General features: G+C 33.1%; 1 protein-coding gene and 1 long non-coding RNA gene across 2 annotated transcripts; one reads left to right on the top strand and one right to left on the bottom strand.

Annotated features, from left to right (window-relative positions):
- Positions 1 to 24,539: 24,539 nt before the first annotated feature.
- LOC143058859 (uncharacterized) lies at positions 24,540 to 54,103 on the bottom strand. The gene is made up of 8 exons (XR_012973257.1): positions 53,978 to 54,103; positions 48,664 to 48,864; positions 46,164 to 46,591; positions 39,800 to 39,968; positions 35,445 to 35,671; positions 33,607 to 33,643; positions 29,734 to 29,877; positions 24,540 to 27,955 (listed from the first exon to the last, which is right to left on the bottom strand). It is a non-coding gene; the product is annotated as an uncharacterized LOC143058859 (long non-coding RNA).
- A 20,994-nt stretch (positions 54,104 to 75,097) lies between these two features.
- LOC143058156 (collagen alpha-3(VI) chain-like) lies at positions 75,098 to 143,708 on the top strand. Its single transcript, XM_076231619.1, has 25 exons — positions 75,098 to 75,184; positions 82,509 to 82,585; positions 88,794 to 88,989; positions 92,470 to 92,840; positions 111,864 to 112,439; positions 112,875 to 112,910; positions 113,786 to 114,082; positions 115,045 to 115,620; positions 116,051 to 116,086; positions 116,962 to 117,258; positions 123,806 to 124,372; positions 125,805 to 126,104; positions 126,854 to 127,150; positions 127,750 to 128,046; positions 128,773 to 128,802; positions 129,031 to 129,156; positions 132,325 to 132,909; positions 133,538 to 133,573; positions 135,493 to 135,792; positions 136,058 to 136,354; positions 137,990 to 138,022; positions 138,535 to 139,110; positions 140,146 to 140,181; positions 141,988 to 142,022; positions 143,295 to 143,708. The coding sequence occupies exons 2-24, from the start codon at positions 82,513 to 82,515 to the stop codon at positions 141,990 to 141,992; spliced, it is 5,943 nt and encodes a 1,980-aa protein (XP_076087734.1). The 5' UTR covers positions 75,098 to 75,184; positions 82,509 to 82,512; the 3' UTR covers positions 141,993 to 142,022; positions 143,295 to 143,708.
- Positions 143,709 to 144,179: the final 471 nt, after the last annotated feature.

Genomic DNA, 144,179 nt, shown 5'->3' with positions numbered 1-144,179 from the left:
TTGCTACTGCACGTGACGAAAAGAATCAAAAAGCAAAAGCTCAAACACATCAAACAAATGGATAACAACTGTTATATTCCAGACTTGGTACAGGCATTTTCTTGTGTAGAAAATGGTGGATTGGTGTATCAAGACATATCAACAGAATCGACACGGTTCAACGCCTCTCCTAGAAACACATACAAACAGGTACTCCAGGGATTTTTAATAAATCTTAAGTCGAAGAATACAAGACTCTGTCAACAACCCGATATTGTGTAAAAACCAAAAACGATAAAAAGACATTTCAATGAAAACCTAGTAAAGTTGACTAGTCGCCGCTCGGTCAAATACATCTTTATTTTTAATGAAGTATTACAAAAGTAGTGGCTATTAGGGGCAGTCAAAATGACCATGCAAATAATTTTTTTTTATCTTAATTATCATGATAATATGTTTGACCACAATTTGTCCAGTTGTTCGGTCAATTGCATTTTTGTACTTGTATATTTTAATTATTTTTTTTTTATTTTTTTTGGGGGAAAAGGGGGGGGGTGGTTGAAAGGCTGCGGGGCCTAGTAATACATAAAAAGTGTAGTGGAAATGATAATGTTGATTAACTCCTTGACCACTGTTTCGTCCAAGATAAAGATCGCGCACTTTTGAAGACAAAAAACAAGTATGACATGTTAAGTTAATCCCTTCTATAAAGTGTGCATCGAGTATTTACACTGTGTTTAACTATGCATATTTTAACACAAAACGTCACTTGGGCATATCAAAGTATAAAAATCCTTTGGTCTTCAACATGTACGCACTAGAGAGCCTCAGTTGTGCATCTTTCTCAGAGTATATTACAGTACAGATCTCAGTACTTTGTACTATCATAAACTTAGTAAGTACATAAGTACTTATGTGTAATAAATAAATGTATGAAAATCAAAGACACTTGTCCAAAATGGAGTAGTCGCAGACAGAATATTTCAATTTGATAATATAGTGAAACCTGACTAAACAGAATCCTGTATAAACCGAAAGCCTGTCTAAACTAAATGTGTTCATAAGCACCGTCATATCAAACTATGTGCTTTATGAACCTGATAAAACCAAAAATCGGCCAAAACCGAACAAAATCTTAAGCCCTGTAGATGTTCGGTTTAAACAGGTTTCACTGTATCTGAAATCAGAAATGGAGTCAACTGTTGTCGACTTTCTGGACGTTTTTCTTATTCCCTTTCACTCTGTAAGGGGGAATAGAGGTTAACACCAAATTTCAGGAATAACATTACTCTGTTTGAACAGTTGTAAACTCCCATCCTGGGAGATTCCGGGGTTAGAACTCCCTTTTTTGTTTGACACCTAATACTTTTGTATATGGACATAATTATGATTGGAAACTCCCCTTTTTATATGGACATATGATTGGAACCTCCCCTTTTTATATGGACATATGATTGGAACCTCCCCTTTTTATATAGACATATGATTGGAACCTCCCCTTTTTATATGGACATATGATTGGAACCTCCCCTTTGTATATAGACATATGATTGGAACCTCCCCTTTTTATATGACTTGCATGTGTTGGAATCTAAGTGTTTACTGTCAAGTAAACTATTTAGTAAGAGTTACGTGCCTTGATATTATGACAAAAATATGGTATCTTAAACTTGGATAAAGTTTTCATACCGCTTTTGGAATAAACTAACATGAGTTTAGATCGCTTATAACGTGAAGTAAAAGTATTAACTAGAACATCTTCGTCATAATATCTTGATGTTAGATTTTGTAAAATCAATAATTGTAATAGCCTTCACTGTATTACAAAATTCTGCAAAAGAGATAAAGTTTCAAAATTAAATGTTTCTATTCTCTATTCTATTTATGGATTTGTTAACGTTGAGCCCACAAGAAGGTGGGAACCTAAATGTAGTGTTAATAGTAAAGTGATATATGCCAAAGAAATCAACATAGTCAAAAACAACTTATTATGAAAAGATAAGTGTCAATAACTTTTTACATGTAACAGTTTCTTTGGAAATCATACAATATCTCTTTATTTTGTAATGAGAAAGGATTTAATTATATACATCAAATTCAACAGTTTAAAAGAAGATAACAATTTTCTTCTCTATAGACATTGTAAGCATTAAAGTCAAACAAAGACGTAGAATTGAAATATTTGCTACTGGACGAAGACAATAATTAATCAAGGCATTTCCATATTACATTTGTATTTCCACTAAACCAAAGGGATAATTTATAAATCATAAGTTGAAGAAAACAGGACAATATCATTAAAAAACAATTTACTAAAAATCCAAATTGATTATTTTATACTTAAATATGAAACTGAATACAAACATGAAACTTTGATTTTGATTTTTGATTTGGCTCTTGAGAGCGTTTTACTGAATATAGAAAAAAATATATATATAACATCAAAATATAGAAAATGCAGATAATATATATTAGCAAATTTGTCAGTTTCGCCTGCATTTTATTAATTACATTTTTGTAATGGAGTAGTCAAAATAAGGGATGGCTAACCATTAAAAAAAAGGGGGAGTCCCAACCAAGGAGAAAGGAGGATTCCAATCATATAACAGGGTAAGTCCGAACCCAGGAGGAAGGAGGATTCCAATTATATAACAGGGGGAGTCCCAACCCAGGAGAAAGGAGGATTCCAATCATATAACAGGGGGAGTCCCAACCCAGGAGAAAGGAGGATTCTAATCATATAACAGGGGAAGTCCCAACCAAGGAGAAAAGAGGATTCCAATCATATAACAGGGGAAGTCCCAACCCAGGAGAAAGGAGGATTCTAACCATATAACAGGGAAAGTCCCAACCCAGGAGAAAGGAGGATTCCAATCATATAACAGGGAAAGTCCCAACCCAGGAGAAAGGAGGATTCTAATCATATAACAGGGAAAGTCCCAACCCAGGAGAAAGGAGGATTCTAATCATATACAGGGGAAGTCCCAACCCAGGAGAAAGGAGGATTCTAATCATATAACAGGGGAAGTCCCAACCCAGGAGAAAGGAGAATTCTAATCATATACAGGGGACGTCCCAACCCAGGAGAAAGGAGGATGGATTCTAATCATATAACAGGGGAAGTCCCAACCCAGAAGAAAGGAGGATTCTAATCATATAACAGAGAAAGTCCCAACCCAGGAGAAAGGAGGATTCTAATCATATACAGGGGAAGTCCCACCCCAGAAGAAAGGAGGATTCTAATCATATAACAGGGGAAGTCCCAACCCAGGAGAAAGGAGGATTCTAATCATATAACAGGGGAAGTCCCAACCCAGGAGAAAGGAGAATTCTAATCATATACAGGGGACGTCCCAACCCAGGAGAAAGGAGGATGGATTCTAATCATATAACAGGGGAAGTCCCAACCCAGAAGAAAGGAGGATTCTAATCATATAACAGGGGAAGTCCCAACCCAGGAGAAAGGAGGATTCTGATCATCATATATTCCAATTCAAATGCATCGATCGTCCAAAAAAATATTCCATCCAATGGAAACCTCTCTCCCTAGATCTGCAACTGATGACATATTGACCACTGTTTATTCGAAACAAAGAGCATAGATATAGGAAGATGTGGTATGAGTGCCAATGAGACAACTCTCCATCCAAATAACAATTTATAAAAGTTAACCATTATAGGTCAAGGTACGGCCTTCAACACGGAGCATTGGCTCACACCAAACAGCATGCTATAAAGGGCCCCAAACATTACTATAGTGTAAAACCATTCAAACGGGAAAACCAACGGTCTAATCTATATAAAAAACATGCACTTTTGAAGTGCATAAAACAAATATGACACAAGTTAACTCCTTCAATAAATTTCGCATCGGATACACAAACCATCACATGGGCATATCAAAGCATGACAACTCTTTGGTCTTCCACATGAAAGCATTAGAAAGTCATAGATTGGCTTTTCTCTCACAGAGAGTGAAAATACTACAGTACAGATCTTTGTACCTTGTACTTATATATATAATGTGTGCACTTGATAAGTACATAAGTACTTATATGTTATCAATAAATGTCTGAGCATCAAAGACACTTGTCCTAAATGGAGTAATCGAAGGCAGGATATTTAATTTGATCAATATTTGAAATCAGACATTGATTCAACTGTTGTCAACTTTTCTGACCTTTTCCTCATTTTTTTTAGAGGGAGGAGTTACAGGAATTTGAGTACTGCGTATGTATATTTTCGACCGTCTAATCCCCGATTGAGACCGTCTAATCCCCGATTGAGACCGTCTAATCCCCGATTGAAACCGTCTCATCCCCGATTGAAACTGTCTAATCCCCGATTGAGTCCGTCTTATCCCCGATTGATACCGTCTAATCCCCAATTGAGACCGTCTAATCCCAGATTGAGACCGTGTAATCCCCGATTGAGACCGTCTAATCCCCGATTCAAACACTGATTTATCAAATACAAGTCAAATCTTCAAAATAAAATGTTCAGTCTAATTACATTGAAAACGTCGACTCCGTTCGCGCAAAGAAATAAACATACATAAAAATGAGGGAAAGGCAATCTCTCAGCCGGTCACAATGTAGATTATCGCTATAGAATTAGAATATTCCTTATCAGACACACCTTCGTATAAGGAAAATAAAATTTGATAATTCTGAATATGTAACTTTACTGCTTAAATTTACTGTATTTTAAAACTCTTAAGTTTGAGAACGGAAGAGCATAATTGATAAAACGGAAGAAAATTTTACACTTTGATTCTTTTCTATTCGCGTCTACGAATTCACAGCTATATAATACACAAGTTGAAGGACACATATTACGTAGCATATATGCAAAACACAAAGACCATTGATGTGTTTCATAGAAGGTGTCAAAAGACAAAATCAAAGCAAACTTGCTTGTGGGAAAATTATCTAACACAAGTGTGACGCTGATTCATAACGTAAAAAATCCTTCCCATGCACTTTTGAAGAAGTACGTAAGCAATAATAAGGGTCTTGATTGTGATCCTTTGTTTCAGTCTTTTTTCATTTTCCCGCAATTTTTTTCTATATTTCTTTTATTTTAATTTACATGCACTAGTATTCTGGTTTTTCATATTTTTAGCATCCTATTATTCCCTTATTTATTTTTCGCTATTTTCGTTTTCGCCTTTTCTCTATTTTAACATTTGAGAACCCTGTTATTCCTTTTAATTTATTTTTTTGCCTTTTTCTCTATTTTATTAAATCCCTTCTAAAGCCTTAAGCTAGTTAGATCCTTCATTGAAGTGTGCATCGAAGTTAAATCAAAGCTATAATAATACAGCTGCTATTGAAAGAAAACTGAAGATTACACACACAAATAGATATTAAACAAATTAAAAGAATATAAAAAAATAGATTTGAAGAAAAAATTATATGAAACGAATCTAAAGCGAAGAAAAAAATATTTTAACACGTTTGAAAGACCATGAAAGTTCAATTATTTATTGACACTCATTATCAGCATGAAAAGATTGCACTTCATTTTTCCGTTCTCTGCGTGTGACTAAAACTTGTTTGAAAGATTTTCTTTTAAGTAGCAAATACATGTAGATTAATAGAATCATATTCAAAACAGTGTAGCTGTGGCCATTGATTGACAACCTTAAATTATCCCATTGACTAGGGCAGATTATGTGAACGTTTGCCTGTAACAACCGCTGCTCACTATGCACTTGTTAAAGGCACTTAAACTGTGGGGTCACAAAAGGTTCTCAACACCTAAATAAAGAAATTAGAAAAACTAATCAGGAATAACACGATGTTTTGATTTATATCAATAATATAAATCAAAACATAAAGTTATTCCTGATTAATTTTTCGAACTATTTTAATATTAAAGGCGTTAAGAACCTTTGGTGACCCCACAGTTTAAATTCTATAATAAGTAAGTAGTGAGCAGTTGTCATTACAAACACACGTTCACCTAATCTGCCCCAGTCAATGGGATAATTTAAGGTTGTCAATCAATGGCCACAGCTACACTGTTTTGAATATGATTCTATATAGATGACTATTCGGTATGGGCTTTACTCATTGTTGAAGGCCGTACGATGACCTATTATAGTTGTTTTTTTAATGTCATTTGTTCTATTTTTGAGAGTTGTGCCATTGGCAATCATCACATTTATATGAGGAAAAGTATAACAAACGTGTAGAGATGTGATCAGAAGATGAATAAATTTCGACGGTATTTTTTACCGCGGTGTTATATAAAAAAATGACCCTGTTACTTTTTTCTTACAAGAACTATATTCAGAATAAGAATTTGGTTGAAAAAAAGAGGATTAGGATTGCTTGATTGATTGTTGTTGTTTTTTACGTCCACTGACAAATATTTCATGCATATTAAGACCTAGACCATGTTGACAATGATAACAGAAGATACAAATAGTTGTGTCTAATAAGTTGATGAGCAAAAATTTGGGCAATTTCGGAACATTGGAACATTTAATATATCGTTTCACTTCGCAAGACATCGAATTTAACATACACAATTTCCGAAAGGATGTGTTTGCGTAATTTTAAATTCTGCAGTCAGACGGACGGCTCTCTTAGAAATTGTTTTACTGTCTGAAGGGGAAAGCCTAATATTTATGACATTTCTGTATCTACATGTATATCAACTGTATGGTAGAAATGTAGATATTAAAGTATATCAGATAATACAACTGAATTAAATTAGAATTTTTTTTTTTTATTATTCTTTCTTTTTATTAATCAATAAATCTGTAGAACGCATGCAGACCCTTACACTAGAGGTCCCTTGAAGATCAGTGCTTGTTCATATTAGATTCCATTATCTTGTTATATTGTGTGAAACTTATAATACAAACTTGAGAGAAGTTTTACTCGTGAAATTTATCCATTAGTTGTGGCCATTCTTTGTCAATATAACGTCTACTTTTTCTTCAGTTTCTGACTTTGTTTGGCTCTTTAAACTATTTGATTCGAGAGTCACCGATTAGTCTTTTTGGGGCACCTGAGATCACCTCTAGTATTTAGTTGAATTCGTGTTGCTCAGTATTTAGTTTTCTACGTTGTGTTTTGTGCTTTATTTATTTTTTTATTTTTTTTGTCTGTTGGCCTTTTTCTTTGCCATGGTTAATCAGTTTATTTTCGACTTATGAGTTTAATTTTCCCTTTGGTATCTTTCGCCCGACTTTTTCAGACGAGACGCGCAAATGGCATACACAACGTGAATCCTGGTATCTATGATAAGTCTTTTCTTATTGTTAGATTTATTTGAATAAAAAAATTAACTTGTAAAAGTACTATACGCTATCATATTCAAGCATCGCTATAAATAATATTTAACATTCATTTTTGTAGTATTGATTCACTTTGTTGCACTACTTTCAAAGAACATGTCATGTGGGCATATCACGTGTGCACATCAAAGCATGAACATCCTTTGGTCTGTCACATGCCATGATCAAAGTACTTGAAAGCTTCCTTTGGGATTATTTTAACTTCAGCAGAATGAATGACTGTATAGTGAATGTACTAAGTACATTGTACTATTATATTTTATATAACTTGCAGTTGTTCAGTACATGAGTACTAAGTTAATAAATAAAACAAACATCAAAAAAAAATTTTCTGTTATATGTAGTGATGTAAACGAGACATAAAGTGCATAATTGATTGATAATATTTATGTTTTTACAACAATGTAGCAATTATACATTATTCAAACATGCTATGATTTTAATTTAAGACAACAAGTGCAGTAACTTTACAGCTGCCATTGACTGTAATTGATGACTATTTATCAAGGTACATACAAAATAAGATAGGTACAGACAATTTTAAGATAGTTCAATACATACACAATCAATCTTAAGGGCGGATCTAGTAATTTTGATTAGGGAGGAGGGCGATAATTGCACAAATTGAATAGTTATTGCATAGAGAAAAAAACGGCGATCAAATGGTTACTGCCTTTACACCCCCTTAATTCGCCCCTGAATTTGGAACACATTGGGAGATATTCATTCAAGACGATTTAAAGTGATCTTAACCAGGACCATGAATAAATGAACGCCATCTCCAATAATAGTTTACTTCAACGTAATTGAAAATTTAAGAAAGCTTTTTCATTGCTTTTTTGTGTGTGCTTAGGGGAAAAGAAGCGTTACCTGTAGTTAAGTGTGTCTAGAAGATGTGGTACAAGTGCCAAAGAGGCAACTCTCCATCCATTTCTAAGTTATGAATCTGACGTTCAGTAGTTGTCGTTTTTTGGTGTATTTCATAAGTTTTTCTCGTTTCTCCTTTTTTATATATACTAGACCGTTGGTTTTTCCGTATGAAAGGTTTTACACTAGTCATTTTTTGAGCTCTTTATAGCTTGCTGTTAGGTGTGAGCCACGGCTCCGGTCGGAAGACCGTACTCTAACTTACAATGATTTACTTTTACAAATTGTGACTTGCATGGATAGTGAGTTACATCTTTTGCATTCCTACATGTACCACATCTTTTAACATCTATATAATAAAGTGCGTTTAAAAGTCATGCGAATAATCCATAGTGTTAATTAAATTTTAAACTGCATTTAAATTTAATTTTATAACATAAACTTTTGCAGTGGGATATACCCCTTTGCTTCATGTGTTTACTCCAGTATTTTTCTCTCTCCCTTTTACATCATGTTGAAGGCCGTACCTTGATTTATAATGGTTTATTTTTATGAATTGTTACTAGGATGGAGAGTTGTCTCATTGGCACTCATACCACATCTTCCTATAACTATGTTAGTGTTTGTTGTCGATTTGACACATTTTGAATCTCTTTTGAATGTTTTCCATGGAGGAGTTTTGCTTTGCTGCTAAATACTTTACAGTAAAATAACTATCATGTCATGGAATCATAATTAAGACACACTTAACTACGGATAACGCTTCTTTCCCTTAAGCACACATAAAAGAGGAACGAAAAATCTTTCTTATACATTGTATTTTCACGTACGTTGAAGTAAGCTATTGGAGATACAAGAAGCGGTTATCTTTCTTTAAGCAGTTGTCGACGAATTGTATTTATTTATGTCCAATGAATGAACATAAACATAATTAAAAACCAGTTGTTCACAGAACAATTGAAGGTCTTTCCACATATTTTTTTCTAAGTTTTTGAAAAGAAGCAACTTTGTGTTAACTTTGTGTTTTGTCCTGTTGATTTAATAACTATATGGTTTATATATGCCTTGCCTGAAATAAGAGAGATAATTGCCAACTTCCGATTAAGAAGAGGTCCCGAATGTATGTGAAGTTAGCAGCCGGTTCGTTATTCGTTATTCGATATTCAATATCCAACCGGCTGCTAGCAGTCGGTTGGATATTCCAAATTTTGTTGAAAATCATAAAAAAAAATACTTGATAACATTAAAAACATGATTTTCATAGTTAAGATGACTGATAAGATACGTAGGAACTTATCAAAATGACCTCTTCAAGCTGTTGTAAGTTCTCGAATATAAACCCTTTTCTAAGTTGCAAATTTGTCTTTTAATTATATAATATAAATTGGTGTCAATAAAAAAACTGCAAAGATTTATTTCCTACATGATAATTCTTAAAACAATAAGAAAACCCGCTTACTCTAGAAAACATTAAGAAATATGAATAGAAATATTTATGGAACGCCCAAAAAAGAAATATATAGTGAAAACCGACCCGAGACCGCTTAAATGAGGTTGAGACCCCCCTGGTCTTTCAATGACTATAAAAGTCAACCAAATCATTGACTCTGTATATATGAAGGTTGTATTAGATGGATTTTTGAGAATAACGTCATCTTCAATATCTACGGAGGGCTAAGATTGTCACTTTTTAGTAAAAAAATGTCAAATTTTTAGGACAAAGGGCACAATGTAATGGTGAGAGCCCCCTGATCTCTCAATCTTTCTAATATTTTACAGACATTTAGTCAATAGGTAGATACAAACGTGGCTAAAAGGAATTTGGGTACACTTCCTGTCTTCTATGTTTACGGTACGCCCAAAGTGCCAGTTGGATATTCAAAATATACAGTGAAAACGTACCTGAGACCGCTCAAATGAGTGTGAGACCCCCTGGTCGTTCAATGTCCATAAAATTTAATTAAATTATAGACGCTGTGTATATAAAGGTTGTACTAGAAAGAATTCATATTCGATATTCATGGAGGCCTTTTATTGTCACTTTTCAGCTACATATTGTCAAACTTTTACATGTAGGACAAAGGACACTTTGCAATGGTAAGAATCCCCCAAGCTCTCAATCTTTCTTTTATTATGCAGACATTTAGTTAATAGGAAGACAAAAAATAAAACCTTATTCTGGAAGGGGGCAACTATCACCTCTTGGGGTTTTGAGAGATTAAACAAGCCGCTGACCACCAATTAGGAAAAGAGAGGGAACGATTGAGATCTTCAAATTATGAGCTATTGAATGAAAAAAAAAAAAAACAGGCGTACCGGGTATGATTACCATGAATTGTATATTTTTTGACGATAGGACCGTAAGATCAAAAACAGGGTCTAAAAACATTGAATTGGGGATAGTGGTTTTGGGTGACCTAAATTGATTTTATCTTGGATTGTTAAAAAAAGATGATCTTTTCAATTCAATTTTATTAAAAAACAAGCAGAAATGCATGTGATTTTTTTTTACCTTTTGATAGATGTATGCCTATGGTTTCAGAAAACCAACGCTTAGGAGCGTTCAAACAAACGCTTAGATGTGTTCGAACCATCGCTCAGGGGGGTCATGACAACGCTATAAATAAATGACGTTATAAAAATTGCAGACACTAAACAGTGTGAGGCGCTCGCCAGGGAGTTGCAAGAGATCAAGCGGAAGATTCAAGCCAGTAACATGCAGCATCCGCTCGAGAAGATTGTACTCAACCGGGCCCTTTCAAAGGTGTTAAGCCTGTGGTTGAGGCTCAGCGAGAGGCAGCTTCAGCAATACCAAAACGATTGTATACCTTCCTGCAGCAGTGACGGTCCTCCCTCCTCCACCACCAAAGTTTGCCTACCCACTACCCATTGCACCACCTTCAGACACCGTCCTCGGACCTCGAGCACAGCAGTATTTGCAGCTCAGTAACAATCCTTCCGCCGACCACACCTTTAGATCGCGATCTGAAAACGATGGTATCTTCATCGGAAGCTAACCAGTTACTTCTGACAGTGATGATATTTCGGGAATGCTCTGAGGTACAAAGGAACCATTGACCTCTTGGAACTCATGGTGAAAAAGAAACCAGAATCGTTTGAGCCCGAAGCTTTAAAACCTTGTCGACTATGCAGAGATCCTGAACAGTTTCGGTGCCATAAATCGACAAGGCAATTGACCCTCTCTAGAACTCGAAGGCGATGAAAAAGTTACAAGTGGACGAATATTGTGTCGCACATCTAAAGCAAGATAAGCATTGTAGCGGACTGCAAACCGTATTTCGACACTCTGACTTTAACTAGCTCCTCCATATATCGCCTGGATCTGTGTAACGCTGCCGACCGTGCTTGAAATAATGGTGTGCGCAACGAGCTTGTGGCGATCTTCGATGCCATGAAGAAAGGTGAACACATCAGCACCAAGGAAAATAAGCAATTCCATCGTAGTATCCTCTAACTAAATGTTTAAGGTTTTGTTCGAAAGTATGCATACGGCGGTAGTTTGTTTGACACTATCGCCGGTATCGCTGGTCGCATGTTCACCTCCTCTGCTGCCAAGGCCTTGGAAAGTAAGACTATGAGCGCTTACACCAATGCAACCATGATAGGAGTTGAAAGGGGGTAGCCAAAGTCGTCGACCATGTCGTTGAAAAAGTGACCCGCCTTCGAAAACCCAGTGTCCAGCGCAGCAAGCCCAATTAACAGCTCAGTATTAAACGCAGTAAGCCCCAAAACCAAACACAGTTAAACAATCCCATCTCCCGTGGCATCGCTACCGTCCATGATTTTGTCCAAAGCTTTCACTAAATCCATAATGCCGACATCCTTACAATCATAGTAGGATTAACCTACGATGGAAATCTTAAAAAATATTAATACCAGGTTCACGAATTCGTACCTTAAGCCGGCGCCCTACTTACCAACTCTGAAGCGGAGATCCAAATCAACATCGAAACACAAGACCTGTTCCTTCAACAATCGAGAGTTATTTCTTAGTAGAAGGAAGACTTCAAAATTACGACGGCACTGCATATGCAGACGTTGATCTCATTCACAATGGTATCATGTATCTCTTCAAAACTATATGATATCGACTCTCCGGTCAGCAGATTGAACACATTAACGACCCCGGCATCGCCACCACTATGCTTGGAATGTAAACCTTCCTCGGCGACTTCTTCAAAACGTAGGGTTTCAACCGACTGTGGTATAAGGATTCTTCTACCAATGCCGAGACTGAGAATACTGGCTTTACAGCGTGGCATGAATACATTATCACTAAGCCCACCAACAAAGGATCGTACTCGTTTGTCATTCCCCTGAAACATATTATGGGATTATTACTATAAAATAGTGTACGGGTTCAGGCACGAACTTCCACTCGTTCGCTATTCAGATGCCAATGCCATTACGAGGGCTGCCGCCGTCAATAACGTGGCAAACATAATCCTGTATAAGATCTCTTGGATCCTCTTTCGCAAAGTGTCTATGTCACCCTCAAAGCTGAACGCGACTCAGCCGTCGAATTTAATGCCTGGTTTTTACAAAACAAGGTTGTTAGAGTGTTCAAGGAGGCTGTAGACTTCAGAAAGAAATTCTACGACATTGAAAACCTTCTCAGTAACGGTGGTGTCAACCCCTCTGATTTTATTTACCTATAGCCGCTGTTTGTGATCGAAGTAAGTCATTCGCCCGAGTGGACTTCCAGATTCGAGCGGAATTCGAGCGTAATGTTCCCGCCAACACCGAAGCATTTGTACTTGCAATCTCCGAAGGAGTCCTCCAGTTCGAATCGGATGGTCAGAAGATGAACGTCGTTATTTAATGAATACATGTACTAGTAAATGGACACCACACTGTTGCAGAAAATCGTCGACCACACAGACTAAAAGCAAGGGTTTTCCATCCTTGTCCCTGGAAACGATAGCCGCATTTTACCCGGTTCACCCCTACAATTAAAGGAATCGAACACCGTATTGGGATTTTAGCGACAGCTCTACACATTTGATCAGGCAACAAACGGTTACGAAGAGATTGATTACATTGTTAGCATCAGCAGTATCAACAACATCTTGGTGAACAGTGGCATCATCAATGTAAGCTACGTAAACTCCACCCAACAGTCCAATATCTACAGCTTTTCAATCGCATGCAGACATACTTAACCGACCAAGACAGTGATCCTATCAATCTCCGCAGTAAATATATCACCATCCGTTTTCATCTTCGAGAGGTATGAGAAAATAGTCTATCAAAATACGGGTTGAATTTGATAAAAGGTCAAGCTAATAAATTACACGGAGCAGCAAAAAAAGGTTGCCTGTTCACCATTCGTTTATCCCACACAAACCTGCAAGGTAAATACAAGATGTACTTACCTAGCAACAGATTAAAAAAATATCACCAAGCTCCTAAGAAACGTTTCTAGTGGTACGACTATGGAAATAAGCACTACACAATTGAAGAAAAACATTCAAAAAGAAAGTGGATTCCTACCCATTTAAGCGGGAAGGGCAATGCAAGTCTATGTTGGCGAACACAATTCTGCCAGCATGAGGTGTTGGAGCCCTAAGTTGCCTGGTTGAAATAGCCGTCAGCAATGCATTTGGACCTGGAATTTACATCAAAAGGGGTGCTTGTGTGAGCTGTGCGAAGGTGCGTTGTAAAGGTCTGTAAATCATCCCCGTTTGTACTTGAAACAAGGTCCTCGGTTCTACTAGGGTTCTGGTTTGGTCCTAGAAGCGAACAGTCCGTTCATCAGCATTCCCCTATTCATACAATATTTATATATATAGAATCTATGATTTGGTTGAATTTAATGGACATTGAAAAACTAGGTGGGTCTCAACCTGATTTAAGCGGATTCGGGTAGGCTTTCGCTAAATAATTTGAATTTCCAACAGGCACTTTGGGCGCACCGTAAACATAAAAGAAAGAAAGTGTACCAAAATTGCTTTAAGTAACATTTGTATCTACCTATTGACTAAATGTCTGTAAAATATTAGAAAGATTAAGAGATCAGGGGGCTCTCGTCATTACCTTGTGCCCTTTGTCCTAAAGTTTTGACATTTTTTGACTGAAAAGTGACAATCTATGCACTCCGTAGATATTGAAGATGACGTTATTCTCAAAAATGCATCTAATACAATCTTTATATATACAGAGTCAATAATTTGGTTGAATGTTATGGACATTGTAAGACCAGGGGGGTCTCAACCTCATTTAAGTGGTCTCGGGTCGATTTTTGATATAAAATTTCAATATCCAACTGGCACTTTGGGCGTACCGTAAACATAGAAGACATAAAGTTTATCCCAATTCCTTTTAGTCACGTTCGTATCTACCTATTGACTAAATGTCTGTAAAATATTAGAAAGATTGAGAGATAAGGGGGCTCTCACCATTACCTTGTGTCCTTTGTCCTAAAGTTCTAGCATTTTTTGACTGAAAAGTGACAATCTAAGCACTCCGTAGATATTGAAGATGACGTTACTCTCAAAAATCCATCTAATACAACCTTTATATATACAGAGTCAATGATTTCGTTGAATTTTATGGACATTGAAAGACCAGGGGGGTCTCAACCTCATTTAAGCGGTCTCGGCTCGATTTTTGATATAAAATTTGAATATCCAACTGGCACTTTGGGCGTACCGTAAACATAGAAGACATAAAGTTTACCCAAATTCCTTTTAGTCACGTTTGTATCTACCTATTGACTAAATGTCTGTAAAATATTAGAAAGATTGAGAGATCAGGGGGCTCTCACCATTACCTTGTGCCCTTTGTCCTAAAGTTTTGACATTTTTTGACTGAAAAGTGACAATCTAAGCACTCCGTAGATACTTAAGATGACGTTATTCTCAAAAATTCATCTAATACAACCTTTATATATACAGAGTCAATGATTTGGTTGAATTTTATGGACATTGACAGACCAGGGGGGTCTCAACCTCATTTAAGCGGTCTCGGGTCGATTTTTGATATAAAATTTGAATATCCAACTGGCACTTTGGGCGTACCGTAAACATAGAAGACATAAAGTTTACCCAAATTCCCTTAGTCACGTTTGTATCTACCTATTGACTAAATGTCTGTAAAATATTAGAAAGATTGAGAGATCAGGGGGCTCTCACCATTACCTTGTGCCCTTTGTCCTAAAGTTTTGACATTTTTTGACTGAAAAATGACAATCTAAGCACTCCGTAGATACTTAAGATGACGTTATTCTCAAAAATCCATCTAATACAACCTTTATATATACAGAGTCAATGATTGGTTGAATTTTATGGACATTGAAAGACCAGGGGGTCTCAATCTCATTTAAGCGGTCTCGGGTCGATTTTTTGTAAAAAAATTTGAATATCCAACTGACACTTTGGGCGTACCGTAAACATAGAAGACATGAAGTATACCCAAATTCATTTTAGTCACGTTTGTATCTACCTATTGGCTAAATGTCTGTAAAATATTAGAAAGATTGAGAGATCAGGGGGCTCTCACCATTACCTTGTGCCCTTTGTCCTAAAGTTTTAGCATTTTTTGACTGAAAAGTGACAATCTAAGCACTCCGTAGATATTGAAGATGACGTTATTCTCAAAAATCCATCTAATACAACCTTTATATATACAGAGTCAATGATTTGGTTGAATATTATGGACATTGAAAGACCATGGGGGTCTCAACCTCATTTAAACGGTCTCGGCTCGATTTTTGGTATAAAATTTGAATATCCAACTGGCACTTTGGGCGTACCGTAAACATAGAAGACATGAAGTGTACCCAAATTCCTTTTAGTCACGTTTGTATCTACCTATTGACTAAATGTCTGTAAAATATTAGAAAGATTGAGAGATCAGGGGGCTCTCACCATTACCTTGTGCCCTTTGTCCTAAAGTTTTGACATTTTTTTACTGAAAAGTGACAATCTAAGCACTCCGTAGATACTTAAGATGACGTTATTCTCAAAAATCCATCTAATACAACCTTTATATATACCGAGTCAATGATTTGGTTGAATTTTATGGATATTGAATGACCAGGGGGGTCTCAACCTCATTTAAACGGTCTCGGCTCGATTTTTGGTATAAAATTTGAATATCCAACATGCACTTTGGGCGTACCGTAAACATAGAAGACATAAAGTGTACCCAAATTCCTTTTAGTCACGTTTGTATCTACCTATTGACTAAATGTCTGTAAAATATTAGAAAGATTGAGAGATCAGGGGGCTCTCGCCATTACCTTGTGCCCTTTGGCCTAAAGTTTTGACATTTTTTGACTGAAAAGTGACAATCTAAGCACTCCGTATATATTGAAGATGACGTTATTCTCAAAAATCCATCTAATACAACCTATCTATATACATATTTAATGATTTGGTTGAATTTTATGGACATTGAAAGACCAGGGGGGTCTCAACCTCATTTAAGCGGTCTCGGGTGGATTTTTGATATAAAATTTGAATATCCAACTGGCACTTTGGGCGTACCGTAAACATAGAAGACATAAAGTGTACCCAAATTCCTTTTAGTCACGTTTGTATCTACCTATTGACTAAATGTCTGTAAAATATTAGAAAGATTGAGAGATCAGGGGGCTCTCACCATTACCTTGTACCCTTTGTCCTAAAGTTTTGAGATTTTTTGACTGAAAAGTGACTATCTAAGCACTCCGTAGATATTGAAGATAACGTTATTCTCAAAAATTCATCTAATACAACCTTTATATATACAGAGTCAATGATTTGGTTGAATTTTAGGGATATTGAATGACCAGGGGGGTCTCAATCTCATTTAAACGGTCTCGGCTCGATTTTTGGTATAAAATTTGAATATCCAACTGGCACTTTGGGCGTACCGTAAACATAGAAGACATAAAGTGTACCCAAATTCCTTTTAGTCACGTTTGTATCTACCTATTGACTAAATGTCTGTAAAATATTAGACAGATTGAGAGATCAGGGGGCTCTCGCCATTACCTTGTGCCCTTTGGCCTAAAGTTTTGACATTTTTTGACTGAAAAGTGACAATCTAAGCACTCCGTATATATTGAAGATGACGTTATTCTCAAAAATCCATCTAATACAACCTATCTATATACATATTTAATGATTTGGTTGAATTTTATGGACATTGAAAGACCAGGGGGGTCTCAACCTCATTTAAGCGGTCTCGGCTCGATTTTTGGTATAAAATTTGAATATCCAACTGTCACTTTGGGCGTACCGTAAACATAGAAGACATAAAGTGTACCCAAATTCCTTTTAGTCACGTTTGTATCTACCTATTGACTAAATGTCTGTAAAATATTAGAAAGATTGAGAGATCAGGGGGCTCTCGCCATTACCTTGTGCCCTTTGGCCTAAAGTTTTGACATTTTTTGACTGAAAAGTGACAATCTAAGCACTCCGTATATATTGAAGATGACGTTATTCTCAAAAATCCATCTAATACAACCTATCTATATACATATTTAATGATTTGGTTGAATTTTATGGACATTGAAAGACCAGGGGGGTCTCAACCTCATTTAAGCGGTCTCGGGTGGATTTTTGATATAAAATTTGAATATCCAACTGGCACTTTGGGCGTACCGTAAACATAGAAGACATAAAGTGTACCCAAATTCCTTTTAGTCACGTTTGTATCTACCTATTGACTAAATGTCTGTAAAATATTAGAAAGATTGAGAGATCAGGGGGCTCTCACCATTACCTTGTACCCTTTGTCCTAAAGTTTTGAGATTTTTTGACTGAAAAGTGACTATCTAAGCACTCCGTAGATATTGAAGATGAAGTTATTCTCAAAAATTCATCTAATACAACCTTTATATATACAGAGTCAATGATTTGGTTGAATTTTATGGACATTGAAAGACCAGGAGGGTCTCAACCTTATTTAAGCGGTCTCGGGTCGATTTTTGATATAAAATTTGAATATCCAACTGGCACTGTGGGCGTACCGTAAACATAGAAGACATAAAGTTTACCCAAATTCCTTTTAGTCACGTTTGTATCTACCTATTGACTAAATGTCTGTAAAATATTAGAAAGATTAAGAGATCAGGGGCTCTCACCATTACCTTGTGCCCTTTGTCCTAAAGTTTTGACATTTTTTGACTGAAAAGTGACAATCTAAGCACTCCGTATATATTGAAGATGACGCTATTCTCAAAAATCCATCTAATACAACCTATTTATATACATATTTAATGATTTAGTTGAATTTTATGAACATTGAAAGACCAGGGGGGTCTCAACCTCATTTAAGCGGTCTCGGGTCGATTTTTGATATAAAATTTGAATATCCAACTGGCACTTTTGGCGTACCGTAAACATAGAAGACATGAAGTGTACACAAATTCCTTTTAGTCACGTTTGTATCTACCTATTGACTAAATGTCTGTAAATTGAGAGATCAGGGAGGCTCTCACCATTACCTTGTGCCCTTTGTCCTAAAGTTTTGACATTTTTTGACTGAAAAGTGACAATCTAAGCACTCCGTAGATATTGAAGATGACGTTATTCGCAAAAATCCATCTAATACAACCTTTATATATACAGAGTCAATGATTTGGTTGAATTTTATGAACATTGAAAGACCAGGGGGGTCTCAACCTCATTTAAGCGGTCTCGGGTCGATTTTTGATATAAAATTTGAATATCCAACTGGCACTTTTGGCGTACCGTAAACATAGAAGACATGAAGTGTACACAAATTCCTTTTAGTCACGTTTGTATCTACCTATTGACTAAATGTCTGTAAAATATTAGAAAAATTGAGAGATCAGGGGGCTCTCACCATAACCCTGTGCCCTTTGTCCTAAAATTTTGACAGCTTTTGACTGAATTTTTTTTTTTTTTGGCTTTCCATATATATTTCTATTTATAGTTATCAATATTTCTAGAGTTATGGGTAGTTCTTTTTGTCTTTAGAGACATTATACACAAAAGTACATCTTTGAAGTCGTTTTATTGACAAAACTCTATATCACATAAAGTCAAAATATTTAACATGGAAAAGGGTTTACAAGCGAGGACAACGAGAAATTACGACAGCTCAAATAAGTCATTTAACGATTTTTCTACATATCTTATCAGTCCTTTTAACTATGAAAATCATGCTTTATATGTCATCAAGTATTTAATTTTCGTATAATTTTTCACCAGATTTTGAATATCAAACCGGCTGCTAGCAGCTGGTTGGATATTAAATATCGAATAACGAATAACGAACCGGCTGCTAACTTCACATACATAGGTCCCGACTGGTCTCAAATAATAGCTGTACACTTATTCTATGAATGTATGTTTTTCATATACATTTGCCTGTAAAACAAAGGAGATTATTGGTGAGTTCTGGTTAAGAAAATGTAAAAAGTCAAATTTGGTAGGCCACATTCGTGAAATGGGAACTGGATTTTAGTTACGGCATAAGGATACCCAACATCACCAGTGAAACTCCGTATGTAGGCACTGCTGGAATGTTGCTACAGTGTACAAAGAAATGGAAAGTTGACAATTGGACAGCTGACATCTTTTGTTTTTGGTCGTAAAGTTTTGTTTTCAACCGACCCTTATCTATGGCAAGCCGTTCTCGTCAAAACTATGTTTAAACCATTTTTCGAAAACTTTACACACTGAGAATTACAACAAAGCACACTGAGATTTAAAAACTTCAAAACACACATTGAGAATTAAAAATTACACACTGAGAATTGAAAATTACACACTGAGAATTAAAATTTACACACTGAGATTTCATAAAGACGCACTGAGATTACAAAAATGAAAAAAAACACACTGAGAATTGAAAATTACACACTGAGATTTCAAAAAGACACACTTAGAATAAAAAAACTGAAAACACACACTGAGAATTTGAAATTACACACTGAGAATTCAAAATTACGCACTGAGATTTGTGCGCACTTTTTATGCGCACATATCTAATTAGCATACTTAATCTGAATCTATTACAAGCTTAAAACAACTAGGGGACAGACCTCGTTAGTCCTTGGATTTGGTTCCAAATTATTTATAAAAAACTTTAGAAATACAAGAACAAAAAAAATACCCACTTACTCTTATTACAAAATATAACCAAATGGTGAAAAACTTTATTAAAATTATAAGAAAACATTGGAACAATCTGCAAAAAAACAAAGAATGCAGTGAAATTTTTGCTCAAGTGTCTATTATAGCATAAAAACGTAACAAAAATATAAAAGATTACCTTGCGAAATCAGGGTAACAGTTGGAAGACTTCTGAAAAGGGACCCATGCTTAAGGGGGTAGAGCTTGGTTCAGGGAGATAACTCTTTAAATCATCAGTACGTTTGTAAAAGTCAAGTTCATCAATGTATTGTAAGCATTTACCCGAAACAGATTGAAAATAATCTATGTAACCTAGGTGCTTAGAATATATTTTTAAAAATGGTTGACACAAACGTACTGATGATTTAAAGAGTTATTTCCCTTAACCTAGGTCTACCTCCTTAAACGGTTTTAAGTTAAAAAAAAAATCCCGATACACTGGGAGTATTGATCTGAATTATAGGCAACAAACTTATGAATATGAGCGATGTTAAGTCTTCAAATTTATTACGAATGTTGGTTGAAGGAATCGCATTTTATTATAATGACAAGAGTTCTTGAGATCAAGATATTAACCTGTTGAATTATTCATCTCATGAATATTCATTAGTAATTTGCATATTAATCTCACGGTGTGTATTTTTGAAATCTCAGCGTGTAGTTAACAATTCTCAGTGTGTGTTTTTCAATTTATTTCATCTCAGTGTGTCTTTTTAAAATCTCAGTGCGTAATTTTGAATTCTCAGTGTGTGTTTTTTATTTTTGTAAATCTCAATGTGTAATTTAGATTTCTCAGTGTGTTGTTTTAGGTTTTTAAATCTCAGTGTGTAAAAAAAAAAAGGGTTTAAATATAGTTTTGACGAGAACGGCTTGCCATACGAGAACGGCTTGCCATACTTATCGTCAATTTCTAGATGTAAGTCAAGTAATGTGGCAGACTTAACTGTATCTGTTGAATCCAGGAATTTGTCAAGGGGTGGTCACCTTTTGAAATCTTAATTTTTTTTATTGATATCATGAAACTGGTTACATCTTTAGAATACACAAGGTACACATGATTTATAAAACTGATTCCAATTTCATTTTTCTTGGATGCCTGCGTGCAAACATGTGATACATCTAAATTGTGATGCACGTGCATCAGTGCAAGTCTATTTAGTCGATCCTAGCCCAATGCATTGTTACACGTAAAAATGTTTTTAGTGACCCGAGCTTAATATTCGATGCTCACATTCACAACTTGTTACGCTCATTGTACAAACAGTTTTGAGAATAGCATATATGTTCGGATAATCAAGTTTGTTGCATTTCATAGTGATTTTAGCAGCTGACGTTGGCAATGAAGATTGCCGGAATTGACATTTCTGTCCGAAATATATTTTGCATCATCCCAATGGCTCCTTAACGGAAGATTCTGCTTGCCACAAAGCAAAACACACTAACATATAGATTGCAAAACAGTTCTGTTTGCTTTTATATGTTCATTCATTGCTTTATCGATAAATGTTTGAATATCAGTAGTCGTTTGCTCAATGTTGTCAAGAAAAAGTTGAGCTTTTGCTCTAGCTTCAGTATGACTTTTTTACATGATTTTTCATCACGGCCGCAATGGTCGTTAAGTCTTGTATTTGCATGTGCCATATCTGTAAGTGGCTTGCATGATAATGTTCCCAAATTTTCAACCCCAAACAGAGCACAGTATATGCAGTAAGCTCCGTAAGAACACTAGCTCGATCATCATTGTGATTTAACCATTTCAGCTGAAACAGTCTGTTCTTTCATGTATATTTTTTATGGGAAAGTTATAGTTTATTCCAGGTTGGAAATGCTTTCTTATCAAATTAGATTTCTCTTCGTATGTTAATATAATTTACGCGTTGATTGTTTTACAAAAAAAGTAAAATCACAAAAATACTGAACTCCAAAGAAAATAAAATCGGAAAATCCCTAATCACATGGCAAAATCAAATAACAAAACACATAAAAAACGAATGGACAAAAAACAATGTCGTTTGTACTAATATGTAAGTCGGGAGTTGTTTCTTTAAAAACGAATGGACAAAAAACAATGTCGTTTGTACTTATATGTAAGTCGGGAGTTGTTTCTTTAATCTGATCTCTTTTATTCGCATCAATGTCCATTAAAAGTCGTTGGTACTTCTAGGAGGTTGATTTGTGGCGTTTCCTGAAGGAAAGAAGGTATAAGTTACTAAAAAATTGGAATGAACGGAACTTTTAGACAGACAGATGATAGAACGGGGGAATTCAATATAGAATATTTATGTGACTTAAAAACTTTTAAATTATATTTTTACTCACAGTAAAAAACATTGTTGGTCAAGAAAAGCTATTTATACAAACATCTTAAATTGAGGACTGTCTCTTCAGTTTTACACATTAACATCAAAGAAATCGACCAATTAATTAGCGGTTGTTGATTTCATGTTCATTGTGTAAACATACATGTCAAGGTAAGTTTTATTTTCAAAATGTATCAATTGCGCCAATATTCGGAACTCATTTGCGCCAATTTACCTGTACATATATCTATCATAAATATTAATGATTACTATATATGTATTCTTATTTTTGCCCCAAAAGGTATCACATGTTACGAGATATTTCACCATAAAGACGAGTTTCTGAAGAGAATGACTTAAGCAGCATTAGACAGTCAATGTACAGAGAGAGAATAAAACTTATTGCATTGCTTAACAAAGATATGCCAATATAGAAAATAGAAGTTTTTGCTCTTTATGTTTTATGGGCTTTATTATTAATATGAACTATTATTAACTATTTTATGGATTTCATCCTTCAATGTTTGTGTTTTTTTACAATAAAAAGAAGTTAAAAGCTACTACATACATTAAATTGGGAAGTACCCATGCAGCAGCAGTAATAAAAACATATGTTTCAGAAAAGGAAACATGTGCCGTGTAACACTGCCGGTTCCAAGTCCGAATAAAGGAGTAAGGAAGTAATTTTCTTTTAACTGGCGCAATCGTATGTTTTAGTTTTGGCGCAAATGAAACCATATAATTTTAAAACATGTGGCGCAAACGTAGCATTTGAGAAAAAAAGTTGTGGCGCAAAAGGAAGCATTTTTGGCGCAAACGGATCTCTCCCAGGTAAGTAATGACACCTTTATGACTGGTGATTACGATAGACAAATTGATTTAATGAAATAATTATTTTTTCAAAATGTTCAAGGTGCACCATTTTTTGGTACATGGTGCAGCATTTTTGAAAACCCAGGGATGGTCACCGGCACCGGGTGACCACCCCCTGGATCCGCCTCTGTCCTTTATCATATCCATTTGCTTTTGACGTGGTAACCTTTACTCTGCAATCAGTTTGTGTAAGATTTTGGTTTGTAAAAAAAAGACATATCCAAACAGACGGCCAGCATTTGAGATCATTAATTGACAGTTCATATAATAAACCCGACCAAAAAGTAAAAAAAAACCAAACAACCGAAGGTCAACAATGGATTTTAAAGATAGCGAGAAAATTTGCAAATTTAACTGTTGCGAGTGGAAGAATAACGAGGCCCCTCATTGGGGTGTCTAAGTAATCACATACTCACAATATTTTTTGGCAATATAATCACATAATCATTAATTATATTTTTAAATAAGGAAACAAATAATCTAAGAGAATCAAATAATCATGATATATTTGGTCTGGTCATCAAATAGTCAGTATACAAACGGTCAAATAATCCCATGAGGAGATTCAACAACGTATCACACTCGACACAGTGCTATATACAATGTATAACCTGCCGTCTGCAAGTAAAAATATAGATAACATTGTCTGGTAATGTGTTTATAGTACTTAAATTTTTACTCGTGGTAGTACCAGAAGTACCTTTGATATGTTCTTCTTTCGTATGTTTTCGTCGGGAATTAGTTGTGTTCTAACGTTAAAATTGAGAAAGGAAATGGCGAATGTGTCAAAGCGACAACAACCCGACCATAGAGCAGACAACAAAGTTATTCTTTGACACATGGTTAATTGAGCAACTAAGTAACATGAGTAATGTGATGCAGGTGAAACGATGTACGATAATATAACATTTCAGTCATTTATCATTAACAGTTATATTTCAAAAAGCATTTGTTCCCTTCCACCTGAACACAATATAATCACTTTTAACAGAAGACAGCTCTGTATGAACAGGAGAAGACAACTGTATATGAACAGGAGAAGATAAATCTGTATGAACTGAAATGCAATGGAAATAAAAATGAAGATAAAAAGATGTTTTTAAAAATATAATTCAAATAAACCAGTATTATCAGATCAATGAAACTATAAGGATTTTGTCCAGATTACACAGGTAAAACTTTGTACATATTAGATAGTTAAACTTTGTCCAGATTAACCAGGTAGAACTTTGTCCAGAATAGACAGGTAGCATTACAGTACTCTGATTGATGTTGAGGGTTTCATTTTGTTTTTTCCATTTCAGCGAAGAGATTGAATATATCGGTATATAAACGTTGACGAGGTAAACACATTACTTTGTTTGGATCTTCTGGAGGAGTGTATAATAAAATTTCAACCACACCAGATTCATCAGCAAATGACGTTGCATTTCCAATGCTTAACTCTTCTAATAATTTTAAAATGGTTATATATTGCTTTTCAAAAACAGCAAGGCATTGCCTACGATTTAACGAATCACACTGACATTGACCAGCTTTATTCTGCACCAACATGTTTGCTATATCGACGTGCCCTCTTCCAAGAGCTGTTATTATTAATGGGAACTCCCCATAAACACAATGAGAGAAATCAATGTTGTTTTCTAATAAAAGATTTACTGTTCGTAAATGTCCATTTTCACAAGCAGCGCACATGGCGGATTTTCCGTACCTATTATGGAAAGAAATATTTGAATTGTTTGATAATAAGATATTCACTATTTTAGCATGTCCCTCTTTACATGCAATATACAATGGTGATCGCCCAAATCGGTCACTCTGATAGATGTTTATGTTTGTTTTCATTAGAATTTGGACTATATCTGCATGTCCTTTTTCACAAGCCACGAAAAAGGGCGACTTTTTGTTTTTCCCACATTGAGAAATTTCGGCATTGTGCTTTAGTAACAGTTTAACAATATCAGTATGACCGTTCTCACAGGCTACAAATAGAGGGGACTTTCCAAATGTGTCACATCGTGAAACATCAGCATTTTCTACCAATAAAAGATTAACTATATTTGTGTGTCCTTTCACACACGCAGCGTATAAAGATGATACTCCATAACTGTTACATTGGTTCACGTCAAAGTTGTATTCAAGTAAGACTCGCACTGTTCTAAAATGTCCAATGTAACATGCCATTTGTAATAATAGTTTCGCATACTTGCTGTAATAGCCACTTTCAACTTTGAAAGATAACTTGTTTTCTTCTTCTATATAACCGGCAATACATAAATTTGAATATCCATATAATTTGGCATGCACGTTATATTCAGATACCATTTTCTCTATATCATCGTATACCATTTCTCTGGGAATAAGCTTTGAACGTGCTGCGCGTTCATCTAAAGGACATTGAGAACTATAACCACTGAACCTTAATAGCAATCGAACTATGCCTGAATGTCCTTTCTGACAAGCAATGAGTAACGGTAGTCTTCGATTTAATTCATATTGAAGTTCATCAGTGTAATTTTCTAATAAAACTTTCACTATTTCAGTATGCCCTCTTATGCAAGCCTCTACCAAAAGTATATTTCCATCAATATCAATAGTTTGTTTATAATTCTTTATCAAAAGTTTCAGTATCTTTGCATATCCGTTCTTGCAAACCTTCGCAAACAATAACCTGTCACATAGAATTGAAGTGTCAGCATCATTATCAAGTAATATTTCCACTATGTCAAAATGTCCTTTATAACATGCCATATATATTGGAGATTTTCCATGCACGCAAAACTTAGGGAAATCAATGCCTTGAGACATGTAGAATAAATTATCTAGGTCTGTATATCCAACTTCATTAGAATGGTGAACACGGGACTCCTCGTCTCTTTGAATACACTGAACAAGATCTGCTATACCATCGAGTAAAAGTTTTACTACAGTCGTGTGACCTTCTATACAAGACACGAGCAGTAGTGGTAGGCCAACTGTCCAATCCAGTGCGATAATACTTGTACATGCACACCGTATAGCAGTATTTTCATTTAATAAAAGTTTAACAATGTTGACATTCCCTGCGCGACATGCTGTATATAAAGTGTAGATACTTGTGTCTATATATTCCTCATCAAATTCTATATCTATTAGGAATTTCAATATGTCTGGGAAACCCTCTTCTGATGCTTCTATCATCGGATTTGTAAAATTCCGAAAATATTTATATTTTATTAGACTTGTTTTTGCTACCTCAAAACCGTTTCTATTCATATCTTTTAACAAACCCATTGCTTCTTCGTTTTGCCTCAAATATTCTAATAACTTATTCCTGAATGATTTATATTTCAAAAGTTTATTATGAAATGTACTGTCCAAATTTCTATTCTTCAAATCATCATACAGCCTGCTAAAATATTCTCCCTCCATTTCTTCATCGAGTAAAATGAAACTGTCTGTATTCTTTGATTTGCAACATGTAAACAGGAAATTATCACGTACAAATGAGCTAGGAGCATATTTCAAGAAACAAGTTGTCAAATGCTCACCACAAATTACGGATATTAAAGTGTATACTTTATCATGAATAATTCTATAGCTTGTACCTCTTTTTTTCAAATATGTACCCTCCAAGATTGTAAACCCCTCGATTAAAAACTTCCTTGACGATTCAATAGTTAGGTCTATACTCAATTCATTTATTATTTCATAGATTTTAGATTTATTTTCTTCAGGCATAGATTTGGAATGTACCCATTTTTCGTTGAATCCTTCCCTGAACAATACACATAGAACCAATGCGCAGAACTGGAATCTATTTTGCAAATGTATATTATTTACATCACTTTTGATAATTGCGATCGGAGAAGAAAATAGATTAACAAGTTCCTCAGACGTCTTGTTTTTAGAAAGACAACATAGAAGAGGAAAAAAATCAAAATTTTCCAATATACTTTCGACGTAATGGATCATTTCTTCCGAGAGATACTTCTGTATCATTTGCAATCTTTCACACGGCAAGAGACACATATTAGACGAGATCAAGTTACATTCATTTCTTGTGAACAGGTCGATGTTTCGAAATTGTTTATTCTTTGCGATAATAAGTCTGCATGAAATTAATAATTTTGTTCCTTGAAATACATCTTTGCCTAGGGAGTTTCTATGACTTCGCAAAAATATTTTTTCTAAGTTTGAGTTGTAAGATTTCCACAGCTCAATTATCTGTATGTTGATAGACTCTTTACCACATATATCGTCAACAACAAATACCTGTTTCTTTTTGGGATCATAATAGTGTATTATGTCTGATGGTCCGGTAACAAACGGTATTATATCATATCCTTCCTTATCAAGCAGATGTAATGCAATATGGTGAACAATAAAAGATTTTCCTGTCCCTGAGCTACCAGTTACAACAAGACAATTATTTGAATGTAGAGATGATAGCGTATATCTAGCTGCCCTGGTATCTACAAATAATGCATCGTCTTTCTTCCACTCCTCGAGGTATTGGTCATGTTGAGCTACACAAATTGTGAAAAATAATCAATGTATTAGCCCTATATGTTGAGTAGTCGTAAACAAACATATGATACTCACACATCAGGTGATATACATGTAGGTAAACATTTATAAAACTGTTATCTTTAACATTTAAATGTCCGTACCATGCATTGCAATTGGCTAGTTACACTACACAAAAACTCAATTAACAATCTACTTCCGACTCAATAATATACTAACATCAATAATTGTTTTCTCCTGGATCTAGATAATATAACTAAAATACAGCAAGGGGATGGTTACGAAAAATGTTGGTTTTCCCTTGGTCTGATTGATGATGTTGGTGTATGTCAAGTTTTTGAAATTATTCACGTCTGTATTGAAGTTATAGTTTTAATGAACATGATGAACGTCATCTATAAAATATGTAGATGATTATTAAGTCAGATTTTTAAAATGAATAACATATAAAGCTTTACCTTATTCTTTCATAGCAACAAATATAGGTTGATGCCCGTAAACTTATGTTTAAAAACACCCAAAAAAAACCGTTGCGAATTTCGAAAAGAAAAGGGTATTTTTTTTTCTTCAAAAAAGTGACAAAAACAAACGATAACAATCAACGGACAAGTGAAAAATAGTAAACATTTTACTGACTTTTCTGTATAAAACGAGATAACATATCTTAATTTTTACGAGGATTCTGTTTGTAAAGCACGTAAAATAAGACACGATTCATGTAAATATATTGATACTTTCAAAACTCTTTCGATAAGGTACTTAATTATGATGTTAATGACTAATTGAATTGAATTTTGTTTTAGCAGTTCTTCTAATGTTGAAGTTATCAATAAATTGAACCAAGGTGAACTAAAGGTGAATATCTGGTAGGGGTAAACAAATATTGACCTCCTTAGAGGATTTACCGATGAAATAAAATAGAATTAGTGGAAACAATATTTTATATATATAATTATAGAAAGTTTAAATGTCCGCTAGGAAAAATATTAAAATTTTAACTTTCTTTTCAATCCAAACTATTGTATTATAAAATATTTGGTTATGAATTGATTTATTGATTGATCTTTTACGCCAATTTCAGCACTTCTGTGCTTTTTCGTGAAGGAAAGTTGATATTTGTGGCAGAAGTCGCAATGACCAGAGATATGAATACTGATGATGTCCTAATCAATTTAGATTGATGCCAATCGCACCTGTCACATGCGGGATTTGAACTTACAACTTATTCAGTGATCCATGAAATGAGGCAAGGTCAATGAAGACTGTCTAACAGACATATGGACCATGCAAGACACATTTGTTTAACTTTTTTTCTTAAGCAGTCACTGAATCTGGAAAACGAGGTCAAGGACACTGGACATATAACATACGGCAAATTCATGCAATAGAGCACCTATGTATATACTTTTTTTTAAATCAGAAAAAAATACTGATTCAAAACTGAAAGTCCCTAATCAATTGGCAAAACAAATAGCCCAAAGACATCGAACAAATTATTTATCATCAAAAGTTTCTACCTTTTAAACTACAATTTAAAACACACAAACAAATTTACCAATCGCAATAAACCATGAAAATCAGTTCGAGGTTAAATGAGACTTCTAAAAGTATCCGATAACTGACCTTATCATGTAACTTTAACCTTCATCATTTGTGACTGAAATTATGTTATTACGAAGAGTTTACACCACCGCCGTTTTTGTCTTCGCCAGAGTGTAATTACTATGTCTTTCTTTTGACACTTTTGTCTAAGGCAAGACAATAACAACTAATATACCTCTTATATTCTCAGGAATACATTCTTTTTGTTCTGTTAGAAAAGAAACCTTTCTATCACCAATCTCCAAGAATTGAGCCTGCATTACTAATGAGAATGTCTGAACATCACGAGGAAATTTTAGGCATTGTTCCATTTTTTTTTCTGTAAAAAAAATTCAAGTGGTGCTAAAACGTTTATGTTAGGACATCGTCAACACTATTATGATTTATAATATAATTAAAAATTGCAGCGAGGAATTTAATAGATATAGGAAGATGTGATATGAGTGCCAATGAGATAACTCCCTATTCAAGTAACAATTTATTAAAGTAAACCATTATAGGTCAAGGTAGGACCCTCTATACGGAGCTAATACTGGTTAATATACAATGATTTCGGACTATCATTTCAGCTATAACTTTTAAATTTCCTCTACAAAAAACTTCTTGTAAATATTGTTACAAACATTATCGCTGAACTTTTTATCAAAAGTTTGACTGTCCCCCTTTTGATTTTTTCTTCTTCTCTGAGGCCCTTTATATTACATGGATGTGTTCAATATGCAAAAACTGCTCAAACATTAGAAGACGGAAGCTTGAAATCGACGCTACATCAGTTTTACAGTCACCATGGTGAATGATTTATATATATAGAAGTATAGCCATTTGTTTTATAATTTTACCGATTTTATCATATACCCGATGGTGATATTTTGACTGGGTGTAAATTAACACGAGGAATATCAAATGTCGACGCATCCGGTTTCGCTCCTTTTGCATGTTTTGATGTTCATGCGATTCCTTTCGCTTTTGTTTCCTTGAATCGCTTCTTTCTAAACGATTGATTGGATCTGAACATTGCTAAACAAAACGATGAGTGCCACATGTGGAGCAGGTTCTGCTTACCCTTCTGGAGCACATGGGATCACCCCCAGATTTTGGTCGGGTTCGTGTTACTCAGTCTTTTGTTTTATATGTTGTGTTTTGTGTACTGTTATTTGTCTGTTTGTCTTTTTCTTTATCACTGGCGTCAACGTGATGATCGTAACTGCAATTAGGATCATCCCAATATGGCGGACACAAATAAAGGGATATTTTAGAATGCTGATTTCTCCACTTTAACAGCTTATTTTCAGATTTGCTTTATATATAAAAAATCTTTATAAGCATAGCAATTGAATGTGTTTTTCATGAATCATAGAAAAACAACCAGAAGAACGAAAATCGAGATACAAAAAATCACGATGATGATCGTAACTTCGCATATAGATGATCGTAACTTTTACTTGCTTTTATAAAAAGATGATCGTAACTCAAAATTTACGAATGTTTTTTTTCCATTAAATGAACATCCTATTTGTCAGTCACGATTAAAAAATATTATGATTTTGAAACTAAACAAAGAATAAATGAAAACCGCTATTCTAAAAAGAAATGACATGAGGGGAATTAGCAGACTTATATGCAAATGTCCTAAATATTATTTTCTTATGAGTAATTTAGTCAACATTCAAAATGGATTTACGTAGATATGAAGTTGATATAAATATCATTCTCATGATACATTTTAAGAATACAGGTAAAAAATTTCACTGAATAAAGTAAAGGAAGGCATAGAGTTACATTATCTTAATGACTTTCTATCGGATTTAAATTGTTACCTGGTCTTCTATTTTTCTTAATCAAATATGACTATTAAACATTTCATGGTAGACTACAAAGGCGGACGTAGAGGGAGGGCCAAGGTGCTCGCATCACCTTTTGTGGGGGAAATTTGGTTGATTGTATAGGGAATCAATGAAGCATGACTGTAACGGGCCTACTCTTAGGGAACCAGACCCCAATCCCTTTATGAAAAACTGTGAATACGCCACTGGACTACTGTTTCCTATCCTTACAAGGGTTGGCTATTTATGTAAAGAAGGAAAAGTTGAAATAGATGGTAAACACGTTCATATAAGATTTTTCAAGCTACAAATTATTACATTTATACGGTATATGACATGTATTATCAAAGTTAGTCGAAGACGTTGTTTTAAGCCAAACATATCAATAAGAGATCTACCATTTGATTTTTATAAGGGGGATGAAATTTGGAAAAAGGCAGGACAGGAGATTTGAGTAAAAAAAAGGCCGGAAGAACATCCTGGCCAAACAAGAAGACAGGATGACAATTTATGTAAAAAAAATCAGAGATTTCAACATAAAAAATGGGAGGACAAAATTATTCATCCTAGCCCCTCCCCCAAATAAAAATCAAGTAGTAGCTCCCTTTATTGACGGTTTCATTGTTGGTTTTTTTTCATTCAACAGATATAATTAAACTTCTTAATGCTTAATTTTTTCAACCTCTCCTGTAAAAAAATCGTAAATCTGTTATTAAAAGAAACTATAATGTCTACTGAATTCCCCAAAAATACCAGATCCTCGAAAGGTACTATTGTCCCTATAAAGTGTAGGGAAAAAAATTAAAAAATCTCCAATTTTAACAAACTGGTCATTAATATGAACTGTCCAATACCTTATTTATGAAAAACTAGAGGCTCCAAAGAGCCTGTGTCGCTCACCTTGGTCTATGTGAATATTAAACAAAGGACGCAGATGGATTCATGACAAAATTGTGTTTTGGTGATGGTGATGTGCCAAACTTCAAAATTCAGCCAAACTTCAACTGAATGATCACTAGGGTATATAAAATAAAGTTTGTGTTTTATATTCTATTTCGTCAAAAAACATGGCCGTCATGGCTAAAAATAGAACACAGGGTAAAATGCAGTTTTTGGCTTATATCTCAAAACCTCCAGCATTTAGAGCAAATAAGACAAGAAGTTAAAGTATTTATTAGGTCAAGGTCTACCTGTCCTGAAATTGTCAGCCGAATCAGGTAACTGGTTTTGCAGGTATAATGCCCCTGAATTGATGATTTTAAAGAAATTTTTCAGTTTTTGGTTATTATCTTGAATATTATTATAGATACAGATAAACTGTTAATAGCAAAAATGTTAAGCAAAGTAAGATCTACAAATAAGTCAATTTGACCAAAATTGTCAATTGACCCCTTAAGGAGTAATTGCTCTTTAAAGACTTTTTTCACAATTTGTTCATCATGTTGACTTTATACTTTAAAAAAATCTTCTCCTTTGAAACTGCTGTATCAATTTCAGCCAAACTTAGGCTAAATGAGTTTCAGAGTATCGAGTATCTAGTATAAATTTTATATTTTATTTTTTTTGTATGTCAAGAAACATAGCTCCTATGGCTAAAATAGAACATAGGAGAAAATGATTTTTTTTTTTGCTTTTGAAGAAAATAGGACGATTCAAAGAACATTTAAATAAATTGAAAAGCCAAAATAATCATTGATGAGAGATTTAACCAAAAAAATTAAGGTGAGCGATTCAGGCTCTTGAGAGCCTCTTGTTCATAATAACAAGCTAAGACGCACTTTTTAAGTCCTCGCACACTTATTTCAAATCTCAAATCAGTAATTGTGGATGTGAGTTTAACATAACTAGAAAATATTTATCACAATAGAAGTGTTGCAATGTTAATATATTAAAATAGTTGTTTGCATAATACGTCTGTTTTCTGCTCTATGGTCAGGTTGACACACTTCCCATGTCCATGGTTATTTTTTATTTCTACAAATAATAGTATAAAATAAGGGATTAGCTAAATCTCGCATCTGAGTTTGATGAAGACATATCTAGGGCCAGTAGGAGTTTTATTCTATGTGGACGGACTGAGATCTCTTTGACACATTCCCCGTTTCTATTCTATATCCCAGAAAAATTCATATCTCGCTAGTTTTTTCTATACTATAAGTTCCTAATTATAAAGATTTTTTTCTTTTGTATGTACTGTTACTGAACATTATTTTCATGTTACTCACTCATTTCGTCCATTTTTGTATTTTGTTGATCAATTTGCTAAAAAAAGAAATATTGTTTCATATGATATCGTTTCACTAAACACTAAAGGAACAGAAAAGAAATACATAAACACTTTCACAAAACACAAAAAGCGTATCCCGAAAGTACAACTATTCACATAAATGATTCACTTAAAACAAGTGATTTGACCTGTATAATACTATCGGGGATTATTCAAATTTCATAATTATACGGCCTGAGAGAACCTTCTTTGATTATAAATATTTGAATTGATTATGGTAAAAAGAAGATTACTGTTTAGGTGAAGTGTTCCATTGCCTAATAGTAAAACATAACCTTCTGTTTTGGATATGAATATCAATAATGTGGTCATTTTTTTTTTTATAAATTTCCTGTTAACAAAAGTTAGAAAATTTCGAAAAACTAAGGATTTTCTTATTCCAGGCATATATATCCTTAGCCGTATTTGGCACAACTTTTTGGAATTTTGGATCCTCAATGCTCTTCAACTTTGTAATTGTTTGGCTTTATAAATATTTTGATATGAGCGTCACTGATGAGATTTATGTAGACGAAACGCGCGTCTGGCGTACTAAATTATAATCCTGGTAACTTTGATAACTATTTACACCAATGGGTCGATGCCACTGCTGGTGGATGTTTCGTCCCCGAGGGTATCACCAGCCCAGTAGTCAACACTTCGGTGTTGACATGAATATCAATAATGTGGTTATTTTTTTTATAAATTTCCTGTTAACAAAAGTTAAACAATTTCGAAAAACTAAGGATTTTCTTATTCCAGGCATAGATTTCCTAAGCCGTATTTGGCACAACTTTTTGGAATTTTGGATCCTCAATGCTCTTCAACTTTGTTATTGTTTGGCTTTATAAATATTTTGATATGAGCGTCACTGATGAGTCTTATGTAGACGAAACGCGCGTCTGGCGTACTAAATTATAATCCTGGTAACTTTGATAACTATTGAATAGAAATATCATAGTTTTTGGTGAGCGCTACATCTTTAAAATATTTATATCTACGCATTGATTATCCCAAAGTTCATAAAATAGTCAAAAACACAAAACAGAAAACGGAATACAAATTAAAGCAACACGACTTCCAACAAATTCTTGCATGTAATCTCAAGTCAAAATATCATAAGGGACTTCAGAGGTCACGCTGTGTTTGCTTTGCATAGCGTGGACAAATACTACAGGTTCATTTAATTCAGTTTGCAAGTCCAATTATGGAAGGAGTGCGGCTCTTCAAAAGAAATAACTTTGACAAATGATTGAGTCAGGGATGTTATTTCCTAAAATTACAATTAATCTTTCCGATTTCTTTTTACTAATCTGAAACATCTGATTCGGAAGTCGGATGATAGGTTTTTCCGTATAAATCATCCTTTTTTTTTACATATAAATTGTTTATGCTCTATTTTCATGATTAATCTAAGTTTATTCTTTTGTTTAAAATTGGCTTCGAATATAGACTTTCGTAAAAAGCCGATTAGTTCTTTGTGACGTTTATGTTTGAGTTCTATGTTTTCGCCCTTAGTACGGATCGGATGAACCAAGTGCTTTCCAACTGATTTTTACAGTGTTTTTTTGTTGTGTCGTTACTTCACTTTTCGAGGTAATATTGGTATACAGTTTGAAGTTTGGTTATTGTTGAAGGCCTTGGGGTTAATTGTTATTGTTCACATCTTTGTCCATAAGTCGTTAGGAATAGTTGTATTATTGACAACACCACGACTTAATTATTTTCAACTCTTTGTGGATATCAAAGCTAGTTACGTCTTACTACTTATGAAAACACTTTACCGGTACAACTTACAGATTTGTTTTCGGAAACACGTGTATCCAATGTGCTGAATTTGTCTTCAAATTTTGTCTTCATGTCGGTTAACTCTTTGAATATGTTGTCCCATTCATTTAGAGTATTGTTTACATCCAAAATTTGCAACGACAATACGTGTGCATGTTTAGCTAGAACACATGTTTCTCTTTGGATGTCTTTGACATGTTCCAAACCGAGAGTTGTTCCTGACAAAAAACTTATTCCTGAAACAAAAGATAAATGAAAGTGTTGATATATATATATGAATATTACTATGATATAAATTCATATTTTTGGAAAATGCAAACATCTAATGTAAAAAAGGGAATTCATGAATATGTTAAGAAAACTCCTGTCGTATAGAACGCCGAGTGTATCATGATTGAAAAAAAAAACGAGTGACCGACTTAGGTTTGTTAAGACAATAAAGCCTTACACTATACATTATCTGACTTGTATACCTTCAATTTTTTTTGCCGTATTTCCATCTCATTTAACCACTTTAAAGTGGAAAATTGTTTACTAATGCGTTGAGGTAAAATATGCATTTATGATTTGAAATAATACTCACTAATTGATAAAGATATGAACTTTAGAAATAATTATCCATTCACAATAACAATGCTATTGTAACTGTAAAAATTCAAGACATAAATTAATGTTACGGTGTATGAAAGGTGCTCTTTTTTTTAACTCAGTGTCAGTCTAAAAATTATTTTCCCGCTCCATTTTTAATTACGAGGATGTAATATCCAAAGGAAATAAAACTATTTTGTCATTTAATCATATAATAGTTTAAAAGGTATATATAGATGTTAAAAAATAATAAATGGCATGAGAATAGCAAGAAATGTACATCGGAGTTTAGTATAACGTCCATTATCACTGAACTAGTATACATATTTGTCAAGGGACCAGCTGAAGGACGACTCTGAGTGCGGAAGTTTCTCGCTTTATTGAAGACCCATTGGTGGACTTCGGTTGTTGTCTGCTCTATGGTCGGGTTGTTGTCGCTTTGACACATTCCCCGTTTCCATTCTCAATTTTATGTTAAAAGAAAACGAATACTCAAAGTATAATTTCCAATACAGTCTAAATAATATGATTTGTAAAATCCTACACATGAATCTGGTAAATCTGGCTTTTTTAAAAGTGCTATGAAGATTTTTATGCTCAATGCTCTTTAACGTTGTACTTGTTTGGCTTTACAAATATTTTGATCTGAGCGTCTCTGGTGCGTCTTCTGTAGACGAATGCGCATCTGGCGTATTAAATTATAATTCTGATATCTTCGATAACTATTCTGTATTTGGGTTCATCTCATATAATGTCCCTTTTTGAAGCGATAAATTAACAAAATATTACATAACTATTTCGAACGTAACTATGTCAGTCAACGGCGTTTTTTTTAGTATTTCATTCGCATAAACGGAGGAAATAGATATGGGAAGATGTGGTATGAGTGCCAATGAGACAACTCTTCTTCCAAATAACAATTTATAAAAGTAAACCATTAAAGGTTAAGGTACGGCCTTCAACACGGAGTCTTGGCTCACACCGAACCGCAAGCTATAATAGACAAGCTATAAAGGGCCCCAACAATAAGTAATGTAAACCATTCAAACGGTAAAACCAACGGTCCTATCTATATAAAAATGAGAAACGAGAAACACGTTTGAACTACATAAACAAACTACAACTACGTGTACATCAGATTCCTTGATTCAGAAATGTTTGTTTCTGCCTTAAATAAACTACAAATTGCAAAATAAAAGTCAAAGCCAGCATGGTTTTAACGCATTAGTTAAGGATTGAAATATTAAACACGTTAAAAAAAATCAAAGTAAATATTGTTTTAAGGGCATACGATACAGTTTTGATCCTGTATTTACAAGTTCATAAAAATTTGCATGTAGGATATTTTTTTCCTGATTAAATCAAATATGTAATAAAAAATATACCTTCATGTGCTACTTTTTGAGCAAAATGAGGTCGAAATTTTGAATATTTGCTCAAAATTCAGATTTGTGGCCGTAATACCTTTTTCGAAAGAAAGACATAACTTTTTTCTTATAAAAGATAAACACAAATTGTTTTTTGTTAAATAATCGGTAATTTCTGTATTTTATGAGTATTCTAAAAAAATATGCATTTTTTTATTCAGAAATAACTCATATTTATCAAATGTTCATGAATTGAGGAAAATACGTCATTTTTTGCTGCATGTTTATCAAAATTAAAAAAAATCCTCTATTTACAGTTTTATAAAATTTGGGTCACATAATCTCCCTGCAAAATGAAACAAATTGGCGTTTTGAAAAATAGGGGTCCATGAACTCGTTTTCAAATTAAATCAGTTTGAATGATAAAAATCAGTCGAAAAATGCATCATTTCCCGATATGTCACAGTTTGACGTCGCGAAAATAACATTTTACGTTAGCAACGTCATTACCTCCCCTATAACTGTATCGTATGCCCTTAAATCAAGAAAATCTAAACATAACAAAGGTCATTATTTAAAGCCTAAACGCAAAGGAGTTAAGCTAGTAACCTCATTCATTGGCCCTGTTACTGTGTTATTTTTAAACTTCGATCGTTTTTTAAATCTACCGTGTATGTATTGTTAAGTACAAGTCCAATCTTTGACCCCTCCCCCCCCAAAAAAAAAAAAACGTTGTATACAGGCTTAACAAATTATAAATATGTTCGCACAAAATTGTCTGGATTCACCTCAAAAGGTTACCAGACTTTAAAAACAGACTTATTAGGAAGAATATAGTTACGAAACTATTGTCAGGTAATTAAGAATGACATTTTTTGGTATTAATATTGATTCACTCATAGGGTCTTTGCATCGAAATTAAACACAAGTTATGTCCTTCTCACATATTTTCTGATGGTATGATACTAAACCCTAACAGGGAGGCATTGTGCTTAATTTTCATATGATGAAGACAAAATCGTTCAGTCAGTTTACTTAGGGTCAGGTTAGAAACTGCTAGTAGTCCTTTGTTTATTTATGTATCATTGTCATTTTATTTACAAGAACTTGTTGGGAAGAAAGATAAGAAGTTAGCAATTTCCTTTATCTTCACTTTCCGCTATATAGATGATGTTTTCTCACTTAATAATTCAAATTTGGTGACTTTGTTGAACGCATCTATCCCATCGAAATAGGGATAAAGGAAACAACAGATAAAATTCAGTCGGCCTCATGTCTCGACTTACATCTAGAAATTGACAATGAGGGTCGGTTGAAAACAAAACAAAAGAGATGATTTCAGCTTTCCAATTGCGAACTTATCATTTCTATGTAGTAACTTTCCCGCAGCGCCTGCATACAGAGTATATATCTTCGAATCGAAACGATATTCATGGGCTTGTATTTTCTATCATGATTTCGTTGATAGAAGGTTACTGCTCATAAGGAAGCTATTAAACCAAGAGTTCAAAAGGTAAAGTTGAAATCACCCCTACGTAAATTTTATTGACACCATCACGAGTTGGTTGACCGTTATCGAAAAACCGTTTCACAGATACCATCGGATATGATACTAATGTTGTATCTATAGTCCACTCCCCATTTTACCATGAATATGATTTACAGGATTCGACTATTTATCGGATTTGTAACAAAATGAGCAACACAACGGGTGTCACATATGGAGCAGGATCTGCCTACCTTTCCGGAGCACCTTATATCACCTCCAGTTGTGGGTGGGATATGTGTTGCTAAGTTTTTATTTGTTTAAGCTGTGTCTTTTGTGCTATTATTTGTCTGTTTGTCTTTTAATTTTTCAGTCAGTTTTTTTTTCCGATAAGTTAGTTTGACTGTCCCTCTCGTATCTTTCGTCCCTCTTCTTTAGTTGCTTTTGTTACCAATTCTGACATCGGACTAGGACTTCTTTTGAATTGAGTTTTTTTATTGTGCGTGTTACTGGTTATTTAATTCTACATTGACTAGAGGTATAGTGGTAAGATCTTACAAAACATGTTTAACCCCGCCGCATTTTGCGCCTGTCCAAATTCAGGATCCTCTGGCCTAAGTTGGTCTTGTAAGTTTTTTTTAAAATTTCAGTTCATTTATTTATTTCGGACTTCAATATGACGTCCATTTTCACTGAACTTGTACACTTTTTTATTTAATTGTCTAGTTGAGTTTTTTTCGCTGCATTAAATATCTACAGGGCCTTCGGTTGTTATATATTCTCTTTTGCCGGGTTGTTGTCTCTTTTACATAGTCCCCATTTCCGTTCTCAATTTTATACATTTTATATTAATCCATTTTTCAGGAAATTCGTCTTCTTTTTCAACAAATGACAAAAGATATCTTAAACTGCCTTAAAATTACCATTTGTTTTCCATAACAAGAGTTGTTTCAATGTCTGCTTTTCGTCGGAAGTGCTGAGGCTCAATTTATTTATAAGGTTTTCCATCAATTTGAATGATTGCGAATACTTCGTAGTATTCCATTGTGTAAAATCACAATGTGCCCAGGGATTTCTTATGTTCGATCTTATCTGTAATTACAAAATTGTTACTATGTTTAGATAGTCCTTAAGATATGATGTCATTCGATTAAAACAGGTACAAACTGGAGATATTTCCGTTGCTTTTATGCTTCCAATTTGGTTAATCTCTCACTAAACGACGAGCGAAAGATACAGCCCGTAACAGAGTAGTGATCGAATTCTTTACCGTCAAAAAAAGTTACGTTATCGACAAACTTATTTCAGAAGTGACATAATTTAATTTTCTTCACCGACAAAATATTTCATGTCCAACGTGTAAGATTTCATTGTTTAAGGCGAAGATTTTTAACACAGTAAAACATTTTTTATAATCATTTTCTGTCATTGGCATCATCATTTTACCGGTAAAGATAATGTTTCTCAATGTAGATATTATATTCTGCTTGCACTCTGAATATTTATGGGATTCAACACTGTAATAGTTTTTCTTTCGTCTAATACAGAATACCCCATATCTTTTCTTTTTCATACCTAACTGTTTATTATGTCCCCGGGATTATCCCAATCATACATTGTTGCAATACCGACATGCTTGTACTTTGTCGCAGAAAAAAAACTGAAATAAATTTCCTTCAAATCGAAGTAGAAATATATAAATGTACCCTTTAACATTTGAAATGTTGAAGACAAAATTGCTCTAAAGTTATTGACGAATATTTGAAATTTAAACCTCTATAAGATGTGATATACGGCATTTCATTTTATCATTGGTAATGATCCATATCTGACAGAGAAGAAATATCATAATTCTCAGAAAGTTTTCGTAAATATCGTTAGATACCACTAATCGTTCCAACAATCAAGACAACAGAGACAAACAGGGGAAAAAATATGAAAATGAAAAGATATGACTTAAGTGTTAGCATGTTCAGGGAGACTGCACTCAATTTCCAAAAAAAAAATTGATGTTTTAAGGAACTGTAGAGGTCTCCACAGGTTTTCAACAAGGGTTGAAAACCTTGAATATGAAAGCCTCGAAATCCATGATACTTTTTCTGTGCGGTAGTTATATCTACAAAATCCAATCATGAACACAACATATAATACCTGTATATTCATACATGTATATTTATATATTGGGAATTTATTTTTGCTTCCGAACAGAATTATAAGGTTATGTATAAGTGCCTCCGTTCACTGCACAATTGTAAATTGTCTTCCTAAAGACCAGCAAAAATAAATGGCACAAGTTCACGTAGTCATAAAAAAAGTCGTATAATTTACATTATCGAACAAAAAAGTCAGATATACGGAATATTATATGTGAATTCCGTTTCCCCTACATGCTTCAAAAGTCAAAGAAAAATGTTTTCCCCGATACAAACGTTTGAAGAACCAGCTTTGTGTAACCTTTAGACAAATTCGACTGTATATAAGGAAGTTAATATGTTTAATCTGATTTGAAATTATCTTTTAGAACTTTTTTAGTAATTGCGAACCTATATTGTTTATGGGTAATAGGTGAAATGTTGCATGATCCCTCAAAATAACAGCAAGCGGAGTTTTCCGGACGATTCACCACTGCTGGTGCACGTTTCGTCCCCGAGGGTATCACCAGCCCAGTAGTCAGCACTTCGGTGTTGACATGAATATCAATAATGTGGTCATTTTTATAAATTTCCTGTTTACAAAACTTTGAATTTTTCGAAAAAAACTAAGGATTTTCTTATCCCAGGCATAGATTACCTTAGCCGTATTTGGCACAACTTTTTGGGATTTTGGATCCTCAATGCTCTTCAACTTTGTTTTTGTTTGGTTTATAACTATTTCGATATGAGCGTCACTGATGAGTCTTATGTAGACGAAACGCGCGTCTGGCGTACTAAATTATAATCCTGGTACCTATGATAACTATTTACACCACTGGGTCGATGCCACTGCTGGTGGACGTTTCGTCCCCGAGGGTATCACCAGCCCAGTAGTCAGCACTTCGGTGTTGACATGAATATCAATAATGTGGTCATTTTTATAAAGTTCCTGTTTACAAAACTTTGAATTTTTCGAAAAAAACTAAGGATTTTCTTATCCCAGGCATAGATTACCTTAGCCGTATTTGGCACAACTTTTTGGAATTTTGGATCCTCAATGCTCTTCAACTTTGTATTTGTTTGGTTTATAACTATTTCGATATGAGCGTCATTGATGAGTCTTATGTAGACGAAACGCGCGTCTGGCGTACTAAATTATAATCCTGGTACCTTTGATAACTATTTACACCACTGGGTCGATGCCACTGCTGGTGGACGTTTCGTCCCCGAGGGTATCACCAGCCCAGTAGTCAGCACTTCGGTGTTGACATGAATATCAATAATGTGGTCATTTTTATAAAAACCCTGTTTACAAAACTTTGAATTTTTCGAAAAAAACTAAGGATTTTCTTATCCCAGGCATAGATTACCTTAGCCGTATTTGGCACAACTTTTTGGAATTTTGGATCCTCAATGCTCTTCAACTTTGTATTTGTTTGGTTTATAACTATTTCGATATGAGCGTCACTGATGAGTCTTATGTAGACGAAACGCGCGTCTGGCGTACTAAATTATAATCCTGGTACCTTTGATAACTATTCATTTGTACACTGCTAAAAACTGTCAGGTCCTGGCCATGGTATATTTTGGAGAATTTTTTTTTACTGATTTTTACTAAACAAATTATTCTCTGTGTGTGCCATTGCAAGAAATAGTTTTGCTCGTTATTTTGTCAAATAAAAAAAAACTCTCAACAAAATTTTCCTGTTTAAACTGTACTAGAAAAAAGTTTGGCATGTGAAACGGACGAAGACATATTCTAACAGAAGTACAAATACCAGTCCCTTTTGTGTATACATTTGAGAAAACATTTCAAAGTTATTGATTACATTCAAATCTATCACACATACGGTACACATTGTAGTCCGAAAAAATAAAGGACTTCATTCCTATCAAACACCTTTTTAATTGTTCATCACTATATTTCTTTTAGTTTTGGGTAAAATTGTAAAGGAAATAATACTATCAAGACGTCCTTCCATAAATCTTTTTTTCTGTTCTGACTAAAGAAATGACTACTTTTCGCCCAATCGAAATGGTGCATGGACATATTTTGTTTCATATTATTAGAATTATTTTCAATATTATCGGTATTAAACTTGATTATCGTTACATGAAAGTTAGTTAGCATTGTCAATCTTTTTAACGTTAAAGTACCAATAGTTCGGTCACTACTCAATTAAGTTTGTCGATAACGTAGCTAATTTTGACGGTAAAGAAACATCAATTCGATCACTTCTCTGTTACGGGCTGTACCAGAAGAACAGTCAAACTCATAAATTGACAATAAACTGACAACGTCATGGCTAAAAATAAAAAAGACAAACAGACAAATAATAGTACACAAGAAACAACAAAGACAACTAAAGACTTAGCAACACGAACCCCACCAAAAACTGGGGGTGATCACACATAGCATTTTACATTCGATCACTAGCGAACGAAATTAGGTCTGAAATGGCTACTGGGATCTTTTCACATTGTCTGAAAGAACTAAAGAATAAATTTTCAATTCATAATCAGTCTTTCAGTCCATTTCATTTTTATTTACCGCTGTTATAACAGTACCGTTCAAAAATTTGCCTTCAGTCAATTTGGTTTTGTCAGTAATCTTTTGAGAGTATGTTGTTGGTATGTGAACGGTAAAAAAAAATTGACAGCAGTGAGAATATAAACCAGATCTTAATTGAATATACACAAATAGCTATAACACTACTAAAATTACAACAGTTGATAATTGAGAAAAACTGTTTAGATCAAAATGACAATTTCAGACTTAAATACATTTACAATAAAATAATATTTATTTAATCGAAAATTTGTTGATTTCAGCAAATTTATATTGTAACACCTTTACAAACATTTTAACTACGGATTTAACGGTAATTGATATTAAGGAAGTTCGCTTGTCATGTTTTGGGATTTTTATCAGATTTTTGGAATCCTCTGGTTTTATCCATTTGAATAAAATTGAGAATGGAAATGGGGAATGTGTCAAAGAGACAACAACCCGACCCAATAAAAAACAACAGCAGAAGGTCACCAACAGGTCTTCAATGTAGCGAGAAATTCCCGCACCCCGAGGCGTCCTTCAGCTGGCCCCTAAACAAATATATACTAGTCCAGTGATAATGAACGCCATACTAATATCCAAATTGTACACAAGAAACTAAAATTAAAATAATACAAGACTAACAAAGGCCAGAGGCTCCTGACTTGAGACAGGCGCAAAAATGCGGCGGGGTTAAACATGTTTGTGAGATCTCAACCCTCCCCCTATACCTCTAACCAATGTATAAAAGTAAACGCATAACAATTCGCACATTAAAATTCAGTTCAAGAGAAGTCCGAGTCTGATGTCAGAAGATGTAACCAAAGAAAATAAACAAAATGACAATAATACATAAATAACAACAGACTACTAGCAGTTAACTGACATGCCAGCTCCAGACTTCAATTAAACTGACTGAAAGATTATGATTTCATCATATGAACATCAGGCACAATCCTTCCCGTTAGGGGTTTAGTATCATACCATCATAACATATATGAGAAGAACATAACCCGGGTCATGCCAACAACTGTTTTTAGAATAAATGTGTTTTGTTCCGATGCAAAGACCTTATCAGTGACTCAATATTAACGCCAAAATATGCCTTAAATAAATTTCCCTATGATCCCCATTTTTTTTTTATAAATCTTTCACATGTATAATGATAAGCCATCTGTAAAATTCTCTGAAACTGATATTATCAAGATGCTTGATTTCTTGATTGACAACATATTTGTTATGTTCGGAGGACGTGTTTTTCAACAGACTGTCGGCATTCCAATGGGAACAAACTGTGCCTCTCTACTTGCCGACTTGTTTCTTTATTATTATGAGGCTGACTTCATGCAGGAACTTCTTAGGAAGAAAGATAAGAAGTTAGCAATATCCTTTAACTCTACTTTCCGCTATATAGATGATGTTCTTTCACTAAACAATTCAAAATTTAGTGACTATGTGGAACGAATCTATCCCATCGAACTAGAGATAAAGGATACTACAGATACAGTTAAGTCGGCTTCATATCTGGACTTACATCTAGAAATTGACAATGAGGGTCGGTTGAAAACAAAACTTTACGACAAAAGAGATGATTTCCAATTGTGAACTTTCCATTTCTAAGTAGCAACATTCCAGCAGCACCTGCATACGGGGTATATATCTCCCAATTGATACGATATTCCCGTGCTTGCATTTCCTATCATGATTTTCTTGATAGAGGGTTGCTGCTTACAAGGAAGCTATTAAACCAAGAGTTCCAAATGGTGAAGTTGAAATCATCCCTTCGTAAATTTTACGGACGCCATCACGAGTTGGTTGACCGTTATGGAATAACCATTTCACAAATGATATCGGATATGTTCCTTACGTCGTAACTACAATCCCCTTCCCTTTCATGAATGTGACCTACCGAATTAGACTATTTACCGGATATGTAATCACATAAGCAACACGACGGGTGCCACATGTGGAGCAGGATCTGCTTACCCTTCCGGAGCACCTGAGATCACCCCTAGTTTTGAAGGGGTTCGTGTAGTTTATCTTTAATTTTCTATGTTGTGTCATGTGTACTATTGTTTTTCTGTTTGTCTTTTTCATTTTTAGCCATGGCGTTGTCAGTTTGTTTAAGATTTATGAGTTTGACTATCCCTTTGGTATCTTCCGTCCCTCTTTTATACAATTTAAATTATTTTTTAATAGACCCGTGTTAAGAGAGAGCCATATATCTTGCACTTTTATGACACCCTTGTAAATTTCGAAAAAGAGCAGGCTAATGCCGCTACAAGGCAGCAGCCGCACCAGCAAATTGGAAAGGGACTAATATAAGTTGCAAAACTTGTTTCCAAATCCACTATAAATACTTATGTTTAAACCAAAACTTATCACTGATAAAGCTTTGAAAATTACAATGGCTTTTATCTCGAAATTACGCGCATTAACCTAAATATGTGTTTGGCTCTTTTGATTCGTTTATTATTCTCCTATCAATATAAACAAGTGTTTTGAAAACTGAGAAGCGAACTCCCTTAATAGCCTTTTTTTATTTTCAAACGTCATATTTTGTCCTTACCAAAAAAAAAATGAATTTGTTGCAATCATACTTACACTTTCTGCAATAGCCTTGACCCCTGGATTAAAACTATCAACATTTTTTACAAGTCCAAGTAACACTGAGGCATCGCATGTATCGTCAAAACCACCATAGTGTTTCATGTTGGAGAGCAAAAATAATTTCGACAAATCTATAGCATTCTTAACTTTGTAGTCATACAAATGATTTTGTCGACCAAGCGCTTTATTGTTATTAATGCAGTCGTAGTTAAGGTAATAGGCATGCACTCCTTGAGACGGATGACGCTTTAGTTGTCCTGGATAGGTCTGTGTATTGATCTGGTCTACATTGACAAGTGAGGTATAGAGAGACGTCATGATGGATTCCACATACTTCCTTAAAATAGGCGTGATAATGTTATGTAGACATATACCAATGACCAGCCATATTTTCAGATGTTCATCCAAATCATGAACAGGACCTACAAAACGACATTGTTGTTTAAATGTGTCAATTTGTGTCCAACGATTTCGAATTTACCTTTTTCTTTTTTAAATGCAAGCTATGATTGGTTAATAAAAGCACAAATACAATAATTGAAGATAACGATGTTAAAAAATTAGCATCATATTTTAAAATAGTCAATGCACTAAAAAAAAAAACTTTTCACAATTTTAACATAGATGATACATGGTTATCATTGTGTCTTCATGAGCCTCGATGGCCTAGTGGTCTAATTAGTTGACCTACTGTATAATTAGCCAGTCAACATTGAGGTTGTGAGTTAGAATCCCGCACGAAACAGGTGCACTCGACTCAAATCTTAATTGACTAGGGTTATCAGTTTTCCAACCGAATTGCGGTGGTTCTTTATGGGAACTCCGGCTTCTTCCACCGATAAACACTGACTGCCACGAAATAGCACAATCGTGAAGGAAGTGGTGTTATTTCGTTTCCAAAACATACCTTATCTACTATTTGCTTTTATATTTTACAACAATTATGTGTTTCAAAATTCAAAGAACAAAAACTATTTTTTTTATAAGACTGTGCTCCACTTACGATTGTAGATTGGCATTATGTTATCTATTCTTTGTTAAGTTTCTTGTTTGGTTTAATCGAAATGACGCTGTTGTAAAATATTATTAAATTTAGTACACATGTTTCTTATAAAGTTACTTTTAAATATAAAAATTTAGTTTTTATTATATTTCCTTGACCAATATACGGATAAACATGAATGACGCAGGCACTAGAACGTGAATGTTAATCTGACGATTATGTTGATCCTAACATCGATGCAAAATCTGAACACAAAAACGTAAAATCTTTAAGTTATTTTCTGGAATTTTTTTATACTTAATTTCAAAACTGTTTAGACAGTTGGCTGCTGGTGGACGTTCCATCCACGAGGGTATCACCAGCCCATTAGTCAACATTTCGGTGTTGACATGAATATCAGTAATGTGGTCATTTTTATAAATTTCCTGTTAACAAAACTTTAAATTTTACAAAAAACCGAGGATTTTCTTATCCCAGGCACAGATTATCGTAGCCGTATTTGGCACCACTTTTTGGAATTTGGGATCCTCAATGCTCTTCAATTTTGTACTTGATTGGCTTTATAAATATTCTGATATGAGCGTCACTGATGAGTCTTTTGTAGACGTAACACGAGTCTGGCGTACTAAATTATAATCCTGGTAACTTTGATAACTTATTATCCTAGAATTGAAAGTTCATATGCACTACAATTTTTTTGAAAGGTCAAAATATAGGGCTGTGCAGCATATTTTTAACGTTTAACAGTTTAAAATAACGCTAATTTTCTTAACTACCCCTACATCGAATAAATGGTTACCACATATTTCAATATAAACAATAAGCACATGTATATTTACTGGTAACATTCCCAAGTTATGTCTCTTTGAGATGGAACACAGAGAGCATAACTTGGAACCAGTATGTAAACAAAATTGATTTTCTAGGAATATTTGTAATCACAGAAGCAACACGACGGGTGCCACATGTGGAGCAGGATCTGCTTACCCTTCCGGAGCACCTGAGATCACCCCTAGTTTTTGATGGGGTTCGTGTTGTTTATTCTTTAGTTTTCTATGTTGTGTCATTTGTACTATTGTTTTTCTGTTTGTCTTTTTCATTTTTAGCCATGGCGTTGTCAGTTTGTTTTAGATTTATGAGTTTGACTGTCCCTTTGGTATCTTTCGTCCCTCTTTTAGATATCCCCCAAAAGAGGCGGGGTTTGAGAAACAGCTGTATTTACAAATGGCAACATATAAAAGACACAGCATATAAAACTAAAATGATTGCAGCACTAGTCCCTTGCGAATTTCGGTGTTGTCAGATGTTCCAAAAGGGTGAGTAAATTATGCTTAAAATGTGACCTCCGTCGTGTAGTACTATATAAACGTATTCATGTTATATCAAGTGATTCGGTATTATATAATAGCGCATTAGTAATAGACTGGTATCTCTATAAGTTCTTAAACCATTGTTCATTATGAATTTTTTTTCCTGAGTAATTTAACTTACCGCTGTTTGAAATACTATTCAATTGTATTTCAGCAATTCGTTCTTCCAATTCTGGTTCAAAAGAACTCTCTACTGTTTCAGACTTAGTGTTATCAGCCATTTGTATTGCAAGTTTGACCAATTTACGTATTCAAAACTTTGTGAAACTCGATATCATCTATCCTTTTTGAATTTTCAAATAAAAGGCTCCATGCATTCTTTCTAAATAAAAAGAAAATAAAAGTATTCTAATACAAATGTTGAGAGATACGTTAACTTAAATTTTGTATTCGTTAAAATGATAATCAGTAGTTCTTTGCACAATTTTGTAATTTAACTATTACACACGAGAAGAACTTATAGTCATCGCTCAACTGGCATTTCTATTTCCAATTGATATGTTTTCATTGAATGGTAATTGCCTTAGCCGAAGTATTTTCTTACATTTCTGTTTTGATTGTAACTGTTTGCGTTTATCCAGTACAGTTGTAATTTGAAAAATTAGCTAAAATAAATGTTTTGAAATTATCTGATTTAAAGAAGTACATCTCCCTAAATGATAACTCTGAATTCTTGCCTGGCTTTGGCTACTTTTTTTTTGTCCCTTTCAAGTTGATAGCTTTTCATCCTTTTAATCAGCTTTGAATTTAAATGTTTTTTGACTCCAGCATCACTGAAAAGATATTGATTGTGGAAATGCGCAAGAGATGCGGAAAAAATTGGTACCGTTTATGCAATGATAAGTCATTCGCTTTTAATAAAACGACTACTAGAACGTTTTAGTCTCGAAAAGGTAGAACTGTTTTTCCTGAATAACAGTGCAACCTATCCTGGATTCTTCTATTGCTAAATTACGTGTACATTGTTTCTGATAAGCCGATCTTTTTACCACTTGTTTGTTATTCGATAATTCATATTTAGCTTATATTGATTAATCATAGCTCTGCGATTGCCGTTTCTTCTGATATTCTACAGCGTCGAAGAACATGTACATGTATCTTATTTTAGGATTATGGGTCAAGAAAAATGGGTTATATTTTAGACGAGCACAACCGTGTGTATGCAAACATCCATCAAATGTGAATTTTCGATCGATTGATTAATTGGTTGGTGTTTAATTCCACTTTAAACACTATACAGATATTTCGTGTCAGCCATATTTTTCAAGGAAGAGGAAGCCAGAGTGCCCGGACAGAATCAACGACCGAATCGGTAGGAAAACTGAAAATTTTAAGTCAATAAATTGAAGTTGAATGAACTTGTCCCTGTGTGAATATGCAATATTGAATAACTAAATTAAGCAAAATAAGTTCAGTTTTGGAAGACATGATTGATTGATTTCAGTTAAAATTTAGTGCGAGGTAGATTTTTGAAAAATGGCAAGTAATTCGTTGAAATAACGACTCTCTATGTCTTTTTATTCAGTCAAACTCATAAATCGAAAATAAACTGACAACGCCATGGCTAAAAATGAAAAAGACAAACAGACAATCAATAGTACACATGACACAACATAGAAAACTAAAGAATAAGCAACACGAACTCCACCAAAACTAGGGGTGATCTCAGGTGCTCCGGAAGGGTAAGCAGATCCTGCTCCACTTGCGGCACCGGTCGTGTTGCACATGTTATAACAAATCCGGTAAATAGTCTAATTCGGTAAGTCCAATATCAGGAACAAGTTATGTATATTTTTTTCTGATATTCGTATTCTTTTTTATAAGCTAAGGATTTAAAAATAATCTTGCTTTGGGCATCATTGATGTCATTAATTAACGAAATACGCATATAGACTTGCTAAATGAAATGTCATAAAGTGATGTCGCTAACATGGCTAGTCGTTCAATTTTTGATATCTGGCATAAACGTAGAAAAAAGTCATTCTATATGTTTGATATCTAACATTTAAATTGAATGAAAATGATTTAAATGGCACGTGTTTAAAATTCAGCATTTTTAGTGTGCAAAAGAAAACAATAAATGTTTTATATGAATTATGTATCAAATTATACACTTGTATTTAAATTGTACCTGCAGATCACCTGTATGAGGACGCATTTTACAATTGAAACCAAAGTTGAGTGTTAAAATTTAAAACCTATGACACTGTAGTCGATCAAAAACAGCTTAACAAAAATTATTTTAATTTTAACGAGTCACGTTCGTCATGGGTCTATTCACCCAGGAAGAGGATAAAGTTGTCCTACTTTATGTAATAAAAGACGTTTAGTGAAGTGATATTTTATTCAATTTCTACTTGATACTCCCAAAATCCATTTAAAATAAAACAAGTACGACATTCTCGATTTAGATACATTGAATTCAAATATTTTTTCCATAAGAATCAATCATTTGAATTCAGATTTATAAATCGTAGTTAAAAGTTATCTTACATATTTTTATGTTACAATCAGAAAGACAATATCAGGAAATAATACATATTTCGAATGAAATTGTTCCTTTTGAATATCTGTCATTGTTTTTTATTCTAGTATAAAAAAAAAACAGTATGGTTTTTCCTGTTTGAAAAACCAAACATTAAGGAACAAGGATAACTATCGCTCTCTAGTTGAATGTTTATTTTGAACAACAAAAAATTTGTTTGACAAAATTACAAACCGACATATTTTGCCTGTTTATCATATCGGTTTATGTACATTAGGACCTATATTTTACTCTTTAAACACAAACAAAATATTTTGAAGGATATTGTTCAATGTGTTAAACAACGGAGATACGAATGAGACATTTAAAACTCATTGGTCAATGTAAAAGTGACGGAACCATTGTAACTCATGACCTAAACACAAACAAATCAACAAAATACTCATAGAACATTAAAGACTGAGCAACATGAATCCAACCAAAATAAATAGACATATTCCGGATATCGGATTTGTAGGGTATAGAAAAATATTACATACATACAAGTTGTAGCAGATGATAAAAAATATCAATCATAAAGCATAAAAATTATGTAATGAACAAATTCTTTAAAAATAATATGATTTGCGACTTTAAGCCAGAAAAAAATACTAACAATTTGGTTCGATAACAATCAGGAGCTTAATAACTTTAAATACCTGTGTTCAAATCTCATAAATGGATACAAAATTATAAAACGAGGTAAAAAACCAAAATGATGGGAATCAGACCTTGTTTAGGTGAACACATTATATACTATAGTAGTATATAATTGACACCTACGCATATTTGTTTCTTTTAAAAATGTAAATCATTGGGAAATCATTTTTGAAATGAAAGGACAAGGATCCTTGATCATCATCGGTATGTCGTTATCTAATTTTGATTTAGAGGAGCAAGGTCAAACATTGTCTCGAACACTCAAATCTCCCCTAACCATGTGTGACAAGGGTGTTATAGATTGATATAAGAATGTAAGAAACTTAAAATTATTAAAAATAATGTTTGAAATTGCATTACACAGGTACAATGTATATGTTCCGGACCATATGAGTATTTGGACCATACGCGTATGGTCATGACCATATGCGTATACTCGTATGGTCCGACCATACGCGTATGGTCCGACCGTACGCGTATGGTCGGACCACATGAGTATAAAACTCGTTTGGTTATTAACGGGCCGGACCATATGAGTATTTGGACCATATAGGTATTTTTTTTTAAATTACATTATGAAAGTTTCAATAATACAAAAACTTTATCTAACAAACCAATCACATGACAATGTTACTTTTGTATTATTTTATAAATCCAATACTAGTACTACGTAGAAGTTTAATATTGATGCCATAGTTAGTTTTCATCGCTAATTAGATTCTTGCATGTAGGCTTGGGGTGACATTTACTTCCACACGTTATCATAGCTTTTTGCATTAGCAAGTCTTTGTTGTGCATGATCCTTTTCATTTACAAGTGAAAAGCTAGCCTTTTTATAGCTGTGTACAGTGATACCGAGGTCTTAGGCCATTCCTATATGTCTTCAGTGTTTTTAAGAAGCTCTAGATCTCAAATATCGTAACATGACTGCAATACACCATATTCACAAGACAACTTAAATAAAATATGTTACTTTCTAGTGAATTCTTGTGTAACAGTTCATTAAGAAATGTTTGGAATTTATTTTTTAAAGTCGACATATTGCCATTCACGCGTAATAACAAATCGGTAATGACCATCGGTAAAAAATATGCTTATTATAGTTTTGACAAGTAAGTAAAATTAACTATGTGAAACTTCTAATTTTTATTTAGCTTATCTTTTTATTATAATATAATAATAAAATTACCTATATGATAGCGTCTTTTTAATGAACGGTCATACCGTATGAAAAGTTTAGGAGTATTAAAAGTAAACTGTAACAGAGTGTTAATTACCCCGACCATACGCGTACGGTCGGACCATACGCGTATTGTCGGACCATATGAGTATATACCTATATGGTCATGACCATACGCGTATGGTCCAAATACTCATATGGTCCGGAACATATATATTGCATGTTACTCTGTTTTTATTGGAACTTTTGACTTTTAAAACCAGTGCAAGTCAATAATTTAACATCAATGTTTCTTGGCCTATTATGACAAAAATGCAAAATAAAGAATGCTAAAAGCGAATTAGTATTTCACTTTTGCACATAAATGATTGTTAAAACAATATCATGTTTTAAATATTGTATATATCTCGTAGCTAGTGCCCCTTAAATATCTTTAGTACAATTGAGGCTAAGTAATTGATATGGCATGAAATGCTTCATTTAAACATAAGGTAACAACGGTCATGGATGATGGAAGTTGTACTATTACACAATCAAATTAATAGCGCCATGAGTTCTTGCTTTGATTTCTCTATAGCTTACTACTAGTATACGGTTTGGGTTTTCTGATTTTTCGAATTGTGATCCATACTTGTGTGGACAGTTGTCGCACTGGCAATGATATTTCATCTCAGTATTCCTATTAAAGAGGGGCGAAACTCATAGATCAAAAATTAACTAGCAACGCCATGGCTAAAACAGAAAAAAAACCCAGACAAATAATAGAACACAACACACAACATAGAAAACTTAAGACTAATTAACACGAACCCCACCAATAACTAGGGTGATCTCAGGTGCTCCGGAAAGGTAGGCAGATATGTGGCACGCGGTTATCCTGGAGAAACGTGTTCCATTTGGATTAATATATTTATTGAAAGTGTTCCTTGTTTTAACTATTTTTGATTGTTACATCGTAGGGTGTGTCCATTTGGAAATATTTTCTTTACATAAAAATTTGATCATACTTCAAGCTAAAAAAAACCCAACAAAAGCCTGTATATAAATTGCATCATTAAAAAAAAACATTACCTTAAATCTTCATTCCAATCTGTAAAATTAAAGTCAAACTCCCAATCTGTATGCTAAAATTGTACACATTAATGACATACAAGTAACAAAACATCGTCACAATAAATGATCTTCATTCGACTAAATCACATGTTTCGTCATGGGTCTTTTCGTTCAGGTAAGTAATCCATTTGTCCTACTTTATGCCATTAAAGGCATATAATAAAATTGAAGTTATGTATGTTTTATAAAAAAAAATACAGGTAAAAGAAGACAGGTAAACTCTATTCGATTTAGTTGACTTGGGTGTCGATGTTTTTGACCCTTTTTATCGATCGTCATTGTTGAGTCTTTGTACACACGAGTCCGGAGTACAACATTTGAATCCTGGTATATATAATGATTTTATATATTTGATATTTCATTCAAGTGTTAACATCACAATATTCAAACTAATTACATAATAATTATCTATGTGATAATTATGTTATAAAGAAATTATCCCCGTTTAATCTTTCTTTTTCTTTAAAAATTAAAGCTAGATGAAACAAATTACATCAGTTTAAAGTTGTTTGATCGGGGCTGAAAAAAAATCTTTGTATTGTACCTTTGGAATAATTTTAGAAAAAAAACTATCTGTCGATCTTTATCAGTTTTGTTGTTTTTAAAGGCTGATATACTTACGTTACCAGAAAACAAACTCTCTTAAATCACTGGTATGTTTATATCAACGATTTTTAAGAATGGTTAGTTAGCTGATTTACTTAATTATGCTGCACAACAATGATCATAAAGCATTAACGAAACAATTCACTATGCATATATACCTTTATTTATTTTAAAATTGAATTCCCTACATTGGGTACATGTAAACCTTTCTCTGGTAATACCAATCACTTTATTCAGAAATGAGTTGTGTGAGAGTAAATATTCAAAGATCGTACAAATGTTGAAGTATTTTATTAAAATTGTTATCAGCATAGTATGTAAAAGGATAATGCTATTTAAAACAATAGATATTAGATACTCCGACTTCTTCCACCAATAAAAACTGACTACCACAACAAAACCCATTAGCGGGGTTTAAAGGAGAGTTGAATCACCAACAATCAATCAATAAACCAATGAATGAATTTTAAAAAACCGAACATTTCATCATTGAAAACAATCGGCAGGAATTTGATTTATTTAACTGTCGAAGATTTTATAATTGATAATAATCGGCGGCATCGTGAATTTCTGAAAGCAAAAGATTCATAAGTATCCGTGTATTTCTGAGAGAGTAGTAATAATAACCGGGGTCGTGGAAAGGGTGGTCTTTGTTCTTTTGTATGCTAAATACTTCAAATCAAAGGTAGTACATTTGTTTGGTACATATCGGAAATTGTCAGACGAGGTATAACATAAAATAAGTTAAAAATGAATGACAGAAATGCATTACAAATTGTGTCAACAGATCTACTTAAGGCTTAATATTCCCTTTACAACACAACGTAATTAAAAAGGTTTAGCTGACTTTACAGAGTTATCTCCCTGTAGTGTTAGGTACCTCCTTAATCATTTAATATAATCTTTGGAATATAGAGACGTACTTGTTTGGCATTATGATATGTTTTATCTCAACGTCACTGATGAGTCTTATGTAAACGAAACGCGAGTCTGTCGTACTAAATTATAAGCCTGGTACCTTTAAAATTTTATAACTATTGACTGAAAGCTAATTCAAAGCCACCAACAATGTACAATAAAAAAATGTATCAGAAATTGAATCAATTAAAACTCGTCTCACAGATATGAATATATATATACTGTGTATTTGTTCCGGACCATATGAGTATTTGGACCATACGCGTATGGTCATGACCATATGCGTATACTCATATGGTCCGACCGTACGTGTATGGTCGGACCATATGAGTATAATACTCGTTTGGTTATTAACGGGCCGGACCATATGAGTTTTTGGACCATATAGGTATATTTTTTTTCAAATTACATTTTAACTGTTTCAATGATACAGAAAGTTTATCTAACAGTGATGGTTATATGACAATTTATTAATTTCATAATCCAAAAACTACATAAAAATTAAATAGTGATGCCATAGTAAGTTTTAATCGCTAGTTACATTCTTGCATGTAGGCTTGGGGTGACATTCACTTCCACACGGAATCATAGTTTTTTCACATTTGCAAAAAAATTGCGCTTGATCCTCTTCATTTACACCTTTTGTTTGTGAGTGCTAGCTTTTTGCGGTTGCGCACAGTGATACCGAGGTCTTGGGCCATTCTGATGTATGCGGTGTTTTTAAGAAGCTCTAGATGTCAAATACCGTAAAATGACTGCAATACACCATATTAGAATTATGTTACTTTCCAGTGACTTCTTGTGTGACAGTTCATTAAAAAAAAATGGAATTTATTTTTTTTAGTCGACATATTGCCATTCATTCGTAATAACAAATCGGCAATGACCATCGGTATAAAATGTGTTTACTATAAAATTGACTGTTAAGTAAAATTGACTATGTGAAACTTCTTATTTTTATTTAGCTTATCTTTTTATTATAATATGTTAATAAAATTACCTATATGATAGCGTCTTTTGAATCAACGGTCATACCATATGAAGAGTTAAGAAGTATTTTTAAAAAGTAACCCGTAACAGAGTGTTAATTACTAAATACCCCGACCATACGCGTACGGTCGGAACATACGCGTATGGTCGGACCATATGAGTATATACCCATATGGTCATGACCATACGCGTATGGTCCAAATACTCATATGGTCCGGAACATATTCATTTATATTCGTGGTTACCAGTTTTCGTAGATTAAGGAAAACTTGCATGGTCGTGGATTTTTAATTTCGTGGTTTTGTCCTTAGTCTGTATACAAGCCTATATTAGTTTGTATTCATTGAACATTTAATTTCATGATTCACCTGTACCCACAAAATCCACAAAAATTGGTATTCATCGAATAATAATGAATCCACAGTATATAATATATATAAAATGACTGAGTAATAGCAAACGATAAATCTAACAGGCCGATGGATCATATACTTATGATAAAGTACACAAGTCTAAAAAAGTACAACATCACCAAAAAATGACAATAAAATGAACAAATGTAACTATTTATATTTTTGATAACAGATATACTTCATCAGTAGGATCATGACGTTAGTAGTGTAGTGGTTAGTGCATCGGACTACTAACACAAAGGTTTCTGGTTCGATTCCCGGTCCGGGATGAAAAATTTCAGGGTCTTCCTTGACACCATTTACGAGTATGGAAACGATGATAGTCCGTCGGAAGGGGACGATACATGGCTGACCCGTGTTAAGAGAGAGCCATATCTCTTGCACAAAAAAGACACCCTTGTAGATTTCGAAAAAGGGCAGGCTAATGCCGTTAAAAGGCAGCACTCGCACCCCCAAAATTGAGAGGGATTAATATAAGTTCAATAACTTGTTTCCAAATCCACTGAAAATAAATATGTTTAAACTAACAAAGTGATCATGCTGATTAAGAATATCTATGATATATATATTTAAATATCCATACAAAATTTGGTAAATGGCGTTTGATTTGAGTGTGAACCTTGATCAACTCTTTAATATATAGAAAACATATAATATGATATCATATCACTGTCGAAAATAAATGTTGAATACAAGAAAATGAGTAAAATGTTTAATCAAAGTAACGACGATAGATGAAGAATTCCGAACGTCTGAATATGGATCAGTCATGGTGTATCTAACATAAACTCCCATGGAACCATACCAGAAGCAGTGGTTGCATGAAATCACAGCAATATCCATATGAATATGTATATTTTGGGCTGATAAAAACAAGTTGGAATGAATAGTTTCTTTGTAGATAACATGTTCATAGTACAATTATTCAACAATCCCAACTTTATTTTATAAAGAAACGTATAGAGGTAATATGTGGAAAATTTCAAAATACTAATTCAAATTTTTAGCCAAGTATATTGATTCATCAACATGGAGTCACTAAAGCATATAAAGGCATTTCTCATTTTAAGTATTTTAACCGATGATACTTCCTGTGGCTGGGAATCTGTAAATAAAACAAAAACAATGTATTAATCAATCTGCAGATTCAGTACGTTACGTTCTATGCGACTGTCATACAAGTGAGAGGTTTATTTTACTTTAAAACCAGGTTTATCCACCATTTTCTACATTAAAAAATGCCTGTACCAGGTCAGGAATATTACAGTTGTCATCCATTCGTCTGATATATTTGAACTTTTGATGTTGCCATTTGAATAAGGATTTTCCGTTTTGAATGTTCCTCGGAGTTTTGTTTCTTTGTTATGTTACTTCTTATACAGAGCGTACGTTGTGCTGTTTTTTTTTTCGTTTTTTTATCGTCCTGGTTGAACTTTTGAAACTGCGTCTCTTCAAACGAGAATTAGTTAAACTTAGCATATGAAACTGTGAAAAATATGATATAGAAAGGTGAGCATACAATGTGTCAAATTGTAATCACATTATCATTACGATGACATGGCAAAACGAAAAATTACGACAAAGCAATTGATAAAAACATACTAAAATTATGAAAAGATTAAATACACGAGTTTGAATTTTAATTCGAACAATTGACTAACACAAAATACATGAAATAGAACAAAAATATGTAGTAAAGGAAAATGATTTACCTCATAAAAAGGTAAAGTACCTAAGGGTCCCTAGAAGGAATAGTTAAAATTACTTAAAACATGAGCACCAAAATAAAATGTATAGTCGTTAAACATCTTAAAAAGTAAAATCACTAAAAGTTTGAAATTCGAAGAAATTGAAAACGGAATGTCCATAATCCAAAATATTTTGTAAAAGGGACTGTACTTTTATGTTTAGATATTATTGAGAAATCTGTAATGCCAAACTTAACTTTCTATGCTGTACCATTTGAATATTTTTCAGTTGTATATGCTTCTTTGATAACAAGATTGATGCTTGATACTATTTAGCCACCTTCGTATGGTCCTTAAAAAATCAAAAGATACATAGGGAACTCACCATTCTTGACAAAATAAAACAATTTGACAGTTATCCGCTCATGTGCAAATCTTTCCAATAGGACAAATGATAACTATACTCCCCCCCCCCCCCAAAAAAAAAGGAAAGCTAAAAAAGACTTAATTCAAAATCAATTAAATAACATACTCCATTTCACAGATAAATAAAACCTGCAACGAACAGTCTGCGTCATTCCATTTTCCAGGTACACCAATTTCCAACAACACTAATAGCTCCAAACAGTTTTCAACCTTTTTCCAATTATCTGGATTACCTGCGTACCAGTTAGTATAAGTGAATTGTTTTCCTGTTGATGCCCAGACCCATACATTCTCAAAAACTTCGTCTGTTCCTCCTATCCAATACTCCCCTATGATATATAAAATAAAGGTTTGGGTTTTAACTGCACTGCTACAGTACAACATAAAAACAAACTATAAAAATTTATTGAAAAAGTCTTAACTTAAGACCAGGTGGTGGCAAAAAAAAATACATTTAGCAAAAACACAGAGTGGATGTGGACGGGTATTAGTACATCCAAACAAAAAGACACTAAATACAGATATGATAGCACTTGTAGTAACTAAAAGCTAGTTCAAAACTAGTATAAACTATTGACAAAAAATCCTGTACAAAAACAAATTCATTAATTATTATCAATCCAATATCCAATTGATTTAGTGTAAAGACGGCATAAACAGTCAGAGAAATACATGACCTTGTCCAATGCCAAGATACAGGTATCAGCAGATTGTAGAGGCATGAACATGATGAATTTGGATATGAATTTGGATTTTAGTTTACAGATAGCAAAACCTATATTCAAACCAATAAAACAAAATTCAAATCTGTTTATATTGCTGAATCGGTCACCTTTTAGAAAAAGATAATTTGATTGATCTATAATCGGACATAAAATCAAACTGAGATAATTTTTTTCCCCGGCTTTTGATGATATCTTAACTTAATTTCATACATATAAGAAGATGAGGTACGAGTTTCATTTAGACAACTCTCCATCCAAGTCACAATTCATAAAAGTAAACTAGTATAGGTAAAAGTATGGTCTTCAATACGGAGCCTTGGCTCACGCCGAACAGCAAGCTATAAAGGGCTTCAAACATGGCTAGTGTAAAACCATTCAAACGGGAAAACCAATTATCTAATCTATATAAAAAAGAAAAACGAGAAACTTTTATGAACAACACCAAGAACTACTGAACAATAGATTATTTATGAAGCACAGGGGTTTAAACGTTTACATAGGTACAAACCTTCACCCTTATGTGACATATACTTAGACGTCACACACTATATGATACAGCTGATATGATATCATCTGAAATGATTTAACTCAATCAAAACATATATTTACACAAATGAACAGACACTAAAGAATAAATTTGATCTATGATATATGTTCCCTGGAAATACAAAATCAATAAAATAAGGGGACAAATAAAGAAACAAGTAGTCTACCGCTATGTGATGTTAAACAATATCATAAAAACAACAATGACCTTGGACAGTATTCCGCCATTGACAATAATACTAACCGGTAAATGAAAATGATTTTGTTGTTATGTATACAGTTTAAATGGTTTAAAGTAATATTTTCACAAACTAAATAATTTTGTTGTTCATAGTACGAAGAAGCGAACTTTTATAGACATACAAACCACTTATCAAAGTTAGATGAGATGTAACCCTGAACATAAGATAACAAAAAAGCATTACAAATGGTATCAAGAACTCTAATTAACCCGAAAGTACGATTTGAGAGTACTCGTAGTTACTGACAGCAAGTTAAAAACCCAAAACAAATATTAATTAAAATTCAGGAATCACACACTAAAATCAACTTTGATATATCCAAGGTATTTAGTTATTTACGTCATTGTCAGTTTAGAAGACATGCAATTCCAAAAAATAACATTATAGACAGGCAATAGGATAGCAAACTTCTTTATTGATAAAATTGAACATGGATATGTCTTTAAACACCACATTTGAAAAGAATGCAAACTTTGCTTTTTATTTGCTAATGACAAAATCGATATTTGTGCCAATGATATCTATATATTCAAAGATCTAATTACAAATTGGTAAGATGACCTTTACTAATTTAGTTGTTCAAAGGTTAAGTGAGTTTTGATGGATCACGAAGTGATTTTTGCGTTTTTCGTACAAAATCACCTTAAAATTTAGGATGTGAAATATCGTTTTAAACAGTTTTCTACAGGAACAGCCATGCAAATTTACTAATCAATTCTTTGTATCTATGAAAAAGAATTAAGTAAAAGATTTCAGTAATTTATGGCAACGAAATCCCTGACTTAATAACTTACCAGTGATGCATTGATACGTTCGTTAAAATCTATGACATCAATACTCATACGGCCATAACAAAAATAGATGAGTTGGGATATATAAATACCATTGTATGATGGAGCCAAATGAACATCGCCGTCTAAAAAAACAAAATTAACTTTTGGAAATGAAAATACGACCACTTTTGTCGAAAAAGTCAGTATGGAGTTTTCCTTTAGAAATTGAAATGTCTGAATCTAGAATATATAATATGAATAAATATTCAAAATATTGTGCATAATTTATCTGTCTTTTGAATAAAGAAATCCATGGTAAGTTTCATCCTTTTCAGTACAATAGAAAACAACTCACATAACATTTCATTGCATATAAGAAAATAAACCTTCACCAGAAGTTTACAAATCAAGTTTTCCCTTTATATAATCTGTTTATAACCATGTTACCTCAAGATTCCAAAATATTATATAGAAATCCAAATTAAAAATATTTATGGTGATTTGAAGTACCAAAGATATTTGTTTATGACCCAGAAATGTTTTACTGCAATAAAATGTAGGACTAATTACATACAGCTGTCAAATTCAAGGTAATATTTTTTTCATCTATTTTCGTAAGCAACCGGATGTGAAGTACCATGATTTGGTGGTATTACAACTCGAGAAAGCACTAGGTGTTGTTGTATCTACCAAATGTACCAATGGGGTGCCTTTACTGAGTTTTGACATACTGTGAAACCTTAATAAACCGAATCATGTATAAACCGAAAATCTGTATAAATCAAACATGTTCATGAGCACAGTCATATCAAATTATGTGCGTTGTGAGTGTTGAAGATATTCGGTTTGAAAGAGGTTTCACTGAATATGTTTACCTTTGCCGTTTCCATTTCTTATAAGTGTAATTGTATCCGCCAGATATGTGTTTTCTGCTTCTGTTTCAATCGTTGCAAGGTATGAATGGTCTGTTCTGCAAAAACTCTGAAAAAATCTTTATAAAAAGAACATGTTTTTACAAATACACAAAACTAGTACATTTTAATTGTTTTGCACTGTACAGCTTGATGTCAGGTGTAAGCAAACGTTCCGTGTCGGAGGCCGTAAATTGAGCTATTAATATTCATATCATTTTATACATTATGATTTGGATGGAGATGTGTCTCACATCACATCTGTTCTTTATTTCTACTCGAGAATCAACGTTATTTTTTTTCCTCAGTTTTTAAAGGTTTAAAATATCTGGCATTATAAGTTTCTATTAGAAGATGTATTTCTCCTCTTTTTTTCAATGGACAATCAGATTTTGTTTTAAATTTGTTTAAAATATTTAAACTGAAATAACACATTCCACATTTTACGGTGATGTTGTTTACTAAGCCCAAAACTTGAAATACTATTCGGGTATATAAAGGCAACAAAAGTATACCACTGTTCGAAATTCATAAATTGATAGAATCCGGGTTACAAACTAAAACTAAGGAAAACGCTACTCATATAACAGAACTACGACACAACAGAAACACAACATTAAAATGTTACACACACAGAAACGAACTATAATATAGCAATGGCAATTTCCAAGACTTGGTACAGGGCATTTTAAAATAGAAATGACGGGTTGAACCTGGTTTTGTGGCATGCCAAACCTCCAGCTTTAATGGCAATGTTAATTATGACATTAAAATGACAACATTACATGACATGACTACAATACAAATAAATGGGGGAAAATATAGGACATAGAAACAAACGAAAAATAGCAAATAAAAGTAACCCGGTTAAAAATGTAATACGCCAGACTAACCAGTGACGCTCAGATGAAAAAAGTTTGAAAGTCAAAACAAGAACAAAGTTCAAAAGCACTCAGGACCAAAAGTTAAAAAAGTTGTGACCAATGCGGCCAGAGTTATCCGCCAGAGACAAGAACATCCTTATTATTTAGAATATTTTTTGCAAACAGTAAATTTTATAAAATGACTATATAATAGATAATACATGATTAAATTGAAGTGGTGAGTATCTACATAATAAAAACGGATAAATAACAAAAATACGTGTTAGCCATAACTTAAAGGTCTTTCAAATAAACTTAATCTCAAAATTTAACTTTTTAAAAATGTTATTGGATTTTTGAAATTCTTTATCTTAGTATAAATATTGATTTTTTTATCAGTAAATAAAGAAAAAACCGTACTAAATATTACACATCTGTACTTTCACTATCTGTTGATTCCTTATTTTTGTCATTGCAAAAGGACATTTACATGGGTGTCTCTGACTGTAAATGACGTCATTGCAATAAATCTATCGGATGTTGTATGTATACTGATTAGTATTTCGGTCTATGATATTGTTTATTAGTTGTTATTGTCAATAACTGCGATAATCTCAGATCATGTCTGTTTGTTGTAAGATGGATAAAGTCCACTCTTTGGTTGATAAACCTATATCTATAGTTCAATTCATTTCAATTCAAATCTGTATTGCCATAAAACTACATATTTATAGTATGTAACACAACATAACACAATGAAAATAAAAATAACAACAAGATCATTAATGTACACAATAAAAGTAAATATTTTAAGAGTCCCCTGTCCTCCGTTCAATAGACTGTTTTAAAAAGGATCCTAGCTTATTTACCTGAATGTGTAAAATTGGGTTGAGTATATGTTATTTTATCTATGTCATTTAAATTTATAAAGTGAATATTCTCATTTATCAAAAAATCAAAATAAACTTTTCTATTATTATGGTTTCTATTACAATATAAAAAAAATGAATTTCATCTCCAATTTGATTACAGTTTTTGCATAATCTTTCTTCTCTTGGTATTTAAACGTATCTTCCCTTTTCTATTAATAAATTGTGGTCACTTAATCTAAATTTTGTTATCAGTTTTCTGAATTCAAGTTTTGAGCAAGTTAAATATTTTTCTTCTGTATTATTTATGTTTACATGTTTATAAATAGTGAGTTTGCTGTTATCCTTTATATCTGATAGTTTATAATTTACTAGTTTATAGTGAAACCTGACTTAACCGAATCCTGTAAAAAGCGAATACCTGTTTTAATCAAAAATGTTTTTAAAGCACCGCCATATCAAATTTATCAAAATGCGTTATGAACCTGATAAAACCGAACATTGGCAGAAACCGAACAAGATCTTAAGTCCCGAATACGAAAATGAATACATTTTACTCACTGCTGCATCTGTCCATGATTTCAGTGTGGGACTGATGAAGTAGCACGACTTTCCAAAATGAAACCATCCTCTGGGACATTCTGACCGTGCACAAGTAATAACTATTAAAAACAATGTGTATAATAGTTTTATATACATACCCGTATAGCGGGTTAATTTCGCGGGGGGCTAATTTTCGCTTTTTTTCGCGTATAAAACAAAATCGCAAAATAAATTCCGCCATTTCAAAACGGCACATGCAAAGGTATTAATTAAAGTTTTGAATCTGCCAAAAAAATTTCGTATTCCTTATTTTATGCAAATATCGCAAAATTTTACATCGGCGAGAATAACCGCTATACGGTAGTATGAATTGCAATGATAGGTCCTTCAAAAATGATTAAAAAAAAACAATAACATATATTCAGTTATAATCCGCAGTCTATGGAAGAAGCGATTCAATAAAATCTTCTCCTATATCAACGAGCGAAATTGTTTTATATCAACGAGTTACATTGTGGGAAATTTCAGACGAATGTTAGCACTTGTACGAAGAAGGGCAGATTTCTCGGTATAAAGTAATGACTCTTTTCTTAAAACAGGGTGACATGTAACACGACATACGTCTGTTGTATAGTTTCCATGAATTATTTTATGTAATAACAAGCAAGGTGTATTTAAACAAGAAAATTGAATTGTTGAAAAAATGCATCATAAATGCACGATTTATCATTTGTAGATGTACACATTCAATAAAAATCACGTAGCAAATTCAGTGGATAGCAATTGAGATGAATTCAATTATTTGCTAAGCAAAAATCACCTATAAGTCAAAAATACTGCTATATTTTATTATATAAATGAGATTTTTGTCTTAAATCATAGCGATGTTTTTTTAAATATCAAAAATTTATGAATGCGATAATTTTCTAATATAACTGCTATAGTTTTCTAATATAAAATGAATACGATGACACGTCACAATGCATGTCAAGAAAACCGCAAACATAATTCACAAACTTAGTTCATGACCGGCTTAAAGTTTGAGGATCAATATCACTAAAATTTCGTATCTGTAACAAAATTAACGTTTACATGAACTGATCATTTCGAAAATGTTGCTTGACCCTATTGATAGTTGAAAGTGTTAACAACCGCTAATTATACATGTTACTAAACATGTATGCCATAATAATTTTGTACTTTTTAAATATCTTAGTAATACTGTATTTGTAGTTATATTGTATATTTCTCTGTAAACTTGTATTTAGTTTTTAGAGAATAAAGTATCTATCTATCCAACAAACTGCAGCTGTTCAGTCTACTGTGTTTTCGATCACATGGTTTAACTGACTAATTCTATTTGAGGTGATGATGCAATGGCAGAATTTAAAAGCGGTTGTAAATAGTCTACCGACCTATTAGATTCTAATATAGGAATAGTGGTGGATCCAAAAAAAAAAGGGGGGGGGGGGTCCGGGGGTTGGAAACTCCCTATTTTTGGCCGATCAATGCATTTGAATGGGGACATATTGTTGGAACCCCCCTCTTATCCTGAGTTAGGAACCCCCTTTTGAAAACGACTGGATCCACCCTTGAGGTCACACTGCTATAGCTATCCACATGGGTAATATCAAATGCTGATGTCCCGAACTTTCAAGATACCAACTGAGTAACATCAGACTATATATTGAACAACTTCATATACAACGAAAATCAAAAATCTTGTCAAACAGAAAATGTGTTTATTATTAACATAGAAAAAAAATATTGACAAGGAAAACAGTTATTTTTGGATATCAAAGACTTTTGCCATTGGTAAATCGATATCACTATGAACAATTCAGCTCGCCGCATGGACGCTCTTTTACATCGCGATGGCATCATTCCGATGTATTGTTGACACAGAGATTTTACTTTCTTTTTTGACTAGTTACCGATCGCGAACGCGAGCATCTCTTGGTGCAAAATAACAATCCGTATCTTCTTTATATTTATCAATTTAGATCGTTCAGTGCTGTTTATTTGGTAATGTTATTGACGTAATCGTTCTTGTACCATCATAACTGTCGTTACCGTTAAAGCTTTAGAATTGTGCTAGTTCATATTGCACTTTACAAAAGATTCAGCACCCAAATGACGTTTTTAGAGGACTGGAAAGCAGTTATTTATAAGGGACATTTTAAAGATTTATAGATATAAGAAGATTATGCATGAGTTCGAATGTGACAACTTTCCATCAAAATAATAATTTGTTTCAAGTAAACCATTATAGATCAAAGTAGGGTCTTAAACACGGAGTCTTGGCTCACACCGAACACTCTATATAGGAACAAAAAAATACCAGTGTTAAACCATTCAAACAGGAAAAACAACGGTCTAATTTGTATAAAAAAGGAGAGTCAAAAGTACAGGTCAGATTTTGTCGATTCTGAACGAGGACAGTCTGATTCATCTTTGTCACAAGTTTGTTATCAATAAAGAAAGTCTTCTATTCGTGCGTTGCGAGCATATCAGATATATATTATTTTGGTGCGGTCGTTATAAAATTTGCTTAATGTTATATATTTGAACAATAATTTTGATACCTAGCTATTTGATTACGTTATTGGTTTATTAAACCATATCGGTACTGGCATTTTCAAATTTTGAAAATGGTGGATTGCACCTGGTTTGATAGCGCTACACCTATCACATGTATGACAGTCTCATCAAATTCTGTCATATTTACAACAATGCGTGAACAAAACAGACATAATAGGTAAAATTGTCAAAATATGGGCACAGCAGTCACAGCAGTCAAATATTTAAACTAATAAGTACTAATATTGATGTGATATAAGAACAGGTTTTATCGATTCGCTTCTTCCATAGACTGATCCGTTATAATTAAGACTTATCACAAGGTTTATACTTAGATATGCAACACGGCTAGTTTTTGATGTGAAACCAGATCTGCTTTGTCTAGAGCAGCTTATATCACATGTATTAACAATTCAAACACGTGTCTTTGTTCATTATACATGTACCAGTAACAGTATTGTCATTTAAAACATGTTTAAAGATCACATTTTCATATTTAGTTTCAGGGTGAGAAAACTTTACATGACCGATGGTCTTAATTTTGTGATGTCTTACTGTTAGATAAGAGTCAATTATATTTCCGCTATTGCATGATGTCTAACAACTTGAAATAACTTATCAACGACTGGGTTCTTTTGCCTGTTTTTTTTTATGTGTAATGCTGTTTTTTTAACACATTTGTTGATCACCCAAAATATAAAAAATAATAAAATGAATGTATTTTGTTTCTTAAAACTGAATCTAACAGACAAAATCGGAATAAGGTTGACTCGCGCCGTTGATTGATAATGTGTTTTTTCAGTACTTTCCTTATTAAATTTACTTTGAATATCGAAATTGATGTTGCACTTTTTTCTGTACAATGATATTGTAAAATATCAGCCATGGCCTGCAAACGTGAACCTTTGTGCCGGTGCGCTGATATTCAATGGTTTGTTCTAGCAGATAGATTATTTGTATCATGCCATTGGTGTTGTTTATACCAACCCTTTTTACAGTATGACTAGTTATTCAAGGTACCAGAATTATAATCTATTACGCCAGACGCGCGCGTCGTCTATATAAGACTCATAACTGACGCTCAGATCAAAATAGTTGTTAAGCCAAAAAAGTACAAAGTTAAAGAGCATTGAGGACCCGAAATTCCAAAAAGTTATAAATGTTGGAAGTCGTAATAAAATGTGAATTGCTGTTGTATGTTGAGGCCGCTGATAACTTCCTCCAACATGTTTTGATATTGATTATTTAAGCCATGTTCCAAACTCAAATTTTCTTAATTAAATGAAGGAGAAAATGTTAACGATGTTTGCTTGCCATGTTTTGGAATTTTTGTCAGATTTTCGGAATCCTCTGGTGTTATCGATTTAAATGCCTTAAAAAATTTTGCCCATGGACCCCCGTTTTTCTTTTAATAAATCTTTTACATGTATAATTATAAACCATTTGAAAGATTCTTATACAATCCTATTTATTTTTTAATTGTTTTTAAAAACTTTAACTGGTCAATGAAAAAGCTATAAAAATCAAGAGAGGATTTTCCCGCCATAATTCCAATGGCTTATATCTCAAAACAAGTGCATTGATTCCTATATTTTATTGCTTATTTTTTATTCCTCATTAATCCATCAATATATATTAACGTTATGGAAAGCTGTTTATTTTAAAACTGAGCAGCACACTTCCTTAAAGGGACAGGTACATACTCATCATAGATACAAGGATTAAAATTGTGTACGCCGTTAATGCGTTTCGTCGTTACCAAAAAAGTTATCAAGTAATATAAAAAAGTATATACATGTACTTACAAAAACCAATATTCAATAAAACCACACGAATATCGATAACCGTTTCTATTTACAACTTAAACAGATAAGACTTGAGGAAATCATGCAACGTTGTAATTATTTTCACTACATATAAGCAGATGGACTTTTTCACTTGATACTAGTTATGTACCTTGTGAATGAAAATTCTAATGTCATGTTATTCTTCAATTGAGATTGTATGAAAAAGCAAGTGCTGTATCACCAGCCCAGTAGTCGGCACTTTGGTGTTGACATGAATATCGATTATATGGTCATTTTTTTTTATAAAATTCCTATTTTTCGAAAAGTAAGGATTTGTTTATCCCACGAATAAATTACCTTAGCCGTATTTGGCACAACTTGTTTTGGAAATTTTGGGTCCTCAATGCTCTTCAACTTTGTAATTGTTTGGCTTTATAACTATTTTGATGTAAGCCTCATTGATGAGTCTTATGTAGACGAAACGCGCGTCTTGCGTATTAAATTATAATCCTGGTACCTTTGATAACTATTTATGTATGGTGGCATTTGCTTTTGTTATAGATGGGTGTTTCTGTTATTCCGTTTTTTTCTTACAGTTGATTTTGTTTCCCTCGGTTTTAGTTTGTTACCCAGATATGTTTTTGCGTGATCGAGTTATGACTATTGAACAGCAGTTTACTACCGTGGTCTTTATTTTTCGCCACTTGAAATTCAAATATCAAAACGTCTTAAAAAGCTACCAATTACAATTCTATATATGTACATAATACATCCTTTCTGTAGGAACTCTCTAGATGTATCTTATATATTGGCACTAGGTCTTTAAACGTTGTATATAGCAAAAAGGCATATCGGCCAAAATAGTCAAATATTGAGACAATGTACCGAGTCAGGAATCGGACAGTTGTTATCGATTCGTTTGGTGTGCTTCAGGTGTTGATTTGGCCAATTGATTAGAGACTTTCCGTTTTGAATTTGAGTTCCGGATTTTTTGTTATTTTACGTTTTCATGATGAAGAAATTGCGTTTGAAAGTGTTTACGAAAGCATACATCCCATTAGATTAGAAAAATATTACCCTAGCTAGAATACCTCTTTAACTACTGTGGTGTTTTTTAGTTAGGCGCCAATGTAACCAGAGAGCATGATTCTACATACAAAATCATATTTGTCTCCACCGGGAATCGAACCCGGGACCTCTGTGTTAAAAGGCAGCGCGTTAACCGACTGAGATATAAAGAAGTACTTAAGCTCAACCGCTTACGGCTGACTAAGTATCTCCCACCTGTTCTAAGGAAAGCAATCCCATCACATTATATTCACTTGTAAATAACAGCATATGGTGCTTAATATATGAAAAGTACAAATAAGTTTGTTCATGAAAAAGTGTCAATAAAGTGACGTAACTCGTAAATTACTATCCGAACCGCTTCGTCAGAAATATCGACACATCGAAGTGGCACATTTGCGTATTAGAGCGTATTAAGTAGCACAAATTTGACAGGGGCTAGTTCATAAAAAGCCTCATCACATATTTTAAATTTAGCATAGGTTCCCCAGAAGTTAAGAAAGAAACTTCAACTGATGTGTTGAAATAAATTGACGCCCTGGGGTTTGAAGGCTTCGTATCTAATTAGTACGCTTAATCAAAACAATTTGTATGTTAGAACTTTTAAAAAAGTATACACAATTCGCATTTGTAACAAACCGCATGCTTCGATTTCATTTAATATCACTTTTTGGAGGAAACAAACTCGTTTCAGTTAAAGGAAAAATGACCAAAAATATGGTAGTCACATGACTTCCATTGTTGCTTTAAGAAATAGGGTCAAACCGGGGTCAGCTTTCCGACTGAAAAGGACATTTCTAGGTGGAAAATATGATTTTTTTTTATATAATATATCATGTGTATAGGGTTTTCACGGTTGACAAGTTTATTGATCTATTAGAATCGAAATAATTAATGACAGCCGTCGATTTGTTTTGTTTTCATTTAACCATTGGTTGGGTTCAAGCTGAATGTAATGTGGATTGCTTCTCTTCGATATTTTTACGGACGCCATCACTAGTTGGTTGAACGTTCTGCAATATCTGTTTCACGGATGACAAAGGGTTTATTCCGATTGAAGTAAAACCCGTCTTCTTTTCCTAGAATATAAACTGACCGAATTAGGCTTATCACCGGGTTATTGATTATATAAGCAACACGACGGTCGCCAAATAAATGTGGCGCAGGATTTGCCTACCTTTCATGAGCACATCAGTTGAAGATTATCCCCGTTCTACTCATTCAAAAGTTGTCTAGGTTGTGTTCTGTATACCGTTGTTTGTCTTTAGTCGTTTCCGTTTTTTGCTGGGACATTGTCAGTTCATTTTGGACTGATGAATTTGATTGTCACTATGTCATCATTCGCATCTGTTTTTTTCTAAATAGTCATTTAATTTGTATAATAATCGTAACGCGTGAAGAGTACATGGTAAAACCCACGTGTAAACTGATAAAGGTTGCAGTCAGAGAAGCCCGAAAAGTATAAACAAGACGGACGACGACGATCCGCTGTAATTCTTTCACAATATTTCTTTCTTTGTTTTTTAAAAAGCGACTTTTATTTGCCACAATATTTGACAAGACAGCCATCAGAAACCCTGGTTTTATGCCTCTTAAATGCATAGAAGAATGAGCAAATAAGATAGTGATAAGGATAGATTATGTTAACTGTGGCACTTGCTGGAGGATAACAAATCTTCTTCTTTGAATGTAAAATAAATTCTTAGGGAACATTTATTTGATATTTTGTACCTAATAATAAGTTTATGTCTCTCAATATATGACAATTCAGTATGATATTTTGTAGGTTTATATATCCTCTTGTTTTTTTTGTAGATCATTGTAAATGTCTTCAGCTAATGTTCCACTATTACTTTTCGTCCTCTGTTTGAAAGTGGATACCTTTGATAACACTACAAAGGATTTTTCAATATTAAAGAGTTTGACGGTAATGTTTTGAACAGTCATTGCGCAGGACTATCATTAAAAGATAATGGTGTATTAGCAGGCCTGGGTGTCGATTTCACAAAAAAAAAATTAGGACTAAGATAGGTCGTGAGTCGTGAACAATTCAGTATACTTACGATCAATCTTAGTCGTAAGTTTTTTTGTGAAACCTACTCCTGTTCTGTATTTATATTATTTAGATGGTTAATAATAACTCAGTGTATATGGAATGGTACTAGTATATTATTCTACGCATATATTTTAGTTAAAAAATATCAGCTGTTCGACATTTCCGCCATAAATTTTAATGTTACACCAAAATATTCTCAACTTTACTTATTTCATCCGTAATCATGATCGCTTTACTTGTAAAATTCGTAATGATGATCTGTCGTACAACGTATTATCATTACATATGAGTAGATAGTGTAAAATATCATACATGTAATTTTAGACCATTTTAAGTGACTTCAATCACTTGATGTCAAACTTCATGCCTATTTTCTACAGTGACAGTAGATGGATTGTGTTAACCTTTCAATTATATCGAAATAATTTGGATAAAACTAAAAACACCAATATATTTGATATAAAGGAATCATCAAGGTAATTTTGTTTTCTTTGTATTTAGTTTTAAAGTTTTTTTAGTTAATTTTTGGCTTTCAATCTTTTAATTTTCATTATGTTTCATTTCATTATGTCTTCCTTATAATAACTTTTTGCACAATTATCTCTCATTTATCTTATATAGATTAAGCATTATCCCATTTTTCCAAATCGTGTACCATAATTATACTACAGCTGAAGACAATAACTTTGCATTTTCTGTCGTCAATATTGGTATCATTTTACTTTTTGTTGCCTCTGTGACTGAGTGGTCTAAGTCGAGCTACTGTATCACTAGCCTGTCAACACTGAGATTGTGTATTCTAATCTCGGACGTGGTAGGTGAGCTCGAATCCAATATTAGTTGTCAGTTTTTCTACAGAAGTTCGATCGATCTCTCCTGGCACTCCGGCTTCATCCACAAATAAAAACTGACCGCCATGAAATAGGACAATAGTGATGAAAGTGGCGTTTAAACACCAAATGAATCCAGCATAATTATGTTTGTTAATGAGATAATCAATTCTTGATGGCAGGTATTTGTAGATCATACGTATAAGTCAAATAATGAAGACTTTAATGTATTTATGCTGTTTGTGTCATATGTGTTGATGTTTCATAAATATCATATATTGAGAAAAGCTCTTTCTTCTTTCGCTCAGTTTTATTCTTTAATTATGATAGTCAATGACAAATACTGCGTGCATATCTAAACGATGAAATATTAATGTGAGATAAAGAAACGCGCCCAATACTATTTGACAAGTTAAGCGGGATATTCCCTAACAAGAATTCTCCTTCGGTACTGACATGATTTATATCAAACCTTCCTAAAATTGTCCGATTCTAGATTTAGAAACTATTTAGAAACTTAGGTTTTAACTCCCTAAGGCGAAGTTAACCCTAGATGGAATTAGATCGAGTTCATTATTTTCAGTTCCCTTTTATCATACAGCTCTTCCCCTGTTTCGATTTTTATTCATCCTTAACTTTCAACTATTCTGCTTTTAGCGTTCCTGACGAAGGTAAATCCAGTATAGCACTTAGGACGCATGACATTTAACTTGTTTTTTTTTCATTTAGAAAAATTACCACTTTTAAATGTAATAGGGTAATCATATGAGTTTGTAATCAAAGTTAAAAAAAAAAACTCCCATTGATTAATGTCATGTTTGAGATAGGTCGACAAAATCTACATGACCATGCCATGTATGGGCTTATACTGAATAGAATGAGGGACTACCTTAATGCAGGATTTGATTTTAAGAGATCACGTTCTTACATAAACAACACGTTGGTTGCAACATGTGGAGAAAGATCTGCGTATCCTGGGCACTTGAGATCACCCCATATGAGTCTTTAGTTTTGTAGGCTTTGCTTTGTATACTGTTCTGTACACCGTTGTTTGTCTTTAGTAGTTTCCGTTTTTTGCCGGGACATTGTCAGTTCATTTTGGACTGATGAATTTGATTGTCACTATGTCATCATTTGCATCTCTTTTTCTAAATAGTCATTCAGTTTGTATAATAATCGTAACGCGTGAAGAGTTCATGGTAAAACCCACGTGTAAACTGATAAAGGTTGCAGTCAGAGAAGCCCGAAAAGTATAAACAAGACGGACGACGACGATCCGTTTTAATTCTTTCGCAATATTTCTTTGTTTGTTTGTAAAAAGCGACTTTTATTTGCCACAATTTCTGACAAGACAGCCATCAAAAACCCTGGTTTTATGCCTCTTAAATGCATAGAAGAATGAGCAAATAAGACAGTGATAAGGATAGATTATGTTAACTGTGGCACTTGCTGGAGGATAACAAATCTACTTCTTTGAATGTAAAATAAATTCTTATGGAACATTTATTTGATATTTTGTACCTAATAATAGGTTTATGTCTCTAAATATATGACAATTCAGTATGATATTTTGTAGGTTTATATCCTCTTGTTTTTTTGTAGATCATTGCGAATGTCTTCAGCTAATGGTTTGTGAATATCCCACTATTAATTTTCGTCCTCTTTTTGAAAGTGGATACCTTTGATAAAACTACAAAGGATTTTTCCATGTTAAAGAGTTTGAATGTAATTTTTTGACCAGTCATTATTGCGAAGGACTATCATTAAAACATAACGGTGTATTAGCAGGCCTAGTGTCGATTTCACAAAAAAAACTTAGGACTAAGATAGGTCGTGAGTCGTGAACAATTCAGTATGCTTACGATCAATCTTTGTCGTAAAGTTTTTTTGTGAAACCTACTCCTGTTCTGTATTTATATTAATAAGTTGGTTAATAATAACTCAGTTTATATGGAATGGTACTAGTATACTATTATACGCATATATTTTAGTTTTAAAAAATCAGCTGTTCGACATTTCCGCCATAAATTTTAATGTAACACCAAAATATTCTCAACTTTACTTATTTCATCCGTAATCATGATCGCTTTACTTGTAAAATCCGTAATGATGATCTGTTGTACAACGTATTATCATTACATATGAGTAGATAGTGTAAAATATCATACATGTAGTTTTAAACCATTTTAAGTGACTTCAATCACTTGATGTCAAACTTCATGCCTATTTTCTACAGTGACAGTAGATGGATTGTGTTAACCTTTTAATTATATCGAAATAATTTGGATAAAACAAAAAACACCAATATATTTGATACAAGGAATCATCAAGGTAATTTTGTTTTCTTTGTATTTAGTTTTAAAGTTTTTTTAGTAAATTTTTGGCTTTCAATCTTTTTAATTTTCATTATGTTTCATTTCATTTTGTCTTCCTTATAATATCTTTTTGCACAATTATCTCTCATTTATCTTATATAGATTAAGCATTATCCCATTTGCAAAATCATGTTACATAATTATACTACAGCTGAAGCGAATAAGTTTGCATTTTCTGTCGTCAATATTGGAATCATTTTACTTTTGTTGTGGCCTCGGTGACCGAGTGGTCTAAGTAGTCGAGCTACTGTATCACTAGCCTGTCAACACTGAGATTGTGAATTCCAATCTCGCACTTGGTAGGTGAGCTCGACTCCAATCTTAATTTTCAGTTTTTCTACTGAAGGTCGGTTGATCTCTCCTGGCACTCCGGCTTCATCCGCAAAAAAACTGACCGCCATGAAATAGGACAATAGTGATGAAAGTGGCGTTAAAACACCAAATGAATCCAGCATTATTATGTTTGTTAATGAGATAATCAATTGTTGATAGGAGGTATTTGTAGATCATAAGTATAAGTCAACAATGAAGACTTTGATGTATATATGCTGTTTGTGTCATATGTGTTGATGTCTCATAACTATCATAAATTTAGAAAAGTTTTTTCTTCTTTCGTTCAGTTTTTATTGTTTAATTATGATAGTCAATGACAAATACTGCGTGCATATCTAAACGATGAAATGTTAATGTGAAATAAAGAAACGCGCCCAATACTATTTTGACAAGTTAAGCGGAATATTTCATAACAAGACTTCTCCTTCGGTACTGACATGATTTATATCAAACCTTCCTAAAATTGTCCGATTCTAAATTTATAAACTATTTAGAAACTTAGGTTTTAACTCCCTAAGGCGAAGTTGACCCTAGATGGAATTAGATCGAGTTCGCTATTTTCAGTTCCCTTTTACATACAGCTCTTCCACTGTTTCGATTTTTATTCATCCTTAACTTTCAACTATTCTGCTTTTAGCGTTCCTGACGAAGGTAAATCCAGTATAGCACTTAGGACGCATGACATTTAACTTGTTTTTCTTTTCATTTAGAAAAATTACCACTTTTAAATGTAATAGGGTAACCATATGAGTTTGTAATCAAAATTGAAAAAAAACTCCCATTGATTAATGTCAACTTTGAGATAGGTCGACAAAATCTACATGACCATGCCATGTATGGGCTTATACTGAATAGAATGAGGGACTACCTTAATGCAGGATTTGATTTTAAGAGATCACGTTCTTACATAAACAACACGTTGGTTGCAACATGTGGAGAAAGATCTGCGTATCCTGGGCACTTGAGATCACCCCATATGAGTCTTTAGTTTTGTAGGCTTTGTTTTGTATACTGTTCTGTACACCGTTGTTTGTCTTTAGTATTTTCCGTTTTTTGCCGGGACATTGTCAGTTCATTTTGGACTGATGAATTTGATTGTCACTATGTCATCATTTACATCTCTTTTTCTAAATTGTTATTTAGTTTGTATAATAATCGTAACGCGTGAAGAGTTCATGGTAAAACCCACGTGTAAACTGATATAGGTTGCAGTCAGAGAAGCCCGAAAAGTATAAACAAGACGGACGACGACGATCCGTTTTAATTCTTTCGCAATATTTCTTTGTTTGTTTGTAAAAAGCGACTTTTATTTGCAACAATTTTTGACAAGACAGCCATCAAAAACCCTGGTTTTATGCCTCTTAAATGCATAGAAGAATGAGCAAATAAGACAGTGATAAGGATAGATTATGTTAACTGTGGCACTTGCTGGAGGATAACAAATCTTCTTCTTTGAATGTAAAATAAATTCTTAGGGAACATTTATTTGATATTTTGTACCTAATAATAAGTTTATGTCTCTCAATATATGACAATTCAGTATGATATTTTGTAGGTTTATATCCTCTTGTTTTTTGTAGATCATTGCGAATGTCTTCAGCTAATGGTTTGGGAATGTCCCACTATTACTTTTCGTTCACTGTTTGAAAGTGTATACCATTGATAAAACTTTAAAGGATTTTTCCATGTAAAAACATTTGACGGTAGTGTTTTGACCAGTCATTATTGCGAAGGACTATCATTAAAACATGATGATGTATGATCAGGTTTGGGTGTCGATTCCATAAAAAAAAACTTATGACTAAGATTGGTCGTAAGTCGTGAACAATTCATTATACTTACGATCAATCTTAGTCGTAAGTTTTTTTTTGAAACCTACTCCTGTTCTGTATTTATATTATTTAGATGGTTAATAATAACTCAGTGTATATGGAATGGTACTAGTATAATATTCTAAGCATATATTTTAGTTTAAAAAAATCAGCTGTTCGACATTTCCGCCATAAATTTTAATGTAACACCAAAATATTCTTAACTTTACTTATGTCATCCGTAATCATGATGGCTTTACTTGTAAAATCCGTAATGATGATCTGTTGTACAACGTATTATCATTACATATGAGTAGATAGTGTAAAATATCATACATGTAATTTTAGACCATTTTAAGTGACTTCAATCACTTGATGTCAAACTTCATGCACATTTTCTACAGTGACAGTAGATGGATTGTGTTAACCTTTCAATTATATCGAAATAATTTGGATAAAACTAAAAGCACCAATATATTTGATATAAAGGAATCATCAAGGTAATTTTGTTTTCTTTGTATTTAGTTTTAATGTTTTTTTAGTTAATTTTTGGCTTTCAATCTTTTATTTTTCATTATGTTTCATTTCATTTTGTCTTCCTTGTAATATCTTTTTGCACAATTATCTCTCATTTATCTTATATAGATGAAGCATTATCCCATTTGCAAAATCATGTTACATAATTATACTACAGCTGAAGCGAATAAGTTTGCATTTTCTGTCGTCAATATTGGAATCATTTTACTTTTGTTGTGGCCTCGGTGACCGAGTGGTCTAAGTAGTCGAGCTACTGTATCACTAGCCTGTCAACACTGAGATTGTGAATTCCAATCTCGCACGTGGTAGGTGAGCTCGAATCCAATCTTAATTTTCAGTTTTTCTACTGAAGGTCGATCGATCTCTCCTGGCACTCCGGCTTCATCCGCAAAAAAACTGACCGCCATGAAATAGGACAATAGTGATGAAAGTGGCGCTAAAACACCAAATGAATCCAGCATTATTATGTTTGTTAATGAGATAATCAATTGTTGATGGCAGGTATTTGTAGATCATAAGTATAAGTCAAATAATGAAGACTTTAATGTATTTATGCTGTTTGTGGCATATGTGTTGATGTCTCATAAATATCATATATTGAGAAAAGCTCTTTCTTCTTTCGCTCAGTTTTTATTGTTTAATTATGATAGTCAATGGCAAATGCTGCGTGCATATCTAAACGATGAAATGTTAATGTGAGATAAAGAAACGCGTCCAATACTATTTGACAAGTTAGGCGGGATATTCCATAACAAGAATTCTCCTTCGGTACTGACATGATTTATATCAAACCTTCCTAAAATTGTCCGATTCTAAATTTAGAAACTATTTAGAAACTTAGGTTTTTACTCCCTAAGGCGAAGTTGACCCTAGATGGAATTAGATCGAGTTCGCTATTTTCAGTTCCTTTTTATCATACAGCTCTTCCCCTGTTTCGATTTTTATTCATCCTTAACTTTCAACTATTCTGCTTTTAGCGTTCCTGACGAAGGTAAATCCAGTATAGCACTTAGGACACATGACATTTAACTTGTTTTTTTTTCATTTAGAAAAAATACCACTTTTAAATTTAATAGGGTAATCATATGAGTTTGTAATCAAAATTAAAAAACAAACTCCCATTGATTAATGTAAACTTTGAGATAGGTCGACAAAATCTACATGACCATACCATGTATGGGCTTATACTGAATAGAATTAGGGACTACCTTAATGCATGATTTGATTTTAAGAGATCACGTTCTGACATAAACAACACGTTGGTTGCAACATGTGGCGAAAGTTCTGCGTGTCCTGGGCACTTGAGATCACCCCATATGAGTCTTTAGTTTTGTAGGCTTTGTTTTGTATACTGTTCTGTACACCGTTGTTTGTCTTTAGTATTTTCCGTTTTTTGCCGGGACATTGTCAGTTCATTTTGGACTGATGAATTTGAATGTTACTATGACATCATTTGCATCTCTTTTTCTAAATAGTCATTTAGTTTGTATAATAATCGTAACACATGAAGAGTTCATGGTAAAACCCACGTGTAAACTAATAAAGGTTGCAGTCAGAGAAGCCCGAAAAGTATAAACAAGACGGACGACGACGATCCGTTTTAATTCTTTCGCAATATTTCTTTGTTTGTTTGTAAAAAGCGACTTTTATTTGCAACAATTTTTGACAAGACAGCCATCAAAAACCCTTGTTTTATGCCTCTTAAATGCATAGAAGAATGAGCAAATAAGACAGTGATAAGGATAGATTATGTTAACTGTGGCACTTGCTGGAGGAAAACAAATCTTCTTCTTTGAATGTAAAATAAATACTTAGGGAACATTTATTTGATATTTTGTACCTAATAATAAGTTTATGTCTCTCAATATATGACAATTCAGTATGATATTTTGTAGGTTTATATCCTCTTGTTTTTTTTTAGATCATTGTAAATGTCTTTAACTAATGTCCCACTATTACTTTTCGTCCTCTGTTTGAAAGTAGATACCTTTGATAAAACTACAAAGGTTTTTTCCATGTTAAAGAGTTTGACGGTAATGTTTTGAATAGTCATTATTGCGAAGGACTATCATTAAAACATAATGGTGTATTAGCAGGCCTGGGTGTCGATTTCACAAAAAAACTTAGGACTAAGATAGGTCGTGAGTCGTGAACAATTCAGTATACTTACGATCAATCTTTGTCGTAAGGTTTTTTTGTGAAACTACTCCTGTTCTGTATTTATATTAATAAGTTGGTTAATAATAACTCAGTGTATATGGAATGGTACTAGTATATTATTCTACGCATATATTTTGGTATAAAAAAATCAGCTGTTCTACATTTCCGCCATAAATTTTAATGTAACACCAAAATATTCTCAACTTTACTTATTTCATCCGTAATCATGATCGCTTTACTTGTAAAATCCGTAATGATGATCCGTCGTACAACGTATTATCATTACATATGAGTAGATAGTGTAAAATATCATACATGTAATTTTAGACCATTTTAAGTGACTTCAATCACTTGATGTCAAACTTAATGCCTATTTTCTACAGTGACAGTAGATGAATTGTGTTAACCTTTCAATTATATCGAAATAATTTGGATAAAACAAAAAAAACCAATATATTTGATACAAAGAAATATCAAGGTAATTTTGTTTTCTTTGTATTTAGTTTTAAAGTTTTTTTTAGTTAATTTTTGGCTTTCAATCTTTTATTTTTCATTATGTTTCATTTCATTTTGTCTTCCTTGTAATAGCGTTTTGCAAAATTATCTCTCATTTATCTTATATAGATGAAGCATAATCCCATTTGCAAAATCGTGTTACATAATTATACTACAGCTGAAGCGAATAAGTTTGCATTTTCTGTCGTCAATATTGGAATCATTTTACTTTTGTTGTGGCCTCGGTGACCGAGTGGTCTAAGTAGTCGAGCTACTGTATCACTAGCCTGTCAACACTGAGATTGTGAATTCCAATCTCGCACGTGGTAGGTGAGCTCGAATCCAATCTTAATTTTCAGTTTTTCTACTGAAGGTCGATCGATCTCTCCTGGCACTCCGGCTTCATCCGCAAAAAAACTGACCGCCATGAAATAGGACAATAGTGATGAAAGTGGCGCTAAAACACCAAATGAATCCAGCATTACTATGTTTGTTACTGAGATAATCAATTATTGATGGCAGGTATTTGTAGATCATGAGTATAAGTCAAATAATGAAGACTTTAATGCATTTATGGTGTTTGTGTCATATGTGTTGATGTTTCATAAATATCATATATTGAGAAAAGCTCTTTCTTCTTTCGATCAGTTTTAATTGTTTTATTATGATAGTCAATGACAAATGCTGCGTGCATATCTAAACGATGAAATGTTAATGCGAAATAAAGAAACGCGCCCAATACTATTTTGATAAGTTAAGCGGGATATTTCATAAAAAGACTTCTTCTTCGGTACTGACATGATTTATATCAAACTTGTCCGATTCTAAATTTAGAAACTATTTAAAAATTTAGGTTTTAACTCCCTAAGGCGAAGTTGACCCTAGATGGAATTAGATCGAGTTCGCTATTTTCAGTTCCCTTTTATCATAAAGCTCTTCCCCTGTTTCGATATTTTTTCATCCTTAACTTTTAACTATTCTGCTTTAAGCGTTCCTGACGAAGGTAAATCCAGTATAGCACTTGAGACGCATGACATTTAACTTGTTTTTTTTTATTTAGAAATAATACCACTTTTAAATGATATAAGTCGACAAAATCTACATGACCATGCCATGTATGGGCCTATACTGAATAGAATGAAGGACTACCTTAATACAGAATCTCACGTTCTTACATGAGCAACACAATGGGTGCAACATGTGGAGCAAGATCTACTTATCCTTCCTTGGCACTTGAGATCATCCCACCTGAGCCTTTAGTTTTATAGGCTTTGTTTTGTATACTGTTGCCTGTCTTATGGTCTTTTTCTTTTTTTCCCCAGTTAATTTTCGACTTGTTTTGAATGTGACTTCGGTATCATTCGCCTCTCTTTTACGAAGATGAACATGTCAATTTAAATTTTGCTTACAAACGCGTACGTTTGCTTATTCATTTTTCGATGGTAAGATATATTAAACCATTGTTATATTTTTATGCAATGTTTGACTTATTCTATCCATAAAAACTAATCCCCTATTTTACGACCTCTGTACTTTTGTATTGTCTATGGGTTTCTTTGTTTTCTGTATGCACTTTAGCTAAATTAATACTGTATTGATTCAGAATAACACATGTGACATTGAGAAGATAAAATATATTATTTTCCTAATTATCATCTTATTAAAAAAACGTAACGGGTGGTAAGTCTTTTACAGTGATGGTATTGTTAATATTGTGTATTCGCTATTGCCGTTACCAAAAAGGTCATTCACTAAGTGGAGGATATAATGCAGTTATACTCTTCAATTTGACATCAAAATAAAAGTACTACAGGATGAGGGTTTTAAAATTATATGTCTTTATTTACAAGTTTCAAGAGTCCTGAGAATTATGTTAATGTCTTTTTTGAATATTTCATTGCCGCCGTTTAATTAGATATTAATATTACTATTTTTTTTCTTCAGAAGCATGCAGAAGAACGCCATGCCGTTTTACATAGTACTAGTGTTATCATTATTGGTTCAAATTTCCGTTCAGGGAGGTAATTGTGACACTTTTATGATTTTCTTTTCTACATTCGATTTCACTTAATACAATGTTTCTTTGGATTTCAACATTTGAACATTTAAACAGTTGTTTATAATCTTGCGTCTTAACCTTTTCTAGTATTTTTGAATAAGTTACAAACTTCTTTAAAATTTTGTGTACTATTTCGTTCTACATTTATATATGTGTGTAAAGATACTCATTTGATGATTAGGAAACAAAAGTTATGAATATGATGAACAAAATGAAATCCGTGTCAAAACCTCACCAAGTGGGCTATGAGACTCCAGAGAGGAGCATGTACTTCGGTAGTAGCATACAGTAGTTTCCGAATTTAAGTCAATTACAATGAGCGGTTGGATTTAGTCATACATGATGAGAAGAAATTTAAACTTGCTTGGTCTTGTTTGTCTTAATGAGTTTGAATATCCCTTTAGTATTTTTCGTCTGTCTCTTTATTTTAATGTACATGTATTAGCATTCAATCAGATTCGTACTAGCTGTGATTTGAATTAATAGTATATTGTTGACTTTCCATCCAGTGGAATCAAGTTCGTACATATTAAATGTGTTCCGTGAATAGTTGTGGTTAAATCAAGGCTGTTATACTGATAGATATTGAGTACAACACATTCCATTCTTTTACATCATGAGACTGGTTTCATTGATAAGTTTTTCAACCACTAGGTCGATGCCGCTGCATCGTGGGATGTTCAGTCCTCAAAGTATCACAAGCCCAGTTGCCATCAATTCTGTATGGACATTGAATATTACAGTTACGGTCATAAACTACTGATGAAATGTTGAATTATTCGAATTAATAAGGTTTTCCTTTCCCAGGAATATATTGCCTAAATCGTATTTGGCACACACTTTTTGAAAATATGGATTTCAACGCTTTTCAAATTTGACTATTATTTGATCTTCTTTTCAACTATTCCTAATTACGAAAAAGTAGCATTCGTTTAAAAAAAAGCGGTATCAGAAATAACGTATCATGCATAGGTTTTCAAAAATAAGTAGTTTTAAGTTATTTTTCTTTTAAATAAGGGGGATAGGAGGCTACTTTCGGTCTACAAAACTTCCGGTGTCATATGAAGGCTCACATTAGACTGATTCGAAAAATATAGTTTCTGTTGATGGGCATTGAGGATCCACTATTTAGAAAGATTCTGCCAAATACAGCTCGTATAATATATTCCTGGGAAAGAACATCTTAAAAATTTCGAATAATTCTAAGTTTGTAAAAAGTTAATTTATGAATCTTACCATGTTAATGATATTCCATTCAACACAGAAGTGCTGAATGCAACTTCTGGTTAAAAGGTTAAAATCTAAACATCAAATGGACCTTTGACTTTGACCCTAATTTACATTGTCAAAGATGAAATATATCAAATCAAAAGACCCATTGGTGGACAGTTTTGTTGCTCTTTGGTCCTGTTGTTATCTCTTTAAAAAATTCCCCGTTTCCAATCTATTTTCTATAGTCCTTTATATGCATGATTAAGGTATCACAATACAAAGATTTTTTTCACTTCCAATCAGACAACTTTAAACTGATGTAATTCATTTCATCCTTCTTTATATTTTATAAATGAGGTACCAAAAGAAAGAAGAAAGATTAATCTTTCAAATTATGATAATTTCATTATGACATAATTATTACATAATTAATTATTATGTACTAGTAATTAGTTGCTATATTGTGATGTCCACACTTGAATGAATTTAGCGTCTTTGTTCTTCATAGCATCCCAAAATATTTTATAGATTCTTGTACAACACAGCTTGACCTCCAAAACTATGTCTCAGATTTCCAAAAACATCAATAAAACAAATTTTATACTCAATTGAATTTAGTGGTCTCTTATGAATTGATGTTGCAAACTTCATTGAAGCTTTATGAGAGAATGAAATACAGTAGGAAAAATCTGAGACACAGTTTTGGAGGTCAAACTGTGTTGTGCAAGAATCTATAAAAAACATTTGGGATGCTATGAAGAACAAAGAAGCTAAATTCATTCCAGTATGGACATCACAGAATGGCAACTAATTACATAACAATTAATGATGCAATAATTATGTCATAATGAAATTATCACAATTTGAAAGATTAATCCTTCTTCTTTCTTTTAGTACCTCATTTATAAAATTTAAAGAAAGATGAGTGGAATTACATCAGTTTAAAGATGTCTGATTGGAGATGAAAAATCTTTGTATTGTGCTACCTTAAGAAGTTTTTTTTACACGAAAGACCAATAATGGATCTATTAATGCAATACATATTTGCAGATAGGTGCCAACAGGACTTGGTTTTTCTTTCTAAATTTTAATAACATGAACCATGTATAATTCAGGGAATTATTTAACTGTATGATATGTAATTGTCATGCATAAAACGGAGGGATATTTAATCTGGATACGTACGTGATGGAGAAGCACTATAGAGCGATTTCGGTGTATCAACATTTTACTTGAAAGTATATCGTACTAAGAAAGAAGTGTTAAAGCAATTGGTAATCCATTCATTTCAAATCGAAACAAGCCAGTCTTACAACAAGAATAAACAGTGACATGGATCTGATGTTAGCTGCATTAGTGGGCGACAGTGAAGAAATTTATACTGGTTCAAATACGCTCATGTTTAGAAAAGAGGGACGAAAGATACCAAAGGGACAGTCAAACTCATAAATCTACAACAAACTGACAACGCCATGGCTAAAAATGAAAAAAGACAAACAAACAACAGCACACATGACACAACATAGAAAACTAAAGAACAAACAACACGAACCCCACCAAAAAAACTAGGAGTGATATCAGGTGCTTCGAAAGGGTAAGCAGATCCCGCTCCACGTGTGGCACCCGTCGTGTTGTTTATGTGATAACAAATCCGGTAAATAGTATAATTCGGTAGGTCACATTCATGAAAGGGAAGGGGATTGTAGTTACGACGTAAGGAACATATCCGATATCATTTGTGAAACGGTTATTCCATAACGGTCAACCAACTCGTGATGGCGTCCGTAATATTTACGAAGGGATGATTTTAACTTCACCATTTGGAACTCTTGGTTTAATAACTTCCTTGTGAGCAGCAACCCTCTATCAAGAAAATCATGATAGGAAATTCAAGCACGGAAATATTGGGAGATATATACCCCGTATGCAGGTGCTGCTGGAATATTGCTACTTAGAAATGGAAAGTTCACAATTGGAAAGCTGAAATCATCTCTTTTGTCGTACAGTTTTGTCTCTCTTTTATCGATTAACGAGATTTGAACGTCGGTAATCAACTTGTGCCTTATTCAAGAATGCACATTTAGGGCATGGTTTCAGATGTGGCAAATGGAGACATGCGGCTAAAAAATTTTGCTCATGAAAATGAAAAATTGAATTAAAGTCCTATACGTTAATTTAGGATTTTTTTAAATCAACGATGCTTGTGTATGATCGTATCATGTCCGATTTATTTGTATGATTTTCATGACAAACCAGAACGAAAATAATTGATATTTGTGATAATGTTTGTGTGTGACATTTTTCTACAATCATTTTACACATAAACGCTTCGTTTTGAGATACAATTCATAGTTCTATGACGGAGTTGATATATAGAACACTTTTTTCTGTTTGTTATAACACACAATGTATACAAAATGATATTATATAATTGCGATTGAAATTTTAATTCAGATTTAAGAACACATTGTCACTTTGTCAATGTTACTGTATCTGTTTATTTTTATGAAAGCATTTTGTTATTTGTGCTTTTGATGTTAGTATTTAAGAAACATGAATAAAAATCCAAAGATATCACACTTTTTTGGGATACAAATAAAGACAATAACGTGATTTTATATTTAAAAAAAGACTATGATATTCAGTGCAAGAGAAATGTCATTACATTGTCAAAAATGTATCTAAGGAAACCGTTTTCCGCTGTTTAATTGAAAGTTTCATGATTTGTCTAAAAGCACAATATTAGTCTTAAACATTGTTAAATTACGGTTTGGTAGATTTTCAATACTAAAAAAAGTGTTTGTTTTCCAATTATGATCTAGGTACCCTCAAGTAAGAGTCAATTTACCGTAGATTTACACATAGAGACAACTTTTACATTATAACAAAATTAAGAAAAGCGTTTTTCAGCTTTGATTATACTAATGCACGAAGTCGAATAAACATTATTTCACTTGTTCTTTACAGTACGTTAATTTGACGTAAAACTCATTCTAGAAGAAACCATAGTACCGAAAATTTGGTTCCTTTAGATTTCCCTACAGGTTAATCTCAATATTATATTTTTCTTTAACTAGTATTGTGCCTTTCCAACTGTAGGTGCCTCCTCAATTTTTACAGTATGTCATACTATGGATGCGTTATTATTCGTTGAATACCAATTTCGTTGATTTCGTAGGTAAAGGTGAACAACGAATTTAAATTGTCAATGAATTACAAATTTTCTATAAACAAAAATCCACGAAATCAGGTATCTTCAAAAATACAAATTTTCCTCATTCATTCCACAAATGGTACTACGGAAAATTAATGAATTCACAGTATCTAATGTTTAAGTTTTCCGTTTATTTAATATGAGGAGGTGATGCGGTTTGCAGTTATCAAAATTTGGTTTGTTTCTGTTTTATTTATTCACAAGTTGTATTTCAAATATGCGATTATAACTAACTTTTTTTAACATGTAACTGAATTCTGTGTTGTCAAAAGAGATGACATGTATGATTAGAAATATAACTATTATAAAAACAGATATGTATCTCAATTATTTATACACACTCTTGTAATCTACCTATCAACATAAAAGACTGATTTTATATAAAAATGTAATTTCGCCTAAAGGGTTAAATGAGTGTAAATATACATTTTATGTAAACTCGATAATTAGCTGTTTTATCTATGAAAAGTTTAGAGAACAGCTGTAAATCTAGGAATAGGCAGGGAAATTTACGCGAGTAAAATTTTCGCGTTCCTATAGGTGCCACGAACAAAGCGAAAATTTAACACATGCGAAAAAAAACCTGATATACTGTATAAAGATTATTTGTGTTTTAAACTTGACTGCTGTTCCCCTATTTTTGACATCTTAACCTACTGTGGATTCTGAGATTATTGCGTGCATTTTTGTTGCGACTTTGTCTTTTTTTTTTACTTTAATGCAATTTCGGTTTTTGGGATCTTGAGAAAAATCCTTTTTGGTTCATATAAAAATTTTCAGAATTCGAGTTTGGGTTGTTGCGATAATAGCCCTATCGCATTTTTCGCAATGGTAGAAACATCGCAGTAGTTTCTAAATTTACAGTGTTGTCTCTGGTTGTTTTGTTCACACAGCGTTGTCAATATATAACGAAATTTGATGCAACTGTCATACAAGTCAGATGTTTAGCTAGCTATAAAACCCGGTTTAATCCACCATTTTCTACATAAGGAATGCCTGTACCAAGTCAGGCATATGACAGTTGCTATCCATTCGTTTAATGTATTTGAGCTTTTGATCTTGCCATTTGATTATGGACTTTCGTATTGAATTTTCCTCGGAGTTCAGTATTTTTGTGATTTTACTTTTTAATTTGATATTGACAAAAACAAATATTTCCATAAATACTCCAATTGAAACTATCATGCAAATCAGTAGTTATCATTTTTGATTTGCAATGATCAGAGGACTCCTAAATCGGAAATGCACACGCATAGTAATTTGTGTCATTAACAAAATTTAGTTGTATTCATTCAGCTTCAAAAATGAGAACTTTTCCATTCATATGTTACAACATTCCAACAGTGCCTGCATATGGCGTATATATATATTCCTGTTGATACAATATTCTAGCTAGAGCTTAAATTTTGTATCATGATTTCCTTGATAGAGTATTGTTTCTTCCAAGGAAGCTTTTCAATCAAGTCTAAATGGTTGATAATACGCCTTCGGCATTTTATGGTCTTCATTACTACATGTAGTTGATTGACCGTTATGGAATATATGTTTCACATATAACGACATATATGTTCCAATTGTCGGAACCAACATACCGTCCTCTTTTCCTCGAATGTTACCTAATGAATTAGATTTTTAATGTACCAATAACTGTGTTCTTGTTTAAGATCTCTTGACTTTCTGGTGAATTTAAAGTTTTGATATAATGAACAATTGTGTCTCTTAATATCAAATAGTTTTAATTTAGGCAAAATCAAAGATAGCGATACAACAGATATAGTCGTCGCCTTCCATGCATCATCTTCAACATCAAGGGAAGATTTCCAAAGTCTGCTTACCTTTGTAAAGGGTCTGATTTGCATAGCCAACTTTAATGATGGAAGAGCTCGACTGGGTGTTATTGCCTACGGAGAAGATCCGTTTGTCCAATTTTATCTGGACGAGTGAGTTCTACTATGAATGAATTTTAGTCTAGTAAAACATGGTTCAGTCAGAGTTAAAATTAGAATTTGAAAAAAAAAATCAGTAATTGTGAGTACATTAAGATCGGTTTTATGCGTCGTTTGCCCTTTTCATAGTCGTCTTTTGTGCTAATCATCGATCTATCTGATATGTCTAATATATTTTCAACTGACAGTAATTTTAATCTGATCACTTACAAACATATTCCAGATAGATATCAGGATTAAAATTTGGTATGCGAGACGCGTGCTTCGTCTACAAACGACTCATCTGTAAAGCTCAAATCAAAAAAGTTAAAAAGGCCAAATAAAGTACTAAGTTGAAGAGCCCTGAGTACCTAAAATTCCGAAAACGGTTTGCCAAATAAGCTACGGTTATGTATTCCTGTGGTAGAAAATCCTTAGTATTTCGAAAAAAAAGTTTTGTAAACACTTAATTTTAATTATGACCATATCAATTATAATTCATGTCAACATTGAAATGCTGACTACTGAGCTGGTGATACCCTCGGAGAGTAAACCTCCACCAGCAGGGGCATCGACCCAGTGGTTGAAAATAAACTCATCAACCCCAACTTCTTCATTTCTCGCCTGTCCCAGATGAGGAAACTAATAACCAGGGATTTTCGTTGAATGTTTCTCCAATAATTCTTTTTCGATAATTGTTTTAATATAAACCAGGACATTGACTTTTCAGTTTGAATTATTTCTCTATTTATGTGAATCTGCGGTCTTTTGTGCGAGTTGAATAATTGCTTTAAGCCATACGTGGCCTGCTTTAGTGAGCTGGATATTTATATGTGTTAGAGTCTTAGGTGTTATGTCCTGCCTCAAATATGTGTCTTTTCCTCAGATTGTGACAAAACTCGTCATGACACTCACACATGTGGCCCTTTGTCAATCTTAAAATATGTGTGGTCTTGTGGTCAATGCTGTGTTCTTTTTTTATTGAAATCCGTGTCTTTTTTATAAGACGTTCAGTAATATGATTTGACTTAGGACAGGTTGATATAAAATGCGGCGGGTTCAGGATCTTTACCCTTCCGATCTAACTTTCGAATGTGGTGTAACAATACAATATAAGAACAAAGTGTTGAAATCAGTTTTAAAGGACTCATCAGATCGGCACAAATCACAAACATCTACTAAAAAAAAGACAAAAAGTCAAACGACACAAAATATCGACCTATTTAGTAAAGATATCAGCTACTGTCATAAGAAGGGTGATAAAAACCTGCTTATATTTCTGACCTTGTTTGGATTTAAATTAGGTCGCGTAACATGTCATTGATGAAGCGTCGTTTAGGACGGCAATTTGTACATATACGGTTAATAAGTTGCATAAAACGATTTATTGGTGCAAGATATCAAAGAAAATCATTTTGATAGAATTGAAAATAATAGTCGTAGTGTGTAATTAGATTGAATATTGCTTCACACCGGCTAAACCTATATAAACCATTCAACTGTTTATCTAACTAAATATATTAAAACAAATAATTTATGTTTTGTTTGCATAAAATACCGTTCTTCACCGATTTTTTTTTCAAAATCGGAAAATTCGTCCCCTGTATTGTTTAAGTTTGAATGTATTTGAGAAATTTACATCAATATCAAATCAATTGTTACTATAAATGATATTTAAGAGTAAGTAAAATGAATTAATGTATATTATCTTGTAAAATATCAATTGAAAGTAACAAACGACACTTTTTCATGGGAATAATTGAATTAGCATACAAAAAAGAGATGCATTTTCGAGTATTTTTTTTTTAAAGAGTTATCATTTTTGTTTTTATTTGTAACATTATAATAAAAAAACATTTTTAAAAATGTATCTTCATATTATACCAAATGCTTAATAACTGTTCAAATAAATATCTTTAATATACATATTTACTAGATCAACTTTTAACAAGATAGGCCAATTCTCATTCGTTTTCCAGAAATTAATACTTTTATTTGAGAGAAAAATAAATTAACAATAAATAACAAAGGAAGGTCCTGCAAAAGAAATCGACCGGTATGATGAGTGGGAACTATTAGCCGCTGGCAAATTAGGGTAAATTGGATAGGGACAGAAATTACGCCTTTCAACAGGCTAATTACGAAGTCATCAAAGAGTTTCTGCAATCGTTATTAAATCTACACGATTCATCGGATTTAACTCCCCCATTATTACCGGACGGCACTTTGAATATATACATACCAAAAAGCCAAGCGGAAGCTCCATTTTGTCAATTGTTTTACTGCCGGTTTGAAGAAAATAAAGGGATGACCATGTTTATATACCCCATTCAACACTTGTTTTTCCATCAACCTTTTTTTTTATTTAAACTGGATGATAAGGCTAATTTCTGACTGAAAGATACAAAATAATTCGTTTTTTATTTAAAGTTGTGTATTGCGACAATTTGTAATCTCTCATATACATAGTTCAAAACGCATTAACTTATCAATGGCCCTACAGATATCAATTTAATTCGAATATAAAAGTAAAATTTTTTTTTACCGCAAACATCTTTTCTACGTTTGGAAAAATTCTGACGTCAACACAAAGGGTATGTTAAAATGGACGTAGATTTAAAAACAAAAAGGACAAGGATCTGCAACGTTTATGTCAATTATAAAACAGGGCATAGATTTGAGGAAATAAGACAGATTTGATTGATTTATGTTGCTTACGGACAGACTGAAGGCTAGACATAAATTTGACTGTTACTTATTTTGTGGTTTTAATTAGTTTGGCTAGATGTTTTAAAAGTATTTTTTAAATAGTAAACATGAGCAATTGAAAAATAAAACTAAAGTTAATGAAAAGGAAATGCTGCTACTGGAGTACCTTGTAAACTATTTTTATTGGGATCAATTTGCTCAGTCCTTTGTTTTCTGTGTAGTTGTTGAGGAATTTCATTTATAGTTTTGTTCATTGTGTTGTCTATCCTTCTCCACATATAATTTTTTTTGAATTTTCCATGGTATTTTGGTTGGGTTCGTGTTGGTCAGTCTGTAGTTTTCTGTGTTGTGTTTTGTATACCGTTTTTTTTTGTCTTTTTCTTTTTTTGCCATGGCGTCTTCGGTTTATTTTGGAATTATGAGTTTGAATATCCCTTTTTTATCTTTCGCCTTTCTTTTTCAAACTTTTTGATAAATTCATTGATGTATTAAAAAATAGAATACATAAGGTAAGCATCAAAAATAATATTCGAAAAAAATTTTCACAACTAGTTGGTCGACAAATAGACGAAGAATAATTCACAAAACAACATGACCAAAACATTTAAAGATCAATTCTTTACTATACTCTCCGCGATTTTGAGATTGGCATATCAAGTATTTGTGTACCTCTGATCGTCATATGACTTTTACTAAACAGTACCCCAGACGTCTTTTTAACAGTTCTGTAAATATTTGGACACATAGATAGATGTAACGGGTCAAATTCAACTTTTTTATTTCTAGCCATAGAACATGGACTGATGTTTCCAATGCTATCTCCAACATCAATGACAATGTTAGGAGCAATATTGTTAACACATTTTGGGCACTTTTTGTGTCTAGTAGTATACTTAGATATCAGTCTACAAACACAGACGTTTCCAAAGCTGTATTTCTGATCACAGACTCTGCATCAACAATTAACGCCGAATTCCTGTCTGACCAAACGCTTAGCATGCAGAGTGCGAGGATTGAAGTGTTTCCGATCGGGATTGGAATTTGGGATAAATCAGAATTAAAAACCATTGCTACCAGTCCACAAAATGTCTATACAGTCTCACGTTACTCCGATCTACAGACTCTGACAAATATATTAAGGCAAGATGTCCAACTATGTAAGTATATTCAAAACTAATAACACTTTTGTAAATTGTTACTTGGATGGAGAGTTGTCTCATTGGCACTCATACCACATCTTCCTATATCTATTTACTGCAGGGTTTGTTGCTCGTGCTGTACGGATGCAGTAGAATGTGTCCCCGTGCTGGTGGTGTATGCCCTTATATTTTTCAATTATGGGTTGTTTGCCTGTGAGAGAGCTTTCACATAGATATAGGAAGATGTGATGTGAGTGCCAATGAGACAACTCTCCATCCAGATAACAATTTATAAAAGTAAACCATTATAGGTCAATGTACGGCCTTCAACACGGAGCCTTGGCTCACACCGAAGAACAAACTAAAAAGGGCCCCAAAAGTTATGTTTATTTTATCTTTGTATTAAATCCTAATTGTTTATTAAATATTACGGCGTTTGGATGTATAAATACTCATCTACGCCTGCTACTTTTTATTATTGCTCCCTGCTATGGTTTTACTAAGATTTCTAACATTCTCTGTTTTTGCCCTGTGTTTGTTATATATGTCAGTTTTGTAATACTTAAGTCTTTACGTCGGGCCTTTTATAACAGTTTTTGTAAGAGTTATTTACCGCTTTGCCTATTATTTCCTATTCCGTAATTGTGAAACTCATTCAATGTTTCAACCTCCTGTCTTTTTTATTGTTCCTATACCCCTATTTAATAATCATGATTTTACGGAATTATTAACAACACAACTTCTAGGTTATCCACGTGCTTAAGGTAGCACAATACAAAGATTTTGTCACTCCCAATCAGACAACTTTAAACTGATGTAATTCTGTTCATCTTTCTTTATATTTTAGAAATGAGGTACCAAAAGAAAGAAGAAAGATTAATCTTTCAAATTGTGATAATTTCATTATGACAGAATTATTACATAATTAATTATTATGTAATCAGTTGCTATATTGTGATGTCCACACTTGAATGAATTTAGCTTCTTTGTTCTTCATAGCATCCCAAAATATTTTATAGATTCTTGTACAACACAGCTTGACCTCCAAAACTGTGTCTCAGATTTCCAAAAACATCAATAGAACAAATTTTATACCCAATTGAATTTAGTGGTCTCTTATGAATTGATGTTGCAAACTTCATTGAAGATTTATGAGAGAATGAAATACAATAGGAAAAATCTGAGACACAGTTTTGGAGGTCAAACTGTGTTTGCAAGAATCTATAAAATATTTTGGGATGCTATGAATAACAAAGAAGCTAAATTCATTCAAGTATAGACATCTGAATATGACAACTAATTACATAACAATTAATGATGTAATAATTATGTCATAATGAAATTATCACAACTTGAAAGATTAATCCTTCTTCTTTCTTTTGGTACCTCATTTATAAAATTTAAAGAAACATGAGTGGAATTACATCAGTTTAAAGATGTCTGATTAGGGATGAAAAGTCTTTGTATTGTGCTACCTTAAATAAACGTATTTGTAATGCCACTACAGCCAGATTATTTAACAAAAATGCGCGTGGATATCCACAAATTTTCCCGTGCAATGCAAAAAAATACCTAACCTGTTTTAGATTAACTTCTCAAAATACTGTAAGGTCAACAGTGAACGGGAGAACTTTTTCGCTTTCCTTTTCCTGTGATATTACCTGAAAAACTCAAAACATGATGTATATTATAACTTGAACCCAACCTAAGTGTGGTATTCAATATGTGGGATATACGGGACGATAGTATTACGGAAATCAAGAACACCTTTACCACTTTCGTAGACGGTTAGACCCAAAACATTCAAAAGTTTGACATATCAACATTTAGATAAGCATAATCACAATCTTAAATTTATAAAATTCCAACCCCTCGAAACCGCTCAGAAACAACCAGGAGAATCACACAAGCAATTTGAAAAATTACGTCAAGTTCGCGAATTATTTTGGATAAAAAGACTTCAAACAGCTTATCCTCTCGGTCTCAATGACAAAATATTGGGACAGGGGAACATATCTAAAACTTCTATCGATGTCATTAATATCGTTGATAAACTACTTAGAAATAATAGGTCTCATGGTAAACGCAAAAACCGTAATCAACGTACTGTATTAAACATCGTATATATTATACACTTGCTGATCTGTTTCTATAATAAAAAATAATAGCAGACATCAAGTATTATGCAAACTGGGTCAGATACCAATAAGTAAATTATATGCTATTTTTCTGGAGTGTGATAAAATTTCTTTTTTTAGCCTGTTTTATGAATACACCTATATTATTACAGTCTTTTGTCATCACAGGCTGTTTCCTAGTATCGATAAACCTGAAAATCATAAACGACATTTTCTTAAATTAAAATATATAAATAGAGGTATTGATTTTATTAACTTATCTAGCATATTCAATGGCTCTTCCGTCTATAGCCAAATACCTCCATATTTTGATAAATATAGAACCACCCATTATTTCGTATTGTTATAAAAAAAAACGAGCAGAAGTTTGATTTTTAATTATACGTCAGTTATATCAGACGCCAATATAGAAAATAATGTTCCTTCCACTTGAGACTGTGAAACATCTAGTTTTAGATATGTTCCCTATGGTCATGTTATTACAGGAGACCTCAACATCGTCGAAGACCGTAAGGTCAAAACTTTTATAATGAAAGAACCGAAATACCGTCCTCCATCTATAATAGATTGGAAACAGTGTCGTCAGGTCATTAAAGACGCTCTGTCTGCCTATTGTAAAAATTGGTGCAAACGTGAAAGATCTGATAAAAATTCTCTAGACAGTTATTCAAATAAAATTATGAATACTGTTAATATTCGAATATCTCATTTTGAAAACAATTCTGAAATTATTAATAGGGTCCATAATATTCCCATTTCTAGAATAAAAAATAACCTCCAAGTACTCGCAGAGCGGTTTGTGTTCGTACCGGCAGACAAGGCAGCCAATAATGTAGTGGTGGTGTGACGCATATACTACACGGCAGTTCTTCAAAACGAAATTATCAATTCCTCTACATTCAGGTCCGTACGCACCACAGAGAGTCAAATCGTTAACAAGCATATCACTGCCACTACCCAGCTTAAAGCCTCTTCCGAACATTTGTAAGTCCCTACAATGTACTGGTTACCGAAATTACACAAAACAAACCATTTAAATTCCGTTTCATCTCCGCATCTAGTAAGTGTTCTACTACTAATCTATCAGTGCTTCTAACTACCTCTCTTACTACCATCAAAGAACTGGTTATTAACTTTTGTAATAAAGCTTATGAAAATAATGGTATTAATGTTTTTGGAAGTGTTAAAAATTCTTTAGAGGTTTTAGATAAAATACATGCTTTTGATGGTCCTCTTAATTCTGTTGACAGTTATGATTTGTCTACTCTCTACACTACACTTCCACACAATCTAATAAAGAAAAAGTTTTCATACACTTACTGGAAATGTGAGGATTTGATTGAAGCTTTAAATTTTCTCCTAGATAACATATATGCACGTTTCGACGATAAAGTGTATCGTCAGGTAGTATGTATTCCTATGGGCACTAACTGCGCCCCTTTAATAGCAAATTTATTCCTGTATTGCTATGAATCTCAGTTTATGACCAAACTCAGTAAAGACACATCATTGTTACATTTGGTTGATACATTCAACAATACCTACCGTTATCTGGATGATATTTTTTCGTTAAATAATCCAGAGTTCTCTAAATATACTACCGAAAGTAACCCAAAAGAACTTACTTTAACTAAATCTGACATAAACAGTAGTAGTTGTCCTTTTCTAGATTTAAACATTTCAATTTCTAAAGGGAAACTCCATCCTAAAATTTACGACAAAAGAGACAATGTTTCATTCCCTATTGTTAATTTTCCTTTTTTAGACGGCGATGTGCCTTTGGCTCCATCATACGGCGTTTATATATCCCAACTCGGTCGGTATGCCCGTGTGTGTAGTGATGTCATAGATTTTAACGAACGTAATCAATGCATCACTGGTAAATTATTAAGTCATGGATTTCGTTACCATAAATTACTTAAAACTTTTACTAAATTCTTTCATAGATACAAAGATTTGATTAGTAAATTTGGCTGTACCTGTTGAAAACTTATTAAAAATGGTATTTCACATCCTAAATTTTACGGTAATATTTTACCTAAAGAGCGGAAATCACTATTGTGATCCGTGTAAACTCATCGAACCTTTAAACACACTTATTAGTAAGGGTTACCAATGTTGTAATTCGATTTCTGATTATAGTTTACATTGGCACTGATATCGATTTTGTCATTAGCAAATTAAAACATAACTAAATTTGTATTTTCTTTTGGAAACGGGATGTATAGAGACACACACACGTTCATTTTTATCTATAAAGAAGTCACTCCTAACTATCCTACAACCTGTCGTTACATTTATTTTTGGCATTTCACTAGTCATGTCTTCTTTGACTGTTCATGACGTTAAAATACTAAATCACTGGGATGTGTTTTAGTTAATTTAAGTCTCTGATGCATGATTTTTTATTATTAATTGTGTTGGCTTTTAACTAGCTGTCAGTAGCTGCGAGTACTCTCAAATCGTACTTTCTTTTTAATTTGACCTGTTGATACTATTTGTAATGCTTTTTTGTTATTTAATGTTAACATGGATCTTGTCTATATACCAGCTTGGATTATTTGGAATTACTTCAAATTTTCACTTCTTCGTAATTCTTCTTCTTTATTCTTTCCTCCACTATCTGAAGTACCACTACTTTTGTAGTGTAGCACGGATAAGCAACTGATTGATACTATAAGCAACTGCGTGCATGTGCAAGAATATTTTACAGTGAATATGATCGGTGCACAAACCAGTATTATTTCGCCTAAAATTAATTGTTCAAGATACTGGTGTAAAGGATATAAACACAGCCTGGCGTACCCACCACCAATTTACAACGCAACGGCAGTTGGTCTTATCCAAAATGAGCTAAGGCTGCGATCCCAGCTGGGAGCTCAATTAAAACATAAAACTTGAGTGTTATAAAAAGAACTTAAATGTCAAATCACTTTTGTACACGTGCAGGAAACTGTTCCATCACCATATTATATACATTTGTACTCCATTTAATGCAAAAATGTTATTATGTCAATTATACACTAATCAATGTATATTACTTTAAAAGTTCATGCACTGTGGCATATACTTAAATCTAAAATCACTTCATGTACCACCAAATTATCAATGTTACTGTGCAAGTTTGTAACTCAGCATATAACTCAACTCTCTATTGTTCATTCTAAATTAAACCAATATATCTTTATTGGTATTTCGCTTAAGTCTCCTTACACTGCACCAGTAGCCTTATGTCTCCTACTTCACTAAAAAACACAACAAGTTAAGTTGGGGAGAAAATCAGTAGCTTACACAATAGTTACTTTATCACTTATTTAGGACATATATTTTATTATCTGAGTATAATTTCCTTATACCTTGATAGAAAAATAATTTCCCTTAACTTAATAGAACAACTTAGACATTCATATATCATCCCTTAAGTTTCCTTACAAACTGAAATATAAGTATTGCAAAAAATATAAGAACACAAGGCTTATACTTTATATTACATTGTCATAATTATTAAACCTTAAACTTTTGATTAATACATGTAGTAACTTAATAAATTGCTTTATTTTATTTTAAACTATTAAATGATTTTAAATGACATTGCCATCCTAGCTGCCAACTAAATCCAGTATAGAACATCTGTTATGGTGTAAGGCATATACCATTCCTCTTGTTATGGCATCAATTTTCTCCTTAAATTAGAAAGTCTGTATTAATATTGGAACTTGTGGACTAGAAACATTCAAAACCACTCTCAATAGCATTGAATTGTTTGAGAAGACTAGATTTCCTATTTCATGATTAAAGTCATAAAGCAGAGTTCTTAGCTTTGGAATAAATTGTAGCAAGAAATGTTCAATATCTTCGATGTCATCCATACACAACGGACATATCGCACTTACTTCATACTTGTTAAATCTACTACGATTTGATTGCAGTGTATACACTCCTGTAAGTAATCTAGCTTTTACATTAGCTTTCATAATAGAAATAGAGTCAAGTCCTGTGTTGGCCCCAACGTTATGAACAGTTCCACAATTCATTGACATGGGATGCAAAAAGCGAAGAGTGGACTTTCCTTCTGCCATATTCGTTATCTTCTGTCTGTAGAAAGTTTCTATTCTCTTTTTCACATAGTTTTTCCAACTTTCTCAATTTCTCTGGAATCGAATTTAAGATGTCAAATAGTTATCAAAGGTAAAATAGATTCAAATTCATACACTGAGAGTATATCGTTCACATATATAAACCAGCTATGAGAGGTGTTTTCCTTCATCACAAGTTGTCTAATACAGATCTCCTTCTCTTTATCGTTGTTTCGCACAATGTTGCCAAAGTGTACTAAAATTTGTCTATGTAAAAATGCTTCTATTGGCATCTGGCCAGACAGAATATATATTGCTGTATCAGCGGTTCGTTCTGGCAAGTTTTGCAGAATTTTAAGTTGTGATTTGTAAAAAAAGTTCAATTCATCCAATTCCTTTCTGCTAAGTGTTACACAGTCTAGTCCAAAAATTAATCGTGGGCGAACATATGTATTCCATAATTTGATGACTATATTTGGGTTGACTCCATTATATCCATGCATACCTGCACCCATTAGCGAATAGTAGATTCGTCTAGCTAATTTAATTCTTTCTGATACAAAACATTTTTCTACTGAATTTCGATTAATTCCAACATGAGTATATGAAACAACATGTTCTATAGGTTTTTCGTGTACATAAAATTCATCCACACATTTTTCATTTCTTCTACTATTGAAAGTCATAATTTTACTTTTAGCTTCACTTATGCCCGAGTCACACTGTCCCGATTTTTACGCCGATGGCAACACGATTATGGAAATTTTCAAAATCGGGACTGATCGTATCCAGATCGGGCTATTCGTAGTGCAATCTTTAACCATCGTAGAACCATCGGCCACTTTTTCTTGCCTTTGGGGACAACTTCGGGAAGGGTTCTAAATTTTTTAACATGTTAAAAAATCCCCGAAGGTGCGTCCGATGTTGAGGGTTCGTATTGAGTTCGTATCACCATCATCACCATCGTAATGTCACCGGGAATGCATCTTTGAACATCGTATTGCATTCGTGTTTCTATCGTTTCCATCGGGCAGTTTTTACATTACGATGTCTACACGAATGAATCACGAAGCTACCCGAAGGTCTTACGATGGCAACACGACGTCGTGAAGACCTCGTAATCCCGTCGTGTTGCCATCGAATAAAAGTACGAAGGCAACAAGATGGAACTACGACGGCAATAAATCCAGCTAAATGTAAGTTATTTTCGCACTAAAATACATTTAAAGTGCCATGCGCGATATGCACTGGTCAGTCTAATACGACAGGTAAGAAAGACGTTCACAAAACATGGAGTTCATATCAAGTAAATAATGAAAATCATAAACGCGCCTCGTACACCAACACTGTAGGTACACGTATATAGGGAAACCAACTTTTTCTTCATTATTCTGATTTTTTATGTATCGTCTGAGTTGTTGTCACACGAATGTTTACTCCATAACCATTTTGTTTTCTATATGTCATATTTTGCCGCATTTTTTGCTTTCCCCACATCCTTCCTTTTGTCTATATTATTATAATATTCTCCTGGAAAGAGCTCTTTTTGAAAAAAAGGGACCAACGAACCCATTACCTTACCTTTAAGATAGATCAGTAAACATGGGCATAATTATGGGTGATTATTCAGACTAGTGCACACATTTTACAGTTCAAACAAGGCAATGCAGAGCGTCATATAATTTAAATGCATCGTATTAAAGCTGTACACGACGTCTTTTAGACATCGTATGGCCATCGCGCCATCATCGTAATCCATCGTGTAGCCTTCGTGTTCCATCGTGTAGGCTTCGGCTGAGATATGAAGCTTAAATATCCGTCTTCGGTTAACCTTCGTATGTCCATCTTTTGCTATCGTATATAATTTCGGCACCATCGTATAGACTTCGTTATTCATCGTACATGCTTCAGTCACTTTTTGGTATTTTAACGAGATCGGGACCAACTTCGTACGAACTTACAATGTTCGCATTCGGGTGTCCATCGTATATAAAAATCGAGACAGTGTGACGCGGGCATAATAAAATATCTATCTTTATTTGCAAAAGTTTCTTGTAAATTTAACATTGTCTGTAACGAAATAGCATCTTCCGCTAATAATACAATATAATCTGCGCATGCTGTGAGGCAATATGTATCGTTCCAATACGGGAGCCCAAATGCTTGTTTTGATACCAATCTAATAATGAATTAATATAAAGTTTATACAGAGTAGGAGACAAAATACCACCTTGTCTAACTCCCTGTTGCTCATCAAAATCTCTTGAAAAATGTCTATCCCACTTAACCTTTGATTTCATTTGCTGATACCATTTATATACTACAAACCAATCCTCATCCTTAACTCCAGACTGAAAAAGGTTTTAACATCAAAGAATCATGCCACACAACATCAAATGCTTTAGAGGCATCAGTAAAGGCTACAAATACTTTCTTTTTACGATCCTTTGCGTCAGGTAGCCCATCAGTAAGAAATAAAGCTACATTTGTCTGAGATACCCGTTTAGTAAAACCAAGTTGCAATTTATTTTGAAGTCCATCTAAATCTGGTGAAATTTTAGACATATGTATAGTCTCAAAAACTTTTCCCATTATACTACATGCTGTAATTCGCCTATAAGAATTTGGATCCTGCAAGGGTGGACCATGACTCTTGTGTATTGGTGTAATAATTTCAGACTGAAAAATTTCAGGTACATCTCTTTCTTGTAAAACACGATCAAAAAGAGCTTTTAATATTATAGGTACTATTTGTCCACCACATTTCAAATGTTCACTCATTCGATTTAATTCGTCAGGTGACCTTCCATTTTTCATTTTGCTTATAGCTGCTGTAACTTCATCTAAAGTTGCATATTACATTCCCTTACTCCCTGAATTTTGTAGTGCTAAAATATTTTGTATATTACGCTTCAGAATTTGATGCTGATGATCACAAAATGATGAACTTGTAGATAAAGTACTTAATTTTTCGAAATACGAGGCCCAGCCATCCCTTATTTCTTCTGAGGACTCAAGATTTATGCCATCAATAACTAATTTAGTCAGTTTCTTAACTTTCCCAGTTCTTTGTATATTAATGAGTTTGTAAAAGAGCTTCTGATTTGAAGTATATGAGTCCATTATTTCATAATACAGTTTATATCTATTATTGACATCAAGCTGCCTCTGAGCTTGTCGGAGTTTCTTTTTAGCCAATTTACAGTTCACCCATAGAATGTTAGTTTCACATTTATTTCCCCTATCTTGTTTGAAAATATTATATGCATGTTTACTGTCATAGGCCGCGGCCTTAATTTTCGACCCCTACGTTTTTTAACCTCCTCTGATGCTTCCTCTGCACTTGTTTAAAAAATATCAGCCACATTTTGAAATTGTTCATCTAAAGTTCCAGATGCAATATCAAAGGAATTAAATTTTTCATCAAGTAACCTTTGGTACTTCAGCGTATCACAGTTCTCCCAGTTAATTCTATTCATCGTAGCAGTATTGACTACATCAGTTTTTTCCGAAGCATGTAAATTATATATAAAATTGGCAGTCACTGGCACATGAGATGACCAATTTAACGGTTACATACAATATATATCTGTCTTAATAAAAAAGTTACTATCATTAAAAGCTAAAATATAGTCTATTTGTGACGAAGCTTTGTCATTATGGTTAAAAAAGGTATGACTAGAAGGATAATTCCTTGGTACACATAAATTTATTTCCTGTATTGATGTTAAAAACACTTTGTCTCTTGTAGTTTTCTGTTTACGAATCAATGAGGCATTTAAATCACCTAGCACTATTATGGTGTGGTCTGCAAATTTAATAGTTAATTCACTTATCTCATCAAAACATTGCTCATATATTCGGTCATATTCCTTACTACCAGTACAGGGCATATATACGGCCACAATACAAATTGGTTTCGGCTAAGTGTCTAAAGTTATAACACAAATACGTTCATTACCATCATTATGAATTTTCACAAATTGGTCTCAGTGTGCTCTCCATAAAATACCACAACCACCCAATCCCCGTATGCGCTGTCTATTACTAATAGGATCATATTCGTCAGTACATTTTATAGTAGTACAAAAATCGCATTCAGCAGCAAAAGTTTCTAATTTTAATTTTTCGAAAGACCATAACCAATGTTCCTGTATAGCTAGAATATCTACATTCCCGAGTAGCTCTGATAGGTATACGGCATTTGTTGTGAAGTTGTCAACATTAAAGGATGAAATAACGGTTGCCTTACCATTGATGTTGGTATTTGCTGTCTCACATAGTGATTGTTCAGATTATGACTGTGAGGATAGACTGGTAACCTTGCATATACTTGACTCGGTAATGTTTGTTGCATTGGCCATTGAGGTTGAAGACTGTTCACAACATGATGTTGTTGTGTTTTGAGGGTTTCTCCTGTACCTTGGAGGCCTTTTTTTTCTTCACAGTTTTTTCTAAAAAAGATGTATCTAATTTTGCGGTATTGTCCTGCTCAGAAATGTTACATGATGTATCTATCAAGTTAGTATCTACCGAGACCCCACTAGTGACTGGATTTTGTGAAACAGTGTCCTGAGTACTCGAACTATACTCTGTCGCCTGTACGTTATATACTGGCGTATCGGACCCTTCTTGAGACAGTGCATAAAATTGACAATTTAAATGGGGAATGTGCCAAAGAGACAACAACCCGACCATAGAAAAAAACAACAAGATGACAATTATTAGAGCCATAATTGTTATTATTTATAACTATACTTTTATCACTATTTAGAAATTGTCCTAATTTGCTTTCTAACAGATTAAACCTGTGTCCAAGAATTTTGAGCGCACTATTAGCGTTATTGTTAGTAATAATTTGAGAATTACAATCACTGTTAACATCCTGCACACTTTTAGCACGTTCACTTAATATAAGAGACTATTCTAATTCTTCAATTTTCTTTTCCAAAGTATATATATACGATTGTGATGCAGCTAATTTCTTACTGGTATCATTTAATGTTCGCTGATTCTTTATTAGCTAGTTCACGCTCTTTAGCTTTTAATTGTTTTTCCTTATCAGGTAAATTGTCCAAAATTTTGGTATCACTAAAGCAAATGTCAGTATCAATAGCTACATCTATACATTTTCTATTAATATTTATACGTCGTGGTCAGTTGCCAATGGACTTTGGAGTACTCACACTTTTACTCCTACTGTTCTTTTTACCCCAAAGCTCCCTTGCATTTAAAACTTTCACTATGGACGGACAACTAATGTCATCAGTGCTATTAACGGACGGATTACACTCCTGAATTTCAGATCTATCAATATTGTCTATAGTTAATAAATCCCTACAGCTTGTACAAGTGTAATAAGTATTTCCAGATTCAATGCCCTTTCTATCTGAGAGTCATATGTTTTTACAAGCATAATGAGACATTGCACCTATCACGCAATACTGCGTTAGCTGCACAATGTTTATCGCAAACCAGACAAATTTCAGTTTCATTTATACTTAAGTTCATATCTATAGACCGCCCTCTTCCTGGAAGACTAATTGTGTCACAACTACTATTTGATGCTGCATCAGTGTTACTCGCAATGTTAGTAGAGTCAGTTACACTTTTTAAATCTTGTGCAATTTTGTCAGTTTCAGTTCACAAATTGTGTCTCTCATTATCTTGTTCATATTATTAAAATCCCCAATCTTGTCAAGCTCACTAATAATAAAGTGCAAGTGATCGGAATAAAAAGTTTGTAAATGTCCACCATTCACATTAACAACTGAAGTCGTCAAATATAAATTTATCCTGTATAATTTAATACCACCCTAGAATGCCACCAGAGATTCCTCTGCCCTTGTAATACCATCTTTTGATAACCTGTTTTCAAATTCGAATTAAACGTCTTTTGAAATGGCACTGAAATATAAAGTGTTTGAGTTACTGCTCTAAATGCCTCAAATGCTGCGGTTGAAAAAGTCAACACAAGGTTTCCGTTTTTCAGGACTACCTGAAGATGTTCACGGTCCGTAGCTTCTAACATCTGATTCAATGCTTTCGTCTTATTTATATTATAATTTACTGTTCTTTGTACAGTTGGGCGGCTTGGTGTGAACGGCTTTCTAGCGTGTCGTGTACGTGTCGAGCGGATCATCGTGACGGATGGCAAGTCAAAAAGTTAAAATATCTTATAAAATATATAGACAAGTGCCGGTAGTACGTGGACTTAATACAAGTTATTTATTAAAATTTAGTTTCGTCACCCAGACTACAGTTACATTAATTGCAGTAAAAATGAATAAAATGGATACAACAGCGTTTAATTAGACTTTATCTTAGGCACAATGAATGTAAAGGATAAAATAAAATAACGAAATGGGTTATATTAAAACCAAAAAATATGTACAAAATGAAAGGGTTAAAAAATACACAACACTTTCAATTAAAATGTACTGTAAAATGTAAAAGTAATGGTGCACATGGTGCAGTGCATATATACATAAAGTTCTACTATTTGCAGTCAGGAAAGCTATCAGGGTCTGGCTCACAAGTAATATTTACAGTGTCTTGGATGATAAAATCAACATGGCCGACCACTGACCAGAACGAGACGGAATGATATCTAAGAGATTTTTTGCAAAAACTTCGATTGGTGGTGGGTTGAAAATATACAAAACTTGTTAATAGAAGGACAAAACACCGTTTAGACACAAATATAAGTGTTATTTTGTGTTACAGCTCGACAATATCAAGGAAATCTTCAACAAAATCGGAGCTTCAAAATTTTCCGCCTTCCATTCCTGCACATGCGTAGACCTCTTTTTGAACATCAAAATTAATTTAATTCTCCTTAAATATTATTATTGCACCTGTACAGGAAGTTTTATCTAGCACTTATTGTATAGTTTTATTGTTGATATTCACCCCATATGTACCAAGTGTTAGATTAGTTTTATTGATATTAAAGAAATTTCTTAGTATTCCTAAACGGAAGATTTTTTACACACAGAAGTATAAGTATACTTAACAACAAAATTATTTTCATTTACCTGTGTATTATATGACGCAGGTTTTTTTCAAAAGTGATGATTTTCTAAAATTTGTTTAATATTTCACAGTGATATCATACTTTCACTTTGTTTAAACCTGTTTATCTACTTTTGACCTTAATTATGTATCCCTTATAATTTTTATTAACTATGTATTTGCATCACAGATCAAATTTATTCGTTCATTGTGTGTTAATTTGGTTTTGATTGAATTAAGCCTTCCAATTGATATTTTATAGTATGTTTTTCTATGTTGTGATGTTATACTATTGTTTCAGAAAAGGGAGAAGGTTTGGTACCCTTAAAACGTTTAATCCCGCTGCAAATGTTTGCACCTGTCTTAAGTTAGGAATCTGATGTACAGTAGTTTTCGTCTGTTTGTGTAGCTCATACGTGTTTCTCGTTTTTCATTTTTATATAGATTAGACCGTTTAAATGGTTTTACACTTGTATGTTTTGGGGCCTTTTATAGCTTGCTGTTCGGTGTGAGCCAAGGCTCCGTGTTGAAGGCCGTACCTTGACCTATATTGGTTTACTTTTATAAATTGTAACTTGGATGGAGAGTTGTCTCATTGGCACTCGATCATACCACATCTTATTATATCTATATAAACCAAAATATGATTCGAGTTTAAACGGAACTAACGTTCACAAAAAAAAAAAAAACTAAAATTGTGGATTACATAATTTTTTTATACAGATAAAAAGGCTTCCATTATCTAAATCAATTTGAATGGTTATTATCACTTTTTCACTATAAAACCTGAACAAGAGAAAAAAGAAAAGCAATAGATGGTGGCCTAATATTATAAATTACAGAATTAAAAACCCCAAACTCATGGTTAAACGCTTAGGTATTTATACAGGTACCTCCCATTTTCTTTAGATAACCCCTCTTTGAAATAATTACTCGTTTCCTTTCTTAACACAGTCATCAATGCATATCAAATACTGAGTTACAAAATAAAAATAGTCCACTACAGAATAAGATAAATAGGACTTCCCGTAATGAATTTGAATCAATATTTACTATTTCTTACTTTAAAACCCGAACAAGGGAATACGGAATTTATGTTCATGTATTCAAATAAAAGGATGTAGGAACGGTTATATATTTCTTGAAAAATATATATACTCAATCAAACTCAGTTTGTTTTATTCTTTTTGCAGTAAACGTCATAATGTGCCTACCCTTCCCCAGGGGAAATATTACATATATTCAGTAGAATTTGTTATAGAGATCAACCTTTCTGACACGAGGACACACAACATTTAACAATTATTTTTTTTTACTATATCTGTTTTCCATGATTGTCCGTCCGTATCGCAATATAAATAGTATTTGAATTCAATATGTAGAAATAGGGGTCTGGATAGAGTTAACAAATATAAAACAAAATGTGCTAAAACAAAAAATAATGTGTAGATAACAAAGAGAGAATTTTAGGGTGTTAAAATAAAGAAAATGGAGAATACTGGGACAAAAACCTATAGAAGATGGCCTAAAATTATAAATTAAAAATGAAGACCACAAATTCACTCAGAAATTGTAAATTGCTGAGGTATCTGTGCTACCCATTTCTACATATAACTCCCTTTTAAATGATTACCGGTTTCGTTTCTTATAAACACTGTCATCAATCTGTATCAAATACTTTTTTTGTTAAAGTATTGACTTTCAATTGTAATAAGATATCAATAAGACAGAACATAATAGTTCTGGGGCCTGTTTATCGAAACTGTCATATGATCTGTCCTTAGATCTATCTTAGGAATAAATTCGGATATTGTTAGGACCGCCTTACGACAAGTCTCAGTATGCACATCGAAGCTATCTTAGGACTATCCTAGCTAGGATGTCCTTACCACTGTCCTCAGTGTTAGCGTAAAGAAAAATGGGATTCTTAATTTCACAAGTAGTAAATAATTATAAGATTAAAAATTAAAAATCTTATTAATATTATTATAAAGATAATAAATAATATTTATAAAATTATCTAATAATTGTACATTCAAACTTTATGAAACAAAATCAAAAACACAAAAAATGTAACAACGTTTTATATAATAATTGAATAAATTATTTGTAAAAAGTGAAAACCAATAAAAGATAATCGGTAACAAGCATAGAACCCAATTTCCGTGATACCAGGGTGTCATCTTGGCATAATGAGGGGGGCTCAAAGATGGATTGGGTAAATTTTTTTTACATTTCTTTAACTTTCTACTGTATGTAGAGTAGATGGAATTATGATTACTTCTATGAATATTAAGAGACACATGTCTGCTTCAACATGGAACTTTTTTTATTTCAGTAGGGGGTTTTCTTAGCATAATTTTAGGGGGGGGGGTCAATTTTCATGGAACATTCTAGAACATCAATGTTAAATTTATTCTAGAGACATTAAATTTGTTTAGATGGTAAACAATTATGGAGAAAACAATTTGCAGCAGAAGATAGACTTTGGAATTTTCAAAATGGCCACTGTTACCATGGAAACAGCAAAAATATGAAAAACTTCAAATTTAATGAAACTTATAACAAATGTTGCCTAGCTTATGTAGACTTGACTTTTGAGTTTGGAATTTCCAAAATGGCCGCCGTTGCCATGGAAACTTCAAAAATGTGAAAATTTTCAAAATCCTTCACAATTTATGAAACTTATAACAAATGTTGCCTACCATATGTAGACATTACTTTTGACTTCAAAATTTCCAAAATGGCCGCCGTAACCACGGAAACGGCAAAAATGTGAAAAATATCAAAATCCTTTAAATTTAATGAAACTTTACACACATGTTATATGGCATCATGGATACCGTAGAACAATTATTTGGGGTCCGCTTTGGCGACTTTTGTGTTAGCATCCTAACACAGGATTACTAGTTTACATTGTTTTAATGCTTATCTCGTTCATCTTTTATATAATTACAGAGTACATAAATTAATTCATAACGGATCACTGGCGCTTGGGGAATAGACCCCCTATTTCTAAATCTTTTATGTTTGTGTTTTAAATTTTTTCAAAGTAGATATTCTTTAATAGTTTAACCTTTGTTCATTTATTTAATGTGATTTATTTCGACGTGGAAAATATGAATAAAGAGGAGCATCGTATATATACTACTGTTTTTGTAAAATCTTTTGGATAAGAACAAGAATACATTAAATAAGTGAAAATAGGTTAAAATAAAGAATATGTATTAATAAAACTTTAAATACACACAAAACAACCCTGGTGATCTTTACCCAAGCTCCTGTGTTACGGACCAGATAATCTACACTTGCGTATAAAATCAATATCGCCCAAATAGTTCACTGAATTATTATAGTCCATAAGCGGTCTATAGCTACACAAATGTTCAATAATGCTCCCTAAATTAACATACGTCGTATTTGTTTACGAAGTAACCATAATAAAATATATCCTAAAGTTAGGATCATCCTAATTATAAAAAAAGAAGATGTGGTATGATTGCAAATAAGACAACTCTTCACAAGAGACCAAATGACACAGAAATTAACAGTTATAGGTCACCGTACGACCTTCAACAATGAGCAAGACCATCTTAAGACCATAAGACCATCTTAAAACACCTAAATAGATGTCCTAAAGTTAGGACGATTTCCAGGATTTTTCTTTAGTTACGACATGTTTGATAAACCCACGTAGGTCAAGGACACGTCATACGATGATCTTTGGACATCTCATACTCCTACGAGCGTTTAGATAAACAGGCCCTTGGTTTTTAATCAAGCCATTAATAATGATAAAAACTGTAATCTCTATGGAGACTTTTAAAAGATCTTAACTCTACAACGGGTCATGATATTGATATGATAACATACGAAGATAAGAATCTTACGGATAAATTTGACATTGTAAACTACTTAAATGATCACTTTAGTGGGAGAAAAACTTATTCCACATCCCCATTCTAATTTTGAATCAGAGAAAATAAACAATTATATTAAATCCAAAATTAATGATAACACATTGTTTTCACTATACACTGTCACAAATGCTGATTTCTCTCAAGTCTAGATATTAATAAATCAACCGGGACCGATGGAGTTGGCCCAAGAATATTAAAAGTATCAAAATCAACATTAGTAGATTCTCTCACTCATGTTATAAACCTTAGTTTATGTACAGGTATATTTCCTGATATTTTAAAGTATGCAAAAGTAACTCCAATGTTCAAAGCCGGTAAAAAGGATGATCCTAACAATTATCGTCCTATTTCGATTTTACCTACAGTGTCCAAGATTTTTGAGAGGACTGTGTTTAAACAATTGTTTTCATTTTTAACTAAATACAAACTATTAGTACAACAACAATCTGGATTTAGAGAAAAACATTCTTGCCATACAGCACTTATCAAAATAATTGACAAATGGTTAGAAGAATTTGACAAAGGCAATTTTACTGCTGTTTTATTTCTAGATTTAAAAAAAGCATTTGACACTGTTAATCATAACATCTTATTATCGAAACTTAATTTATACAAATGTGATGATCACTCAGTTAAGTGGTTTTCATCCTATCTCTCAAATAGATTGCAAAAGGTTAAACAGGAACAACTGAATCAGGATACAATAATGTAACATTTGGGGTCCCACAAGGTTCCATACTAGGACCTTTATTATTCTTAATCTATATAAATGATCTCCCGTTTAAATTAGAACACACAGAGTCTGAATTATATGCAGATGACACAACTTTGCATATATGTCCAAATATATTTCAAACTTAAACTCGTATTTAAATAAAGACTTAAACGTAATTGAATAGTGTGCTAAAACAATATGATCAAAGTGATCAAAATAGTTAGAAAGCCAAACAAGTACAAAGTTGAAGAGCATTGAGGACCCAAAATTCCAAAAAGTTGTGCCAATTACGGCTAAAGTAAAATATATAGAAAACAATACTAATGGAGCCATCCTTCAGCTTTAAAATTTCTTCAGTTATTATCATCACAAAATGTAAAAGAGCTTAATAATTTAAGGATTTAATTTTTTCTGCTGAAAAACTTCGTCATTCATAAATGTTGTGTATTATGCTCCGATAAAGTTTTTTACAATTATATATCGATATAATTCGCTATCTATTACTGCTTATACACGTATGTGTGTATTGAAATTTGGTGTATATTTTGCTATATGCCTTATAAGCTGTATTGCTTTTGGAAATGAAAATATTATTTATATTAAAGTTATATAGGATTTTTTAATAGTTAATGATGACACATTAATTAAATGCAGACGATTGTATGACGCTACCATATGTAAGGCCCCTTCGTTTTGAAAAATCGAAACGTGTTGTTAGTCTACATGTACCAATTGATATTTTGCAGAATTTTCTGAGACATAAATCAATATAGGTACTTAGTGTAATTATTTTAAAATAGGCGACCAATATTTGATGCTGCCAATTTTATCTGAGGAGGATTTATTTCAGTCCTTGAATACCATTTTTTTATATCAAAGAGAAAGAAAAAAAAGTCCAGACAAAACAAAAATGAACAATGTAAAGACATAATTTAGAGAATTGTATATCGATATTAAATATGGAGTAAAAATTTACTTTTTGTGGAACAAAAAACTTTAAGAAAAGCATTTTTTTTAACAATGATTTTTTTGGACCTGAAAAATCAAGATGAGAATATTTGAACTATTCTGATTAATTGCCTTTATGAGTTCTTAATACTTTTCTTGAATTGCAATTTGCAACAGACAGATATCTTTCTGGCTCAAATTTAAAAAAGTAGATATTTTTTTTATTACAGTTGCCACGACAGTAAAATCAAGAGAAACGGGATATGATTTGGTCGTAATCCTTGATTCTTCTGTTTCTCAAGAATATTTTGATTGGATGACAACATTCACTAAAAATCTCCTTGACACAATTTGTTTTGATGATGGAGAATTTAAAATTGGTTTGTTGAGATACAGTACAGACTCTAATGTTCAGTTCAATCTCAATGACTATCAATCCAGCGGTAATGTAAGAAAAGCTGTAGACAATGTCAGTTACCAAGGGGGAATAACAAACACAGCACAAGCCATAGATACTGCTAGAATCCAGATGTTCAGACCTGATCAGGGTGATCGTGACTATGCCAGAAACTTTATATTGTTGGTAACGGGTCAGGATAAGAGTTTGAGTACAAACAGTACTTGGCGAGCGGCAGAGAGAGCAGAGACAGACGGAATTCAGTTATATGTTATTGGTTTAAATATCAATGATAGCGTAGAACTTGATGAAACTTCATCTCATCCACTTACGACTTATCAGTATTTGATAAAGAGTAAGAGAGAACTTGAAATAGTTCCTCCCAAGATTTATGCAGATCTTCTTGGAAGTAAGTAACTCAAGTTACAAATAAAATCAATATAAATTAAAATAATTTCATTTTCCTTTGTGAGATTGAATTTTTCAGCAAGTTTAGAATATCCACCAAGCACACATGGATAAGCTGTTTTAATCTGATGAATCAGCATACGAAAAAAAATGTTATTAATCTTTGTAACGGCAATATTAACTATTTCTTTTTTTTTTAAGATTATGAAATTTCTAAAGTAGTTAGTATCTGCAATTGCATTCTTACCGGTGTTTAATTCTTTTTAACACTCAATTGGAATAAAGGAATTAATTTGAAGGTTATCCTTCTGAATATTTAAACTATTTGTGTTGTTTTAACCACATGCTTTACATAAAAGGGTCCCTAACTCTCAAGGTAAACTGCCACCTGCTGTACTTACAGGGTTGATCTTGAATTTGATTTGGTTTTTTTTAGTGTCAAAGAACCCTCCATCCATGAGACAAAGACCTAGTAAGTATTTCTATAGTTACAACTGCTATACACAAGAGTCCTTATGCGTGTAGTACCCAGATGTCCTTGAAAATTATACAATTATCAGGAATGTAAAATGAAGAGACAACTTTGATATTGCAAATAGGGTATTGTTCACCTTCCTTTTGCATCCATGACGTTGTCTTCTTAAAATAAACTCATTATAGATACCAGAATTGAAACGCTTAAACGCTAAACGCTTTTGCAAATAAAAGGATTATGCAATTTACCTGTTTTCAATTAATTGAATTTTACTGTCATGTTTCCAATTAGTTCATAGTGATGTTAATAATTTTGTTATATCCGTTTTCCAAGACTTATTGAATTGTCACTTGTCAAGGAACGAAAAAAAAAAGCATAATTTATCTATATTTGACATTTTAATGTGAAAGTTATCTAATTGAAGAACCTATCGAATCTTTGCTAAATTTGTTAATGTATTTATTACTGTACGGCTTATGCACAGTGGCAGTTATTTTATACATACTTCACAGAAAGAATTGTGCGCATCTGCAGGCTTTTATTTTTGTGATACCTGTTCCATATAAATTTTCTCAATAATTTTTTTGTGAATAAATAGTAAGAAGAACAAGTATAACTAGGATAGCCATATCATATAAACATGAATACTGTTAATCAGAAATTTTTGGGCGCATTTATCATTTGGATTGTTTTACAACAGACACAAATGGAATATAATAATCGCAATTGCAGAAAATGCCGCGTACAAATAATGCAAAAATAATTCAGAATTGTCGTTTCTTATAAAAGTCTTTCCTATTTCAATTTTTGGAATAATTAGAAAATTTCATAAAATTTCATAATTTACAGGAATTTTATTTGATTCATTTCAGCTATACCAACTGTCAGAGTATTGTCAACCAGATACCATGTTAAACATCGAGCATCTGTGACATTAGAATGTGTCGTGGACTCGTATCCCTCTCACACAGAAGTCACATGGTACAGGGTAACCAATGGAGGCAGAACTGAAGTGGAAAAGGGTACTGACTACTGTGGATCAACAGTTATTGTCCCATCTCTCACGATAAACAGGGCCGACCTTTATGACAATGGTAATTATGTATGTACCGCTGAAAATGTTGCTGGTGTTGGGTCAAGTGAAGCGACTAGAGTTATTGTCTCAGGGGGTAAGTGTTTTCGGACATATAGGATACACGAATGTATGCCAGGATTATCTAAACTATCATAAAATATTTTCATGAGCACTTCAAACCTACTCTTAATGTTAAAACAAACTTGGTCTGATAGTCAGGAGCTTGCCCTAGAGTTTTGAACTGAAAAATTTATATTTGTTATCTCTCCTTTATACCCAGATATGGGTGGAAAAGGCAAAGAGTGGTATGCTTTATAATAATATTTTAGTTTTTGTTGACCTTTCGTCATTCGGTTTATTGTGCATGAATCATGACCATTCTATCTACGGGTGTTACTTTAAAAACGCAGATGCAGTTAATAATTAAAGGTCTTCATTATTCAAACCAGTAAAAGCAGCCAGATGAAGCTTAAAATGAGGTGTTTAAGCATATGATCTGTTTTTGTTGGGACTTTTTGTCATGAATTGATAAACCATATTCTTTCTTTTGCGTAACAATTAAAAATTAAATTTCAAAATTGCTATTCTAATATAATCTATAAATTGTCAACCAGTATAATCACAGTATCTCTACTTTTAGCGCAGACGCGTTAATACACAAAATCGGCTGTTCCGCGCTTCGACCATCATATTTATACGACCAGATAAACTTTTGAAACTTTTTTAAAGTTAACCTAATTTTACGTAGGCCAAGCTCTAACTACAATACGGCTATCTCCAATCTGATGCATTATACACAAATCAATCCATTTCAGTTATTATTTCGAATTAAAAATGCCATTAAACAAAAATTTCGCAAAATGATGTAATCGTCTTTTGCAACTAAACACCGGGAGTTTTCAGTCTATTTGTAAAAAAAAAACCAAGATGAGAATATTTGAACTGTTCTGATTAATGGCTTTTACGAGTTCTTAATACTTTTCATGAATTGCAATTTGCAACAGACATATATCTTTCCGGCTCAGATTTAAAAAGTAGATATGTTTTTTATTACAGTTGCCACGACAGTAAACTCAATAGAAACGGGATATGATTTGGTCGTTATCCTTGATTCTTCTGTTTCTCAAGAATATTTCGATTGGATGACAACATTCACTAAAAATCTCCTTGACACAATTTGTTTTTATCATGAAGAATTTAAAATTGGTTTGTTGAGATACAGTACAGACTCTAATGTTCAGTTCAATCTCAATGACTATCAATCCAGCGGTAATTTAAGAAAAGCTGTAGACAATGTCAGTTACCAAGGGGGAATTACAAACACAGCACAAGCCATAGATACTGCTAGAATCCAGATGTTCAGACCTGACCAGGGTGATCGTGACTATGCTAGAAACTTTATACTGTTGGTAACGGGTCAGGATAAGAGTTTGAGTACAAACAGTACTTGGCGAGCGGCAGAGAGAGCAGAGACAGACGGAATTCAGTTATATGTTATTGGTTTAAATATCAATGATAGCGTAGAACTTGATGAAACTTCATCTCATCCACTTACGACTTACCAGTATTTGATAAAGAGTAAGAGAGAACTTGAAATAGTTCCTCCCAAGATTTATGCAGATCTTCTTAGAAGTAAGTAACTCAAATTACAAATAAAATTTAATATAAATTCAAATAATTTCATTTTCCTTTTTGAGATTGAATTTTTCAGCAAGAATATCCACTAAGCACACATGGATAAGCTGTTTTAATCTGATGAATCAGCATACGAAAAAAATGTTATTAATCTTTGTAACGGCAATATTATCTATTTCTTTTTTTTTGTTAAGATTATGAAATTTCTTAAGTAGTTAGTATCTGAAATCGCATTCTTACCTGTGTTTAATTCTTTTTAACACTCAAGTGGAATAAAGGAATTAATTTGAAGATTATCTTTCTGAATATTTAAAATTTGTGTGTTGTTTTAATCCAATGATTTACATAAAAGGGTCCTAAACTCTCAAGGTAAACTGCCACCTGCTGTACTTACAGGATTTATCTTGAATTTGATTTGGTTTTTTAGTGTCAAAGAACCCTCCATCCATGAGACAAAGACCTAGTAAGTATTTCTATAGTTACAACTGTTATACACAAGAGTCCTTATGCGTGTATTACCGAGATGTCCTTGAAAATTAAACAATTATCAGGAATGTAAAATAAAGAGACAACTTTGATATTGCAAATAGGGTATTGTTCACATTCTTTTTGCATCCATGACGTTTTCTGCTTAAAATAAACTCATCATTGATACCGGAATTGAAACGCTTAAACGCTAAACGCTTTTGCAAATAAAAGGATTATGCAATTTACCTGTTTTCAATTAACTGAATTTTACTGTCATGTTTCCAATTAGTTCATAGTGATGTTAATAATTTTGTTATATCCGTTTTCCAAGACTTATTGAATTTTCACTTCTCAATGAACGAAAACAAAAGTATAATTTATCTACACATTACATTTTAATGTGAAAGTTGTCTAAATGAAGAACCTATCGAATCTTTGTTAAATTTGTTAATGTATTTATTACGGCACGGCTTATGTACAGTGGCAGTTATTTTATTCATACTTCACAGAAAGTATTGTGCGCATCTGCAGGCTTTTATATTTGTGATACCTGTTCCATATTAATTTTCTCAATCATTTTTTTGTGAATAAATAGTAAGAAGAAAAAGTATAACTAGGATGGCCATATCGTATAATCATGAATACTGTAAATCAGAAATTTTAGGGCGCATTTTAATATTTGGATTGTTTAACAACAGACATAAACGGGATATAATGATTGCAATTGCAAACAATGCCGCATAAAAATAATGCGAAAACAATTTGGAATTGTCGTTTCTTATAAAAGTCTATCCCTTTTCAATTTTTGGGATAATTAGAAAATTTCTTAAAAGTTTTGAATTTACAGGAATTTTATTTCATTCATTTCAGCTATACCCACTGTCAAAGTATTGTCACCCAGATACCCTGTTAAATATGGAACAACTGTGACATTAGAATGTGTTGTTAACTCGAATCCCCCTCACACAGAAGTCACATGGTACAGAGTAATCAATGGAAGCAGAACTCAAGTGGAAAAGGTTACTGACTACTGTGGATCAACAGTTAATGTCCCATCTCTCACGATAAACAGGGCCGACCTTTATGACAATGGGAATTATGTTTGTACCGCTGCAAATGTTGCTGGTGTTGGGTCAAGTGATGAGACTAGAGTTATTGTCTCAGGGGGTAAGTATTTTAGGACATACAGGATACACGAATTTATGCCATGATTATCAAAACTATTATAAAATATTATCTTGAGCACTTCAAACCTACTCTTAATGTTAAAAACAAACTTGGTCTGATGGTCAGGTGCTTGCCTTAGATTATTGAACTAAAAATTTAAATTTGTTATTTCTGTTTTATATCCAGATTTGGGAAAAAAGCAAAGAGTGGTATGCTTAATAATAATATGTTAGTTTTTGTTGACCTTTCGTCATTCGGTTTATTGTGCATGAAGCTAGCTCATGAACATTCTATCTAAGGTTGTTACTTCAAAAACAGAGATGCAGTTCATAGTTAAAAGTCCACATTATTCAAACCAGTGAATGCAGCCATATGAAGCTTAAAATGAGGTGTTTAAGCATATGATCTGTGTTGCGTACCGTTTTGTTAAATTTTTTTACATTACATGAAGTAAAATTGGTTTTGTCAAGTTTTTGTTTGGACTTTTTGTCTTGAATCGATAAACCATATTACGCATTAATACACAAAATCGGCTGTTCCGCGCTTCGACCATCATATTCATACGACCAGATAAACTTTTAAATTTTTTTTCAAAGGTAACCCTAGTTTAACGTAGGCCAAGCTCCAACTACAATATGGCTATCTCCAATATCATGCTTAATACACAAATCAATCCATTTCAGTTATCATTTCGAATTAGAAATGTCATGAAAAACAAATTTCGCGAAATTATGTAATCGTCTTTGGCAACTAAACACCGGGAATTTTCAGGCTTTTTGTACGCCTCAGAATGTAATAAAATAAAATAAAAATAACAGTTTTATTTGAAAATTGTATGTTTTTAAAAATAAATTATTTAATAAAATCATATTATTTATAATATGAGGAAGGCGCTACCTTAAATGCCAGCTTTATACTAAGACAATGTCCTATGTTTTGATTAGTTGTTGGTTGTTTAACGTCCAGTGGCAAATATTTCATGCATGTTCAGAACAAATGTCCTAGGTTACATGTCTAAAATGAAATTATAAGTTCAGATAGAAAATGTTTAGGGAACGAACATTGAACTTGAAAAGGCATGAGGGGTTATGGTATTTTTCCTGAAAAAATATTCTGGTTCATAAATTGATGAATAAAAAATCTGTTCAAGCATAGGACAAAAAAAATGTTTTTAATCCAGATCTTCACCAAAAATGATTTTATCTTTCAGATATATATGCAAATTAAATTTAACTTTTATATATATCTTAAAACATAAAAACTTCCCAAACTTCCCAAACCGCACATGTAAGTCTGTACACAGTAGTTTTTTAGGTGATAATAAAGGCCGTATAATAATTAGGCCGTATTTGCCAATTTGTTATGATAAACATTAATACTAGTGTTAAATTTTGACCAAATAATTTTAGTTGAAGGGCTTCGTTAAAAAAATCTGACTCAAATAAAAAACAATTGTATTTCTGATCATCTTCAGTTTGTGAGTTGTACATGTTCTACATCAACTTCTTGTACTAATTCAGAGTCAGCTTTATGTCTTTTTTTGCAAATATTTTTTGTATAACATGCACATGATGTAGCTTACTTTTCAAGTTTTTATATGACAGCAAAATAAAATTGAGAATGGAAATCGGAAATATAAGCATGTAAAAAATTTGCTGAATGATGTCATAGTTGTTTTCAAGTAGACACATTGGTTTCAAGACGATAACTTGAGTATAAGTGAATGGATCTCTATGAAATTTTACTAGAAGATTCAATACACAAAAGGGGTTATAGTACATCATTATTGGGGGTGGTTTTTTTTCTTCAAAATTTTGAGTTTTTCTTCCAAAAATTACCTTATTTACATTAATTATACTCATCTAGTATATATAGATTCAACAAATACTGATTTGGCAGGAGATGCACTCAAAATAGGGTGTTTTAAATATTTTATCTGTAGTTTTTCTTATGATTTGTACTTCTTGATAATCATGATAATGTTGATGTGAGTATCATGATAAAGAAAATATATTTGGTAACTGTAAGTATATATTCACAATTGACATGCACCGGAGCAGGAAAAGGATCTTCTGTCCCTTTATTTCCAAAAATGCACATGATTTTTTTCTCACAGAAACACAAGTTATTTGGTAAATAAAACATGTGTCAATGTTTGAAACTTTCAGTAATAAAAATTTAGTATAGCTTGTTTGAATGTTTCACTGATTGTATGAAAATGTTAACAGCAATGTACAAAACACTTGATAAAATTGCATTATCTGCAGAATTGTTGATAACTTTCCTCACAATAAATTCACAAGGACATAGAACTAACACATTGCCCATGCTATTCTGATCTGAGTTTTATACATACATATACTGGCATGGCTGTGCTGTTTCAAGTTGTCTTCTTTTTCTGTTTCCTAAGAAGTATTTGTTTAACCTGTTCAGTCACTATAAAGTGTTACAATTCTTATTTAGACGCAACACATAAATAGTGACCAAAAAGGTACTGCTTTCACATGAGAGGAGCTAGAAAAAAAATTAAATGTACACATTTTCAATAGTTTGTAGGACTTACTATCATATGAAATTAAGGAGATATGTACATGTAGTTCGAGACTTCTGCTGAATAGAAATATGTGGGTCTACCTGATTCCTGTTTTCAAATTAGTCCATATTGAAGGATCCGAAAGTAAAATATGTTTGATTTCAACTGACATAAAAAAAATGGTGTTATTTATATGCTCAATATACATCTGTGGTCGTATCAGGCTGTGCATGGCAAAGCATTTTATTGTCTTTAGGTTTGTACTTTTTTTTTTTGGTCATGAAAATAAATTTTTAAGTCTGTTGTGAAGTTGCTAACATGAGAATACTCTAATTTTACCTAAATTGTTAGTTTTTTTTACCCAACTTTTTTATGTACCAGACAAAAGTTTATTCTGTGCTTATTTTGTAGACTTCCCTTGTATACAATAGAGTTACACCAATTTAATTTTGAGTCCATGTAGAGTCATTGAAAAATGAGTTTGAAATTACATCCAAACAATCCATGATCCTGTAATGAGACCAGTACCCAAATTCCATACATCATTACATGTATGGTTAATTTCAAATCCTTTAAACTGGGATATAAACAGAGATTTTGTTTTATTTCATGCTGTAACTATTATTTTTGGAAGAAAATGATATTCATGGTAACACATCTAATTTGCTCATTTTATTGAAACCCAATTGAACCTTTCCATAGATTCACCTGATAGTGACCTGTCCATTTAAACTTTTTGCAGTTCTATTGTCCCATTGAACAAATACAACAGGTATTGTTCTCTGTATAGTTTATAGTCACTCAGACCTTTAAATTTCTTCTAAGAGAAATCTATCACTCATTAATTAATCTACCAGAGTAAAAAGAAGATAATAAGATAATTGCAGATGCAGGTATTTTTTGTTGAAAAGGTGCAATTTGGTTACTGAGTACAATTTTGGTACTGTGATGTTATATCATAAGTGTGTATTGCTAAATAGGTTGAAATGTGAACCTGATAGTGATATAGTGATAAAGTACTTGGTAGAGTAAAAATGTTTTGATCAGGGATAAACTGATGCATAAAATATGCAGGTGACTGCTGCAGCTTGAATTTTAAAGGATGTAGCCCACATTCTTCCAAGTAACATGCCCTGTATATACCTATCATGGACACTGGTTTATTCTCATGGGTTATCATATTAATAACTCCATCTTCCCATAAAATCCAATTTTGGACAATATTGAAGCATACAATATATACAGTAGTCAGTTCTAAATGTACTACTCAGACTCAAGTCTCCTTTTATGATTAAACTTAGAGAGAGAAAACAAAACAGTTTCCATTTCCTGGGACTGTATAAGGTGTGACATAATCGATGAAAAGATGTCTTGAGAGTTTGCCATTTAGGAAGTACAGAATTAGAAGATTGTGAATTATTTGAATGTTTTAACTTTTGTTAAGTTTTGAATTAGTCTGTGGGCTACCATAGGATCCAGAGGGAGACCCTTTTCTTGGGAAAACAAATGATGATTATATAGGGAATAACTGAAGCATGACTGGAGCGCACCGTCACCCCCCCCCTCCCTTTTATGAAAAATGCTGGATTCGCCATTGACTACATGAATAACCGTGATCACATTCAACTGTATAATTATCACTGTTCCTTGGTGTGGGGAATAATGATATGTGGCAGATGAACATAAGGAGTCATGGTCAACCAGTGCACCGGAGTTTGCCCGGCATGGCCAATTTGTAAAAAAAAATGCGAAATGTATTGCTTGTAGAATTTTTTTCTTTGTTCCCATGGCTGGACGGAACTTTTACGCTAAATATGTTATCGTTAATTATGATTTTGTGACTTTTGAATGAAGTACCTGTGATTATTTAGGACATTTGCTTTGACCTCACTGATAATGGAATGTTGAAGCAGACGAAACATGGCGTCAGATGTTGTTGTCATAACTTCGGTAATTTCCGTGGTACAATAAAATTCAAATAAGCTACACAAGTAGCCAACATTTCTGAATTCTTGTTTTTGAAAACAAATAAAAATTCATGTCGTATTTAACATAGAAATTATTCCGATCTGTCCCGTTTTTTCAAGATCGCGTTAAAACGTTAAATTCGGCCGCCATTAAAAAAAATAATCGTACGAGATTTAGCGAGATTGACGAAACTTTTCAGATGGGTCGTCTAGAAAGAGTTATCGTTCTTTGTCCCAAAACGATGCTTCTACCATAAGTGCCAGCATAGCTGGCATATTATTATATGACTTGTAAACCGGAACCCCCAAAACTGTTTCGTGTGCTTTCACGGTTGGCACAGTTACCGTATTTGTCCTATTAGAATCGAATTCATGGCAGCCGTAGATTTCGCTCTGGACAAAATAATTGAATATAATAATCCCCAACCTTATGGTAAAATGAAATCAAATCTATGGCTGTCATGAATTAAGTGAAATATTTTTAATAAAATTTTATACAATCAAGAAAAATACCTACTAATAAACTAAAAAATAACTATCTGAATTAGAATAGACATCAATTATGACAGAAACCTAACATAAAAAATATCAAAAGTTATATACAGATACACACAGATATCCACATATAGTCTTCAACAGATAGGTATCTCAACGCACTAGACCTTCGGAAGTCTAAATAAAAGATTGAATGCCTTATATATCATGTACTGTGTTGCGATGCTTTATTAAAACTGACGAGGAATGGTATCACCTGGCCACCGAAATATTTATTTTAAGAGAGCCTAGGTGGTCGAGTGGTCTAGCGCGTCGGGTACAGTGCAAGGCGATTAAGTACCACGATATCTCAGTAACATGAAGATGTTATTGTTACAGATCAGCTAAATTTCTGCTAAAGTTCTGTGACTGTATCTTACATTAATTTGTAGGATCCTTTACTATAGATAATTTAGCTGATCTGTAACAATAACATCTTCATGCTTTATATATCATGTACTGCAGTACGCCGCTAGATTAAAACTGACGTGGAAAGGTAACACACGGCCAGCGAAAGCTCTTTTATTTGAGAGCCCAGGTGGTCGTGTGGTCTAGCGGGACGGCTGCAGTGCAGGCGATTTGGTGTCACGATATCACAGTAGCATGGGTTCGAATCCCGGCGAGGGAAGAACCAAAAATTTGCGAAAGCAAATTTACAGATCTAACATTGTTGGGTTGATGTTTAGACGAGTTGTATATACATTATGTACACAGCCATGTATCACCATCATTGATGGGGATCCGATGGATACATCTGTTGTAGGGTTGTCACTGACTCAGACAGACTTATAAATAAGTATTTTCTGTGACTGTATCTTACATTAATTTGTAGGATCCTTTACTATAGATAATTTAGCTGATCTGTAACAATAACATCTTCATGCCTTATATATCATGTACACTGCAGTACGCCGCTAGATTAAAACTGACGTGGAAAGGTAACACACGGCCAGCGAAAGCTCTTTTATTTGAGAGCCCAGGTGGTCGTGTGGTCTAGCGGGACGGCTGCAATGCAGGCGATTTGGTGTCATGATATCACAGTAGCATGGGTTCGAATCCCGGCGAGGGAAGAACCAAAAATTTGCGAAAGCCAATTTACAGATCTAACATTGTTGGGTTGATATTTAGACGAGTTGTATATACATTATGTACACAGCCATGTATCACCATCATTGATGGGGATCCGATGGATACATCTGTTGTAGGGTTGTCACTGACTCAGACGTACTTATATATATATATACTGTATATATTCCATATTAGGTTAGTAGGCGGTGCTTATCTCAATACACGGCTTCGCTCTCCCCCTATATGGAATTTACTAGCCCCATATATATCGTATTAGGTCAGTAGCAATCTATGTAACTAACAGTATTCATATTGGTTCTGCGTTTCATATCAAATGTAAATTGATGGGTAGGGAACTCCAAATGCAATATATATTTTGAATAGACATTTAAGCATAGTTTATAATACTTTCAGAATGTTTTTTTTGTAATTATTATTTTCGCAGCATGTGGTCTTACCAAGGTTGATATTGTTATTATTTTGGACTCATCAGCCAGTGTGAGTGATGATAATTACCAGAAAATGAAGAATTTCTGTAAAGATTTCTTAAAGAATGCTGATCTAGATTCTAGAAATATACAGGTTGGAATAGTTTCATACAGTTCTAGCGTCCATATTGAATTTCAAATGAATGACTACACCACCTCACAAGACATAATGGATGCTATTGATGCCATTCCGTATAGGAATGGAAGTAAAAACACGGCCGATGGTTTGAGAATAATGCGTTCACAAATGTTCACGGCTTCCAATGGTGATCGTGATAGTGTGCCGAATGTAGTACTAATATTAACTGATGGGTGGTCAAATACCACCTCACGAGGAACCATTTTTGAAGCCGAGCAAGCTCGTGCAGAAGGAGTTCATATTTATTGTATTGGTATTGGTTTACGTGATACCAGTGAATTTAATGACATGGCCTCTGAACCAGCCTCGGAAAACAGCTTCCATGTACAAGAATTTGATGACTTGGCAGCTGTGGGTGACCAAGTCTTTCAAGCTCTCTGTCTAGGTAAGATATGATAAATATTATCTTAGTTTTACTCTCGTTGTCGCGTAGTTACTTGTTGGTATCTAGTGTTATTGCTTGATGCCAGTTTAACCAAAGTTATGATTAATTCTCTTCTTATCAAAACACAGGCCAATTGGCTGGAAACCAGAATAATGAGTCTCTGTAGAGTAACATTCCCTCATTTCATACCAATGGGTACCTTTTCAGCCAGCACATAAAAAAACATAGAGAGCATTTCTGTCTATCAAAAGGTAAATTAAATTTTTTATATGATTTCGACCTTTTCAGCACCCTTGCTGTTTTAATTGGTGGAGAAAGCTGGAGTAATCTGAGACAACCAACCTTTATCAGAAAAACTGTCAATAATCCTCAGTTAAGATCCGGGTCAAAATAAATTTGCGGGACAGGGTCTAAATTCACAACGTCAGTTTTTTCATGCTAGTGACCACTATAGATTGCAACTTTTATATGTAATCAATTTCATAATTGAAGTAACTTGTTTAACTATATAACAATTGATTCAACATATCATAATTACAACAAGCACGTATACTTGTTGTCAAATCATTCTTGTCTAGGCTGCAATGAATGTTGCGGAATGAGAGACATAGAGGATACAATCCGCTGGCGGCGGCGGCGACGGTGTAAAGTATTTGTTGCAAGCTTTGTATTTCAGAAGGTAGAACACCTGGATACTTCATACATTGTTTCCATATGCCTTATATCATGAAGTTTTCGTCTGTCGTATTTCCATTGTCCTTGACCTATTTAGATGGGTCAGTGATTGTATGGAAAAAATATTTTTATATTTTGTATTTGCGTTTTTCCACCTATCTTCGACTTCATTTCCTGAATCTGTGATCAAGGTTTAAGTTTTGGTAGTCAATACCGTGTCTCAGATATCATAAACAATAGGTCAACTATAGGTGGTGTAAATAATGAGTGTAAGGTGTTCATGTCTGACTGGGAGGTTCATCTGACCTTGACCTTTATTTTATGGTCATTGTTTACATCAAAGAGATAGAAAAAAAACACAAAACAAATTAAACTCAAAACAAATTAAACTATGTACAGTTAAAAGGTCACTGTCTTGATATCTAATTTTAGTCCTCTTTTTGGTCTTTCTGATTATGCATAACATAGTGCAGTGAGTCGAATATCTTTTAAATTCTCTCCATATCCATTTCATTCAATTTATAATACAATGAAAAACAATATATATAAACTGATATTACAGTAATAAATGATTGGAATCATTAACCAAAACCGTTTTATTTAAAAGTTGCAGGAAGTAGTGAATAGTTTCTTAATTATTCTGTGCTATCAATAATTATGGACAAAGGGAGATAATAATGCAAGTTTAAATCAACAATAAACATTATAAGATCAAACCTTTTCGCAGTTCCAACAAGTACTTAATTTTCTCTTAAAGTGAAACCCGATGTATTTATCAAACCAAACAAAAGCCCTGTACTATATGGAGAACCTGTGACAATAGAATGTACAGTGAAGTCCGATATACCTGTCAAGGAGGTCACATGGTATCGAGTCGAAGGTGATTCAAGGACACCGGTAGTACAAGATGGAAGAAAATACAGTGGTTCTACAGTACGCGTGTCCTACCTTACAATAAACCATGCAAACTTTCAGGATGAAGGTACCTATGTATGTACTGCAGAGAACGCTGCTGGTGTTGGATCCAGTACTAACGGTGAAGTTGATATTACTGGAGGTTAGTATAGTTTTGTAAAATGCGATTTAAAGGATATGTCAATAAGACAGAAACCAGAAACAGTTCAGCATTCAGGGTATATGGTTAAGAGAGTACTTTCCGGAATAGTTATTGCCAGGAATGCTGGCAATCGATGTTGAGGCTACAGAATTTATATCTATCAATCCAGCTCAGGTAACTTAGTTGTTTCAAAAATACTCAGGTTTCAAAGAGTTGCTTGTTCTGAAAATTTAAAAATACCCTCGTGGGGCTTGAATTTATATTGATATTTTTTCATTGGACCTTTATGGCAAATATTTTACTACGAGTATTAGGGGGGGGTTAAATAAAGGCATATAGGGCGAACTCATTGAAAATCAAAATAAATTCAGAACAAAACTTATAGCACAAAGAGAGTAATTCGTTTTGATTGAAGCGATATAGGTGCAAGGAAATATTTGTCTTTCTCGTAATACACGGTTGATATTGATGTAAAAGACAAAGAAAACTGGAAATGTGACATGCTTTACATACTAAGACAGGTTAACTAATTATCAATATGTAATTATTTGTTATGTTGCTGTTGGTAAAGAAGGAACAGATTTTTGTTACATAAAAATGGTAACATATTTAAATAATTTAACCATATTTCTTTGCATTTAAATTTAAGGAATATGTTTTATGCAACTTTAAAGCTTTTTTGAGTTGTGATATTGTTAAGCAATAAATAATCGACTTTCATATCTCACTCTAGTCATGTTATTTTCTAGCTCAACCTGTTGTGTCAATTCCGAAGAGAGAGTACACTGGAGATATGCGTACAGAGGTAACTCTGGAATGTGTTGTTGTGGCAAATCCACCTGAAACCACCGTCTATTGGAGAAGGGAGTACCAAGGAGAAATGGTGGATGTGGGCACCAGACCATCACGTTTCTCTCGTGCGTCTCCCAGCTCGCCATCTCTGACTATCAGAAATCTGGATACCTCAGATACAGGAATGTATCAATGTTTTGCTGATAATCCTTTTGGAACTGGACAAAGTCAACAGACTTCTCTCAGAGTACTTTGTAAGTATGGTATCAGTAAAGAGTAATTCCTTCTTTAATGCTAACTGTGTATCCTTTGAGAAGAAAGATGAAAAATTCAGATTTGAATTGTGGAAAAGTATTTGTGTATACAAACCACAAATACATATGTTAAACCTATGTCCATTTAATTTGTATACATACTAACTTGCTTACTGATCAAATTTAAAAATATTACTTTTATTTTTTTAAAATATGCTTTCAACAAATTTGTATCATCGTTGGTTTATCCATGTTTTGACGTCTTTTACATCTTGCCTTTTTCCGTAGAATCCTTATGTTCTGAATTGACAGTTACAGTGTATCGTTCAATGACGTCATTTACACCAATAGACCTCGTGTACTCGTAACTTATTCATAAAAAGTAAGAGACGTTTGAATATGATTGAAACAGCCTAAACAAATCATGATGATGCCGATCACCTTTTGTGTGTAACATATTTAAATAATTTAATCATATTTCTTTGCATTTAAATTTAAGGAATATGTTTTATGCAACTTTAAAGCTTTTTTGAGTTGTGATATTGTTAAGCAATAAATAATCGACTTTCATATCTCACTCTAGTCATGTTATTTTCTAGCTCAACCTGTTGTGTCAATTCCGAATAGAGAATACACTGGAGATGTGAGTACAGAGGTGACTCTGGAATGTGGTGTTGTGGCAAGTCCACCGGAAACAACTGTCTACTGGAGGAGAGTGGACCGAGGAGAGATGGTTGATGTTGATACCAGGTCCTCGCGTTACTCTCGTGTCTCTCCCAGCTCACCATCCCTGACCATCAGAAATTTAGATACATCAGATACAGGAATGTATCAATGTTTTGCTGACAATCCAGTCGGAACTGGACAAAGTCAACAGACGTCTCTCAGAGTACTTTGTAAGTATGATATCAGTAATGAGTAATTCCTTTCTTTAATGCTAACTGTGTATCTTTTGAGAAGAAAGATAAAGAATTCAAATGTGGCGCCATTGTTTATTGCTGTTCCTCATCTGGACAATGTCTTGAAAACCTTTAGTGATGAAATTAATAGCTCGTACCTATAGAAGGATTAAGGTTGACATTAAGTCTAGATAACATTTGACTAGATTTAAATGAGACTATGAGTTTACTTGAATGAATTGTTACAAAATGTTTACATAATGGAACCTTGTTATGATTGATGAATCTGTAAGTTTATTGTTCCTTCAATGGTTATACTAGATTTTTTACGCCTATGAAAAAAGGGGATCAGTTAATGTTTTATTTCTGTCTAACATTTCTACAGTAAAACACAATGCATCCATAATTGGCCAGTAGCTAAATTTTCATGACTTGTATGGTGTGATCATTTTTTTCAGACATGTTACATACTTTTAAACTTCAATGTGTTGAATGAACTTCTCTGGTTGATGGAACAGACTGACATTTTTTTTGTCAGCCGATTGGTATAATGAGATGCAATATAACGTGTGAGAACTTTTGCGATCTTTCAAACTTCAACTTCCTCTTTCCAGGTACTTTGAATTATGAATTAGGATAAGATTAGCATAACAATTCGTGCCTTCTTGTTTTTAATTGATTCTTTGATTATGGTTAAGCTTTTATTGATCTCATTTTTTTCAGTGCCAATCACTACAACTACAACTGCAAAGCGTAAGTATTTTACTTTTTTTTTGCTAAATCAACAAAAAGTTTTAAATAAATATGACCTTGACCTCATTATTTTTTGGATTAAGTGTGTTTTTTTTTATTGATAACAAATGAACTCACATTGATGAATAAAAGAAAGAAGACATCTTCCATTTTTTTAGTAATAAAATTGCAAGATTGAATAGGATTTATAAAAAACAAAGTTAGATGAATTTTTTTTTCTATAAATAGCTTCTTGTCAGGCCAAAGTTGATATTGTGATAATATTGGACTCCTCAACCAGTGTGGGTGATGCTAACTACCAGAAAATGAAGAATTTCTGTAAAGATTTCTTAAAAGATGCAGATTTTGATTCTGGTAATATACAAGTTGGAATTGTTTCATACAGTACTGTAGGCCATGTTGAATTCCAAATGAATGACTACACCACCTCACAAGACCTAATGGACGCTATTGATGCCATTCCATATAGATATGGAAGTACAAACACTGCTGATGGTTTGAGAATAATGCGTTCAGAAATGTTCACGACTGCCAATGGGGATCGTGATGGTTTGCCTAATGTAGTACTTATATTAACTGATGGTTTGTCAAACATAAACTCCGAAAGAACCATTCCAGAGGCAGAGCAGGCTCGTGCAGAAGGAATTCATATCTATGCTGTTGGTATTGGTATCGGTTACCCAAGAGATACCCATGAATTGGATGCCATGGCCTCTGAACCAGCCTCAGAGAACAGATTCTATGTACAAAGCTTTGATGAATTGGCAGTTTTGAGTGACCAAGTCTTCCAAGCTTTCTGTCCTGGTAAGCTATGATAAATATTTTAACAGTTGTTTGACCAACCAAGTGATCTCAGGGTTGGATGGTAGAGTCTAGAACCAAGTACATGTAAGAAAGTATTTGCATCATGTCTTATTCAAATGTGCATGTTTAGGGTAACATATATGTAGGTTATACTGACTGCTATTGTTATCAGCCAGCACATGAAATATAGAAAGGATATATGTCTATTAAGAGGCAAGGTAAATTATTGACTTTATTATTGATTTGGTGTTCAATGCCTCAATGGAAGAAACAGACAAAGTACTTTTAGAAGACAACAAACCTTAGGCAGGAAAAAAAAATATTTTCAGTCCATTAAGGTCGGATATAATAGCACCTTGCCAAAGAAGAGTTCCAATTTGTAAACTGAGTCTTTGTTAGCTCACCTGGCTAATGGGCAAAAAGTAAAATCACAAAAATACTGAACTAAGAGGAAAATCCATTCGGAAAGTCCATAATCACATGGCAAAATCAAATAACAAAACGCATCAAAAACAAATGGTAAATTGATTTTTCTCATCACTTGGCGTCCGTCGTTCGTTAACTTTTACAAAAATCTTCTCCTCTGAAACTGCTGGGCCAAATTTAACCAAACTCAGCCACAATCATCATCGGGGTATATAGTTTTAAAATGTGTCCGACAAACCCGCCTGCCAACAAACATGGCCGCCATGGCTAAAAATAGAACATAGGGGTAAAATGCAATTTTGTGCTTATATCTCTGAAACTAAAGCATTTAGAGTAGATCTGACATGGGGTAAAAATGTTCATCAGGTATAGATCTATCTTCCCTGATATTTCCAGACCAATCAGACAACCCGTTGTTGGATTGCTGCCCCTGAATTAGTAATTATAAGGATATTTTGCAGTTTTTGGTTATTATCTTGAATATTATTATAGATAGATGTAAACTGTAAACAGCAATAATGTTCAGCAAAGTAAGATCGACATATAAGTCAAATGACAAAAATTGTCAATTGACCCCTTAAGGAGTTATTGCCCTTTATAATCAATGTTTTACAATTTTTTGTAAATGTGTGTACTCTTTTACAAAAATCTTCTCCTCTGAAACTACTGTGACAAATTCAACTTAACTTAGCCACAATCATCATAAGGGTATCTACTTAAAAAAAGTGTTCGATAACCCCACCTGCCAACCAACATGGCCGATATGGCTAAAAATAGAACATAGGAGTAAAATGCAGTTTTTAGCTTATATCAGAAACTAAAGCAATTAGCGCAAATCTGACATGGGGTAAAAATGTTCATAAGGTTAAAATCTGCGCTGAAATTTTCAGACGAATCAGACAACCCATTGTTGTGTTGCTACCATTGAATTGGTAATAATAAGGACATTTTGCAGTTTTTGGTTATTATCTTAAATATTATTATAGATAGAGATAAACTGTAAAAATAATGTTTGGCAAAGTAAGATATACAAATAAGTCAAATGACCAAAATTGTCAATTGACCCCTGAAGGAGTTATTGCCCTTTATAATCATTTTTTAACAATGTTTCGTATTTGTTTGTAGTCTTTTACAAAAATCTTCTCCACTTAATCTTTTTGGCTAACTAGAATTAAACTTAGCCACTATTTTTAATAGGATATCTTGATTGAAAAAATCGTATCCGATGACCCTGCTCTCAAACCAACATGGCCGCCATGGTTAACATAGAACAGATGGGTTTAATATAGAAGTATATCGGAAAATTGTAAAACGTGAAACTTTTAAACTAATTTAAATAGTAATAAGAGGTCTTCAGTAACTATTGTAAGACTACAATGGAATGACTTGATTTTTTTTCATGGGGGTGAAATTTTTACAGGAGTTGGGGGGATGCTTATAATTTCTGCTCAATATTTTCCATTTTCAAAATTGTTCAGTGTTTCTTTTCTATAAACCATTATTTTATCGTCTATTTCAGCATACTTATATTGGGTGAATGCCCCCCACCCCCATACCCGGTGGGTTAGACAGGGTCAGGGGAACCCCTGCCAAAATTTTGTTTGAAGGGTGTTCCCAAAAAACATTTAAAGGCATTTCCAGCATTATACAGGTACGGGTTGAAATAAATTTTGGAAAGGAGGGGTATTCAATTTCATGTTCGTTTGGGAGACTAACAACAGCATCCTTTTGCAATGATATCTCGTTTAAAATTATGGCGTACTAAATTATAATCCTGGTACATTTGATAACTATTAAAGGACATTTTGCAGTTTTTGTTAATTATCTTAAATATCATTATAGATTGAGATATACTGTTAACAGCAAAAATATTAAGTAAAGAAAGATCAACAAACAAGTCAACATGACCAAAATTGTCAATTGACATTTTATTGGAGTTATTGTCCTTTAAAGTAATTTTCTGCAATTTATTTGTAATTTTTGTAAACTTCTTTTTTTCAAATCTTATGCTTTTGATTTAAATGCTGGTCAAAATTTAACCTAAACTTCGCCTCAATTATTATTAGGGTATCTTATACATGTACTATTTATTATGGTTTTAACTTTATTTTGCATGATTTCCAAAACCACATTAGATACAGATGAGCGACACAGGCTCATGAGAGCCTCTTTTTATAGTTAATGTAGTTGGATGAGATCTATATACAATTTTTAAAATCAACATATCATCATTATGATAAAAAACACAAATGTTTTATGTCTTATATGCTCAGAATCTTATTTCTCTTGCAGTTGCCACGACAGTAGGACCACAAGAAACTGGTTATGATTTGGTTGTTGTACTAGATTCTTCTGTTTCTCAAGAATATTTTGACTTGATGAAAACATTTACTAGAAATCTCGTAGATACAGTTAGTATTATTGATGATGAATATAGATTTGGTTTGTTGAGATATAGCACAGATTCTAATGTTCAATTTAATCTCAAAGACTACCAGTCAACATGGATAAGTGATGATGTCCAGAATGCTGTCGATCAGGTCAGATACAAAGGGGGAATAACAAACACAGCACAAGCCATAGATACTGCTAGAACCCAGATGTTCAGACCTGACCAGGGTGATCGTGACTATGCCAGAAACTTTATATTGTTGATAACCGGTCAGGATAAGAGTTTGAGTACAAACGATGCTTGGCGAGCGGCAGAGAGGGCAGAGACAGACGGAATCCAGTTATATGTTATTGGCTTGAACATTACTGATCGTGAGGAACTGGATGAGACCTCTTCTCATCCATTGAGCACCTATCAGTATTTAACGAGGAGTAAGAGGGAACTGGCTGAAGTTCCTATTAAAATTGATGATGATCTTTTTTCAAGTAATACATATATTTAATACATATATTTGAAACCATTTTAAAAAGTATATAGTTTTTTAGTATTGGGGCATTAGGTTTTCTGTGCTTCTGTTCATTTGTCTTATCTTAAGCAGGTTTGAAATTATGGTTTAAGAAAGGATCCAGTTTTAGTTCTTTTGGGGTTAAGATTTTTCATTCATACAATCAATCTTATATGTGGCTTGTTTGATAGTTATCTTTTTTCCTGGCTTTATCAGTACTTTTGAGATAAAAAAAATCAGTGCATTGAACATAATATTATATATCTCCTTACCATGAACAGGAAATGATAAGCCAAAGCCATTTAAGGTGATTGTTGCCTAAGGGATCTACATCTGTATTTAACGTTCTTTAGATACGTATTAGATACTAGATATTTACAAACAGGAGATATCAGTTTTTAGCATGGCTGAACTAAAGCCTACTGGTAGATGTACCAACTGAGTGATAATTTACTAAAAGATGCAGTTGACATATGTCTGGAATCATCTCTAACAGGTTCACTTGAGACAAAATCTTTTGAATGCCAGAAATAAATCCTAAGCGTGCAAAAGGAAATTCGACTAATTAAACAACTGAGGTTTACATAAACTTTGTTTCTATTTTTTAGAGTCAATGGATCCATCTCCAATGAGACCAAGACCAGGTAAGAAGCTTATAATGTTATTCTCCTCCGATGACACCATGACCAGGTACATAGCTTATTAAGATAAATATACCTCCAATGAGACCAAAATCAAGCGAGTCTAAATTGCATTCTTCTCAAGAGATCAGATATGCGTCTTTGATCAAGTTATCATTCGGTTTTTTGTAATCAACACACAGGCGATCCTCTCAAATACGAAGCCTGACCACCAGAGGCTATTGTTTGGTCAATAAATTTCTTGTCTTCCTACTTTAACTTCATGTTATCACTAATTGTTTGACGTTTATAACGAAGATCTCTACTAGGTGGTTCATTTGCTGGAATGGCTTCTGTTAATTTGATACTATGCATACCAATTGTTGTGTGTCCAAGCTGTCCTATGGGATCGTAGAAAGTATCTTTATACTTTAACGGATTTTTATTAAACTTTACCCTTTCACTTTTGGTAATGTATTTTTTTTTTGTAACTGTCCTTCATATTCTCTTGCATTTATTGAGAAATAGTGTTGTTCTCCTCGACATGACAGACAATCCCTTTCTTCCATAAATGCATGGTGCATATTGATTGTGTGAGCTGGAACAATTAATCCAATATGAGTTCCTTCAACAGAATAATATCACGAGGGTTTAGGAAACTTGAAATAATATTGTTGTATGATTTATTCACTAGAAAAAGTCCAATAGCTAATCCATACTTCTTCGTGAAACTACTATCTTGGCACAAAATGCCAAAACATCTGCATTCTCTTCGCAGCAAACGCTTCTAGCCGCTGTTTCACTAAATATATTTTACTGGACACCTGGGGTATGATATTTGTAGTGTATAAACCCCTGGTGGGTGGTGCTTGAAGGGCAAAGTGAGCTTTTCTCATCACTCGGTGTCTGCATTGTAGTCGTCGTCGTCATCCATTGACTTTTACAAAAATCTTCTGCGATGAAAATACTGACCAAACTTTACCACACTTGACCACAAACATCATTGGGGTATTTAGTTTGATGGTGGGATGCTTGAAGGGCAATTCGAGTTTTTCTCATCACTCAGTGTCTACATTGTAGTTGTCGTCGTCATCCGTTAACTTTTACAAAAATCTTCTTCGATGAAGTTACTGACCAAATTTTACCACACTTGACCACAAACTTCGTTGGGGTATTTAGTTTGGTGGTGGGATGCTTGAAGGGCAATGCGAGCTTTTCTCATCACTCATTGTCTACATTGTAATCGTCGTCGTCATTCGTTAACTTTTACAAAAATCTTCTTCAATGAAACTACTGAACCAAATTTTACCAAACTTGGCCACACACATAATAGTGACTTGTCAATCTGGATGTCAATCTAAATGGCGTATAAGGCTTAAAATAGAAAATAGGGTTAAAATGCAAGTTTTGATTTATTATTGTGGATCTCCTTATAAATAGAGATATTCCTTTTATTTTTCTTTCTGAAATTTGTTATTTTTGTTCGTGTAAGCATGCCATGCAGTGTGATTTAAAATTATATATTTATTTGGATTATTTTTTAGTTTAATCAACTTCTTGTTTTTCAAATTTGTATATATCTTAACACATAGAGTGAACAGTATAAACATATATGAAGAATTCATCACATTTTTATATGGATCTGAGCACCATGACAATTGGGGTTCGTGTTGTTCATTCTTTAGTTTTCTATGTTGTGTCATGTGTACTATTGTTTGTCTGTTTGTCTTTTTCATTTTTAGCCATGGCGTTGTCAGTTTGTTTTAGATTTATGAGTTTGACTGTCCCTTTGGTATATTTCGTCCCTCTATTGGCTCACCTGATCCTGTTTTACCATGTGCATTATTGTTACACCCTTTGCTTATTAACTGTTTAATGAATACTTAGATAAGGTTTATCATTATTGAGAAACAGCTCATGATTCAACACGTTTTCTCTTATAGTGAAACCCGATGTAGATATTATACCATACAGAAGCACTGTGCGTTATGGAGGACATGTGACGATAGTCTGTAAGGTGCGGTCACATATACCTGTAAAGGAGGTCACATGGTATCGAGTCCAAGCTGATTCAAGGACATCAGTTGTAGTTGATGGTAGAAAATACATTGGCTCTACAGTACGTGTGCCCTCTCTTACAATAAACAGTGCAAACTTTCAAGATCAAGGTACCTACGTATGTACTGCAGAGAATGCTGCTGGTGTTGGATTCAGTCATAATGGTGATGTTGATGTAACTGGAGGTTAGTGAAAATGAATCAAAAGAGATTTAGAATATATTCCAAAGAAACATTTCACATAAAATAATTGGATAATAATTTTGATACAGAAAATAACGCATTTTTTACCTGAAAATCATACTAGCATATTCATGAAAATAAGTAAGAGTTTAATTTGAATGATACTAATTGCAATGGAAAGATTATATTCTGCTAGATTTTAGGTAATTACCCCCTGAGTATATTAATGAGGGAAATTGATTTATTATGATATGCATATTTTTTATAGGTCTTCCTGTTGTGACAGTTCCTAGGAGGGAATATAGCAGAGATTTGGGTACAAAGGTGACTCTGGAATGTGATGTTGTGGCAAATCCACCTGAAACCACCGTCTATTGGAGGAGGGAGGACCGAGGAGAAATGATTGATGTCGTCACCACCTCTTCGCGTTACTCTCGTGTCTCTCCCAGCTCACCATCTCTGACCATCACATATCTGGATACCTCAGATACAGGATTGTATCAATGTTTTGCTAATAATCTTGTCGGGACTGGACAAAGTCAACAAACTTCTCTCAGAGTTCTTTGTAAGTACATGATGTTATTCATTTTATTCTGTTGTACTAATTTTTCAATAATTTACGAAAAATCTATCGAAATCTGAAAACAGAAATAAGAAATCGGAAACTTAATAACATGTAGTAGAAAATATCTACACGTATTAAGGATTGCCACAATTTCTGTTATCATAAAACACAAACTAAATGAACATGCCTATAATTGCTTACATCCACCTCATTTGAACTTTGGTGAATAGTTGTCTCATTGGCAATCATACCACATCTCCTTATTTTTATATAGTACAATTCAGTTTTCTTTAGGAAAATAAGACATCCATCATTGCTTTAATTTGTTGTTATATTGATAGCGCATTCATTTCTTGGTCGAATTTCTTAATATTGTCATAATCTTGGAATAGGGAACATTTTTCTGTGGACAGCATTGGGAAATCTAGTGACAAAATATTACCTCCCCTGTAATCACTGAAAACTATATCTTTTCAATGTTTGTCCCATTTTAGCAAGGACGCTATCAATTATAACTTTACGTGAAAACGTTCTGGTAAATAATAAAAATAGGAATACGTTAAAATAAACCACAAAACTTCCATTTAATGTTATCATTTCTCGCATTAAATAGAAAACGAACGAGTACAGCAGACTAAACGACCTTCACTGGCTGTATACCTCTTTGAAACATGCTAATTATCCGTAAAAATATGCAGCTAGGTCAGAGAAAGTCGGTGAAAACATTGCAAAGGAATCGATTGATATGCAGCAAACATTGGCACTTTTGAAATTAAGTTACTTAGCAAATTCAAACGGACCTTATCCCGATGTAAACATTGAATGTGAATAGATCGAGAAGACCGCAAATACATGTACAAAAATTGAGATGACTTTTTCAAAAAATTGTAAAAAGATGCCTACTTTATAAGAATATTAATCTTTAATTTTTTAATCTGCTCAGACTTTTATATTGTTATATTCATGATAAGAAATATTTCTATATTGAATGTTCATGTGACAAGAGCAGACCGGTATACTCAAAAACTTAGAATATGAAAAATAAGAATGTTTTGGGAAATTGTAACATGCAGAGGACTTTATGGAACACTCTTGGTGACCCAAAAGATCTTTAGATTTTGTATGTACATGATTTTTTTGAAGCAAAGATTGGCATTTTTTAGATTTCAGTTTCACAAGCTTCTAATGCAATTATCTAAATAAATACTGAACAGAAAACATCGTGTGTTTGCATGTTTATTTCTAATAGCATAGTTTAACAAATAATTTCTTTAAAATGTACGATTTGTTATTTAGAAATACATTTTGATCAGTGTCGTCATCGGTATTGTTTTATTATTGATTTTTCACAACTCTATCATAAATAGAGGTAATTTTTTTTGGGTTCTTTTTCACTAGATTTTCCACTGAAGGCGGAAGAGCCAAATAAATATTTACATTATTTTGAAGGTTAATAGAGCCTTTTTTAAAAGTATTGTTAGATTTTTTAATTTCTGCTGAAAAAGAAGAAGATGTGAGAAGAAATTATTTAAATTAAATTATCTGCAGTCTTGAATCATATTAAGTGTCTATGGATATCCATGTTTATTTTATAAATCTAATTATACAAATGTAATTTTTGCGGGTTTTTTTCAGTACTAATCACACTACCAATAACTGAAACAACTGGTAAGTAAGTAAAACATAAGCGTCCGATATGTAATTGATTAACAAATGTACCTTATAAGTCTGAAGAACATTTTCAGATTGAAGAATTTTGAGATTTTAACAAAGAAACTGTTTTAACAGTTGATCACAAGGCTTGTTTAAGTAAAGACATTATAATTAGTATTTGTTACGTCTCTACTTACTAAAGCGAAGAATGATTGGTTAATTAAAAGCCTGAATAATATGTCTGTGCAGAATAACATGTTTTCAATTCATACTGACTGTTCTCTTTTTAGACAGCACATATAAAATAAAATTCTATTAATACTCATGATAAATTATTAATTTGATGTCAACATGATATGATTCTAATAAATATGGATATAAAATTTGTCACTATCATATAATATGGTCAATTTGTAAGTTGAGGTCTATAACAATCTCTTCAACATATCAATACCCCAAAAAAAATCCAAATAATTTCTCTATTCCATATATGTTCAGAATGAGTGGACCAACTATCTATTTTTCAGTTGCCACAACAGAAAAAACAAGAAAAACTGGTTATGATTTGGTCATTATCCTTGATTCTTCGGTTTCTCAAGAATATTTTGATTTGATGAAAACATTTACTAAACATCTCGCATATACAATTAGTATCGATGATCAAGAATTTAGAGTTGGCTTGTTGACATATAGCACCGATTCAAAGGTTCAGTTCAATCTGAAGGACTATCAGTCCAGTGCTAATGTAAAACATGCTGTAGACAAGGTGCAGAACAGAAGGGGTTTAAAGAACACAGCCAAAGCCATAGATACGGCTAGAACCCAGATGTTCAGACCTGACCAGGGTGATCGTGATTATGCCAGAAACTTTATATTGTTGATAACTGGTCAGGATAAGAGTTTGAGTACAAAAGATGCTTGGCGAGCGGCAGAGAGAGCAGAGACAGATGGGATCGAGTTATATGTAATCGGCTTCAATATTAAGGATCGTGGTGAACTGGATGAGATCTCTTCTCATCCTTTAAACACCTATCAATATTTGATAAGTAGTGAGAGGGAACTGGCAGAAGGACCTTCTCATATTTATGCAGGACTGCTTGGAAGTAAGTTACACAAATGTTTGCTAATCACCTATAAAAGAATGACATTTTAATTGCTTTTTTGAGTAAAAAATCACGTTATTAAAATTATTAAAGTAAAATTTAAGAGGGGATTGCTATATTTTCCCCCTGACAATCAACTCTTGACAAATTTATTGTATTGTGTTTACGGTGTATATTCATTTAAAAAATAGAATTCAACATGTCAGTTTTTAAAGTTTTATCACAGATTGATATATGCATCTTTGAAAAAAGTTTTTAATTCTCTCTGAATTTGTTAGTGTTTTTAGTATCCTTTATTTTTTCCTGCATTTTTTGATAAAAGATGACTTAAAAATTATTTGTAAAATCTTGTAAATAAATTATTGCAAAGTGTGAAAAAAATTATAAAGGTAGACATAACAAGATTTAAGTATTGATCTGTGGACTATCATTTACAATTATAATAGAGCCTAAAAATATTAATGTTGATATTATAAAAACAAAACAGATCTGCCAAAGCACATCATATTACCGGCTATCACAACGACGTATACAATTTGATATAAGTTCCTGGTTGCTAGCTGTTCTTGTACAGCAGATGTTGTTGGTCCATATGGCATTTGCCATTACGGTAACTGGTAATAGGATGTGAAAAAGCGTCTAAAGTGAGGTGTACTTTAGTGTGTTGCAACCTACAAATAAAAAGGACTACGGTGAACTATAGTTGTTAATTTCTGTGTCATTTGGTCTCTTGTGGAGAGTTCTCTTATTTGCAATCATACTTTCTTGTTTTATAGTTAAATAATGGCAGAACTAAAGCTTTCTTGAGTCGTCAGTTCTTATTTCTCTGCGGAATGCTTGTCCACTGGTAGTTTGACAGGAGTGATTGGTAGTAACATGCTCATGATACATTTTCTACCAAGTACGCTTGAAACATACACGTTGGAATGTCAGAAATTATATTATGAGTGTGTAAAAGGAAATATTAGACTTGTACAAAACATAAGAGTTCATTCTTACGCCAGTTGTAGAAAAAAATCCGTTTTTATTTTTCAGTGCCAAAGACTCCTTCTCCAATGAGACCAAGACCAGGTAAGTAGCTTATAAATGTACAAATCAGCTTTTAGAGTCTCGTTTGAAGAGATGAGTCAAAATATCGATTAAATTACTATACAGTGAATTTGAATAACTTTTAAGTTATAAGAAGGAGTCTCAGAGACAAACCATAAACTTCAAGATAACCACTCCAAATACTAGTAGATATAAATCATCTGCACATAATAAAATTGAGAATGGAAATGGGGAATGTATCAAAGAGACAATAACCCGACCATAAAAAAACCCACAGCAGAAGGTCACCAACAGGATTTCAATGTAGCGAGAAATTCCGGAACCCGGAGGCTGGCCCCTAAACAAATATATACTAGTTCAGTGATAATGAACGCCATACTAATTTCCAAATTGTACATAAGAAACTAAAATAAAAATAATACAAGACTAACAAAGGCCAGAGGCTCCTGACTTGGGATAGGCGCAAAAATGCGGCGGGGTTAAACATGTTTATGAGATCTCAACCCTCCCCCTATACCTCTAACCAATGTAGAAAAGTAAACGCATAACAATACGCACATTTAAATTTCAATTCAAGAGAAGTCCGAGTCTGATGTCAGAAGATGTAACCAAAGAAAATAAACAAAATTACAATAATACATAAATAACATCAGACTACTAGCAGTTAACTGACATGCCAGCTCCAGACTTCAATTACACTGATTGAAAGATTATGATTGCATCATATGAATATCAGGCACAATCCTTCCCGTTAGGGGTTTAGTATCATACCATTATAACATATATGAGAAGAACAAACCCCGTGTCATGCCAACAACTGGTTTTCGAATAAATGTGTTTAGTTCCGAACATAAACATAAACATGGTAGATTACCAATTTGGAAATATGCATTGTAGATTTAACAATATAGAAACACCTACGGCAGATTTACACGTCTTAAATTGTTCTTGAATCTATGGATTAAAAAGCAGGATAAATATTATTTAAACATGTTAATTTGTTTGAATCTGTAAATACTAGATCTGTGGGTTTTAGTGGGATCTCAGATTAAAATTTAAAAAGCAGAATAGGATTGATACCGCTTTGTACAATCAATCTGTTAAAAAAGTTCCACGGTTAAACAATAAGAAGAAATATAAAGAGGCAATGAACAATATGTAATTCTTAAAAGGCAGACATCACAACCGATAAGAAAAACACTGCACTGTGATCTAGAGATGTTGTTGCACAACATTCACAAAAAAACAAACGTTAAATCATATGAAGGTGGGTACAATGAATTCATTCTTATTTGTGAGGGTACCTTTTGTTTCGTTATTTAAATGTTCGAAGAGGTATACATTTTCTGTAGGCTTCGATACAGATTTTTGCAAATCCATGACATTGAATTTTCTGCAAAATAGGTACTAACGAAAGCTAAAGATTACACGATTTTTTTTTTAGAACAATTAGAATTAGTTCCTGGTTGCTCGTTTTCAAAAGAGATTTAGCGTTTTTTTTTTAATTTATAATGATTCCACAAAAATATAATTATGAAACTTGAACATAACTTCAACTTGAGAATAATAAAAATTCATACAACAAATCTAATCATCTAAAGAACTATCGATGGTAACTTTAAACTAGGTGCACTCTGCAAAATTACACATACAGTGATTATCTGTTCATTTTTTTAGTTTATGTCAAACTGTACTTACCACTCTTTCAAAAACTTATCGTTCAGTGGTAATTATTCCATGTATATTCTGAACGTTCATATTTATTTAAAAGTTGAGATAGTCAAATCCAATCCTCAGTTTTTACTTTCACTTTTTTCTACGTTTTAGCTTAGATATCGACACAGTATTTCAGAGAACAACCGGTAAGTACTTAGAATAGTGACGAATGCATAGGTTAAGCTTTTTTTTAACAACACGAACAGAACTACAGACTCATGACTTAAAACGTCAAAGTGGCGGTGTTAAACATTTTTGTGAGTGCCCCATTCCCCCACCACCACCACCACCAACCTGGGACAGTAGTTTTACAACACGAAATGCGGTAACTTAAAGCTAGTTCAAAGCCAATAACAACAAATATATAAATCATGTTTTCCTAGCCTAAAGTATCAATCATGACACATCTAACTGATTTTGTATTAAGAAGTCATAAACAGTATGAGAAACGCATGACCTTGTACAATGCCGAAATATAAGTCAACAGTATAGGAGGTAGGATCATATATAACAATATATACCTAGTTATGTTTTAATTTTTCAAAAACAAAATCCATGTTAATATAAAAAATAATATTTAAATATTTAACTACTGAGTTAAATTGATATCCTTTAAGAATAAGTTGGGAAATATACACATCGTAAAAAGGGGCAATTGCAACATCACTGTCCAAAACGAGAAAAATAACAATCGGGTACGAAACATCGTCTTTTTTGTCGAACATTTTTATAATAAGTTTCCCGTATGCAACTCAAATATCTATCTAGAAAGGGACAGTAATTGATGTCTGAGTTAGTCTAGATCTATTTAAATAAGTTCCCTTTTGGTAAATTTCCGATGTAAAATTAGAAAATATTTTATTCTTTTAAGCAAAAATATCATCACGGTAATGGTAAGTATTTTCAAATTTATCAATTAGATATAATTTAGACGGATCTTTACTGAGGTTGGCCATAAACTGTGATGTAAGGAATAGGTCTGCTATTAAAGGGGTGCAATTGGTGCCCATTTTAATACATTCAACCTGTTGAAACAAATATGTTGTCAAGAAAAAAAATTAAGGTTTCGATATAAGAAAATCTAAGATTGTTTTAAAGGTTATGAATTTCAAGTTTTTAAACATAGTTCTATTACCTGATCACGACATACAAAACGTGTGTATTATAGTTTAACAATCACCCATTTAACGCTGTACGCATTGTTGGGATAATTCATATCACGGGCTTCGGTTTGAAATTTTGCATCAAATCCGGAATGCTATATAACAAAAACTTCGCTTAATGACAGTATTTGATGTTCCGAGATATTTATGTCCATTGTTCATTTTATTATTTGTGATTCAAGTAATTATTTTAAAAAGAGATGTAAATGAAATTCAACACAAATGATAACTGACGCTTTCATATTTTAATTGTAGCCTCCGGACAGCCAGTAGTTTCCAACCACCACAGTCATGAAGATCTATTTATACCGTGAATTTAAGAATGACGTTATATGTATTACTTTCGTTAAAAATCTTTTCCGAAGTGCTGAATTTTTCACTTGAATATAAAAGTTTTCTCTATGTGCAACTTGCTTGTGTTTAAAAGAGCCGTTGGAAGTATTTCGTTGTATATTTGGACGCTCTTTTTTTCCATTATTTGTTGTTTTATTGTTAACAATGATGTTTTTCAAATCTAGTTGATGTTAACTCTCTTGTCCATTTTTGTTTGCTTGTCTGTTTTATTGTTTACCATGTTGTTTAACATTTAATTTTTTGAAAGCTTTATTTAAATAAAAATGTACAGTAAGTATTATGTATAAAATTATCTATAAATTCATTTTCCTCTAAGTTCATTATTTTTGTGATTTTACTTTTTATATAGTTAATAGATATAGGAAGATGTGGTATGAGTGCCAATGAAACAACTCTCCATCCAAGTAACAATTTATAAAAGTTTGTATATAAATTTCTATGAACTTGATATCTTAGTTTACAGGGAAATGTTGTTTATAAGTTTAAATGAACTCCAAAACAAAATTGCTCTTTCAATTGCAAGAGCAATAAATGTCAAAACTTTTAGTCAAGCTTAGAAAAATAACTCTTAAAACTCAGTTATGTGCCAACAATTTTCATGAATATATTCTAAGCTTCTAAGAAAATAGATCATTTGAATTGTTCCACGTGAATTTTTAAAAAGCTTTTATGAAAATAACTGTTTCAAACCAAATACAGATTGTTACCTCCCTTTCATGAATGTGACCTACCGAATTAGACTATTTACCGGATTTGTTATCACAAAAGCAACACGACGGGTGCCAC

The sequence above is a fragment of the Mytilus galloprovincialis genome, chromosome 14, assembly GCF_965363235.1.
Source record: "Mytilus galloprovincialis chromosome 14, xbMytGall1.hap1.1, whole genome shotgun sequence".
NCBI lineage: Eukaryota > Metazoa > Mollusca > Bivalvia > Mytilida > Mytilidae > Mytilus > Mytilus galloprovincialis.
The sequence above is the reverse complement of the archived record's forward strand: the minus strand, read 5'-3'. Positions and strand labels throughout refer to the sequence as shown.

What these genes read in the sequence shown, in the direction of transcription:
- LOC143058156 (XM_076231619.1), top strand. Translation starts at nt 82,513, where the DNA reads ATGCAGAAGAACGCCATGCCGTTTTACATAGTACTAGTGTTATCATTA. An exon ending in TTATGCAGATCTTCTTGGAA is followed by an intron (nt 112,440 to 112,874) that starts GTAAGTAACTCA and finishes GGTTTTTTTTAG; the next exon opens with TGTCAAAGAACCCTCCATCC. An exon ending in ATCCATGAGACAAAGACCTA is followed by an intron (nt 112,911 to 113,785) that starts GTAAGTATTTCT and finishes GATTCATTTCAG; the next exon opens with CTATACCAACTGTCAGAGTA.